This window comes from Argopecten irradians, chromosome 15 (assembly GCF_041381155.1).
Source record: "Argopecten irradians isolate NY chromosome 15, Ai_NY, whole genome shotgun sequence".
In the NCBI taxonomy this organism is placed as follows: domain Eukaryota; kingdom Metazoa; phylum Mollusca; class Bivalvia; order Pectinida; family Pectinidae; genus Argopecten; species Argopecten irradians.
Window position 1 is genome coordinate 6796640 of NC_091148.1, and position 144179 is coordinate 6940818.

Consider the following 144179-nt stretch of genomic DNA (forward strand, 5'->3'; position numbering starts at 1 on the left):
CTTCACAGTTATCATTGCTTTCTGGCTTAAGAGTTTTAAGCACTTGTTAAACAATTGTTTAGAATCCTTATTTGGTATACTATTTATTTTGCCCAGTATTGTTTGTTTGAAAGCTCTCTTTTTTATCATCCTTTTAAGTTGTTTTGTATAATAGAGAAATTTTAATCTAAGCTCCAATTCATATCTTGACTTTTTAAGTTTACTACCAAGACCATTTACAGTTTTTCTAAGACTGAAAAATTCCTTATCTGTCTAAAGCGCCCTTTTAATTCGCTTGCATTTACCGGTTTTTCTAATTTTAACAGACATACATCGTTTTTGTAGCTTTTTATACATGTTTGTAATTAGAGAAGTCACGTTCTCAATTTCTTCCTCAGTATAAGGAATATACATAGTTTGGTGTTCCACTATATCGTCTCTAATTGTTACATCTCCCGAAATTTCAATGAGCTTTCCATTTGAATAATTTCCCCAATGATACGATTTCATGTCTGTGTTTTGTAAAGGTAAAATTGCAGGATTATTTGATATTTTACAGTCCAAAAACGTAATTGTTTGAACATGATCCGACAGGTAAGTTGGTTCTTCTACGACAAACTCATTCACCAAGGAAAGCAGGCTTGCACTAGTTAGAACATAGTAAACAACGCTAAAACCATTGTGCTTTATAAAAGTATTTTTACCCAATAAATCACCCAAAAACCTCCCATTTAATATCAGTAGCCTTGAAGAGATACATAAATCTACCAGTTGGCGACCTAGGGCATTAGTCATCAATATTGGTGTCAGTGTACTTTCCATATTCTTTACTTGCATATTACAGAGTAGTATTCATATTAGCTATGAATGCCAACTGAAAGACGTTCAATGCTTATATTCACATTTGGTTAATTTTAAGTTAACATACCAAGGGATTTTGCATTTATAATGAATTAATCATTCGTTATCGTCATGGATGGAACAACCATTTGAACAGCCGTCTTCCGTGATCGCTGGCACGACAATTGTGACGTCACAATGATAATGACATCATAATAACCGCTTGAAGTTCATTGTCTATATAACTGCCAACTGCGTTCGGTGAGGTTACACAGTGGGACTGTAGATAAAATGTAAATATAGTTGGATTGCATTGAAAATGTAAAATAATGACGTCACAATTGATACCTAACTGCAAGGGAACTAACTCTGTAATATGCAAAGACGGAGTAATCTTTATCACCTTGCACCAGCCTCTTTGTAGCAGAATGTCCGACGTCAACCATTACCTAATAAATACGTGTATATATCTAAACAGTAAGCCTTAAAACTACTTAATTAACACTATTAGCACTTAAATGGCCTAAGTCATCTAATTTTGATTTTTCTCAAGTGAATATAATTCTGTAAAATCATGCTTATTTCATCATCAATTAATGACCACATCAAAGGTAGTGCATACTCTCCTAGTGACATATTTTTTAACGAAAACTTCATTGGGTAAGAAAAGTATTGCATTATTCAAGAAATGTATATTAAAATGCGAATTAAGGAGAAAAAAAACCCAACAGAAAATGAAAACAAATTGATTTATGCCGTGCAATAAATAAGTAAATAACTGATATACTTACAAAAAAGGTCAAAAGGACCCATCATTGAAGCTTCGGGCAAAATACATTTTCATGATTTATTGAAAAGAAAGTGATGCTAAGTACTTAAACTTAGATATACATCTTGGTTAACATTTAAAACTGATACAAACTTATCCACATAAAACATATATCTTGTTTACGCACCTGATGTTTTTATTCAATGAAGCATGATTCCCTCGACATTTGATGTAACAACTTTCTCCTCCAATCGAAATGTCTTCGGCCAATTAAAAGCTGACGTAAATGGGGACGACATGAGGCGGATAAGTACACAGAAATCGAACCAGAGCGCACCATTGATGATCTGAAGATGGAAGGTGGTGGAAGATTCAAAATGCTGCTAGTAGCGTGTTGGTGCCTCCTGTATATCGTCCATGGGTCGCCGGTATCACAGAAGGCCGATAAAGGTAAGTTGAGACTTTAAATGCAGATAAGATGTTTTGTAATAAATTTACATTTTAACATAACAGACGAATTTTTAAAGAAAACCATAAACAGCCATTTTTACTGCTTCGTTTTTTTATTCTATATTTACATGTGATGTTTGGTTAGTAACTTCTTCTAGAGTTCAGTGCGATACATCATTCAACTAAGAATTAATGTGAATATAAATTTACTTAATTCCATTTAAGCATTGAACTGCATTCAGATACGGAATATATAAATATCAATTATTGACCTTTGTTAAGGTTCCTTTGGTGTTATACCACCCCGGTAGAATAAATAATGACCGAGAGCCGAAGCGAAGTTTCTTCATCTTTACATTAGATACGTGGTTACTTTGGCAAAAAATTCTCTTATGTAAATATATCAAGTAGTCAAATTTAATAAAAAATATTTGACGTAACTATTTTTTAACTTCATAGGGTTATAAAATAAATTTGTTTGCAAACTTTTGAGAGAATCCGTTAAGCAGATTTACACAGATTTGCAAACAAAATATTTTCCATACCCGTATGAAGTTAAAAAATCACAACTTCAATGCATAAATATAAAAATGGTTAATATATATGCTCCGAATTCCACTCTTTTTGTTAGCTAATACATGTACGTGTTCGCGTGACGTTCAATATAGCATATTGACATACTGATATTGGTGTTTCTGTTTTTATAAACTTCATTCTTCTGTGAAATTTATTACGCAAACGTTGAGTTCTTCAGGGTGGCGTCCTATGACCAACGCTTTTCTCGTACTATCATATATTTACATAACAGAGAGCAACCAACTAAATGATTTTACATAGACCACAGTGTTAAACTTTGTTAAAATTTTGTACTGTATTATTAAAACAAAGAAATATTAGTTAGGTATTGTGTTCTATAATTAAAGTCTAGGTTCTCGTTTAACACTTCTGCTCAAACTTCAACCAGGGTAGATTTATTGAAATCAGGCGCATTTTGCACTAAAATATCCGGAAATTCTAATGTTTTTACCTATTCATTATCAAAATTGATATTTTGAACCTAAATCTCAATATGAATTTCCAAATTGATATTATGGTTATCTAGGAATAATTACCTGTCAGAAAACATTTTTACTTTTGAAATTCATAATTAGCCAGCCAATCAGCGGCCGGGTTAAAATTCTATCCTGGGCTTAATCTTGTATACACAGGGGCCATTTCGAAGGTCTTTTTTTATTTAGTTGGTTGATCCCTAAATTTAAACGTACGATTCCATTGGTTTCCTAATGGTTTATTTTTTTCTAAATCAATACGCAACGTTGACGTCTTTATTGTGACGTCATAATTTCGTCGGATTTTCACAAACGGCTATGTCGTGTTTTAGCTTCAGTCAGCAGAAGTACCCCATTATTTGTCGGTCATTCTGGAATAGTAGACCTATTTCCGCGAAGAGACATTTCGCCCCAAAATGACATGTTCGATAACATGTACATTCCGGTCTCCTTTAACAAGAGAAATTATACGTAAAACAGCTTGACACATTTTCATTTAGAGCAATTTTTGTGTCATTATGTTTTGTACAAAATATCGTGACACATTTACTTTATTAGACATTTTTTTGCCATAGTACTGCAGTTAAACAGCGTGACATATTTACTTTACTAAATATCTGTGTGAGGCTGCTATCGGCCATTGTAATTGCTTGGAGTTTTCGGCAACATGCTTCAATAAAAAAGAAAAGAGTTCCACTATACAAGTAGACACAACACGAGCATACCGCAGTCTCCCAAACCACGTACTTCGCAACACACCGCATACATGGGAGGTTGTCATGACATTACACTAGCTGTTAAAGGGACAATTCACTGAGGCTAATTCTTTTACATAACCTAGAAGCAAAATATGGCATAAATGTATTGTTCTTATGAAACATATAACATAAAATATTGACAAATTCCACGTCATTGTTTAGCATCTTAATTGATACCGTTGTAATATTAAAAATTGTTGATCAATACTATTAAACAGGTACGATATGTACGTTGTACCCATACCCGAGCCAAAGTCACGCACGTTAAACAAATGAACAAATGTCGGCATACAAGATGTTCGACCACAATGTGTAATGGCGGACAGCGAGCGAGTGTGAACATTTAATACGCATTTAACCACCATGGGCTTTTCTGGCATATCACGGTAAAACCGACTGATCTAATTTCCATTAGAACTGGGTTTTTCTGATATATGTACAAATTTTAATGTTCTCTTAGACAGACTGAATTGTCACTTTAATAGGACATTAATTAATAAAACAAACGAACAAATCATGTATTCTGAATCTCAAGACTAAACGGACAATAAAACAAACGCATCAAGATAATCCTAAATGCTGAAGTAAATAAATCAACAGCATGATCGACGGTATTCTACGTCATATGTACCTCTGGTGCTATCACAGAACACGCTGAAATACGAAAATCGTGCCGATGTACCAGGAGAAGCCAGATAATGAAAAGCCTGCCAGCTACCCGATGGAGTGTGACCATGCGAGAAATCTTATCAGCACCATTGATCCGTTCGACCCTGAGACGACTCCTAATGGTCATATAGAAATGTATACTTTACTTATTACTTTCACTCCAAGGTCAAAAGTACAAAAAGAATTACTTTTAGATTTTCTTGATTTTAGCAGAATGTGAGAATACGCTTCACTTGTTCACAGCCATAAAACTCACTTACAATTAAAGTTAGATTTTGGTCGATAGGTTTTAATTAATGTATCGCAAGGAACGTAAAATGTATAATACGTGCGATCCTTCTTTCCAGTAATATGACATCAAGTATATAGTATAATAGTAATATGACATCAAGTAATATAGTATATAGCATCAAATAAAAACAAGTCAGGATTTAATAACAATTTGAATCAGTGTTATAAGTGATACATGTCTACTGTAAAACTCACATTGGTATATTTTTTCACTTTTAGAAGATCTCAAAATTTTCTTTTTTTTGTATTTGGTTGTGTATTGAATGAATGGAGTTGAGAATAATGCTAAAACAGTAACCTTTGAAATTGACCTTTTTGCACTATATAAGTGTGACCTGAATTGTAGACCAATGACATCTTTTAAAAAGACATAACACTTAAACAACCAATTTCTGGATCGTCATTCAACCGGTACGATCTTGACACCGGTATGGTTGATTGAATGCTGTTATAAATCACGGTTTATGTAGGTATATTAGGATACATAACATAAAAGGACACCTTAGGGCATGGCACGCTGTAATACATTCGATATATATCTGCATCTCACCACTATAAGTGGGTATCATCCTCACAGCCTCTAGGTATTAAGACTACCCAATAAAATGTGATTTAGATATATGTTTTTGTATTTTATTTATTACGATGAAAGTGTTTTGAAAATTCATATGGATATAAAATATTTTATAATGCATCCATGTTTGTTTCATTTATATATTGATACTGAATTAATTCAACAAATTGAACTCTAACAATCCATTCCAGCAGAATTTAATGACAATGATTGTACCAAGCACTATTGCATTGAGTAATTTTTAAATAGGCGAAAAAGACTATTAAAAAGCAGTAGACTGTTTCCTTGTCTAAGTTACCTTCCTCGCGGAAGCCACACGGAGCGCAGACTGGCGTAAAGAAGAGAATGAAGGGAAGAAAACCAGTCTAACAAAGCAGGCGCATTGCTGACGTTGATTTGAAGCGGTCAGAGGGAGTCTCTCCCGGGAAAAATGAAAATCTAGATTTCAAATGGTTTCATTTAGTCGCTTTTGGGACATTTTGCGTTACCATTACGGAAAATACTTAAAACCAAATGGGGCATGACGACAGATCTGTATATTAAATAAATAAATAGGCCTAGACGGAACTAATCATAGATATTTCATGTCAAAAAGGACTCGATGTGTATGGTTTTTCTTTAAGTCGAAACAAGTTAAACAAGCACTTCTCCTAGTAAACATATTGGCATGGGTATATGTACCGAACCCTGTGAAATGGTATAGATGAAATATACAATTATTCGCATATTTGGCCAAAATTAACAAGAAACACAACAATCTACGTGTCAGCGGTAATACCGAAGGTTCGGCCCGATGCATACGCACTTTGTATCAACTTAGTAATTTTTAAGTACACCCAAGAAGTGATACCAATATCATTATTTTAGTCAAGTGCAAATATATCAATGAGGATGATATCGATGTTGAATGGAATATTTTAACAAGAATAAAAAGAAAAAAAAAGAAAATTGAATAGATTCTCTAAACCAAGAATGAAATAAAATAAAAAAAAATATATAAACGGATTCTCTTTACGAATAACCAAAGATTGATCAAATAAATATTGGATGGAAATGAAGAAAATAACATGTACATAAAAAGTTATAAATGAAATATTAGTGTTAAATCAAATTATTTCTACAGCGAGTGTCTGACCTCGGTTTGGCATTTGATTTTAATGATGTGTGACAATTGACTATTTCACCTGGGTGCAAATTACCTATGTCACGTGGTACAGGTACATCGCTATTGCTGATCTCGTAGAAATATTAAGAATACCCAGACTTATAACGGCTATACCACAGACGGGTTGAAGAAGTGTTGGTTCTCAGTGCTCTGGAACAAATCAGCTGGGATAACTATTGTTATTATTAGTGACAATGAACGGATGTCAAGGGTTAAGAATGTTCTCGCTCGCATTTGTATGTCTGTTTTATACATCTCAAAGTTCTCCATTAACGGACGAACGCAGCAAAGGTTAGTAATATTAATAATTATATAAATCATTATATCATTATTTTATGTTACATTTTCATTCATGAAATAAATGTGATTTGGGTACACAATTTTTTTTCTGGGGAGTATTCCTATTTTTTTCAAAATGCTCGTTTGTTTTAAAAAAAAAATGTATAGCAAATTTAATTTACATAAATTTTAGCAATATCGGTAAAAATGCAGTAATACTGAGAGTATAGTATAAAAATGCTCCAGTGTAGAATAGAGAGCGTGTTTTCCTTTTGATAGGGCAGAGAACGTGTTTTAACTACATTATGTAATTCGCTGTGTGATGTATTTGTGTGTAATATCCTAAACACAGGATGTAAACTATGGTAATATATTTTGCAAAAGTTGTATATAATAATGTGATGGTTCTTAAAGTTAGATTTCCTGCGAATTTCACTGTAACGATATGTCGGTTAAACATTTGATATTTGAACATGGACATGTAACTTGATGACCTAACTCCCAAAAAGCATATGTCGGCCTATAAGAGAGCCGAAATCTACGGATCATATATTACTTGTTTTGAATAAAGCGCCTTCAATCACCGCCATGTTCAGTACTTTCGTCTTTTATCGGAATTCCGAATCGTATCACGTGACTGACGTCCACACGACCTGCACGTGGTGAGCCAGGTAACTAGCGTAAGCGCACCTGTGTTTGTTATGTTTTCCTTCTGGCTAATATGAGCAAGCCATTTCAATTCATATGTAGCTTTGAGTGTTCGAATGTTAACGAAAGTTGTGCAAATTCAATTATAACCTTTCAACAAGTCACACATAATACCTCTTCTAAAATTTCTAGTTTATAAGATAATGTGGTTTGTTGATTTGTTGTAGAGTTAAACTGTCAGAATCTGGTATTGCATATATATTTTCAAGAATCAATTATTTATCATCTACAATAAAAGTTGCACTTTTTCATACCCCAATGAAATTTAAAAATACTAACCTCAATGCTTAACACACTTAACTACATCAAAAATATTTACCTACAGAGAGTGATTCGGCTTGTGTGTCATACCACATTGATTCTGATAATTAGCTTTATTGCTGAAATACTTTACCGATGGAGTTTGGGACACCTTGACACAGTTTCACTAAATATAAAGATGCACCACCGCCGTCAGAGCATAAACTATACTCATCATTTGATCAATTATTGGTGGTTATTTGTGAATATGTATATGTCTAATTAACACAAAAATAATGTAAAATAATTCATAATTTTGCTTTTAGTGCATACGCAATCAGTACTTCATTCCATATAGGACATAGTGCCACAAAATTCTTACAGGACGCAATTAATATTTTAAATATTTTTTCTTCAAGAAAAATTAGATGCTCAAACTAATTAATGGCGGTTATGATGTAAAGTAAATAACTTTGTTAATGTGGAAAATTACTTATTCGTCTGCTTTTTGATAGAGAAAAGTACCAGCGGTGGAGCATTTAAAATTCTCTATAGGAAAACATTGCAGAATTAAAGTAAGACTGCTTAAGATATTGTCTTAATGTTACGCTTTAATATGGGGATTTTTAAGTTAAAGATACTCCACCGCTGACAAATAATAATTTTTCATAATCAAAAACAAGAGCAGACGATTTAACATTTTTCCTCAGTTACAAAAGTTACTTACTTTACACCATTACCACCATTGAAAAGTTTGAGCTTCTAACTTTACTTCAAGTGAAAAATAAGAAAAATGATTAATTGCATCCCCCCAAAAAAAAATCCGTGGCAATTTATCCTATATGGCATTGCGCATGCACCAAAGGCAAAATAAATTATTTGATATTATTTTTTGTATTAATTAGAGATATATATATACGATTAAACACCAATTATTGTTCAAGTAATGTATATCATTTATGCTCTGTCGGTGGTGGAGCATCTTTAAGTAACTCTATACAGTTAAGGAATTTTCGCGAAACTGGACCTATGTATAACATCACACATATAAAATCTTATTCTAAAAATGTTTGACATGTAAAATTTTATTTAGTCATACAGTGAGTTGGTATTGACTTTCTGAGTATAATAAATCTGACGAATATCTACCGAACGACGCATTTCTGCTGACGATATTACTTTTTTATTGCATGTAAAATACGTCCCCTACCTTGGTAAGTGATACCCAACATTTACGGGTTAATGGTGAAAACTGACTATAAAGACACATATCTCCAATATAAAGACACATATCTCCCGGAATCAAAATGTCAACAGTCATATTGGACCTGTATACCGATAACAATATTGAGCTTTTATGGCTAATATAGAACTGCAAATGAAAATAATATTTAAATGATTATATCTCTACGTGTGGTTATTGAATATACAGATATCCGTACATTATATGAAGAAAGATTATTTAAAGTGGAATGTTGTAAATATTTGACACATTTCTAAAACCGTGTCTCCATTTTCTGAATGTCGTCGACCAATGATCGATAAAAGGTCTTATTCTTGATTATGCGGAATCAACATTTACTCGTTCGGGATAGCTGACATTTTAACATCCTCGATGCTCCAGGGGTTACTGACAATATATTCACCCATGGACGATCACGTAGTAAAGTTGAAGGCAGTTCAGGAGAAAACAAATAACCAATTACAGGCCAGCAAAGATTTCCTTTCAAGACTACAGAGAGAGCGACATCCGACTTCAAAGCTACACAGTCAGCCACAGTTTACCGTTATACGATTCTTTTGATGTGTACATAAATCGACCATATTACCTCTTCTATTTTGTTGCATCAAGTTTTAGTGTGATATAGTCCAGGGGTAGATAAAACGTCAATTATAGTAACCCATTGAGTATCGAGGATGATATAATACTAACTCTGTTGTATATTCGAAATGTACTGTATATTTCTCTAAACCCAAAAACACACAGGTTTAGGACCTCATTCTCCACATCCTAAAAGACATGTTCGTCACAGCAAGGAAACATAGATAAACAAATAAATAAATCAGTCAACACGAGTCATAATGCTAACTTGACATATAAAATATGTGAGAAAACTAAAATACCTACTCCGGTAATCTTAGGCGTAAATGGGTCTACATGGTAAAAAGCTTGGAAGACCATCGAATAGAGGGAAGATGACTCACAAACTTTCATTTGCATTGAATGAATTATATTGCCGTAGAATATAAAATCCTTTAAATACTTTAAATTTGCGAATACGCGCAATGCGGAACTATTGCGATAATTAGCAGAAGAAATTAATTTAATCACAGACATTCATCTTCAAAAGAATTGTGGTTATTCGCTATACATGTTTTTGTATCTAATTCGATGGCATCACCGGATTGCCGTACTTTTGTTATATTACATATATAATGCTTTTATACATAACAAAACTGAGAGTCATTAACAATTCAAAATTGCAGTTTTTGTATTAATTTGTGTGACATAACATTTTATCCATAAAGGGTATTATCTAGTTTTTGCTATTTATGTGTGTGGTGTTTTTGTGTTAAGTATTTCTTGTGTTTTGTATTTTGTTTTGTTGTTTCGTGTTCAATATTTTTGTCATATTGTTTTTATGTTTTGATATGGCGGCCATATTATTTTTGTGTTTGATAGTTATGCGAAGTTGCTTTTACGTTCGCTATATTTGTTTTGTGTTTTTGTGTTTTTGTGTTTGCTGTTTTTGTCCTTTATGTGTTTGTTGTTTTTGTACTGATGTTTCGTGTTTGCGTTTTTGGTCTAGTTGTTATTGTATTAAATCGACTTTACATTTCCCAGGTATAAGGGACACTGAGATTGAGCTGGAGAATGTCCTCAGGCAGTTTCTGAACGAGAGGTCTGATGATGACGACCCAAAGCCATACAAACCACAGGTGAGAAATCGTTAACTGCCAACTAACGTATTTAAGTGGCGACAATTTAATTTTGGATGTGGTTCAATTTTTTATTTGTAAAATAAGTTCGTCCATCACTTCATAGACCACAAAATGAAATAAACAACAACCAGCTCCACAGTAGTAAGCATAAATACATACTTATGTAGACCTGTACCACACTGCATTGTATCTTATTTCAAATTTAACTTCCCATAACTAATATGTTTTGTTAGTTATTTTGATCAAAAACTTCAAAATAGTATACAGATAAGATTCTATGAGTAGTAAACGTGAACACAGCAACAAGATATGCTTTTAAAGGTGTGTTAATTTTAGATTTGGCCTTGGTCGACATAAAACTAATTCCGTCAAAATGTTTTTTTCGCAGTGTTTTAGAGTACACTTAGAAAACTATTCTATGTAAAATCCCTTCATGTTTGTCTGTTTAAACTTACAGAATAAAAAAGGAGAATGCGATCATAATTTGGTGTATTGATGTATAGACTGAAATCAAAAGTTCACTCTTTGAGACGGTTAAAGCAGAATACACTCAAAGATGGGGGCGTTCAGATTTTGGTCTCCGTAATGAAATGTGGTGCCTGGGGCTTATGCAGGATTCGCTAATTTGGTGTAACAAAGTGAATCCCCTGATTGGTCAAAAGTTAACATATCAGGTCATTGAATTCAAAATCGAACAGATCGTATTCATATTGTTCATATATACATGTATATAATATTACATGTAGTTTTAAGGATAACCACAACCTATTATGTAGCTATTTATTTCCGCAGGAATAATATTTTTACAAGTTCGTGTGAGAAAATGACATGGAAAATATGATTCATGAATAAGAAATGTGTAAATGACACCTTACTATGACATATATCGTGCTATTTCAGCTTCTGAACGAGCGGTCTGATGAGGAAGACCCAAAACCATACATACCAAAGGTGAGAAATCGTTAACTGTCAGCTGACGTATGTAAGTGGTGATTAATATAATCTTCCCCTACCTAGAGCGTGTGACAACAAAATCACAACCCGAGGGGGAATTCAGGAATTCCAACCAAGGTTGTGATTTTTTTGCAAGTTCGAATGCTTGATTGTGTAAAATATTGGCTTTGGCGTAAGAATTGAAAGAGGTTTTCAAATAAACGAGAGAGACATGCAATGATTAAATTTCATATAAAACATTGATAATAAAACAGAAATATCTAATGGTATATTGATTGTGAATGCAGTTTTCATGACAATTAAACAGAAATAATCTTTCATTATTTTTACCAAAGGGCGCCCAGATGGTAAGAGGTATGGGTAAAATTCAGAATGAACGGAGGAATACCCATCCAAAGCGTGAACAACCGCCAAACATTAAGGAGGTAAGCGTTATTGTCTTCATGAAAATCGTCTCGGTCACTAGTTAAAACTTATTCCCGGAATCAGAGCAGAATAAGTTAAACAGTTGGAAATGTTGTTTTAATTTCAAACTTAACATGGGCTTTAAGACATGAACAATAATAGAAGTACCCTACAATCTCGATAATAAGTCTGAATTGACAAAAGGCCTATCATGGAAGCAAGACGTAGAGTCAAATGTCGGCGAGAAGGTTATACGAAATATTCTGGTGAAATATTTTTATTCATACATGTTACTTGCCAATATGTGTGTGTGTGTAACTAAACGCTTGATATCCGGAATTTAACTCAAAGATGGCCATGTGTAATAACACATAACCATGATGTATATCGTCCTATTTCAGTTCTTGTATTTAATCTGTCCTTGCTAAGTGAAAATCCCGCAAAAACGACCGGCTTTGGGTTACTGAGTTACCGTAAAGACAATAACAAACGTTTTCCAAATAGGAAAGCAACTTGAAAGTGCAATATTAAATCATTTTAATTCCAATGCTTTTTTTTGAAGATGACGAAAGAAGAAACATTCAAAGAGAAAAGCAAGGCAATTTGTGACGGGGGAACATGTCATATGGTAAGTTTGTTTCTTTAATTAGTAAATTAATGATAACAACCACCTCCATAGAAGGTATTCTTAGTGACATAATTAGTTACAAAAAAAAAAAAAAAAAAAAAAACGAAAAAAAAACAACAACAAAAACCATAGACACCCTCCCCCCGTATAACACCGTGCTGTGTCCTCAATGACCCATTTAACAAAACAATATTGACTTGAAATGGCGACTTTCATCGATGAAGCGGATTTAAGGGACTATTTTTAGCTCACCTGGCCCGCAGGGCTGGTGAGCTTATGTCATGGCGCGGCGTGCGTCGTCCGTCCGTCCACATTTCTTTTAAATCACTACTAGTCATAGAGTTCTGCATGGATTGTAACCAAATTTGGCCACAAACATCCTTGGGGGAAGGGAAACAGAACTTGTATAAATTTTGGCTCTGACCCCCAAGGGGCAGGAGGGGCGGGGCCCAATAGGGAAAATAAAGGTAAATCCTATAAAACGCTACTTGTCCTAGAGTTCTGCATGGATTGAAACCAAATTTGGCCACAAATATCCTTGTGGAAAGGGGAACAGAACTTGTATAAATTTTGGCTCTGACCCACTGGGGGCATGAGGGGCGGGGCCCAATAGGGGAAATAGAGGTAAATCCTATAAATCGCTACTTGTCCTAGAGTTCTGCATGGATTGCAACCAAATTTGGCCACAAACATCCTTGGGGGAAGGGGGAAAGAACTTGTATAAATTTTGGCTCTGACCCCTGGGGGCAGGAGGGGCGGGGCCAAATAGGGGAAATAGAGGTAAATCCTATAAATCGCTACTTGTCCTTGAGTTCTGCATGGATTGTAACCAAATTTGGCCACAAACATCCTTGGCAGAAGGGGAAGAGAACTTGTATAAATTTTGGCTCTGACCCCCTGGGGGCAGGAGGGGCGGGGCCCAATAGGGGAAAATAGAGGTAAATCCTATTAATCACTACTTGTCGTTGAGTTCTGCATGGATTGTAACCAATTTTGGCCACAAACATCCTTGAGGGAAGGGGAACAGAACTTGTATACATTTTGGCTCAGACCCCTGGGGGCATGAGGGGCGGGGCCCAATAGGGGAAATAGAGGTAAATCCTATAAATCGCTGCTTGTCCTAGAGTTCTGCATGGATTGTAACCAAATTTGGCCAGAAATGCATCCTTGGGGGAAGGAGAACAGAAAATTGTATAAATTTTGGCTCTGACCCCCCGGGGCCCAATAGGAGAAATAGAGGTAATCATATAAATCGCTACTTATCCTAGAGTTCTGCATGGATTGTAACCAAATTTGACCAGAAACATCCTTGGGGGAAGGGGAACAGAACTTGTATAAATTTTGGCTCTGATCCCTTGGGGGTAAGAGGGGGGGGGCCAATAGGGGAAATAGAGGTAAATCCTATAAATCGCTACTTGTCCTAGAGTTCTGCATGGATTGTAACCAAATTTGGCCAGAAATGCATCCTTGGGGGAAGGAGAACAGAAAATTGTATAAATTTTGGCTCTGACCCCCCGGGGGCAGGAGGGGCGGGGCCCCATAGGGGAAATAGAGGTAAATCCTATAAATCGCTAATAGTCATATAGTTCTGCTTGGATTTTAACAAAATTTGGCCCAGAAATTTGGGGTTAACAGAATTTGTATTAATTTTGGCTTTGACTTCCTGGAGCAGAAAGAGTGGGGCCAAATAGGGGAATTAGAGGTAAATATTCAAATTCCTTCAGAAAAGAAACAATGAACTTGTATTCAGAACATTCCTAGGCATTACAAACCAGGTGAGCGATACAGACCCTCTGGGCCTCTTGTTGTATATTACACATATTTAACTGTCTTTGCGGATAGAAATTATTGTTGTTGTTGTATAATGATATTCATAAGTATAATTGTATGTCAATCCATTTTTCGCTTACAAACTTATTACGCCATAATAAAAAATAACTACATCTGTACATATCATCTGTTATGTATACTATATACTTAGTTTAAACTCTGACTCATACACCTACAATTACATACAGCTAAGATTGGGAAAACAAGCTAAAATATTATATTAATTCATCTCCTAAAACAAAAAGACGGCGATTTGATATGGACATATACACAATAACAGAACAGTGAGACAATGAAACTATACCTAAATAGAGATATTTCTCTCTATATTTATACAAGTATAGGTTATTTTTGAAATTATATTTTCGTGATAAAAATATTTAAAGTTAATTTTCAATTCAACCGTATTCTATTATTGTATTGTGATATAATGTACTATATTCATCCGGATGTGTTTATCTTATCATTTATCCCTCTAACTGTAATGACCAATGTATTTTCGCGACGATTTGGTTTCCCGTTCTTCTGCCGAACAACTTATTTGCAACGATTTGATTTTCGCATTTTTCTGCCGAACACCTTTTTCGCGACGGCTTGGCTTCCCGTTTTTCTGCCGAGAAACTTATTTGCGATGATTTGATTTTTGTGTCGCCTGCAACGCAAGGGCGACACTTAGGTATCACTATGTCGGCGTCGACGTCGTCGGTGTCGTCGGCGTCGGCGTCCGGGAAACGGTTTCCGTGCGATAACTGAAGTATCTATTGTCCGATTTCAACCAAATTTGGTATATAGCTTTATATCAATCATATCTCAGATGAGTTCGATAATGGTTAGAATTCGTCAATATTTGCAAGAGTTACGGGACTTTAAAATCGTCAAAACAGAAAAATCCATGGTTTCCGCTCGATAACTTGAATATTTATCGTCCAATTTCAACCAGATTTCCTAAATTGTTTAATATCAATGAGTTCTCGGAGGAATTCGATAATGGTTAAAATCCGTCTATATTTGCAAGAGTTACGGAACTTTAAAATCGTCAAAACAGAAAAATCCATGGTTTCCTCTCGATAACTTAAATATTTATCGTCCAATTTTCGTATATTGCTTTATATCAACGAGATCTTAGATAGGTTCGATACTTTTCAAAATCCATCAATATTTGCAAGAGTTATGGAACTTGATTTCTTCACCTAAATTATTAACAACATTTTACATCCACTTCCGTGGAATTCTTGTGTGTTTTTTTACTTATTCGGGACGGTTTAATACTATACACTGAAATAAAAAAATCCGTGTAATTTTATCGGATATAAATAATTTCTGTCTTGTTTTCAACAAAGAAAACAAACATTTCGTTCCATTTGAGATACAACAAATTGGTATCGATACAACTGGTACGAATCTGGAAATGGAAAGCACAGCTTGTTTTGATTTTTTTATAGATTGTTTTGTTGCCATTAGATTGATAAATCTTTGAAAAAGAAGAGATCACGATATATCATCCATTTTTTCAGAAAGTAGATGAAAGTTTTGTCCCTAAAACCGAAAAAAACGACAAACATGAAAAACAAAAGGTAAGTGTACATTGGAAACCATAATGGAATCGGGTGCAAATGCATCCTTTAGATTTTTGTTCATGAAGTATGTTGTAGAAAAAAAAATGAAATACCAGTGTCTGACTCTAAAATGAGATATGCTTCAAAGATTCCATTCCTGACACTTATATCACTATCTGGTCCTTGTCGTAGCACAACTGAAGCTTCAGTGTAGACAATGAGGCAGGTAGGTTGGTATCATAATGCACATTAAAGATATCGGTCGTTGGTTCTCCTGAAAAAACAGCATCACATGAACTGTCGAGGATGAATTTGAAACGTTTATCAGTTTTTTTTTCGTTTTATGCAAAAAAAAAAAAAAAGTTATTTTTTTTATGAAAAAAAAAAAAAAAAAAAACATAACGAAGGTGATTTATATTATTAATAATGTTAAATTTAATATAAAGTAAGTTATTTGTATTTGTATTTACATTATACTTTACATCATATACAACTGAACTTATAGTGACACCTGTTGCGTTTAAATAGGACTGAAATGTACAAATTTATATCATTTAAATACTTGTTTGGTTTTTTAAAATAAGTTACCAATGTTTTTATATTAACAGAAGTGGAGACAACCTCTAATTTTATGTTGAAAATTTTATTACTGCGCTAACTGGAAACATTTCATGGAAAAATGAAAAACGATATCAAGGATTTATAATGATAAGGATTCGTCACCGTCTCTTAACACTACTGACCACCACGCGAGATACCTATGAACCGGCAATAAAACATTTTCTTGTCTGATCGAGTCACCTATGTAAAGCTGAATAAATTTTCCGACATCTAATTCTTGCTTAAAGGATGGGAGATTTAGAGGAATTATCGCAATTTTAAATTACAAAAATCACAATTTCATGTAATTACTGCTCGCTTCAGAAAGTAAGACAGTAACCCTAGTACCCAAAAAATTATATCAAAGGTAAAGCAGTCGCGGAAAGTGCACAAGCACAAACACAAAAGCGCCTGCGACATATTCGTCAAAAAGCCCGAGTAACTTATCCTCGTCCTATATGTCCTTGTTATGTTTATTAAGTCTGAAATTAAGTATTGGTACTCTTTTCATCAAATTGATATTTGTCTATCCTACACAGCCGAACTCGAATAGCCAAAGAAAAAGGTATATTGATTATTCTGGAAATGGATTGTGGACCGACGGAGTCATCCCTTATGATGCCAGTAGTCTCAGTACGTATGCAATCTACATTGAATTTATGTGATGATCAGTATAACATGTTGTTATGGATTGGATGATGTAAAATTATAAATTGCGCCAAACAGTGTCTTTTAAACATATCATCAATATTACTTATTTTCAGTTGTAAAGGCACATTACGTACTTTTTTGAATTGTGAATCGAGATTGAAATTTATCGCAAACGTTATTATTTTATTGTTAATACTACACTTGAACACTTTTATTGAAATAATTCATATTTAATTTTCATAACGCAGGTCGTCGCCCTAATTATCGCGCGTTAGTTGACTATCACTAAGTCAGACGTCTAAACAGCGAAAATAATTTCTGGTGTTGTAAGACCATCTTAGGCCATCCAGATATAGATTCATGTAAATGTCGTTACTATTTTAAGAAATTTATAATTTTGTTTGGGAAAGGTAGTAGGCCTTTAACGATACTGCTTATTTCTCACAGAAAGTTCTCTCCCCACATTAAATGAATGAGATCAATAAAAAAATAAACAAGCTATGATGACCGATGAGATCGAGGTTGACTATGAAGGTTTGCCCAGCGTAGAGTGATGGATAGGGAAATTCTACACTCTGGGTCACAAAATGTTGTAAAATCTTCTGCAAGCTTCGGGTTTTACAACATTTTGTGACCCTCGGGTAGAACATACACATATGAAAGAGTCTTATAGTCTAGTATCTAGTTTTTTTTTTAAATATATTACTTTCCCAACTGCAGAAACTAACTCATTCGCGAGTTTCCAAAGTTCAATACGGACCTTTCATAAATATCGTTGTGTAGTACGTGGGCACCAACATAAAACAAGAACAAGATCGAACCAAGGGCCACAGGGTCACTAGTCTAAAATTATTGTACTCGGTTGATAAATTTCATTTCACATAGCAGATCATGTGAAACCCTCTATTTATACTAAATTTGTAAGTTTTAATTGGTTGTCACATTGGTACATCGTTTCGATATAAATCGGGCACTAAGTTGTGTTGATCTCAATCACATATCCTAAATGTATCGTTTTACGCCTTGAAAATTGGGAAAAAGTAAACAGAAATAAAAGTAGGTCAAACTAATCATAATGCACACACATTTATCCAATGTTGATGATTAAGTTAAGGGGTTTTTAAGTTCGCTCTTTCATGTTCTATATTCATATCTAGCTGATAATGAAAACTATACGTCAAAATACCTTCTGGTTGCCGACGTCATCATTTTTCGCGCAACTTAAAAATACCATTTCTACGGTGATTCACAAATAAGTTGTCATATAAAGATATCATTTTATTATATATGAAATATAGATTCATTCTGGTAAAAAAAGAAAAATATGCAGAGATGTGGAAAATGTATTAATATCAGTTTTTTACTGTGTTCCTGCATTTTAAAAGATAAAATGGCAAAGTTCTAAAAAGTTTGTGCATTCTGCTTTTATTTTGAATGCAAGACACTTCGTTGGTTGGATAAAAGTAAAAAAAATATGATGTTGAAAAATAATAATTTTGAGTTATTTTAATGAATTTGCAAATAACAAAAATAATTCCGTTAGAAATAAGAAACACCGTACTTTGTAGTGTCCATAGTAATGTTATAATCGATACAATCGTCCATTAAACAGTTAGGTGAACCAAAGCGCTCTTGACGAGGATATTTCCTCAGTTGTAAAACTGCCAGTAACGCCTTGTAAATATTTTAGGGCTGGAAATCATCGCATTCTATGCAAATGACGTCACCCAGAAATCAAAGTGCGCGATTATTGATGATGAGATTTGTGTTTGTGCAACTTCAAGCAGAAATCATTTCTTTTATAAGCCGATTTCACATGATATCATACAAATTTTATACAAAATGTATGTTTAAGACCATCACTTGCGAGAAGGCGCTGATTTAAAGTGCTATCAAAATAGAATGAATTGATGAGTATTTTTATACTGTAAATCAAATTTCATTCCTGGCTTCCAGATTTTCGTTACAAAACATTTTCGCCGATATTCAATTTCGCGGATTTAACATTGCATGGTTATAGCTTTGAAGTGGATTGTTCAAGAAAGGTTATATTAATTCTATCGGAGATTAAATTTCGGATACTTACTATGATCTCAATACCGCAAACATAAATTGCACGCGAACAAAAGTTGGTTTTATGTATTTCCTATATTGAGTCTTAACACTCGATAGTTTATTTTCAGTCAATGCTATTCAGAGTTCTGGTCCAGGGAGTCAGATTTTCGCATATTTCAATGATGGAATTGAGTTGTTCCATTCGCAGACGTGTATTAAATGGAGGCAGAGAGTACAAACTGATGGAGTCGAATACGTCCAAATTAATGGGACAACAGACAACAGGTAGAGACAATATTTTCTCTCCCATACTTGACAGGGTCATTCTGTAGTTGTTAAGAGTATACAACTCTGTCTTTTACCGGGGCAGGGAAAAGACAGCTCACATGCGCTGGACAATGACGTGACGTCATCATTACATACAGAGACTATTGTCGGCGATGTTATTCATTTTGTTGCATTGCGACGTTCCTGTGATGTCGGCGCTTTAGAATTGTTTCTATATAGCTGTCATTCATAATGTTTCGTTAAAGTATGGAAAAAATCGTACATAGGTTTGTCAGGCGAACGGGGATTTCTCAACCCTCGTGAAAGATTTTGGCCGACAACTCTCGGCTAGCCTCAAGTTGACAAGCCAAAATCTTTCACGAGGGTTGAGATTTTCCTTTCTACCCCAGAGATATCCGCACCTTTGGGTGATGGAAAGATTTCTCTATCTTGCCCTAGGTAAGATAGCTTGCACACGTAGATCATATTCGCGTGATAAACCGGAAATTCAAAAACGTGTTATGCAAATAAAAAAACCATTCAGTACAATTGGACAATCAATATCACATTCGAACTCGAGCTCGTGCTTCAAATCTAATGATAACACTATTCTATTTTTGCATATTCCAGAGTTAACTGCTCTTGTGGGTAGGTATCATTTGTGATTTCCATTATTTTGTAAGTTAATCTCATATGGTTTCATTTGATATACATGCAAGGCCATTCCGTTTTTGTATGCTACAGAGTTATCTGCCCTTGCATGTAGATATTGTTCATGACGTGATATGTTTGCGAACGTCTTGCTTTTCAAATGAAACCAAATGAGATTCACTTACAAAGTAATGGAAATCATAATTGTTACCTAACCACAAGGGCAGTTATATATATTCGGACGGTGGCGTCATACTATTCGGACTGTAGCCTCATATATGTTCGGACGGTGGCGTCATACTATTCGGACTGTAGCCTCATATATATTCGGACGGTGGCGTCATACTACTCGGACTGTAGCCTCATATATATTCGGACGGTGGCGTCATACTATTTGGACTGTGGCCTCATATATATTCGGACGGTGGCGTAATGCATATCAGTACAGTAGCGTCAAACATATTTGGACATTGGCTTCATACATACTCGGATAGTGGCGTCATACATATTCGTACGGTGGCGTCAAACATATTCGGACGGTAGCGTCATACATATTCGGACGATAGCGTCATATATATATTCGGACGATGGCGTCATAATATTCGGACGGTTGCGTCATAATATTCGGAATGTGGAGTCATATTTATTCGGAAGGTGGCGCATGCATATCTGTACGCTAGCGTCAAACATATTTTGACAGTGGCGTCATACATACTCGGACGGTAGTGACATACATATTTGGACGGTGGCGTCAAACATATTCGGACGGTGGGGTCATACATACTCGGGCGGTGGCATCTCACATATTCGGATTTATATGGATTATGACACCTTTTTGTGAAATTTGTGACATTTCATCCATAATCAAGATATATCACAAAACAAAAGACAAATATGAATATTGATTCGATAGTTTAGACTACGAATGGGAAAACAGTAAAGATTCCGACGCCGTTACACATCCGGTTTCAAAAGTGGTTTACTCTGCAAGCAGCTATCAGAGTACATCAACATAATGTAATACGACTAACAATTTGTGACGTGACACTTAAAAGTAGTTCGGGTCAAAGTTTATAACCTCGACCAATCAAAAGACCGTAAGGTGATATTCCACTAGTAGAATATCAATATATTTAACCGACACGCAGCACATTTTTACAATGGCCTGAGAGTGGAATAACAGGACGTAATGTGGTAGAAACATAAATACCCAAATATGCTATAATATCGCATGCGCAACGTTTTCATGACAGCTCATCAATATGAAAAAATGTATATGTGAGCGCAGTTAAAAGGCATTACCGAATAATGTAAATGTGAAATGCATCAAATATCAAACAAAGAGCTAACTGAGCGAAACTATACTAACACAGAAAATATCGTTTTTTTCTTTACAGTTACTGTAGACAAATGTTTCATTCATTAATTCGGAATTTCTTTATTGTTATACCCTAAATACTTGAAAATAAGTCGCGGCTCATGATTTTTGTATAAACTATACTACAAACAAATTTATTTTGGGGTGCGAATAAGTTTGTTATTTTCTTTGCGTATTCGGACTGTGGCGTCAAAAATATTCGGAGGATGGTGTCATAATACTCTGGCGTTGGCGTCAAGCATATTCAGACGGTGGCGTCATACGCATTAATATACTCGGGCGATGGCGTCTCACATATTTGGACTGGATATGGATTATGGCACCATGGACATTTGTGATATTTCAATCATAATCTCTGTGGGAATAATTTTTGGATGTTATTATAACAGAATTGCTCAAAGCTTCTTACAGTATTATAAGTTCGCACATTCAAGTAGCTTAGTGTTCTTGTGATATGTAGTGGCAGTGACACCTAGTGTTTTAGTATGTAACGGCAGAAAATGACGCAAGTCTGGCTTACAAATAATAACGTCATAATCAAATTTGACATAATAATTCTGAAATAGACAAAGGCGGGAATACGTGGCGGGGTACCGTGAACTCTTCACAACACTGGCGTATTAGAATATGACATCAACCTGAAGTAGAAAAAAATGAATTTTTACTCTCTTTGACATTGGCATTTTGAGGTGCAACATTTTGTTAATGAGTATACCTTATGCGGTATTTACATTTATCATATGACCTCTGTGTTTTCCCATCCAATACAGCCATTTCATAAAAATCTAGATTGCTCATTGACCGGATTTGACTATCATACCATGACACGTACTGATCTAAGACGTATGGATTAACACTGATTTTAGTAACGTGAAAATCTTAATCATTCTTCATCAGATATTTTATCTATTTCACAGTTGCTTCGCAGGTGTAGGGAAATTTTTCGGCAGGCAAACCCCTATCAGTCTAGACGTACGTGTTTCTGGTGGATGTCACTCGGTAAGTTTGCTGATGCCTTATGCTTCTCTTAAAATGTAAAACCGTAAATACTTCTGTTTAGATGCTTTAGTGTAAGTATACAAAACAATGATTTTAAATGTTTTTATACTAAAACAATACATCTCTGCTGATGCTACACTGTAATAATAATGCAAAATACATGCATCGCTTAAAACATAAAATCATAAGTAACATTTTTATACATAATGTGAGTACTTCAACAATGGTTTTTAATTTTTAAAATGGATATACTAATGTGACGCTACCCAATTTTGGTACGCTACCCAAAATGGAACACGTTTAAAATATGTGATACAGAATTTTCAGTTTACGATCTAAACTAATGATAACTATCATGAACAAAAATTAAGGTGCTTATTAATATTTGTGACAATTTTAATATGTCATTTTGTTTCCAGTTGCTTATTATCTGAATTTTGAAAATCAAAATAATGAAATTTTGAAAAACGCCGGGAAACGACGTCGTGCGACAACCCTAAAACACCACATATTTTAAAATAAGGAAAACGATTGCTGGATGGAACATTTTTGAAAAAGATGTGACATGAATAAACTAAAAAATGTTTGAACTTTCTTTAAATGAATTCAAACATTTAACATCTTCTCTGGACATTTTTTAATCAAATTTTATTTAGGAGATGTTCCATTTTGGGTACTCAAACCTGCTGAAGCACAGGGCTGGACCGGGCATGCTTCCAAGCTCTGTATTGCTAAATATATGCACAAGTAAACACATCATCAAATTAAAAATAAAAACATCTATTTGTGGAATATTAAGAAAAAAGTCTAGATTCATACTCAATTTTTTTTACAATTATCTTCAAAAAGTGTTCCAATTTGGATAGCGTCAAGTTAGAGCAATACGCCTCTACTAAGATATTACAGCGGAAGTATATTGAAATATAAAACTGTAACTATCAAAACAATACGTCTCTGCTAAGATGTTCCACTAAGAATACTAAAACAGTAAGCTTCTTCAAAAATATTACAGTGTAAATATGCTATAAATATATGCTTCACTGAAAATGTTGCATTGGAGATATGCTGAAAATAGATATTTCGCATTATTGTTAGCAAACTGAAATACTTAACTATGGTCTGCAACATAGGAATGTGACCTATTTTTGACCATGGATTTTACTTTTCAGATATCAAATATCATGAAATTATATTCAAAAGCATAAAGAAAAAAATCAACTTTGCTCGTAAGAAGAAATTGCATTGCCTTGAAAGTCATTTTATCAGCCCATTAAGAAAGAAATTGGCGTCGCCGTTTTTTGACGTCGTTTCTGATTGGTTCAGATGACGGCGTATTGATTTCGAAGAAAAAAACACAAATTCAATTTGGAATTTTGAAGAGTTTATCTTTAGAACATTGAATAATAAGATAGACTTTGAATAGGTTTTTTATGTAATGTATGCATGTCAACAATATGTGAGTACTCATATCATAAAACACTTCCTGCTCGATTTAGATTGTGATGGAGATTGCTACTATTCACCCTGTATCACTCTAAATAGTTATTTCAGTTCCTGTCTGGTGTCGTTTTATATGATTGATGTTTTCATTCTTAGATAGGGGTGGTTTTGCACGAGATGATGCACGTTATAGACGGAAGTCACGAGCAATCTCGAGAAGATCGCGGAGAAGCTCTCACAATTAATTGGAAAAATATTCAAGCATCAGTGGCTGACAACTATTTCACAGGACCTAGAAACGACATCTTGAATTCTACCGCCTCAGAACTCAGTTTAGCATCAATGTTAATGTATTCTCGAAAGGTGAGTTAAAATATCCTTATAATGAATAGCTAAAAACTGAATAAGTAAAACTCGGTTATAACAAACCTCTGTGGACAAATGGAATCACTTCGCTATCTCTTTTCTCTGTTATACACACGGGACCTTGACTGGGAATGAAAATTATTCGATTTAAACATATTTATTGTTAAATGATAAAGACAACAAAAAATTAGTCATACGTTATTTAGACTTATCAACTTATCTTCCAAAATATAAAAATATTTTGTTTCACATGTACAGCATTACAAATTACAAATATCAAAATTTATGGCTTATTTTTAAATTTTGCACTTATTTAAAGATATTTCAATTAAGCTCCTACGAAAGACCTTATTTGTTCAATTGCATATAGACGATATTTTAAAACATAGTGCATGACATAACCCCGTGAGTGCCCACTAGATCATGACATAACCCCGTGAGTGCCCACTAGATCATGACATAACCCCGTGAGTGCCCACTAGATCATGACATAACCCCGTGAGTGCCCACTAGATCATGACATAACCCCGTGAGTGCCCACTAGATCATGACATAACCCCGTGAGTGCCCACTAGATCATGACATAACCCCGTGAGTGCCCACTAGATCATGACATAACCCCGTGAGTGCCCACTAGATCATGACATAACCCCGTGAGTGCCCACTAGATCATGACATAACCCCGTGAGTGCCCACTAGATCATGACATAACCCCGTGAGTGCCCACTAGATCATGACATAACCCCGTGAGTGCCCACTAGATTATACAGAATTTAAAAAAAAACGTACTTTAGGAACTGTATTAATGACTCAGCCTAGAATGCACTATACCATCCTCGATACTCCAGGGGTTCCGATCGCTTACGATCTCTACACCCCTGGACTATCTCATAGTAAAACTAGAGGCAACAGAACAGAACAGGTAATTTAGTCGTTTGATGTACATCAAAAGAGCCGTATAACGGTTAACTGAGGTTGACTGTGTGGCTTTGAAGTTGGGCGTCGCTCTCTCTCTTGTCTTCAAAGGAAATCTTTGCTGGTCTGTGATTGGTCAAATGTTTTCCGCTGAGCTGACTTCAATTTCACTATGAGATAGTCCAGGGGTGTAGAGATCGTAAGTGATCGGAACCCCTGGAGTATCGAGGATGGCACTATACTAAAAAGGTGACTATATACTGTATAGGTGATTCTATGTTCATTATTAAGGAGCGAAGTTGAGTTTCCCACCCTTTGTCACCAGTATAGTCATGTAAGTTATACGTTGTTGTACATTGTTATACAATGTTCAGCCTGACGCATTCCGATGACGTCACATTGTTAACGGGTTCTGCGGTATACGTGTTAATGAAGTCACCCTCTCATCTCCTATACTTAAGTTAGAGATGTCACCCTCCTATCTCCTATACTAATACTAGGGATGTCACCCTTCAATCTCCTATACTAATGCTAGGGATGTCACCCTCCCATCTCCTATACTAATGTTAGGGATGTCACCCTCCCATCTCCTATACTAATTTTAGGGATGTCACCCTCCCATCTCCTATACTAATGCTAGGGATGTCAACCTTCAATTTCCTATAATAATGCTAGGGATGTCACCCTCCCATCTCCTATACTAATGTTAGGGATATCATCTTCCCATCTCCTGTATTAATTTGAGCGATGCTATCCTCACATATCCTATACTTATATAAGGGGCGTCACCCTCCTATATTCTATACCAATGTTAGGGATGTCACCCTCACATATCCTATACTAATGTTAGGGATGTCAACCTCACATCTTCTATACTTATGTTAGGGATGTCACCCTCGCATCTCCTATACTAATGTTAGGGATGTCACCCTCCCATCTCCTATACTAATGTTAGGGACGTCACCCTCCCATCTCCTATACTAATGTTAGGGATGTCACCCTCCTATCTCCTATACTAATGTTAGGGATGTCACCCTCCCATCTCCTATACTAATGTTAGGGATGTCACCCTCCCATCTCCTTTACTAATGTTAGGGATGTCACCCTCACATGTCCTATACTTATATTAGGGATGTCACCATCTCATCTCCTATACTAATGTTAGGGATGTCACCCTCCCATCTCCTATACTAATGTTAGGGATGTCACCCTCCCATCTCCTATACTAATGTTAGGGATGTCACCCTCCCCTCTCCTATACTAATGTTAGGGATGTTACCCTCCCATCTCCTATACTAATGTTAGGGATGTCACCCTCCTATCTCCTATACTAATGTTAGGGATGTCACCCTCCCATCTCCTATACTAATGTTAGGGATGTCACCCTCCCATCTCCTATACTAATGTTAGGGATGTCACCCTCCCATCTCCTATACTAATGTTAGGGATGTCACCCTCCCCTCTCCTATACTAATGTTAGGGATGTCACCCTCCCATCTCCTATACTAATGTTAGGGATGTCACCCTCCTATCTCCTATACTAATGTTAGGGATGTCACCCTCCCATCTCCTATACTAATGTTAGGGATGTCACCCTCCCATCTCCTATACTAATGTTAGGGGTGTCACCCTCCCATCTCCTATACTAATGTTAGGGATGTCACCCTCCTATCTCCTATACTAATGTTAGGGATGACACCCTCTCATCTTCTATGTATACATGTATTCCGTGTCTCGTGCATATTACAGAGGTGGCTCCTTTCCCGGTAGATATTCATTGTATTTCCTTATTTTTGGAAGTAATTTTCTTCGAAAAATATGACGTCACGCTCGCAAACACATGACGTCACAATCAATACCTACCCACAAAGACAAATAACTATGTAATATGCAGAAATAGAATTTGTAAAAAAACGTTGGGATTGTGGTATTATCATATTCCGTAAGGTTGAGTTAGCACCCCAATGTTTATTGGTACATTTTGTAAATCAGTATGTATCGAAAATTGCAATAAAACACAGTATATTAAAACAAATGATTTCTGGCGAAGAGGGTGATAAAATATGATCATTACTACGAGTCCTGGCTGTTATGTTGCAGGAATTTCATTTTTTCATCCATTTTATTCTATTGCTATTTAAGGTCATGTACCGAGGTAAAGGCGCGTATTATGTCATTTATTTGATTTTGTCTTTTAAGTCTGATCGGTTGTTTTCTGATGATGTCGTTGTACATGCAGTGGATATGGTCTGAATTAAAAAAAAGTAATTTGTGACATCAAGGCTTTTAAACATCTCTGGTATATGTGTATACATACTGAAGGGTTATATGCTAAAGTTATATATCCTGTAACTGGGCAAAAAGTTGGACATGCTATTTTTTCTTCAGATATATATTGAAAACCATCAGATTTTATGAATTAAGCTGTAAAAATTATTCAAAAGGACGGACACACATTCATGATACCTTTTTAGCATAGTTACAATAGTTACAGTAATAACAAACAATAGTGACAGCACATAATGTCTGCACTGTAAAATTCGTGTTGTCGTGTCTTACAAGTCATAGACTACAATTTGGCTTCATGGTCTGCAATCATTTCACTGTGTTGTTAATGTATATAGAATAATTATATATTTTTTGGCAGTACTACCAAAATCATTTTCAACCCTTATTTGTACTTGTAAAACTAAAACAAATGCATAGTAAGTATTGTAATTCTCAAAATGTTGGTAATTTTTCATGGTGAATAAATTATTAAAAGCTTTTCTGGATTCGTGAGTATGAAAATTACGGCACATATAACTTAAAATGAATATGTATATGTACAAATGTAATTCCACACATATGAGGCTAAACTGAAGGGGAGATATTCTAGTAAAGAAATGTGTTGATGAAGTCTTTTAAACAACTAATGGTCTGGTGGCCAGTCTACTATGAGGCTCACAACTAATCGATTATTCGAACACTATTATCCCATTGATTAACAATCCGGATTCCGAAATCTTCGTACCGTCGGATTCAATAATAAAAGAGTTTTTCGGACTACTGGCGTCCGGATTAGTGTGACTCTGCTGTATATAGACCCTATGATTTGTTCGGTTGGTGTATTGCAGATATTTAGGTCAAACACCGAAGAAGACACTTTTACCGTCAAAGACAAAGATCTGGAGTTCCTGACGGAAGAGAACAAAAACACGTTTTCATTTTACGACCGAGAATCGATTACGAAGGTATATCAGTGTGGAAAAGGTGAGGATAAATATCAAAAACATTTTATATATTGATCTTATTTATCAATTGTTTCTTTGTTTTTGTTAGTATTATTGTTTTATTGAATTTTACGTTTTTTAATCTAATTTTGGATGACAGAATAACACCAATGATTTCTTTTGAATAGTCAACCATTCTTACTACCATTTAGGGGATACTCGTTTAGTGTGAATTTTGACATGAATTATCTAATATTTTATCTAGTCTTAATTGACGGATCGCCAGCTGACAATTAAACCGCCCTATTAACGCACGCATTTTTGTATTATGTATACTACGATAGTTGCTATGACATAGAATAAGTGCACGTGCGTTTGCGAGCACGAGGCGTGGCAACATCAGTCTGACGATTTGTCAATATGTATATGTCATATATTGCATTGTGCTTCTTATTCTTATGGAAACTCAACAAAATAATAATAATGAAAACGACAACAAATTAAACATTATCGATTAGTTCAATAATAGTAAATTATACTTTGTCAAATATATGTAATAGCAATCTAAAACACTCCAAGAAAATCAATTATACTTTCTGTTGTTGTACAATGCAAACTATTTGACTTTTAATTCATGTCTTTTTTAGTAAAACGTCAGATTTGTTATCTGTGAAAACAACTTAGAACATATTAAGTTGTATTTACGATGTAATAATGTCACAGATGATACCTCCTATCACTAACGGCAGATAACAATTCAATATTGAAAGACGAAATACATATGACTAACTGAGATGTTTATGTGTCTTTGTTGACAGATTGTGGCAGCACTGCTTGTAATAATGGCGGATTTGCAACTAAAACTGTCGACGATTCTAACTGCAAGTGCGTTTGTCCAGAGCATTTGACTGGGAGTTCCTGCGATGGACTAACGGGAAATGGTAGGCTATTCCTATTATTCATGAAACAGGCAACAGAATACAAATTGTTCTAAGTAAGATTGGGAAATAAGGGCGATTGCAGGTTTTCGATTGAATAAACGTATATTGATATCAAATAATTCTGATTTGGAAGAGCTGCTGATTTTTACGAGGGATCAAAGGTCACTGCTTTTCTGTTGAAGAACATGTTGAATGTTATGTTATTGTTGCTGATGACAAAGATAATGGTAGGTTATTTATGTCAAAGGTAAATTAATTTTGAATTTATTTAATAAATATCGTAACGCTTTAGATCATTAACTGTGAACATTTATTCGGGAGCGATGAATCTTCACAAAAATTCTTCAAACATGTGTTTCTTAAAAGCAAATTTGAAAGAAAAAACCCAATGCTTTTATTTCCTTGAGACTTTCGGATCATTGGAATGAGACCATTACTAAATTATCCGCTTGTTCATTTTGCATATTTGTATCAATTGTTCTAAATTTTCAGTTTGGTTGTAAGTATATGAAAGATACGCTTTGATTTTTAATTATTTTCTATCTAATGGATATAAAGCCAGTACATTTTGTACCTAGACATTTCTAAATGAATTTGAATACACATTGAATTAATGTTAACGAATGTTAATCTATTCCATCTTGATTAAAAAAATAATTATAATAAAAAAAGTCGGTGACAATAGCAGAGAAACAAACTGTTCGTACCAAGTCGATTCTTCAGACACGGTGCATTACTTTACAAATACCGTATTCGCCGTAATTAGCACCCATCCTCATATAAGGAGTTAAAGATGGATTAACCGACATGTTTCAACTGTGCGATGCTAATAACATCTTCATTTTATGTCATAATACATGCGAGTCTTTCACATGCGATTTTCGACGTAATAATGCATCTCGAAGGAAAAATGAATTTCCAAGTTTACTGTAACAGTGACAGATAAATGTGGCACGAGCATGGGAAGGGCCATCCTCTATACTCCAGGAGTTACGATCAATTACGATCTCTACACCCCTGCACTATCTTATAGTAAAACTGGAGGCAATAGAATAGAAAAGGTAATTTAGTCATTTGATGTACATCAAAAGAGCCGTATAACAGTACCATGTGGTTGACTGTGTGGCTTTGATGTTAGGCGTCGCTCTCTCTGTAGTCTTCAAAGGATATCTAACCTGTGATTGGTCAAAAGTTTTCCGCTGAGCTGCCTGCATTCAATTTCACTATGAGATAGTCTAGGTGTAGATATCGTTAGTGATCGGAACCCCTGGAGTATCGAGGTTGGGAAAGAGCTCAAATATTGATACATTCAGAGGTTTATTGTCCACAACATGCATTGTGGTTCCAAAATAAGCGTCCCCTATTTGATTTAATTTTAAGCGGTCTAGACGCTAATTACGTTGAATACGGTAATCTGAACCTTGCTCATGTTAACGCAAAATTTGTGCTCCCCCCAAAAAAACATGGTTAAATGGTTTAAACGAATTGAAATTAACAGGAGCTTGTAGTAGGACTATTGATCTAGGACAGAGCGGAACAGATACAATAAAGACCTTATCATCACCTTATACAACCGACCGGAAATGCGTATATCTCGTCAGGGTAAGCTTTAGTCCCATCTTACTTCAAATGAGAACTTTGACGTAAGTCCGTTCTAGTTTTAGGACTGGGACGCACGTCGTTCTGGTTTTAGTTAAAGCGCTTGCGTCTATCTAATTTAATAGAGCCCATCTAGTTTAGTATTAGGTATTGGTAATTTAATCTATCTAGTTTAGGACAGTGATTTGAGTCTATCTAATTTTATTACTGGGTCTTGAGTCTATCTAGTTTAGTATTGGAACTTGAGTCTATCTAGTTTTATTACTGGGACTTGAGTCTATCTAGTTTAATACTGGGATTTGAGTCTAAAAAGTTTAGTAATGGGACTTGTATCTTGTTAAGTACTTGGACATGAGTCTATCTGTTTTAGTAGTGGGACTTAAGCCTATCAAATTCATTACTATCTAATCTAGTACTAGGACTTTGAGCATATCTAGATAAGTTCGAATCTTGAGTCTATCTAGTTTAGTACTGAGGCTTTAATCCTATCTAGTTTAAGTAACGAGATATTGATATCTTGCTTATAAGCAGTGATATTCTTTACACCAATATGATAATCTGGACATGGTATAATTTCTTTTGTCACTCCCCCCTCATTTGGAATGTGTGTAGAATTTTGATCCACATGACCAGGTGTATTTTAAAACTGTAACACAAATTTCGCGTGTTTGCGATTTTTTTTCTACGAATCTGGCAACCAAAGTAAATCCCAAATAACATTCAAATACTAATCATATTAGTAATTAAATCTGTCCAATGTCATATCTACGAATTTTTAAACCACGCCAACTGCTATTGAAACGTTAATCGGATAATGTATTTGCCGCGTTAGAAATTTAGCTTCAAATACTCCGAATGATTAAACAACAAGTATCTTACAGGTGTTTTACCAACTACACACGAAAAACAAAGTGTTTAAATTCATATTTGAATTGTGTTGTTAAATGGGAATAATTCCCCTAACATGTGACAGCCGATAACGATTTTGCGGGACTATTGTTTCTATTGGTGATGGAATGACGTCAAAAGATGATTATCCGTACTAACGTCATTTCAGCGGGAAGATTACAAAGAGTTTCGTTCCATCAACAATGGAGATGCTAGTCCCGCACATGACGTCAAACTCAATGTTATCAAGTGTAGCATGTGGTACGTCATCCTCGATACTCCAGGGGTTCACCCCTGGACTATATCAAAGTAAAACCGGAGGCAACAGAACAGAACAGGTACTTTAGTCATTTGATGTACATCAAAAGAGCCGTATAACGGTACAATGTGGTCGACTGTGTGGCTTTGATGTTAGGCGTCGCTCTCTCTGTAGTCTTCAGAGGAAATCTTTACTGGCCTGTGATTGGTCAAATGTTTTCCACTGAGCTGCCTTCAATTTTACTATGAGATAGTCCAGGGGTGTAGAGACCGTAAGTGATCGGAACTCCCGGAATATCGAGGATGGTAGTACGTGAATTATTTCCATTGTTTTATTATATATTTGCATATTACAGAGGCATCTACCCTTGTTGGTAGGTATTGATTGTGACGTCATGTGTTTGCGAGTATAATGTCATACTTTTTAGGAGAAGATGACGTGAATTGCTCTAAAAATAATGACGTAACAATCAATACCTCCCTGCAAGGGAGCTAACTCTGGAATAGGCAAAGACAGAAAAAATGCTTAATTTAACTTTTCAGGCATCTCCTGGCTCTAGGATAAAATTCGATCTCAATAACATGGATATCGATTGCAATCTGAAGCATTATCTGGAAATTCGGTATCATCTCATCGGCGAACCTAGTCAGGAGTAAGTGTAAGGGGCTACCTCAACATCTTAGTCGCTTTGGTCAATTTTGTTTCTTCGTCTGATTCAAAATGTGAATCGTTTAGCTGCTAAGAATAACCTAATATCGTTACAATTTGTTTATATGCTAATTAAAACACTTTTAATTGTACGCTGATAGGGAATAGTTAAGAACTGGTGCTACAACAGGATACAAAAATCGTGTTGGGATTGCAATGTCAATATAAAAGTTTCTTAAAAATAATAATAACTCAAAGATGCTACACCGCTGAAGAATGGTATTTTTTTCTTTATCTTTGTACGTGTACTTACAACAAGGATATCAACACCAAGATGTTAAACTCCAACGGAGGCCACTATTTTGTGACAACAACCGCAGATCCTGCAATCACTATGTACGGAATATATTTAGCCGAAAGTTGTGTGTAGTGGATTGTGTACTTGTGCCAACTGGGTCGAAAAAGATCATTCACGCAGTCTTAAACAATGCTTCTTTTTAGTGAAAATGTCTTAACTATAATTTATGATAATATAAATGAAGGCCTCTATCACATTCTTTTCATATACCTGCACCTTCTTACATCCTATCCTTACCCTTCCCTTATCCACACTTTCACAAAAAATACTATTTTATTGTTAATGTCATCTTGTATAATTTTGTATGTGTTACCTAATATTGTATGGAAAGGGCTTAAAGTTATATGTGCCGTATTTTTCATACTCACGAATCAAGATGAGCTTTTAATATGTTTTTCATCACCAAAAATTTCCAACTTTTTGAAAATTACAGTGCTTTCAAAGCATAGGTTTTAATTTTACATGTACAAATAAGAGCTGAAAATGATTTTTGGCAGTACTGCCAAAAATCTTTTATTTACATCAATAGTGAAGTGAAATGAGTACATACGGTGAGACCATGAAGCCAAATTGTGGTCTACAATTTCATTACACATTTTCACAATGTTTTTAGTAATTGTAAAGTGACTTCTGCAGGTATGTTTTCATTTAAACATATTTAATGCATAAAACAACAATTTTTCAGTACAAAATTTCTGTGTTGTAACTAACGTTTATAAGTCATCTGAAGCCATTTGAATGGTTTTTACAGCTTTATTCATCAAACCTTATGGTTTTTAATAAATTAATGAGGAAAAAATAGCATGTCAAAATTATCGCCCAGTTACGGCACATATAACTTTAATATAAGTTGGAAAAACTTGTGCCCAATCCTATTGTACATATTTGATACAATAAAATATGTTTAAACAAAAAAAAAAAAAAACAAAAAACAAAAAAAACCGGAATATGTGATAAATATAAACAACAGTACATTTGTCATACTATCTTGTCATTTGTATTTTACTTCTTTTCAGGCTTTGTGGCACTATTGCGAGTAAAACACTTATGACTGGAGCAAACACCGAATCTCATCTAGCGTTGGTCATATTTGATACGTCTGCGAGTAGTGACACAACTACAAAGACTGGGTTCACACTGACCGTCACAGCGGTTAAGTCAGGTAATTCTGATTGCAGTATTTATTGTAAACTTGTGTCCTTTTCAGTTTGCGTAAACTTGTCAAATGTTATATAAAAGGCGATCCTGTATTATTGAACATTGTAAGAGGTCTTCTTTTTCTTTTTCTTGGACAGCTTTCAAACACTGAATATCTGCGGCGCTAAAGCTGCATAAAAAGTTCTGTGTAGGAAATTATCCTTGTCATCAGGTGTTCGTCGCACTATCTATTATTAACCCCTGGGACCATAGGTCGCATTTGCCGCACTATTATGAATAATTTATTACCCTAATTCCGGTCATTTGATTTGCTTCGGTGATATAAGCCGGTTGCAATCGAATTTCGTGTCTCAAAACAGCCTTCGGATATAATTCGGTGCACTGTGGTGTATATATTTCAAGGTCGTGGACTCTTGTACGTTCTTCATAGTTTGTAATAGATTTAATACTTTTTGCAACTTCTGCATAACTTTAAATGTATGATTACCTTCAATTTTGTTAATTGTGTTAATTGTTTAAGATAGTTCTTATACATGTTTGATATGATATACTTGTTTCTCAGCTCAAAATAGTCGTCTGCTACAACACTGTCCTATCTTTATGAACGTGAAGGCTGACATTCATACCGAAATCGTGTAGTTTTTCATTTGATACACGGGCTTTTGACTATTGATATACGGAAGACCTCTATATACGTTCCCTAGGCCGTTTTTCTTTATGCGGAACAACCGATTTGACCGTTTGTTAATGTTATTATTTCAGGTATAAATCCTGACTTGCCTCTAGTTTTTGATACAGCCCTATCTATAATTGATAAATCAAGCGACAATTAAAATTGTCCTCATTTAAAAAGTAAATTATGATAGAATAATTAATGACTAAAGAGCTCGATCAGCAATCCTCTAACTCATATTCTGAGTTCCGGGATTCGAACCCTGGTCTGTTAACGCGATTGTTAAACCCTTTTCTGTACATAAGACGATATTTGTTGCAGGTTGTTTCAATCGACCTTGTAAAAATGGAGGAACCTGTTCGGAAGATGCTACGGCTGGTGAATTCATCTGTGCTTGTCCGCAAGGAATCGGTGGGAAAGACTGTAGTCAGGCTACCGGTAAGTAGCACATTTAGTATTTAGACAGTGTACAGGTAAGTACTACAATCTAGCATTGGGACAGTCTACCGGTAAGTAACACATTTAGTATTTAGACAGTGTACAGGTAAGTACTACAATCTAGCATTGGGACATGTACAGTCTACCGGTAAGTACTACATTTAGCATTGGGACAGTCTACCGGTAAGTACTCTATTTAGCATTGGGACAGTCTACCGGTAAGTACACGACAGTCTATTATCATTGGACATCTACCGGTAAGTAACACATTAAGTATATGGACAGTCTATAAACAGTCTACAGGTATTTTATACATTTAGTATATAGACATTCTACCGGTAATTTATACATTTAGTATATGGACAGTCTACCGGTAAGAGATACATTTAGTATATGGACAGACTACGGTTAGTATCACATAGTATAGGACAGTCTACCGGTAAGTAATACATTTAGTATGTGGACAGTCTACCGGTAAGTAATACATTTAGTATATAGACATTCTACCGGTAATTTATACATTTAGTATATGGACAGTCTACCGGTAAGAGATACATTTAGTATATGGACAGACTACTGGTTAGTATCACATAAGTATAGGGACAGTCTACCGGTAAGTAATACATTTAGTATGTGGACAGTATACCGGTAAGTAATACATTTAGTATGTGGACAGTCTACCGGTAAGTAATACATTTAGTATGTGGGTAGTCTACCGGTAAGTAATACATTAAGTATATGGACAGACTACTGGTTAGTAATACATTTAGTATATAGACAGTCTACCGGTAAGTGATACATTTAGTATATGGACAGACTACTGGTTAGTAATACATTTAGTATATAGACAGTCTACCGGTAAGTGATTCATTTAGTATATAGACAGTCTACCGGTAAATAAAAACTAATATAAAGAAGGCGAACTTCCTTATTTTCAGTGCAAGTAATGTAGTTTTCCAATTAGAAGTGATTGAATACAAAATAAACGTTAACGTCTGTTATTTAAGAACAATTCGAATAAATTATTTTGCTGTTATTTACTGCTAAATATTTTTTATAAATTTAATGCAAAGTTTACAAAAAAATGAATAATTTAACAAAATTTAATTCATTGATTTTTCACTTTTGACGGTTAGGCACAGTCTCGTGTAACGAAGGTGTAGATAATGATATCCACGGTGAATGCTTTTTGGAAAACCTGGAAACATCGGCAGGAGTTTTTGCAGAATCACTAAATCAGGTATATATTCATAATTAATCGAAGACAGGTTACCACGAAATTTGCGTCATTCTATCCTTTTTAGTAAATATTTATTTATGAAAATTAAAGATACACCCTTCCCACCCAAAACATAATACATTGAAATATATCAAATAAAAAACATTTGCTGATCTTTTGCAATTTTTTTTATTATGCTTTTGGAAAAAACATATCGAGTCTTTTATTATAAGGTTAATTACACGAACCTAATGATTGGTTTACTCATAAATTGGATGAGATTTACCACCTGATTCTGTAAATCTGTCAAATTCGATATGACGGTATATACGTTATCCGTCACAACCGGCATTGATTTCTACAATAATTTTGAGTTATAATTGTTGTAATGGGATTGAACAATCATTTAAGGAGGCCCAAATGTGCCAAAATATAGCCAGATCAGCTGAAATAGCAAAGTTAAAGTTATGTAATATTGCTATCCGTCACAACTGATTTTGATTTCTACAATGATTTGGAATTGTAATTGTTGTGATGAGTATGGACAATCAGTTAAAGAACCAAATGCTGAATTTTGATGATTTCAAGAGATGAATGTACCGAAATATCCTCGTTAAGGTTTTTGGTGCAAGTGATGTAATATTATTTTCCGTCAAAATCGACATTGATTTCTACAATGATTTTGAATTATAAGTATTGTTATTGGTATGGAAAATCACTTATTTTTAGAATTTTTAGAAGCCCAATAGGCTAAAAATCTAAGTTACGTAATGTCATTGCTATATCTTATGATAATGGTAAACCTTAGGTAAATCAAGAAGCGACCTTTGCTTTTCTGAAACAGCTTTTGTAACCCTTCAAATGTTCTGTTGCGATACAGGGCAATCCCAACGAACCACCAGCACCAGCGGACGGTCTCACGTACTACGCACTCGGTTTTTATGACGCTATCCTGGTGTCTGACGTAACGTTTCCAGGTAAGTCTTTTGTTAATTTTTGAGCAGTCGACCCGCGATAATCCGGAAACCGCTGGTCCGGAACAATAGAGTTCGGACAGAAATATCAAATAATGCTATATTTTTGTGTGCTCCGATCTAAACTCTTCAAGTACATGTATTCAACATAACTAAATCATCTGTTTATAGTTTTAGTTTTGTTTAAACAGATTATGCTAAATTTGTGTGTGCTCCGATCTAGTCACTACAAGTATACAACGTACATGAATTAAGTATCTTGCTTTGGTCGATTTCATTGGGGTGGTGAATTGAGTTCATTTTGAAACAAATTGAATGAATTGTGAAGCAGTTCATGTTATATTTCTTTCAAGGGGTACTCAATTCATCACCCCATGAAATCGACCAAAGCAAGATCCTTAATTCAGGTATGTTGTATACTTGTAGTGACTAGATCGGAGCACACAAAAAATTATCATAATCTGTTTAAACACGTTTGAAAGATTCCATCCTTCTATTATCTATAATTTATTAAGAAGCAATTTGTCTTATCAGTGTAATCCAGATAAATCAAAATATTAAAACCCATTTAGAATCTAGACTTTGTGATACGGTTGTATCCCGCTTCGAATCAAAATGGAGAGTCATCGTAACGCGATGGGACTTGCATTGTTCTAGTGGTTGATGTACCCTTTAGCCGTGACACAGTTAAACAACTGATGTAAGGTTAATCCATATTCATTGACTTTCATATAGTTGTTCCTATCGTCGTGTTGCCTGCACCACTTGCCTTTTACAGAGACGTTCTTAGTTTTGATACATGTCACACAAGCACATAGCACATTTTATTCGTCACAGAAACAGATACCCAAGTTCATGAGCAAATGAAACAGAATATTTTAGGTAGTTTCGTTGAGTCCAAATTCAGTAAGAATCGAAATATTTATCTGTATTTATAGTTTTAGTTTTAGTTTAAATGATTTTGATAAGATGCTACACATTTTGTGCGCTCAAACCACGTATAACATTAATAATAGTGTACATTTAACGTAATTAATTATTTACATTTATATTATTCATATTATTCAAATATATAATGCTACGCTCTTTAACGCTCAAACTTTATCATTTTGTTTCAACAGATGCCGCTACCCTTTGTGTGCGCTTTAAAGCCATAGTGAATGATCCATCGGGGTCAAGTAGTCAGCTGTCGCTCATGGTCAGTGATAACACCAATCCTACGCCACGTAACCTGCTCGTGGTTAGCAATACTGGACTCACATCATGGGTTTCCCAAGAATATGAAATTTCACCATCATCGAACAGGAAGGTAGCTAGAGCTAGCAATTATAGTTGCAAGAAATTTATGTAATTCACAAGTAAATGGGGGAAACGATGTTTGAAAACCAACCGGTCATACGTTAGGTCAAAAAGTATTTACTGGACAAGCTACTGTAGCGGCTGTGCTGCAGCCCCAAAAGATGAAAGTTAATACATATACACACAGCTTCAAAATCTGAATATTGTATTTAAACGATAAGTATAATGTTTTAAAAGTTTTAAATGATTTATGGCGTTGGTTGTTAATTCATCGTCAGTGAGGTTCACGTCATTGTTGAATGATGATGGAGGCGTTGACTTCTAGTTGCATAGTTTTTATTTGGTTCCATATGCATACTTGGTATAGTGGATAAAGGACTGTATAGTTCTATACATCCTGACGGGAATTACAATTATAACTTTCCGTCTACTAAAATACATGTACAAAATTATTTCCATGCTTCCTAGTGTTGGTATCTGCAGAGGTGTCCTGGTGTGAAGTGTGTCACGTCTGTAGTGTCTGTAGTGTATGTTGTGTATGTTCTCTATGGAGTGTCTTTCGAGTGTGTTTAAAGAATATCTCTAGTCTCTTATATATTCGATACCAGGAAGCAGGAATGGCGTAAAGATCACGATTCCCTAAAATGATGTCAGGCAATGATTGAATAATAACTTCCTAGATATGAAATAACTTCCTATTTGGACTTGTTCTTAGACATTGTTCCTGAATCAACTGCCTGAAGACCTATTCACATTGGTCAATCATATTATCAATTTATATATATTATACATAGCTTACTTTAACTTAAATCTTTAAATTAAATTTCCATATCAAGGCATCGTTATATTACATAAGTTTGAGTTGTTTAAAATACATGTTTCTTTCCGATCTGAACTCGAGGTTGACCTTTAACTGGGTAATAAGTGACTGCACATGGAGCTAATGTTGCCTATCATTTAGTAGCCCATTGTGCAAAAGATACATTGTTGTACGATGGTACATATATACATTGTTGTATATCGAATATGCCAAAGACACATGCTGACGTGTCCCGCGTTGTATTTGCGCTGGTACACACGATGTTTTTGCATATATATTCTGTGCTCTACATGGATATTTTTACATTTTCCCGCTAGTTAGTTTTAAAAAGAAATTTCAACAATACTGGGCATAAAATTAAAATGATAAACTTCACGTCAGAATGTAATTTTCTCCAGCTTCACATTTTCCTGCCGATTAGTTTTAAAAAGAGCTTTAAATAATACAATGTATAAATAATAAACTTCACGTCCAATTATACCTTTCTACAATTTCATTTTCGCTTTTATACGTTATTTTAGCTATTGTGTATTGTACAACATAGTATTACAAAACAGTAATAACTCCCTCCCCGTAAAGAGGGTTGGTGCCCCTTTTCACAGATTAACACAAATAGTCTTCGTGGGCTATTACAGGATGAACAATATGTGGGGGCAGTTGTAAAAAGGTCTCAATAATGGAAAATTGTATGGAAAGACAATTTAACATTTATTGAATTAGTAAGGTCTATTTCGTATTTAATCGATGTACAATATATAAACACATGTACAGCGAAAATATCTTATATCTATATGGAAAATCGTAGGGTAAATACATGTAGTATTCCTTGAGATGGAATAAAATATGAAAGAAAAACAAATAAATAAACAAATCTGCGCCCATAGCGCTTTCGCAGCTACCGCTGCTCTTCAGGAGATGTTTAATGATGACGTTGATAAGGCAACAACACAAAAGTTGATGACGTCATAGTTAACAATATAGTATTACTCCCACATATTGTTATATATAATATCTTATATCTATATAAGATATAATATATGTTACATAAGTTTTCTCATATGGTATATAATATATCTTGCATACATTTTATATAGTATATAGTACATAATGTATTATATTATATATTGTAAAATATCTCATAAAAAGAAATTAAAGAAGATATCTTACTTAGATTGAGATTTTAATTGAATTTGAAACCTTTCCGCTTTTTTTTGAAATATCGAACCCATTAAAGACATCGAATTTTACAAGATTTTAATTATATCATATATCACATATATTACATAAAATATCTTATTATATGATATATCTTATAGTATTCAAAATATCGTTTATATAGCTTTAATTCATATTGTATTTGCTGACAAAGAAGAAAAAATTGATTTGTAAAAAAATGTTTCTGTCTTGTTAGACATAAACTTTTTTTTACAAATTATTTTTCCTTTTGTATTTTCTGGTAATTACTTAATACTTACATTTCAGTATGTATCCATACATATATAAAGCATTAACATTTTCATGTGATATTTTTCTGACATGACATTAACATGTTTTGTTTCTGATTTCAGATTTATTTTAATGGCAAAAGGGGAGATAGAACTGAAATGTATCTAGACGATATATCTGTTTTCCAAGGCAAATGTGGTATGTAAATAAATATATATCTTTGCTCATTGAATATATCAAACACAATACGAACACATATAATAACAATTCCACATTTAAGAACGAATAAACGTACCCGGTCTACTATACCTTTCGGTCTAAGACGAAAACATTATATGTCTAAAAGTCTTTTGAGCTACAATATTGCAGCTATTCCACATATGTAATACAAACAATTTCTTGTTATTTCTTGTTATGGTGTTTATATGGTTTTCAGTTGGTGTTTATATGGTTTTCATATGGTGTTTATATGTGTTTTATATGGTGTTTATATGTCTTTCATATGGTGCTTATATGGTTTTCATATGGTGTTAATATGGTTTTCATACGGTGTTAATATGGGTTTCATACGGTGTTTATATATTGTTGTCATATCTTGTTTATATATTGTTTTCATATGGTGTTTATATCCTATATATTTTGGCTCTTCGTTTTCCTAAAGGAGTACGACTATATTTTAAATATACTATATCTGCCATATTTTCCATGCTCACGAATCAAGATCAGCTTTAAATATGTTCTTCACTACCAAAAGGTTCCAACATTTTAAGAGTTACAGTACTTTCAATACATTGGTTTTAATTTTACAATTACAAATAAGAACACATAACTTTTAGCAATTTGATTGGGTCTGGGTAATTTACCATTTGATTGTACCAAGTAAAACGCTAAAACGTCACTCAATTATTTTCTATCTACTATATAGCGGTTAAAGGACCTGCCACACCTAACATTGAATTGTTCCCACGAACTAATCTTACAAAAGCCAGGTGCCTTTTGTAGTATTATGATAGAAAAAAATGTAAAATAAGTTAATGCGATTTGGTTTTGGACCAAGAACTGAAACCTTGGTGTACACATTTAATCATACATAGATTAGGCCCCTTGGGTCTTTTGCAGTTGTCTAAGCTATCTAACAGGTCCTCTGTAATAGTACTTCAAAAGATATCCGGGGTTTGTAAAACTGGTTCGCGTGCATAATTCAAAGGTAACTGTAACATGTCCCTTCGTACATGTGGGGCAGTTACCAGTTACTGACCGCTGCTTGGTGGTTTTTTTCGACTTTCCTTTTATCTACAAACCTGGCAAGTCTTTACATGGCCCTGTCTTTTGACAGGACGTTAAACAAATAAAATCCAAAACTTGTTATATAAAAAAATGCATTATATTGCGTCAAGTTAAGTAGCTGTGATAGTGTGTTCAATGGACCAAAATAATCCGGAGAGGCTTGTCTGGAAAACCAACAGACCGGACGGAAATGTCAGAGATTACATTTACTTTACATATTGACTGACAACTCAAAATTCAGCAGTCCAGGAATTTACAATTCGGATGATAAAGGCATGGAATGAAGGTGTCCGGATTATCGAGGGATCAATGTATATACATGTTACACGCATTGACACACATGCCATTCTATTTTCATATCAAAACGAATCTTTGCAAATAATTTCACTAACAATAACAGTACCTCGGTGTACCATGAAAGGACTAAGTAAGGTTGGGCCCCTTCCCCTCCTAATCTATAGGATTAAAAAAAATATTTAGTGATTTTTTTTTGTGTTTTAGATATTAGGTGCATCACTGATTCAACTATAATAAATGTATTCTAATTTTGCAGCTGAAAATGCATTGATTATAAAAATGTGGACATTTTGAAAATTTTTGCCAGTTTTTGTCTATAAAACTATTGAGCGCATCCTTGAACAAACCTGATATTCACTGAGAATATGTATGTAGCTCCATTACATCTGTAGGTGAAATATAAAGTTTGTTCAAGGATGCTCTCTATTGTTTCTGAAACAATATGTTACATAAAATGGCAAAATTGTTGAAAATTACCACATTTTCATAATTTACGCATTTTTCGAGCGGTAACCATGGCAAGTTCAACTGTAGCTGAGAAATTAGAAAACGATCATAACAATTAAATAAGGGATGTACTAAATATGTCTAATCCAATAATTTTAATGCTAAATAACCGTTTTGAAAACGGATTTCGGGGCCAAAAAGGGCCCAAATCATACGAAGATTTTAACCCCCCTAAATATCCCCCTTTGAGGAAATCGCGATATGTGGACCCCATCAATTCAAAGTGCTATACACTAGGACTTTGCTGACACACGTTCACTGACAGATGGATTTAATTCCACAGGTTGCTATTCCGACTTTGTATATTATAAAGTTGCAGGCAGGTTTCGTTTGTGGTATCAAAGTTTCATCAGTGAAAATTGTGGTATTTTTTACTGAAACATACGACGTTTCCTTTAGACAATAATGACGTCGTAATCTAAACCTAAACAGTATGGCAAATATCTAAGTAATATGCAAATATGGAGTTATTATTACTACTCAATCAGTTTACGGAAATGTTAATTTCTAGATCGTAGTTTTCGTTTTATTTTTCATAAACGAAGTGTTGTATACTAGCTGATTGAATGCGGGTTGTTTTTGTATGATGATTGAGATTATATTGATATTACATTGATATACATTTTTCATTGATATACATTTTATATTGATATACATTTTATATTGATATACATTTTATATTGATATTATATTGATATACATTTTATATTGATATTATATTGGTATACATGTTATATTGATATTATATTGGTATACAATTTATATTGATATTATATTGGTATACATTTTATATTGATACTATATTGGTATACATTTTATATTGATATTATATTGGTATACAATTTATATTGATATTATATTGGTATACATTTTATATTGATATTATATTGATATACACTTTATATTGATATTATATTGATATACATTTTATATTGATATTATATTGGTATACATTTTATATTAATATTATATTGGTATACATTTTATATTGATATTATATTGGTATACATTTTATATTGATATTATATTGGTATACATTTTATATCGATATTATATTGGTATACATTTTATATTGATACTGACGGTGATGCAAACACAGGAACGTTACAAATATAACATAATTTGGCTAGCTTAAATGCCGTTAATATGAAACTCACATTCCTTGTATTTAATATTAAACTATTTATCATACACACGTATTTCCGATTCAAAGGTAACGAATCGATAGGAGAGTGACTTTGAAATGTAATTAAACATATACAACGATTTTGGTTTGCGTAGACTTATGTTCACCGAACCCATGTGATAATGGCGGCAGTTGCTCACAGACAGGAAACACATGGCAATGCACATGCACGACCGGATACCAAGGTGATACCTGCAGTGATGTTGGTGAGTATTGGATTGGATTTACCATTATCAATATTATGTTCATTAAATTATACTAGCACTTGATATTATCATACTAAGACTATATTTGAATAGAACATGTAAGGTTGTTTAACAATTCCCTGAATTAGTGTTAATTAGCCAAGATATTGAAACGAATAGACGCATAAACGTGATCGATCGTTATGTACAGAAATCGTTATATATAATTCAGAGTACACATTTACTAAATATTCTTTAGAACTACAATCTTTGATCGGCGCGTTATATTAAGTTTTCCAAGGTAGTACAATTATTTGATTAAAAAGAATGCATTTTCCAGGTTATTTGATATTTATTTCGATTCTTACGCCAATCCCTTTCAGTTGCGTGCCTCGCAAATACCTGTCGGGGTCGCGGCAATTGTGTCAACACAAATGGTGTTCTTTCATGCAACTGTAATTCTGGATTTGTGGGACAGTTTTGCGAATTTGAAGGTAAGCACTGTACTTCATTTACATTGTATATTTAGAAAAGCACGTCACGTATGATTAAGAACGCATTTCGTGTATGGTAAATAACGTACTTCGCGTATGGTAAAGAACGCACTTCACGCATGGTAAAGAACATACTTCATGTATGGTAAAGAACGTACTTCATGTATGGTAAAGAACGTACTTTACGTATGGTAAAGAACGTACTTCGCGCATGGTAAAGAACGCACTTCGCAATATGGTTAAGAACCTACTTCACGTATGGTAAAGAACGTACTACATGTATGGTAAAGAACCTACTTCTCGTATGGTAAAGAACGTACTTCACGAAAGAACCTACTTCATGTATGGTAAAGAACGTACTTCACGTATGGTAAAGAATGTACTTCACGTATGGTAAAGAACAAACTTCATGTATGGTTAAGAACGTACTTCACATATGGTAAAGAACGTACTTCACATATGGTAAAGAACGTACTTCATGTATGGTAAAGAACGTACTTTACGTATGGTAAAGAACGTACTTCATGTATGATAAAGAACGTACTTCATGTATGGTAAAGAACATACTTCACGTATGGTATATAATGTACTTCACGTATGGTAAAGAACGTACTTCATATATGGTAAAGAACGTACTTCACGTATGGTATATAATGTACTTCACGTATGGTAAAGAACTTACTTTACGTATGGTATATAATGTACTTCACGTATGGTAAAGAACGTACTTCATATATGGTAAAGAACGTACTTCACGTATGGTAAAAAACGTACTTCACGTATGGTATATAATGTACTTCACGTATGGTAAAGAACGTACTTCATATATGGTAAAAAAGTACTTCACGTGTGGTAAAGAACGTACTGCACGTATGGTAAAGAACGTACTTCATGTATGGTAGAGAACGTACTTCATGTATGGTAAAAAAACGTACTTCAGGTATGGTAAAGAACGTACTTCACGTATGGTAAAGAACGTACTGCACGAAAGAACCTACTTCATGTATGGTAAAGAACGTACTTCACGTATGGTATATAATGTACTTCATGTATGGTAGAGAACGTACTTCATGTATGGTTAAGAACGTACTTCACGTATGGTATATAATGTACTTCACGTATGGTAAAGAACGTACTTTACGTATGGTATATAATGTACTTCACGTATGGTAAAGAACGTACTTCATATGTGGTAAAGAACGTACTTCACGTATGGTAAAAAACGTACTTCCTGTATGGTAGAGAATGCACTTCACGTATGGTAAAGAACGTACTTCACGTATGGTATATAATGTACTTCACGTATGGTAAAGAGCGTACTTCATATATGGTAAAAAAGTACTTCATGTATGGTAGAGTACGTACTTCACGTATGGTAAAAAAACGTACTTCATGTATGGTAAAGAACGTACTTCATGTATGGTAAAAAAACGTACTTCATGTATGGTAAAGAACGTACTTCACGTATGGTAAAGAAAGTACTGCACGAAAGAACCTACTTCATGTATGGTAAAGAACGTAATTCACGTATGGTAAAGAACATACTTCATGTATGGTAAGAATGTACTTCATGTATGGTAAAGAACGTACTTCATGAATGGTAAAGAACGTAATTCACGTATGGTAAAGAACATACTTCATGTATGGTAAGAATGTACTTCATGTATGGTAAAGAACGTACTTCATGAATGGTAAAGAACGTACTTCACGTATGGTTAAAAACGTACTTCACGTATGATTAAGAACGTACTTCACGTATGGTAAAGAACGTACTTCACGTATGATAAAGAACGTACTTCACGTATGGTAAAGAACGTACTTCACGTACTTCACGTATGATAAAGAACGTACTTCACGTATGGTAAAGAACGTACTTCAAGTGTGTGACACTGTATCCATTTTTTGTTCAGATAATGAATATCAAGTTATAGTAATTGATTTAAATATATATATATTTTTAGTGGTTTTATTTTTAGATTTTAATTACTATTAATTAAAACGCTAAAAAATAAATAAATGGATGCATCGATGGTTATATTTCAATATAACATGAAATCATGGTTTCAAATGGTAAATAGTATACAGTTATTGAATGGGTATGAGGGAAATAACACTTTTATTGTTCCCCGAGACATAAACTATTTCCCGAGGCGAAGCCGAGGGAAATAGTTGTGTCAAGGGGGACAATGAAAGTGATATTTCCCGAATAAACCCATTCAATAAGTGTTTTATTATACCGTTGAGAAAAATGCTATAACATATAACCCGTTGATATTTTCACTTGTTTCACCGTGACATTCCATATCATCGAAAGTGCCCAGTGATTTTTCTCGTACGTAGTCCTTTAAAATATTAACTGCTGTTTTAACAACTTGCTGTGTATTTCCACTGTCCCTATCGGTCAACAATTTTTCGAGAGATTTCTCCTCTAGTATAGGTTGTCGAATCTGGAGGCCATGTTGTAAACAAGTTGTCGTCTGCAGCTTCAAATCTAGATCACCTAAGCGCTTTGTGTTTTTTCGTTGGAAACGGGATACAGTCAGAGAGGTTCCGAATGAAGTACTCCCAATGCGTTATCCAATCAAATTCATGATTAAGCAAAAGTCCGCGAAAATTTGAATGCAGGTAAATAGCTCATTTTCAGGTAAATAGTTCGAATGACTATTTACTCGGCAAATAGCGGTTTTAAATGACTGGATTACGATTGGATTTGAACAGCATTCCTATTTTCTAATCTTTATATAGTGAAAAGGGGGCAAAGGTATAATAATAAGGGTTAGAATTAGTTAATGCCTTATAGTTCAAGATGTATTTCAAATGTTGAGGACATTCCTGATAGAATGTGTATGCCATCTATTTATAATGTGGCTTTCGGTACCATGGTAACTATATATCAAACATGCATGCATTATGAAAATGAAAACATGTTATTGAAATCTATGTATCATCCTATTTTCCAAATTTATAGAACATATTCTTTAGCACACTGATAATAAACAAATATAAAACCAGAACCTAGATTTAAGCTATTCATAGCGTTAGTCTTTGCCATGCTAGAAGTTTTAATGAATATTTTTTATTTCAATAGTACCATAAGTGTACTTTTTTGCTTTATACTTTGATTTTAATATGTTGAAGTAAAATAGGGTTTAAACAATACAAAATCCGTTAGGTTTAGGGGTTATCAAGTAAAGGTCAATGTCATGACTATTATTTTTAAACAATAACGTCGAAGTCGCGATCAAGGTCATTATCTTAAAGATGTTTGAAACCATGGGTGGTTTAAATTCATGGTCACTATTTTTAGAACAAGCAAAAATACCTCAATTTTGACGTTCCTATGGTTTCATTATTTCATAGTTACTTTATCAACTTCATGCTGTTTTTATTTATGGAATACAAAACTTATTTTATGATGTTGTAATTAACATTATATCTTTAACAGACCTCTGTTCTCCAAACCCTTGCAATAATGGCGGGTCGTGTTCACAGATCAATGACGAATTTAAATGCACGTGTCCAAGTGGATTCTGGGGCACTACGTGTGATGTTGACGGTAAGTTCTTGTAGAACTGTTCTTTTATTCTAAATGATGCTATAGCTCCGACAGAGCATAAACGATAGCTATCATTTGAACAATAACTGATGTTTAATCATATTTATGTGTGTCTTATTAACACAAAAATGCACATATAATATATTTTGCTTTTGGTGCATGCACAATCAGTACTTTATTCCAGATCAGGACGCAAGTATTTATTTTTGACATTTTTATTGTGAATTCAAACAAGATTCAAACAAAAAGCTCAAACTTTTCAATGGTGGTAATGCTGAAAAGTAAGTAACTCTTCTTACTGAAGAAAAATACTTTTTCGTTTGTTCCTGTTTTTCATAAAGAAAAATACCATTCATCGGCGATGAAGCATTTTTATATCATCTTCTTTTCTCGTATCACATGGCGGTCACAACGTAAATATCAATACCACATCAAGGACTGTTATCTCTGTTGCATACAATGCAAACCATGAAATTGTTTATTTAAAAGTAATTGCCTAATTCTTTATTTTTTTTTTTTGAAATGTATTTATTGTAGATTTATGCTTATTATTTATTGTAGATTTATGCCTATCTTCTAACCCATGCCAAAACGGCGCAACTTGTATACAGACTGGAGTCGATACGTTCTGTAATTGCGTTAGTGGTTCCTATGGGAACACGTGTGCACAGACAGGTAAGTAACAAAAACTCATAATATGTGTGCTCGTCCGTCTCTCCGTCATGTCAACATGTCCAAATGAAGTCTTACAAAGTTTCTTTATTCAAATGAGATTGAGTATAATTTTAAGGTCACCTGGATCATTATGGAATCAGATTCCTTTATTGATTTATCTTTATCACATAACTCGCCAGTCCAGCCATGCCATTTATATTTCTATTAATACAAGTTATGTAATAAATATAATCTTAAACTCGTGAATATGTAATATGAACATTCGCTAAAGGCCATTGGCATATCAAATTAATGAACTCCTTTAATAAATTTCATATCACGCCACTCATATTTATCAAGATCAACAAGTAACCGGAGAATCCAAATCGTGTCCAGTGTTCCACGGAGTGAACCAGCAGTACATAGGGGTTGGGTTGAACTCAGAAAACACTCAAATCAAGTGCTTTTATTTTATTTTCAGATGTATGTTCAGCATCTCCATGTCAGAATGGAGGGATTTGTAAAAACCTTGGCGGTACCGACTTTTATTGTGACTGTCCATCTGGTCTCCTTGGGGATTTGTGCTATGACAGCGGTAAGGAACTATCTACTTTTTATTATAAAACAATTGTATACAAATGAAAAATAAACAAAACACAAACATATATTCTGTATTTGCATATTACAGAGTTACTTGCCCTTTGCGGATAGGTATTCATTGTGACGCCGTGCGTAATGTAATAATTTTAAGAGAAACGGCGCAAAGGAGGTAACTCTGCAATATGTTGATTTAGTGCGTTCCCACTCCCGAGACCAGCGTCGAGGAGAAGTAAATCCCCAAGAGGTGTGATTGCATAGTTTATATGTAATCCTTTGACACAGGTCAGCAGACAAATCCCAAGAGACATACACACGCACTGAGCTGATTGCAGACAGCTCAACCCAAGTTAATAAGGATGTGGCGGAGCAATTTAATTACATATCAACAAAACATTGTATAAAGTTAAATGATATTATACAGGTAAACAATAACAAAGTATGTATAGAGAATATAAATATTTACAGAGAGTAGCTAACGACAACACTAGCGCCCATGTGTTCCTGTCGAGAGCCTAGCTAAAGACCAACACCTCTTCTTATTCCCTCCTCACAGCTAACTCCACAACAATTCCACTCCCTAAATTATGTTTAACACCCTAAGTGTCCTAACGCAAGTTTGTACATAGGTACGTGTGTGCTTATCAGCACTGTATGACAGCTGTTGTCAGCGCCTAATAGACAGGGGAGGAATTTCCCCCTTGGTGTTGGCCGGTTATCCGCCCATACAAGTCGCCCATTTTAGCTGCAGCTCCTTTTATAATCCCCTCTAAATGGTCCTATTTGCGACGTCGCACACCCATTCCGATTGGTCCAATATATGGCATATGCACAGTGAGCACGGAACGTCATCCGGCAACTCAACAATACCCTGTCGTCTCGAGGGTAAACACCAAGTTAACCTAGACTTCCCAAGGATACAAACCATAGCCGCTATCATAATACACAGCCGGAAAGGCACGCGGAATGTTTATGCATAGCCCTACCCTACCGGTATCACATCAAACAGACGGAAACAATGAAAGGGACCACAGCAATTAAAGTACATACACTAAAATAATAAAGATAAGAAACTATATAAGGCGAGTGACCTATATTCCCACATTCCCCTGCCATTAAGATCAACGTATCATTTTCACAAAATCTTGAATGTGACTTTGTTTGACATTGTTTGAAAAAGCTGTTAAAATTACTTTCATGTGCGAAGTCATCTCGCCTAAACAGCACAACAAAGCTAATTGCATATATATACTGGAATGAAATGGCGTTGTCAATAGATGTAGAAATGTGTAGAAAATGAAATGCACGTGGTACAGTAAAAAGGTCATCCGAACATGACCCCTTAAGGAATGTTGTCAGATCCTCCAATTTAACGGAGTGAGTATAAGGATTTGTATTTTAATTAGATTGACAAAAATAAAACCACATTGCAAACACGGAATAAAAGGTAAAAAACTATGAATTAATTTAGGACACAGGCCATTAAATTACAGGTGTCATCCTTCGTCAATATTGTGTTTCTGACATATTTTCTCATCACTAAAACACGATGTTTCATTAACGTTATTATTGGCTGCTGATCCGAAGGTCTAGATTTTGTAATTTACGGTATTATGATTATGTCAGGATATCATGCCAACAATCACTTCGACACCACATCGTCATTGAGTGAGGACACGGATGTGGTACAGTGGTGATTTTAAGATATAACCATTGGTGTCACTATCATTTTATTTCATCGGGTTATAAAACAGATTTTAACAAAATGTCTTTCATACCCTAATGAAATAAAAAAGTGACATCAATGCTTGAAATAATTTGTGTTATTATTTTTTCATGCAATATGTTTTCATTTTTTTAATACTGCAGGTACTGAATGTTCTTTTGAAGTAGACCAATCGTGTCCTTTCCAAGGTGTGTCCTGGGATAACTTTGATTGGATCGAAGGCGACTCCAGTAACGGCCCGACATCCGCTGTTAATGGCGGAAAATACATGTATATTAGCAATAATGATCAAACCATTAACCATGACGCATGGCTGTATGCTACTTCCGGCTTACCAAGTAAGTATATGCAGAGCACATACCTCTAGATACGAAACAGCGGTTAGTTATTGTTCGCTTGGTTATATATCTCTGGACACGGATCAAATTGCTTAAAAATTATGTCACGATGTTTCTCAATATTTCATAATCTAAAAATGATCTTTTTCAGTAGGCTTTTTATATATTTGCGTATATGCATAAAGCAGCAGTGTAAGTAGATGTGTAAACTTCAGCAAAATATAGCGCATATACATTTTACATAAAACAGCTATCTAGACTTATATCATATTTAATACTCATTAATTAGATAGAATATAAAGCTTTATTTGATTTTTATTATCTACATATTGTAGAATGATCAAAAATAAGAGTTCATGATATCTTGCGATAAATAAATTGCAGGCTGATTTTAAGTAATTGAATTTTCCTTGGAATTCGTTACGAATAGTACAATATAACACCCAATAGAATGATGGTTAACGTCTTCGGGCCATACTTTTATTTTGTTCAGACTTAGCTTTGTGTATCGTAGTTACAAATCAACCACAATGACTAAATGTTTATCATTTTACGTATTTAATTTTGATTTTATAACAGATTTTGTTATGAAATTTTGGTTTATACATATCAGTCAAATTAATTCATTTATACATGACACAGAGCTAGGATAACATACAATATATGTATTACACTGCAATTACTTAAATAATTAAACGTTTAATCAGACACACTCATTTATAGTTTGGCTGTTTCTCCGTTATCTCTGTACGATTAATGATGTATTTGCATTTATAGAAATTCAATTTTTAAGTTTTTTTTATCGACCACTCTCAGAATCACTATTAAGATTCATATTATTCTAAGCCCAAAATCACTTTGTATAATATGGCATAAAACGGTTTCATCCCAACGCACTGCATCACCTGAAATGTAATATGGATCTGGAACAAAACCTTTTACGGTGTCCTTCCTTTTGTGTCTTATACTAAGCATAGCTATTTGATTTTCTAATTATCAAAACAATACTGCCATGGAATACAAACATGCTTTTTGACAATAGAGATAAAATCAAGTTTTGACTGTCATACACATCTACTGGCTTAGGGAAACTTAATAACAATAACACAGGCCTCATAAGACCTTTTAAATTTTCAAATGTATTACAAGGATCGGCATTTATTGTTGCTACATACATGTATAACATTTAGCTTGAGTAAAATTGATCAGTTGGCAAATTTCCCTTGTTCGTGAAAGAGTTGGATATTTCTTTTTTTTAAACCAGTTTAAAACTAAACATCACTGTTGCGATATGGGTTGTGAACTAAATTTTTGAGAAATCTTACCTCAGACCGCACGCATTACTTTCAGCTACTATAATATTGAGGTTTTCCAGCTTACTCGCACATTCGGATACATATAAACATATTATCTCGAACTTATTTCTATATGTGATAAAATTTTATATATAATATAACTAATTTTAGGTCATATGCAAACATTACATATATATTTATTATCGTTTAATATTTATGTAGATAATAAAACAGGCACTATATGGCTAAGGACCTGCTCTATATGCTTGGAAATATCACCCATGGCCAGTCGATTGGACTTTAAACTACTACTTAATTATTTCCAACCGAAAATATCCCTTTGAGTTCTTTTCTTGCAAATCTGTAAAAATTACGGAAGCGTATTAGGTTCACACAGGGAAAAAGGTTTTTTCAGAATAGCGAAAAAAAATCATTTGGTAGCTGCCATATATATTTTTTTGCGGCCAAATAAACTGTATGGGTGTGACCAAATAAACTATTTTCGGTATCCTGAAAATATTTTCTTATGTGAGCCTAACACGCTTCTGTAGGATATACTCTTTTGTAGTTTACTGTCTTCTATATTCGTTGGGCTTAATTTTCGTGGATTATAAAATTTTACAATTTCGTTTGCACTTCAATTCGTGGAGAAGGCGTTAACGAAACAAAACGTAAATTCAAATCTTCCTGTGCTCATGACATGGTTCATTAATTTTTTACAGTAAACATACATATTAAGTCTTTGAGAAACATTGTTATGTGGTGGTTCACATGTAAAAGATTCGGAAGTTCATGTAACATGTAAGAGACATCAAATGTTATAAAAAATTGTAAAATTCAGGGAAAGTGACAACTTCAACACTTCTCAAGGAAAGGGGAGGGGCGCTTTTAGGTGGAAGGGCGCTAATTTCTGCGAATACGATATATGATACTTGCGATGTTTTATTTTTAAGCCGGTGAGAACTGCCTGACATTTTCCTATATAATGTTTGCGGATCCAGGAATATTCGGGGTATATTCATCACTGCCTTCCGAAAACACATTAGCTTCAATCTGGTTTACACGTGGTGAATCGTTTAATACCTACAAAGTTGGAAAAGTAACTATTCCTTCTGGCCATACTAAGGTAAATATCAATATTTATACATATTTTTGTGAATATCTTGTTCATTATTTTTCGTTTTTGAAAAGTTGTTTAATGGAAATAATCCTGTTTTCCCTGACCTAACCTGTCATTGTATATTTAAGGAGCGATTTCAAGTTTTAGTTGTTTACTGGTGTGTATACTGCATGTTTGTACATATATTTTTGTGATGAACTGCGTTAGCGCATCATGTTGAATTGTATGTACAAAAATGCAGTTTATACACCAATAAACAACAAAAATAAATACCATTCATTATATTTACATTCCAACCTACCATTTTTTTTACTGTAAGTTTTCCGATGAAATAAACCTTTTTTCCCACGTTGTTACGATTGTTGGAACAGCCGAACAATTGATGGAATCCGGAAACAGGCTTCAATTTGAAAATCTGAAAATGTTGTCGAGTTTCACATTAACTTTATCGTTTTCTCATTCCAAGTATTCATTTTTTTTAAATATTTAATTGACATATAATCTTAAGTTTCCATTGCATTCATATATTCTTTATATTGAAGATTTGTCGATATAGATAAAATTTTAGTCGGAGTCGCATTCACTCTACTTGAGAAAGTCAGTGTTCCGGTGGTTACAATCTTTCGTGGCAACCTCTGCGTTTACGCTAATGAAAATGAGTTTCCGGTTAGTAAGGTTATAAAGCAAAGAAAAACAAGTACACAATGTCCTGAGGGTATCGTGTTCACAATGTTCTGTGGATATCGTGTACTTACTGTCCTGTGGATATCGTGTACACAATGTCCTGTGTATATCGTGTACACAATGTCCTGTGGATATCGCGTGCACATTGTCCTGTGGATATCTTGTACACAATGTCCTGTGGATATCATGTACTTACTGTCCTGTGGATATCGTGTACACAATGTCCTGTGGATATCGTGTACACAATGTCCTGTGGATATCGTGTGCACATCGTCCTGTGGATATTGAATACACAGTGTCCTGTCGGTATTTTGTGCACAATGTCCTGTGGATATCGTGTACACATTGTCATGTGGGTATAGTGAACACACTGTCCTGTGGGTATCGTGTACACACTGTCCTATGGGTATCGTGAACACACTGTTCTGTGGGTATCGTGTACATAATGTCCTGTGGATATCGTGTACACACTGTCATGTGGGTATCGTGTACACACTGATCTGTGGATATCGTGTAACACTGTCCTGAGGGTATCTTGTACACACCGTCCTGTGGATATCGTGTACACATTGTCCTGTGGATATCGTGTACACACTGTCCTGTGGGTTTCGTGTACTTACTGTCCTGTGGGTATCGTGTACACACCGTCCTGTGGATATCGTGTACACAGTGTCCTGTGGGTATCGTGTACACAATGTCCTGTGGGTATCGTGTACACACTGTCCTGTGGGTATCGTGTACAAACTGTCCTGTGGATATCGTGTACACATAGTCCTGTGGGTATCGTGTACACACTGTCCTGTGGATATCGTGTACACATAGTTCTGTGGGTATCCTGTACACACTGTCCTGTGGGTATCGTGTACACACTTTCCTGTGGGTATCGTGTACACACTGTCTTGTGGGTATCGTGTACACACTTTCCTGTGGGTATCGTGTACACACTGTCTTGTGGGTATCGTGTACACAATGTCCTGTGGTTATTGTGTTCACACTGTCCTGTGGGTATCGTGTACACATTGTCTTGTGGATATCGTGTACACACTGTCCTGTGGGTATCGTGTACACAGTGTCTTGTGAATATCCTGTACACACTGTCCTGTGGGTATCGTGTACACACTGTCGTATGGGTATCGTGTACACAGTGTCCTGTGAATATCCTGTACACACTGTCCCGTGGGTATCGTGTACACACTGTCTTGTGGGTATCGTATACACAATGTCCTGTGAGTATCGTGTACACACTGTCCTGTGGATATCGTGTACACAGTGTCCTGTGAGTATCGTGCACACAGTGTCCTGTGGGTATCGCGTACATAATGTCATGTGGGTATCGTGTACACAATGTCCTGTGGGTATCGTGTATACATAGTCCTGTGGGTATCGTGTACACCGTGTCCTGTGGGTATCGTGTACACAGTGTCCTGTGGGTATCGTGTACACATTTTTCTGTGGATATCGTGTACACACTGTCTTGTGGGTATCGTGTACACAGTGTCCTGTGAATATCCTGTACACACTGTCCTGTGGGTATCGTGTACACAGTGTCCTGTGGGTATCGTGTACACAGTGTCCTGTGAATATCCTGTACACACTGCCCTGTGGGTATTGTGTACACAAAGTCCTGTAAGTATCGTGTACACACTGTCCTGTGGGTATCGTGTACATACTGTCCTGTGGGTATCGTGTACACACTGTCCTGTGGGTATCGTGTACACACTGATCTGTGGGTATCGTGTACACAAAGTCCTGTAAGTATCGTGTACACACTGTCCTGTGGGTATCGTGTACATACTGTCCTGTGGGTATCGTGTAACACTTTCCTGAGGGTATCGTGTACACACTATCCTGTTGGTATCGTGTACACACTTTCCTGAGGGTATCGTGTACACACTGTCCTGAGGATATCGTGTACACAATGTCCTGTGGGTATCGTGTACACAGTGTCCTGTGAATATCCTGTACACACTGCCCTGTGGGTATTGTGTACACAAAGTCCTGTAAGTATCGTGTACACACTGTCCTGTGGGTATCGTGTACACACTGTCCTGTGGGTATCGTGTACACACTGTCCTGTGGGTATCGTGTACACACTGTCCTGTGGGTATCGTGTACACACTGTCCTGTGGGTATCGTGTACACACTGTCCTGTGGGTATCGTGTACACACTGTCCTGTGGGTATCGTGTACACACTGTCCTGTGGGTATCGTGTACACACTGTCCTGTGGGTATCGTGTACACACTGTCCTGTGGGTATCGTGTACACACTGTCCTGTGGGTATCGTGTACACACTGATCTGTGGGTATCGTGTACACAAAGTCCTGTAAGTATCGTGTACACACTGTCCTGTGGGTATCGTGTACATACTGTCCTGTGGGTATCGTACAACACTTTCCTGAGGGTATCGTGTACACGCTGTCGTGTGGGTATCGTGTACACACTTTCCTGAGGGTATCTTGTTCACACTGTCAAGTGGGTATCGTGTACACTCTGTCCTGTGGGTATCGTGTACATAATGTCCTGTGGGTATCGTGTACACACTGTCCTGTGGGTATCGTGTACACAATGTCCTGTGGGTATCGTGTACACAATGTCCTGTGGGTATCGTGTACACACTGTCCTGTGGGTATCGTGTACACACTGTCCTGTGGGTATCGTGTACACAATGTCCTGTGGGTATCGTGTACACATTGTCCTGTGAGTATCGTGTACACACTGTCCTGTAGGTATCGTGTACACACTGCCCCGTGGGTATCGTGCACACAATATCCTGTGAGTATCGTGTACACATTGTCCTGTGGGTATCGTGTACACACTGTCCTGTGGGTATCGTGTACACATTGTCCTGTGGGTATCGTGTACACACTGTCCTGTGGGTATCGTGTACACAGTGTCCTGTGGGTATCGTGTACACACCGTCCTGTGAGTATCGTGTACACATTGTCCTGTGGGTATTGTGTTCACACTGTCCTGTGGGTATCGTGTACACATTGTCCTGTGGATATCGTGTACACACTGTCCTGTGGGTATCGTGTACACAGTGTCCTGTGAATATCGTGTACACACTGTCCTGTGGGTATCGTGTACACATTGTCCTGTGGGTATCGTGTACACAATGTCCTGTGGGTATCGTGTACACAATGTCCCCTGGGTATCGTGTACACAATGTCCTGTGAATATCGTGTACACACTGTCCTGTGGGTATCGTGTACACTGTGTCCTGTGGGTATCGTGTTCACAATGTCCTGTGGGTATCGTGTACACAGTGTCCTGTGGGTATCGTGTACACAGTGTCCGTGGGTATCGTGTAAATGTCTGTGTACGTGTACACACTGTCCTGTGGGTATCGTGTACATACTGTCCTGTGGGTATCGTGTACACAATGTCCTGTGGGTATCGTGTACACAATGTCCCCTGGGTATCGTGTACACAATGTCCTGTGAATATCGTGTACACACTGTCCTGTGGGTATCGTGTACACATGTCCTGTGGGTATCGTGTACACAATGTCCTGTGGGTATCATGTACACAATGTCCTGTGGGTATCGTGTACTTACTGTCCTGTGGATATCGTGTACACAATGTCCTGTGGGTCCTGTGGTATCGTGTTGTAAACATTGTCCTGTGGGTATCGTGTACACAACATGTCCTGTGGGTATCGTGTACACACTGTCCTGTGGGTATCGTGTACACACTGTCCTGTGGGTATCGTGTACACACTGTCCTGTGGGTATCGTGTACACACTGTCCTGTGGATATCGTGTACACACTGTCCTGTGGGTATCGTGTACACACTGTCCTGTGGGTATCGTGTACACACTGTCCTGTGGGTATCGTGTACACATTGTCCTGTGGGTATCGTGTACACAATGTCCTGTGGGTATCGTGTACACAATGTCCCTGTGGGTATCGTGTACACACTGTCCTGTGAATATCGTGTACACACTGTCCTGTGGGTATCGTGTACACTGTGTCCTGTGGGTATCGTGTTCACAATGTCTTGTGGGTATCGTGTACACAGTGTCCTGTGGGTATCGTGTACACAGTGTCCTGGGGGTAACATGTACACACTGTCCTGTGGGTATCGTGTACACAATGTCCTGTGGGTATCGTGTACACAATGTCCCCTGGGTATCGTGTACACAATGTCCTGTGGGTATCGTGTACACAGTGTCCTGTGGGTATCGTGTACACACTGTCCTGTGGGTATCGTGTACACACTGTCCTGTGGGTATCGTGTACACAATGTCCTGTGGGTATCGTGTACTATGTCCTGTGGATATCGTGTACACAATGTCCTGTGGGTATCGTGTACACATTGTCCTGTGGGTATCGTGTACACAATGTCCTGTGGGTATCGTGTACACATGTCCATGTCCGTGGATATCGTGTACACATTGTCCTGTGAGTATCGTGTACACTGTGTCCTGTGAATATCGTGTACACACCGTCCTGTGAGTATCGTGTACACACTGTCCTGTGGGTATCGTGTACACACTGTCCTGTGGGTATCGTGTACACACTGTCTGTGGGTATCGTGTACACACTGTCTGTGGTATCGTGTACACACTGTCCTGTGGGTATCGTGTACACACTGTCTTGTGGGTATCGTGTACACAATGTCCTGTGGGTATCGCGTACACACCGTCCTGTGAGTATTGTGTACACATTGTCCTGTGGGTATCGTGTACACACTGTCCTGTGGGTATCGTGTACACACTGTCCTGTGGATATCGTGTACACACTGTCCTGTGGGTATCGTCTACACAGTGTCATGTGAATATCCTATACACACTGTCCTGTGGGTATCGTGTACACATTGTCCTGTGGGTATCGTGTACACAATGTCCTGTCGGTATCGTGTACACAATGTCCCCTGGGTATCGTGTACACAATGTCCTGTGAATATCGTGTACACACTGTCCTGTGGGTATCGTGTACACTGTGTCCTGTGGGTATCGTGTTCACAATGTCTTGTGGGTATCGTGTACACAGTGTCCTGTGGGTATCGTGTACACAGTGTCCTGGGAGTAACGTGTACACACTGTCCTGTGGGTATCGTGTACATACTGTCCTGTGGGTATCGTGTACACAATGTCCCCTGTGGGTATCGTGTACACACTGTCCTGTGGGTATCGTGTACACAGTGTCCTGTGGGTATCGTGTACACACTGTCCTGTGGGTATCGTGTACACACTGTCCTGTGGGTATCGTGTACACATGTCCTGTGGGTATCATGTACACAATGTCCTGTGGGTATCGTGTATACTTACTGTCCTGTGGATATCGTGTACACAATGTCCTGTTGGTATCGTGTACACATTGTCCTGTGGATATCGTGTACACAATGTCCTGTGGGTATCGTGTACACAATGTCCTGTGAATATCGTGTACACACTGTCCTGTGGGTATCGTGTACACAGTGTCCTGTGGGTATCGTGTACACACTGTCCTGTGGATATCGTGTACACAATGTCCTGTGGGTATCGTGTACACACTGTCCTGTGGATATCGTGTACACACTGTCCTGTGGGTATCGTGTACACATTGTCCTGTGGGTATCGTGTACACACTGTCCTGTGGGTATCGTGTACACATTGTCCTGTGGGTATCGTGTACACAATGTCCTGTGGGTATCGTGTACACAATGTCCTGTGAATATCGTGTACACACTGTCCTGTGGGTATCGTGTACACTGTGTCCTGTGGGTATCGTGTACACAATGTCTTGTGGGTATCGTGTACACAGTGTCCTGTGGGTATCGTGTACACAGTGTCCTGTGGGTATCGTGTACACAGTGTCCTGGGAGTAACGTGTACACACTGTCCTGTGGGTATCGTGTACATACTGTCCTGTGGGTATCGTGTACACAATGTCCTGTGGGTATCGTGTACACAATGTCCCCTGGGTATCGTGTACACAATGTCCTGTGGGTATCGTGTACACACTGTCCTGTGGGTATCGTGTACACAGTGTCCTGTGGGTATCGTGTACACACTGTCCTGTGGGTATCGTGTACACACTGTCCTGTGGGTATCGTGTACACAATGTCCTGTGGGTATCGTGTACACAATGTCCCCTGGGTATCGTGTACACAATGTCCTGTGAATATCGTGTACACACTGTCCTGTGGGTATCGTGTACACAGTGTCCTGTGGGTATCGTGTACTTACTGTCCTGTGGATATCGTGTACACAATGTCCTGTGGGTATCGTGTACACACTGTCCTGTGGATATCGTGTACACACTGTCCTGTGGGTATCGTGTACACACTGTCCTGTGGGTATCGTGTACACACTGTCTTGTGGGTATCGTGTACACAATGTCCTGTGGGTATCGTGTACACAATGTTCTGTGGGTATCGTTTACACGCTGTTCTTTGGGTATCGTGTACGCAATGTCCTGTGGGTATCGTGTACACAATGTCCCGTGGGTATCGTGTACACACTGTCATGTGGGTATCGTGTACAAAAAGTCATATCGCCATAGAGTACATATAGTCCTTTCGATTGCTGAATCGACTTCAGTAACAAACACATAGCGATTATTTGTTTCTTAAAACAGATATTCTTTTTAATTTAGACCTTTCATATTTTTAAATGTTATATATATTACATGTATTTACGTGTATATCCACCTAAATATCAACTTATTTCGACCATATACTGTAAAGTTTTTTTTTCACGGTCAATTAATTTCCGCGAATTTTAATATTTACGAAAAAAAATAACTTTAAGAATATGTTAGAAAATGACTTATGAAATGAATATTTATCGTCTCAAATTTTTAATAAACAATGAATAAGATCGCAATTTTCCCCGGGACACTAAACAATTAACGATATCACTTTTCAGTAATTGATTAGTAAGCTAGGTTGATCTCTTTGTAAGATTTGTTTTGTATTTGTTATTATTTCCTTATTAATCAATTTTCAATATTTTCAACAAATCGAAATACTGTTTCCGCGTAACTTAGTGTCTGAAATGCTACCTATTGACTACGTATGCGCAAATATGTCAAAAACGTGGAAAAGAGAAATACGTAAAAAATGTGAAAAAGAGATAAAACGTCAACATTGTGTGAAAAAGAGAAATACGTCAAAATCGTGAAAAAAGAAATACAATTTACGTTAAAAACGTGAAAAAGAAAAATACCTTAGCAATGTGTGAATAAAGAGAAACATATTGACAGTGTAGCATTAATTTACATGGGTACCGAACTTCAAATGGCGGACAGAATATAAGATATAGAATTGATGTTTTTTTTTGTTTTTTTTTGTTACAGGTTGCTATCATTGTTACACTAGAAACTGTTGACAACAGCGGCTACGTTGCGCTTGACAGCGTACGAATTTACCCAGGTGCTTGTGGTAAGTTTGGTGAAAATTATTCATAAGAATCAATATGTACAAATGTTTGTAATTGTTAATGTTCTATCAAAATATCATGTACGTTTTGATAGTCTTTGAAAAATGAAAAATAAGATAAACAAATAAATAACAAATTAAAAATAATTACAATTTTGTTAAAATATCATTATAAAATTAGAATTACATAATTATTTTTTTAACAAACAAAAGTAATTACGGTTTAAACCTTTAAAACATTACCTGGCGGTAGGGAGACATGACGCTTTGTTTACCCAAGACATGTCATATTTCCCGAGGGCGGGGAAACTACGCGCCATGTCTCCCTACTGTCAGGGCAATAAATCGTTCATTTTAGCGAAAAGATAAAGTTTTTCTCGCGCCAGATTACAAGCCTAACGTAATGGCTAGAATTTAAGCTGTTTGCTCAAATACTATTGGGCTAACGTTAGAGTAATTGTACGTGTACGTAAATCATACGTGACACCTACCGTATCTTTCAGCCTAAATCAACTCCATTAAGCATTTTACATCATATACACATTACACCGAGTGTAATCGAGTTATCTGTATATGTAACACGAACGACAACTCTTGCTAAACGTATGAGGGGCTCCGCACGGGGGAAACATGATTTTTTTACATGACGTTGAGAGGGACACACGATGTTTTGTCACCCACACACGTGGCTTTTTCGACCAATGAGCGAGTGTATGTTATCGGTGAGGTATAATAATAACAGTTGTGATATGCTAGAGAGCGCGATTTGCATTTATACATTATTATATATACTCGGAAGGAACAAAGTATTTGAATAGGTAAATGGAATTTGCTGAATACGGTATTGTGTGCATTTATGGCCCCGGTGGCAGTGTGATAAGAGGGTAAATTTAATCGAAGCTGTAATATTTCCCGATAGCTTAACGGCTAAAAACTTATGTAAGTATGTAAACTAAAACCGATTTTTGGATCTTCAAGATTACCTGTACTGTAAGTAGATATAAATATATGCACATTTGTACGTCTAAGAAAACAATCTCCTATTCTCAATCCTCGATCAACTTTCAGCTATGTCTACATATACATGTTTAGTTTCTATATCAAAGACATAATACTGTTGTTGACACTAGCTATAGCTTACATGAGCTTTTCAGTAAGATAATATTTTATCAACTCAATCAGAGTTCTTCAAAGCATTTTCTTCAAAACGGAAATATCATCTAAATACAGTAGTTATGTCTTATCGTACATGTATGATGTTTAAATAGAGTCTTGTTTCTCGGAGATATTGCTGCTTATTGAAGATCTTATTCGCTATACATGATACATATAGAAATCTACATACGCAATATTTAGGAAAACATACTTGTACAAATTGAACGAAAAGTAGGAGTGGAACGATGGAGATATTTCCTTTCCTTTTCTGTAGCGGGTTTTATACTAGATGATTACTCGGCAAAATTGGTATAACTTCATTTGATTATGCATCTTTCTTAAAACACATACATGTATATCAATTTACAAATGTCAAATATTCACAATTTAACGAATATGAAGAGAAAATGTTAATCTAATAACTTCATTGCTAAATTTTTTATTTTATTCAGTACAAGAACGTATCAACATCAGTTATGTAATTTACAAAAGATACATAGCTTAATGTTATATTAGTCTGGCCAAATTCAAAGATCTGACAACATTTTTCAAGTTTGTCGAAGATAACGTTACATCTACCTTGCAAACTTTGATTTTTACCCGGCATCAAGCTTTCGGCAAACATAACTATGTACAATCTCGACAAATACACCGTTTATCGACTATGCTACTGATTTTAATGTTAAAAGGTAAGATAGCGTTTTTCTTGTGAAGTTCCGAATGCACTTATTGACCCGAGAAGGTCCGAGCGAACGGCGCATTCGATCACTGTTCGGAATGTCCTTAAATGAATAATAGAATTTATGTAACGATGGTGTCCCCCTTAAAATGTTTGTATATAAGAGCCTTTGATATAGAAACTACATGTAGTTTAAATCAACTTTATAATAACTTTGAGAATGATTGACATGTTTACAAGTGCAAATGGTGAATATGTTTGTAGTAAAGTGAAAGTGATGTAAGTCTGTATTTAAAAGTGAAATAATCAAATATGGTAATTGGTATGAGAGCCCATCTGCGAAAGAGAAATATATTGTTATTTTGCATACTTATTTATTTATTTATCTCATTGAAATAAAAAGCAAATCAACATTTTATCACTTCATACACAATTGCATAATTCTTTGGAATATGATATTATTTTCTATGTATTGATAACTTTAAACATCTTTTTTGGAATAGTAAAATGCTATTGCTTTTAGAAGTAAGCAATGTAACGAATCGGTGCTTTCATAGACACGCAAAAAATGCAAATAGGGCAACGATCTAAAATAAAACTTCTGCTAGATTTACATTTTTTCATCTATTCCTTACAGATGAGTGTAGTCCAAATGTATGCCAGAACGGAGGGACATGTTCTGTGTCTAACGGTGCGGTGACCTGTTCATGCCTCAGTGGTTACTCAGGGACATTCTGTTCATCTGGTAAGGCATATCATATCCACAAATATTCTTTAATAGCGTACGATTTATTAACAGTACTTCAACTATTCTGTATTTGCATATTACAGAGTCATCTGCCCTTGCGGGTATGTATTGATTGTGACGTCATGTTTATGTGAGCGTAACGTCATGCTTTTTGGAGAAAATGACGCGAATTGCGCTTAGAAAAGAATGATGTCCAAATGGTTGCCTGCCCAAAAGGGAGCTAACTGTAATATGCATAGACGAAATATATTTACAGCTATATATCATGATGGTTGTTTTATGTTGATGATACCACCAATTAGTTGCTAGGTTGTATGCAATTCTCTAAAAACTAATTAAAAAATAAATCAGATAAGTAGAAAGTTAAGAATTCATTTCGAAGTCTCTTATCCGAATGATTATGCTACCTTTCTTTCCTTGAATGAATCTAACTGTATCTTGTACATGGAGCAAAGTATGTTGTTTTATCTCAAGTCACAAAAGCATCTTACGAACATTAAACAAATAAAGGTTAGATATATTACTATTTGCTTTATATTATAATATGATTTTTGTTTGCGTTTTCCAATATTTGTATTTTTAAAGGTATGTTTTAACTTAATCATAAGTGCAATTCATTTCATTTCCTAATTTATAATATCTATTTTTAGTAACTCCTGTTTGCGTCAAAAACCCGTGCCGTAATGGCGGAACTTGCTCTGGAACTGCTGACTCCTTTAATTGCGCATGCGCGTCTGGATTCTCGGGATTAATGTGTGAAAATAGTGAGTGAATCTAGTAATTTATAATCCACCAGTTTTCTATGATAAATCAGTTGTAACGGGATTGAATTTGGGTCATCATCGGTTGGTGATAAGGTAGCTCAATCGGTAGAATATCCGGCTAGTGTAACTTTTGGGCAGTTCTGGGCTCGAACCCTGGTGTGGCTACTAAATTTTATATTCCACAATGCTAAATGAATAATATTGTAGAATGAGGATGGAATAGCATCATATTTGCCGAATCAATGGTCATTATTTTTTATCGAATATAAAAAAGAATATTTTATGTTAATTATAAAAAGAACTATGTCAAAAGAGTTCAAAAATGCAATATCGACGCGGTATTTCGAGAAAATAAAGACATCAAGTCGACATGGTTTTAACGTTTTATACCTGAAATTCATTTTTTCCCTCAGGTGTCTCAGGGCCATGCGCCAACTCGCCATGCCAACATGGAGGCATATGTAGCGTATCTGGATCGACATTTACGTGTGAGTGTCCCCCCGCCTATACTGGAAACATCTGCGACACCAACAGTAAGTGTGCACAATAAATCAAAGTACTAAAGGTACTGATGCTAAAAGGTTTGTCACAATGAAAATGCGATTTAAAACAAATTTAGCCGAAACGCAAAGTCAGCTGTAGTTTTGCGAATGTAACGACCAACCTTTCACAACCATGACAATGGTGGCAATCTGCTTTGGTGTGTGTCTTGCTGATTTTGAACTCCCTGTTGGTTTTGTTAGATGTATAAAATCAGAATTTTTCATTGTCAGGCTAGTTATAATACATCTATTGAATGTGTTCTGAAGACGTTGTTACATTTTGTAGTTCTTTAATTGCTAAAATAATTTTCTTCCAGATGCATGTTTCAATAATCCATGTCAGAACAGCGGAACATGTACTACTTCGGGATCTTCCTATACATGTACCTGTTCTGCTGGAAATATAGGAACGAACTGCGACGTTGATGGTGTGTATAACATAAACGGTCTTTCAAAATGTTCAGCTATTAATATGAATCGCATATATTGTGATCATAAAACACACCTCTAAACGCGTCGGAGTTTAAGTCTGAATAACAAGCCAATGAAGTATAAATCTAATGTCATTAATTTATATGAAATAAAGATCATACGAGATAGTGTGACAGTCAAAACAATTTCTATGTAAAGTTCAAAACGTTTTTAAATATTGTGTTTCTTCAATTTTTGTTCTCAAAGGAGACAGGGATAATACAAGATGGCCTTAAATGTTCTATGAGGAACCTATCGCGACAAATACATTTAAATTCTCAATTCAATGTGAGATTAATGATGACATCTTATTGAAATCGAAAAGTCCAATATATTGTTTATTGAAAACGGTTTTATGCTTCTTATTTCAAGGTGATTTCAAGATGATAAAAAGCGATGAAGTATAGGGTGCCCCATAATTCAGGTTGCACATTCAGAATATTACAGATTTTGACATACATGAGCAACACAAAATATTCTTATGGTATATGAAGGCATGCGATCAAACGTTTTATCGCATACATATTATTAAGGAATAATTTGCTTCTGTTAAACAGTATTGACTTCATAATAACGTCACCATTTTAAAAACATTGGAACGCAAAATTGATTGTAAAAAAATCCATAACGTATGTCCCAGTTTTCTTCAAATGAAATTCTTTCTCTGTGGGTATTAGCCTAATTACAGAAGGTTATACAAACACCAGAAAATATTGTCCATTTCATCAATTGGACATAAAAAATAAGAATACATTTTAAATACGTAGTAGATCAAATGGCAAAGATAACGCTATTCGACCACATTTTGTATATAATGTTTTTGTTAAGCTGTTATGAAGACAATTTAAATGTTTGATTGCAGACATTTTGCTTATGAAATTAGAATATTTTACCGTCGATTTTAATCAAATTATTAAACTTGACAAGTATAACATAAGTGATGGGATACCCTGTATTTCCGGGTTTAACTGTTTTGGTTAATAGTTTGGTCTCGTATTGTTCTGTTTTGTTCCACGCTTCTTGGAAACGAACGTTTCTATTATAGCACAATAAGTCGAAAGTAAAAATGTTCAATCGACTTATTGATATACAGTCAAGCTTGTCTATCGATACCAGCCAAAGAACAGAATAAAACGGTCCTTAACGACAGATGTTTTTATATACATGTTAGATTGCGTTGCCATTCGTCATTTGGGATGCTAATAAGTGGTCTTATTAAGCAGGTGCTGGTCTTTATACGGTGGTGGTTGTTAGACAGGTTTTACTGTAATTTTCAGATCCATGTCAACCTAACCCGTGTCAAAACAATGGAGCTTGTTCCGTGTCTGGATCATCATACACATGCAGTTGTACATCTGGATTTTCGGGAACCGACTGTGAAGTAGATGGTTTGTAATATTTATATTTTTACCCGCAAAAACATATCGTTTACTATTGCTATAATGATATTCACCGTCAAATTGTTTTCAATAAAGCGACAAAATCGTTCATATAGAAGCAGGGAGAAATGTACACCGAAAATCCACGTTTATGATAGTGAGTGAAAATGTGAACACTGGCTGGATAATTCACTGATAGTTCCATTTCTTTAGGGAATTTGATGCTCTTATAATGATCTAGGAGTGGACATGATTGGGAATGTAGCAATGTCCGTCACTTGTTCGTCCTTTATTCTATCCGCACGACGTAATCATGTCCACATACTGGCTCCTCCTCTACTACTTTATACTTCCTTTGTACCTATTTAAGGCAGTATGACACTTATCAGATCAGAACACTGTGACCTATATTTCAAACATTAAACTTGGTATTATAGAAAATAGCTCCCATAAGCTCTGTCTCCTACACTACAAATCATTAGAAATTTACACTCCGTTTATGGGTTAGTATTGACGTGACCTTGTGCACATAATGCGGATAACCTAGTTAAAAAACTGCCTGCAAGGCTTTACCTCTACAATCGTTAAATGAGTTTGCGTTGACAAAACAGTTTGCAACTACAGCAACCTATTGTAAAACATTTCCATTCTGTTATTTTCCATATAAATTTTATATAAACATGTGCATTTATGCAACAAGATGGTGATCGGTTGGTGTAGTGATTTAGCAGCTCGTTTTTCACCTAGCCCGGGGTTTTTATCCCCGGCACGGACGTAAAAAGGTCAAGGGTCACCTACCAAATCACGTGGATTTCCTCCGGGCACTTTGGTTTCATCCCACACTAAGACCCCTCGCGCGCTACATCCGGGCCATCGGAAGTGATTTGCATGAGATGTATAACTTGTTTCGCAATCGATGTTAAATAAATAAAGTTTATATTATATTAACAGGATGGCCGACGGGCAACTAGCTATCTTGGATTTCGATGGTTGAAGTTTTAATCTCTATTTTCTGAATGCTCAAGTGCTCTTGTTGTGCATATTAGATTTTGGGACTGATCAGTCAACAGACAGGCAACCACCTTGTATTTTTATTGTTCAAAGCTAAAGAAAAAAACCTCTTTCCATTGTCGGAAATAGTCCAGTCTTTGGTGGTTGACGTAATCCGTCTGAGCTTCATTGTCTTTTTAAATTTCCACAATTCTATTTATTGAAAGCGTTTAACCAAACTTAACGTCAATATATAAAATTGTCCACATTGTCTTTCTATAATATTTAATTAATTATCCCATGTATCCTTTTCAAAGGAAATTAATGTTGTTTTTGTATTAATACCGCTTTAACTGTCATTTTCCATGAAATATACTTTGATCTTAGCTTATGAAAAGCTTGTCTAAGACCAATCCCCATAATATAAGGCATTGGAACTTCATAACTGTTACGTGAACCCACTTTTGTCATGGGGTACATCGAATATCATAATGAAATGTGTCTTGAAACTTGAAACCCTTGATGGATTGAAGATTCAAACAAAGTCCCGGCATTGAAATAATACATTCTTTATACACCGATTCACACAGTTTTGCAAACAAAATTTCTTCCATACCCCGATGAAATTAAAAAAAAGTTACATCCATGCTTATAATGAATTTTCGAGAATGCTTCATGATATATGATTCGTTTACACGTACGATTCCATTTATTTTCAAAAGGAGTTTTTTTCAAATCAATACACAAAGTCAATAATTATTTTGTGACAACACATTAAGATAAGGTTTTATATATTTCATATTATAGATATAATATAGATATATTATTTTGATTTCATAGCGGTATGAAAAAATAATAGGCCAAGCAAAAAACCATATTTAGTATGAAAAACTCATTATATATCTTTGTTATTTTCAAACAATTTTTTTTTCGTAATATCCAATACTATTCCAGATCCTTGCGTTCCTAACCCTTGTCAGAACAGCGGCACGTGCACAGGATCCGGGTCTTCATATACATGTAATTGTGCTTCCGGATTTTCAGGAGATGACTGTGATGTCTCTGGTTTGTATATTTCTTTTCTATCTTTAGCACATTAACAAAAAGAACCATCTCATTATTTAGTACGATGGACAAATCATTGAGGAAAAGTATTCAAATACATCATTTCAAGAATTACAAAAAGTGGTCGTTATCTATAAAAAGGGGAAAATGATCAGAAGTAGATATGAGGCTTTGCCATGTTTTGATGACGTCACGCCCTTATCTAGCGCGTCTTTTCCCTACCCTAGTATAAGTCTGATATATCATTCCCCTTAGATACCGTAGGATAACATAAAATTACTTTGGATACCCGTTGTAGTTCAAAAAGAAAAAATACATGAAGTAAAATTGAAGTTTTCTCCATCAGACTAGCAAAACATAACATATTTACCAGACGACATGTCGCTACAGAAACTTGTATTGTTTTCAGATCAGCTGATGTACTGCTCATTCGAAGATGGGGAATCGGACTGCGGTTTGACCGATGTAACCTTTGATTATTTTGATTGGACGCTTCAATCGGTATACACATTTTTTTCGTAAAATAAGCAAAGTGCTGTGTAAACAGAGTGTACTCTAGTCACAACTTACCTGTTAACGATCTATTAAGCTAAAAGATGCTACGTCTTTTTCGATCTATCACGATTACAAAATCTCACTTTCGTTCGATCTATTTCGATTTCCAAGGCTCAATTCGATCGATCTATTCAGGTTACAAATGCTCATTTTGCTTCGGTCTATTCAGCTTACAAATGCTCACTTTGGTTTGATCTATTTAGCATACAAATGCTCCATTAGCTCGATCTATTTCGATTAGAAATGTTCCCTTTGCTTCGATCTATTCGATTACAAATGTTCCTTTTGCTGCGATCTATTTAGAATACAAATGCTCACTTTGGTTCGATGTATTTAGGATAAACATTTTCCCTTTGCTTCGATCTATTTAACTTACAAATGCTCACATTGGTTGGGTCTATTTAGTTTGTAAATGTTCCCTTTGGTTCAATGTATTTAGATTACAAATCTTCCCTCTGGCTAGATCTATTTAGCTTAAAAATTCTCTTTTGGTTTGATGTATCTATCTTACAAATGCTCACATTGGTTCGAACTATTCAGAATACAAATGCTCCCTTTGGCTCGATATATTTCGATTACCAATGCTCCTTTTACTTCGATCTATTTAGCTTACAAATGCTTACGCTGGCTCGATCTACTCTTTTGTTTCGATGTATTAGCATACAAATGCTCCCTATGGTTAAATGTTTTAAGCATACTAATACACTGGTCCATGGTTCGAAACTTCGGAGGCATAGGTGTAAATTAGGTCGATTTATCGTTACTTTTTCTTGATACGTCTAGTATCTTAAATGCCCAATGCCTTTCCGAAACGATTTTTGTTTTTTAATGACAATGTAAAACGATATTGATAGTTATGTAGAGTCGCAAAAGTTATTAGCGTACCGTTAATACTACACTTAATTACCCTCGGAACAATTTAATTAAAAAAAATAAAATGGAATTTTTTATAACGCGGGTTGTCTAATGTGTCCCGCCGTCGTCTTAATTACCGCAAAGTTAGTTAACTATCACTACTATCACTACGCCAAACGGCAAAATAGTGAAATGAATCTTTAGTGTTATAAAGATAGATTGTTCAGATAATCTTGCATTCGTTTAACTCGATATATGTTTTCTGATGTTAGCATTGCTTTAAAGAAACTTTTGATTTTTGTTTCGGAAAGGTAGTACTGCATTTAACGGTTAAAATCGTGCTTCTAAAAATAAAATTTGTCGGCAAAGTGCATTAACACGTAATTTGATACTAGCAAATGAGCCAATGGTGATTATTATCATGTTTTGGGATTTTGATTGCGTTGTCCTGACATGTCTATACTTGAGAATTAGAACACGGAATCAGAGTTTTTTCATTAATTGTACGTATTCTTTATGTTGACATCAAGGGTTCTACGCCTTCAACTGGTACTGGCCCAAATAGTGCATACGTTGGTTCCAACTACAAGTATATAGAGGTTTCTGGTCAAGGTGACAACACATACGCCATACTACAAAAGAATGGCTTATCCACAGGTATATGTCAATCATATATATTCATTTTCATAAGTTGGTTTACAGAAAATTTATCAAAGTAGACAAGGCGGGCAGAATTAGTGAGTTTGAGATTATCTTTTATATTTAAAGATGCTCCACCGCTGACAAATGGTGTTTTTTCACTAAGGAAAACAGGGGCAGACGATTTGAAGATGCTCCACCGCCGACAGAGTATAAATGATGTACATCATTTGAACAATTATTGGTGTTTAATCGTGTATATATATGTAATATTAACACAAGAAATAATATAAATAATTTATTTTGCCTTTTGTGCATGCATAATCAATACTTCATTCCATATAGGATTTAGTGCCACAGATTTTTTTCGGGATGCAATTAATTATGTTTTATATTTTTAACTTGAAGTAAAATTAGAAGCTCAAACTTTTCAGTGGTGGTAATGGTGTGAAGTAAGTAACTTTTGTAACTGAAGAGAAATACTAAATTGTCTGCTCCTGTTTTTAATAGTGACAAAATACTATTTGTCAGCGGTGGAGCATCTTTTATGAACTGTAAAATATATTAATTATTGCAGTCAAATGTTAGAAAAAAACAACTGTAACTTAAGATTTGTTAGCTCAGGCTTAGATTAAATAAAAGCAATTCGGTGGATCAAGACCGGAAATACCATTGTAATTCTATACATGGATCTGTTTTTAAAAAAACAGCACGAAAAGTGCAAAAATGAAACTACAACTATAATAAGTACGAAACTACCACTAAAATAAGTACGAAACTATTACTAAGATAAGTACGAAACTACCACTAAAATAAGTAAGTTTACTGTGTTTGAATAATGAAGAGTACACTAAGAACAATGTTTATTATATTTATATCTTTTTAATTTAATTACACTGTCCTACATGTTGTATTAGTGTACACACGACCTGTATCTCTTACCTTGCAGGTCAAAGCAGACCTTGCCATGCTGCACGGGTAGTGGCTTAGTGTATGTTATATAGCCATTAATGCTTTCAAGTTAATTGGGTAACTGTGCGAAAATATTGGCATGCTATATTTTCTTCAGCAATCCATTAAAAAAATGCTGTGGAAATAATTCAAATGGCTTAAAACACAGAAACTATATAGTGTAAATTTAGTGTTTTTAATCCTTATACGGCGTTGCTTGAAATTAAGCTCATAACACAAGTCTAAATAATTTAAATCCGACTTTAAACATAGGAAAACAGCATATTCTTAGTGGACAGATGATACCATTCATTGAATATGACCTAATTTATACACGTGACCTAATCAATATGACCCTAGGATGTAATCATCTGAAGCAGGTCATGTCAAGATCCTTATACATTACAAAACATCAATTTCAAGCTATCAAATCCTAGTTCTCAGTAAAAAAACCAAAGTTTTCAAAGCTAAAATAGAATAAATGCTAGGTCACAGTGTCCTACTTGTTGAACTTTTCATCAGTTTTCTGAAATAAACCTCACAATATTTACAGGCAAAATCTGCAAAAAAAAGTTACCTCTATGCTAATAATTAATTAGTTAAGACTTAAGCAATGAAAATGTGAATTTTCATCCTTTGACCTTTGACCTCTGAAATTACCATGAGCGCAGAAAAAAATCGAAAAATTTGAACAAGATACAGTATGCAGCTGACCCTATTGTATTTTCATGCAAAATATCCCCCTTCTGTAAACTAATTTTATCTTTATAATTATATATAATTATGGTTTTTTTTAATTTTAGGCTTGCATAAATGTCTGACATTTCATTAAAACAAACGTGGACGTATATATACATATGTACATTTAAATTTATCTTATTTTTATAATTATAGTTAATATAAGTATCAGTTCGTTTTTAATTGTATGCTTTAAGAAATGTCTGACATTCCATTACCACAAACTTGTATTTACCTTTAAACTACTCTAGTTGTTTTTTATATTTATATAACATTGTCTTCATGTTTTATTCTTGCATAAATGTCTGATATTTCAATACCATAAACGTGGAAGGTATATAGATATATACATCTAAACTTATCTTGTTATTTAAAAAAAAATTATATATCGTTTCTTTTTCGTTTTCTTTTTTTTAATTCTACGGTTGAAGGAATGTCTGACATTTCACCACCACAAACTTGGACAGGTATATGCATATAAACTACTCTAGTTATTTTCTATAATTATCATTAAAACATTGATGTAACTATTTTTTAACTACATTGGGGTGTGAAAGAAATTTTGTTTGCAAACTATTTTGAATCCGTGTAGCGGAATCCGTGTAGCGGATTCTCACAATGTTTAAAAAAAAAAGTATGTCATAACCCGATGAAGTTAAAAAATGGTTACATCAATGCTTACAATTAATTTTCAGACTACATGATAACGTAAGACACGTTCAGACGTGCAACTCCATTGATTTTCTAATGAATTATTGTTTAAAAATCAATATGCAACGTCATCATCTCTATTGTGACGGCATGATAACGTCGGGTTTTCGCGCCATTCTAGGAGTTTTCTTCATAGTAATATGAAGAAAATTAATTTGCAAATCAGATATTCGGATTAAGTATGAAAACAAATATATTTTTTCTTCTTATTTTAGGCTTTGATAAATGTCTGAGATTTCACTTCCACAAACTTGGACAGGCGGATGCTCTACAAGTTTATGGTAATTCCTTTGCACTGCTGTGGGGTGACTATACCTTAAACTACGGTGTAGAGTGGCAAAGTGCTTCTGTTACCATCGACTCCAGTTACGATACGGTAATATACATTATCATATGATTTTCCGTCTTTGCATATAACAATGTACCTTGCAGATAGGTATCTATTAAGATGTCATTATTTTGTGAGCAAAACATTCGTCATTTTCTATGAAAAGCATGACGTTACGCTATCAAACTCATGACGTCGCAATCATTACTTATCTGTAAGGGTAAATAACTTTGTCTAATAAGGTCGATTGCGATACATTATATACGTTACGATATACATACGGTATATTTTAGTGTCTCGATTTCGAATAATTAAAGTAGATCTCTTCTAATATGGTCGATTGGGGTACATTCATATACATTATGATATATATAAGTGACTCGATTTGTAATAGGTTTGTCATTTGCGATACACAAACATAGATGAATCTTTTGCAGCCTTGATTTGGAGTTGTTAACGTGGATCAAAAATAAGACATAATAATATATCTATTTTTATGGATACTTGCAAAAAGCGATATACGTATACGGATATGTATCCACACAGCAGCTAAGCTACTATTATTCTAAAAGTATTTCATATTTTAACTTTTTTCTTCTATGGGAAACAAAGCATATACAACCGTGATTTGTATGATAGAACAAGAATCATTTTTAGAATATCAATTTTTTTATAATGGTATGATTTCTGATAGGTTACCTGTTCATCTGAAATCGTGAGATCATTGCACGACTGTCGTGTATATGATCAAAATTCATTGTACAGCGAACGATTAATAGCGAAAGATCTGAAGAGCAGAGAAGCACAATATTTAACATAACCTAAGCGTAAAGCTTTTATCATTTCATTTTTGTTTCAAACATACCTTTACGTCAACATAGTTTGGATCGCAAAATGCAGAGTATATGAGTTTATACGATATTATTCTAATGTGAAATCATTTTAAGGTAAAGAAAAACGAAATATATCTTACGGTGAAATAAATATGGATAGACTTCTTTGAAAACAAATTGAATGTTTTATAAATAACGGTCGCTCCAGTGTAAATACGTGCTGTATGCGTATATGTGTATAGCTGATAGTACGAATTCCTTATTGTATATATTAAGTATTTATCGAGAAATTTTCAGGAGGGTTATGAATATTTGTTCGCATTGTTTAGATTAAATACATTATCAGACGGTTTTCTTTCCTATATCTATTGTCTTGCTGAAGACTATTATTGTCATCGATCATTCTTTTTCTTTTTCAATTAAATGAAATTAGGGATATTTTATACAGATGACTTAAAATTATCGATTTGTAAAATATTTCGTTTGATTTAAATTAAATCACGAAAGACTGAAATCGACGAATTTATTTGTACACGCTACAATAATAGTAGTGTAGTCATAGTAATGCAATGGAATAGGTTGCATCCGAAATAGAATTAAAGTATCCACGGACATCCAGTGGCATAATATGCAAAATATACATAAGTTTATTTTCATTAAAAACATTCAAGACTTGTTTCTAAACATTTTCGTTTTAGAATGTGTCATATCAGCCCATTACAATACCATAAAATCGTGTTGTATATGCAACAGTGCCGAAATCAACATTGAACATCGATCTTAGACTTTTATTTCAACTTTAACACTATTACGCTTTTGATGTAATTTTCTCCCTTGTCATTTGCTTGATAAACTTAGCCGGGTACACGTATTAAAGTCATCGAAACGTCAAACAAACAATTATATTTACATTTTTCACTTCAGTCCTACTATGTAACCTTACCAAGCACGGAAAACGGCTGTTGAAATGGCTGTTCCATCCTTGAAAATAACGAATTACTTATTCATTATAGATGCAAAATCCCTTGGTATGTTAAAATTGTAACCAAATATAAATTTAAGCATTGAATGTCTTTCAGTTAGCATTCATATCCAATATGAATGCCTACTGGTCAGAGGCCAATTCCATGAAGCGCTAGTCTTTCAGTTGGCATTCATAGCCAATGTGAATGCCAACTGGACAGAGGCAAATCCAACAATCAAGCGCTAGCGCGCTTTATGGAAGATATCATATGCTGTGCTTATCTTTACCAAAATTCTTTGTACAATGTATCATACATAGTATTATTTTTTTCGCACTTTTGTTATTGTAGTTCTATATTGTCGGATGGAGAGGTAACTCGTGGCAAGGTGATATTGCCATTGACGATGTCAAACTTGTAAACGGCCCATGTAGTAAGTAGAACAAGGGCAAATATTTTAACGAATGATTTGATATCGCATCCACCAGACATGAGTAATTATAAGAATACAGTTCAATATATATATGTCACAAAAAGAAACATTTGCAGTTTCAACGTAATTACACGAATGCAGTTTCATATATATAGGTCATAAAAAGAAACATTTGTAGTTTCAACGTAATTACAGGAATGTAGTTTCATACAGATATGACATAAAAATAAAAATAATGTCTGACAGATTAGTATGTACCCGGCATATATTTAAGCGACGTTACTAATGACGACGTCATTTTTTCTTTTTTTTTGGGGGGTTGTTATAGTATAATTGTAAGCCGATGAACATTCTTGTACTAGTTTAGTTGCGTTTACTGTAATAATTGTCATGATGATCTATGTTTGTGTAACTAAGTTTTGTTTTGTTTCAGACTGAACATCCTATCGTACAAACACCTTACAACCCGAAGAAAATTATAATCATTATTTTCGTGTATATTCTTCTTTTTGTAATTTCCATATCAATAAGATTTTCTATTTTATTTAATCAGATTCCATTATCTTACATGTTAATGTATCTATAAATCTTGCGCATCAAATAACGCCTTTGTTATTTTTGTTTTCATAACAACTTTTAAAAATGATGTTTTGATATCATAATGTAACCCATGTGTGAGAGATTAAAGAAACGATCAGGAAGACAAAGGCAATATCCCTGTCGAAGGCATCCACCAAATCCGATAGTGGCGCGAAATCTCAACGTTATTGTTACGTCACAATAGTGACGTCGACGTTGCGAATCAATCTTGAAAAAAATCATTTGAAAAATCATTAGAATCATTAGTTTTTACTTTTCTATTATATCAATTAGTCTGCAAAATTCATTATAAACATTGGTGTCACTAATTTTTTTTTATTTCATCGGTTTACGAAATCAATTTTGTCTGAAAACTTTTGTGAAAACCCGCGTTTGTCTTTCATACCTTAATGAAATAAAGAAAAAAATAGTGGCATTAATGCTAAATAATTAGATATACATACATGTATCTATATGTTTCTAGATTCAATATAGAGATTTGAAGGTTGAGCGCACCATTCTTCTGGTCATATGTAAAATAAATTGGTCTACAGTATCTTGTTCATCCTCATAACAAGGTCATGGCAGACGTATAATGAGAGAAAATTGGAGAAGAGTTTTGGCAATATCATCACCGACGTTTCCTTTTTACGTCTCTATACTACAAATGTATGTCTTTACTAGGCCTACTTAACCCATTAGTCAACATGTAACACATTAATGCTCAAACAATTACAAATATAAAAAAAATATTAAAGCAGATACACGATGAAAAAACGATGTTTTTGGTTTGATATTTAAAAAAAAGATATCCCCCCCCCAAAAAAAAAACACCCGATATTTTCACTGTAAATGCTGTTTTCTGACTGGTCAATAGTAAGTGGAAAAATTGAAAATGATATTTTCACTCAGGTGAAAAATATCATATATTTTCACTGTAAAAGCCTGTAAATTTCTCTGAAAATGTAATAAATGATGCACAAAATCAAAAAGGACATGTATCAAGTCACTTCGTACAAGGGTGTTCATACCGTATGAGAAATCATTACACCTGTCAATTATGTTTCCGATTGAAACTCGGTAAGGCGGTAGGCAAAGGTTGGTTTTTCTCCGGGTATTCAGGCCAGCGGCGTAGCTAGGTCTGGATAGGCCTGCATGCCTGGGGGTGCTGGGGGCGATAGCCCCTTGCTCAGGGTCCAGGGGCAAAGCCCCGGTAGGGGGTATGGGGGCGAAGCCCCCCAGAAGCTGACGGGAAATTGTTACAATGTAGTAACCATTTTACTTCTTTGGTAACTTTTAACGTATATACAAATGGTTAAATGGAAGTCACGATATTTAGGTGATAACCATGCAAAACTATATACATTTTATACATACTAGACTCCCGTGACAAGTGCTCGAACAAAATACAAGGATTTGGGTGTAAATATTAAATTAGTAAGTAATGGGAGAATTTTGTATTATATCAATTATCTGCAAAATTAGTCTGCAAAATTCATTATAAACATTGGTGTCACTAATTTTTTTTTATTTCATCGGTTTACGAAATCAATTTTGTCTGAAAACTTTTGTGAAAACCCGCGTTTGTCTTTCATACCTTAATGAAATAAAGAAAAAAATAGTGGCATTAATGCTAAATAATTAGATATACATACATGTATCTATATGTTTCTAGATTCAATATAGAGATTTGAAGGTTGAGCGCACCATTCTTCTGGTCATATGTAAAATAAATTGGTCTACAGTATCTTGTTCATCCTCATAACAAGGTCATGGCAGACGTATAATGAGAGAAAATTGGAGAAGAGTTTTGGCAATATCATCACCGACGTTTCCTTTTTACGTCTCTATACTACAAATGTATGTCTTTACTAGGCCTACTTAACCCATTAGTCAACATGTAACACATTAATGCTCAAACAATTACAAATATAAAAAAAATATTAAAGCAGATACACGATGAAAAAACGATGTTTTTGGTTTGATATTTAAAAAAAAGATATCCCCCCCCCAAAAAAAAAACACCCGATATTTTCACTGTAAATGCTGTTTTCTGACTGGTCAATAGTAAGTGGAAAAATTGAAAATGATATTTTTACTCAGGTGAAAAATATCATATATTTTCACTGTAAAAGCCTGTAAATTTCTCTGAAAATGTAATAAATGATGCACAAAATCAAAAAGGACATGTATCAAGTCACTTCGTACAAGGGTGTTCATACCGTATGAGAAATCATTACACCTGTCAATTATGTTTCCGATTGAAACTCGGTAAGGCGGTAGGCAAAGGTTGGTTTTTCTCCGGGTATTCAGGCTTTCCTCCATCAACAAACCTGATACGTCCTTACATGACCCTGGCTGTTGATTGGACGTTAAACTAATAAAAGCGATTGTTCTGCATTCACCCGTTATTTCAGCTAATAAGTAAAAAGTAATCAGCCTACATACAGTAATACGCCTACACTTTATACCTGCCTTTTATAAGAAAATAACTATATTGCCAGTGTATTCTTTCATGCATCTTTTCACTGGGCTATGCTTCAAAAGTAAATTACTTGCGTGTTAAATTGCAACCGTCAGTAATGGTATTTTCATATATCTATAAATGGAATTTAACCATTGTCTGATGTATTTGGTAAAAAACAATAATATCACATAAAGAAATGAAATCATTCGTTAATGTCACAATACAATTTATTTAGATATACATTTATGAAATACACAGAGATAATATTTTACAATGATCTACACATTTTTTTTCATATTAACTTACTGCTGCATGGCAGTACATAAGGTGTGGGAATACCATTTATTATATATACTTGTTTTGGTAAAGTTGAGCTAGATGCATGAACTTTTTTTCAAGACAAGCATTTTACAGATATTTGTACTAAACATTTGTATTACAGCGTATCTTAAGTGAACATTATTTATTTTTTTACTATTATAACAGTTATAAGGTTTCAACTGTCAGTACCGATACCGACGGAGTGAAACGAAGGGAAGTAATTCTTAATTACCGATCATAATACTGTCAGTTTTAGATGCTATACTTTTATTATGAATTGAATTATCACTATACCTCGATTCAGTTGTACATATGTACCATAAAAACGAGTGGTACGAGTTGTTATTAAGTACAATGTACTTGTCAACCTAGCTGCAATATTGTAGCTCAAAAGACTTTTTGACTAAAAATGGTTGTAGCACGTAAGGTTTACGAGGCCGGGTACGTATAGTTGTTCTATTGTCAACCTGTTCGTTTGTCAGAGAACCAAGTACAGCATAGGTAAGTTACATGAGGAAAAAGTCAAATTGTTATATTTACATCAATGCTGAATTTAATTTATTCCATAACATCCCTTTTTTGAAAAACAATCATGACAATATATTCAGTAAAATGTAGTAAAATGACTACCGTAACTACGTAACGTCAGTCCGAACTCTTCCGAAAACGGGTTACGAACTTTCAGACATCCATTCGGCAATAATCGTAACTTCTATGACGATAAGATAAAAATATTAGTGAAAAGCTCCATTTGTTCACGATACTATGTCGCCGGCCAGTAATGTTTTTCACTCATACCTACGGGTGTGGTACTTGGTTATCCAATACAGTAAACTCATGTCGACTGAGACTGTATTTTTTGGTTATCCATGCAATACAGCCTCGTGACATCACTTCGTCAAAAAATATTATTTTCTCGGTAAAAAATAACGTTGCTTTCCGAACGTACGTGGTGTTACAACAACAAATAAAATTAAAGGTATTATGTTTTAAATATCACACAATTTTCGTGTATAAAGAACATTTATTCAAAATGGCGGGATATCATAATTGTTAAAATGTAAAAAAAAAAATAATGTAGAGGTATAGGAGCAAAATGCTCTTTCATATATAGGTGGATATGAAGGAAAGGGATATTCTACCCTCGGGACCACAAAACTTTGTAAAAGACTCGGGATTTACAATATGTTGGGACCCTTAAGTATAATATCCATATCCGTCATATCCACATAAGACAGTCATATTATTTATGATGGTGAGGGTAAAATGCCACATTAATCGAGTTTAAACAAAATTGGACTGTGGGCAGTTTCTATGGAATTTGAACAATTGTTTGAACACCACCTTTCAAAAGCTAATCCGACCCATGGATATCATCATTGGTAAATGTGTCAGTTTGTTAAGGTAGTTCCATACTTTTGAAAACCGCGCTAAATTATATGATGCTAAACCGGAAACTGCGGTGGTTGTTTTGAAATCCAGAATGGTGTCCGATTCGTTTCCACATTCAACTTGGATATTTTTTTCAATATGTAAATATTTTCAACACATAATATTAAATGTTTAAAATCATCCAAGAAATCAAATAAAATCAATGAAGCGAAAATTAGATGATATCTCTGAGGTGTTTGTGGTCCCTGTAGTTAGTGAGAATGGATTTTCAAATACCGGAAGTAACGTTTGTTGCAATAAATTATAAAAGGGGACCCGTCCGGACCGAAATTCCGAAAAAATGCATACAGATTTCCTTATACATAACATTTGAAGAAAATCATAAAATAAACAGACATAAACCAGATATAATATCACAAAAACATATGAAATGATTTTTGCGGCATGATTTTGACCCATCTTAGCACTGGATGAAATGAGGGCAGGGGTGTGAGTTACAAATTTGAAGCGTACAACATTGGGAAAATTTGATCGAGGACATCATGTTTTTATATGATATTTGAACAAAATATGTTTCCTTGGCATATCATTTACAAATATTGTGAAACTAGGAGCGAAAATATGGCAACATATGATACTTACATAAATAAAACGATCCTGGGAAAGAGCGAAAATTACCGTGCATTCCATTCACAGATTAGTACCAGTTGTATCGATACGAATCTCCTGTATCTCAAATGGAACGCGCCGTACCAGCAGATCTGTACCGGTACAAATGGGTACCACTTGGATCCAAGATGGTGGACTCGAGATTTTTCATTTGTGATCGAAATGATTTAGGTATAACATTCATATATTTCATTGCTAACAACGAAAATTTTTGGCTTCTATATTCGAAGCATATCTTTCATATGGGTGCATGGAAAAATACAAACGCGTTCCATTTGGCTGTGTCGTATTAAGTTAGTACAACTGGTACGAATTCGCAAATGGAACTCACGGTGTGTTATCATTTGTAAACATACAATAGTTTTGTATATTCTTTTATCGTTAGAAATTTAGGACAAAACATCAACAACATAAAGACTACATTCGTCATAATATTATAGAAAAAATATAGAAATAAAAAAATAGAAAAAAAAAATTCTAAATATGATTTTATGAATTCTTCTATTTTCTGTCAGAAAATATGCACGGATGGTATATTTCAAGCTCAAATATCTCAAAAAATAATTCGAAAACACTCATTTTTCTCTACAGATTTGAAATCCAAGTGAAAAATGTAAGAAAATAAGAGCTGTTAGATCAAAAATGACATGAGTTTTTCCAAAAATATGGAGCTACCTTAAGGCAATGGATACCGATTAGCCTTTATTGTTTCTACATTCGAAACATTGTCCGGAATTTATCAAGTCCGGATTGTAAAGTAGCCTTCACCTCTGGGGTTCTGAAACAGTAGATAAGTGGATTAATAGCTGAATTCAAAGAAGTTAGAGTAATGAAGAGGTGCCTGCCTATTCTGTCATGTTGTTTTCCTAAATTCAGACCGTGGATGATAAATCCTAAGTTCATTGGTGAAACGCAGATGATCAGATTCGCAATAATGATTATAATTGTGAGCGTACTTTTAGTTTCTTTAGCCATTTTAATGTATTGGCGTTCCTGCTCAGGATTACTTTGGTTGGCTGCAGTTGAATTTCCAGAGACCACTAGAGGGGCAATCTGTCGACATTTGCGGCGATGTTTTTGAAGAACAACAATCATAGATATGCAACATATAATGATGCAAATCTGTATGAAGATAGCGACTCCACCAATCACGGCACTAAACTGCGGCAGATCCTCGCAGAATAGATTTTCTAATTTACATACCATTGTGACGTTTCGGTGATGCCCGAGGATGAAAAATGGCAAGCAAATAGCTACAATTGTTATAATGAACATAACGCTGAACATTTTGATATATCTTCTTTCATAATTAGTCGTATACCTCCAGGATGGTCTGGATAGCAGGAAGTATCGATCGATACAAATGACGCACAACTGGCCTATCGAATTGTAGTAAGTTATTCCGAAAAAGAACATCCGCGAAAAACAAGACCAATAACTAACGTTACTGGTCGGGTTAATGAACGTTTTTAAAATTGGAAACAACGACATGCCGGCAAGCATATCTGTAACTCCTAATATAATGAGTTGTATCATACGGACTTTAGGTTGTCGAAATTTTGTGATGATCATTGCAATAACCGCTGGTATGTTGACCAATATCGTGATTCCTCCCGATACTGTAACACAAAGGCTGACCCAGGTAGGGGCTGTATCTGTGTCGACGTAGTCGCTAGAATTGGCGGACACGTTGCATTGCGACGCCATCTGTTGAACACAATAAGATATAAAGCGATTCATAGAGTATGTTCCTTGATATATAACCATTATATTTCATTCAATGACGTCGAAACAGTAATATATTTCACGAGTGCGAAGCTTTTCTCCTCACGAGGTTGAATATAACAGTTATTTACCATGAAACAAGGACTTTTCTATTGGTTACACTTTCTATGTCTCTATAGTAGATCTAGACTAGGCCTATATTGTTACTAGTATGTGTGTATCAATCTTACGTGATATTTATTAACCCCTTCTTTAATTATTTCTAGCTTACTAATTTATTTCCACACAAGTGCCGTAAATTTCAAAGAAATATATATTTACTTTTGCCTGCTCCTACAAGTAAAAATGAAACAAAAATGCACAAAAAAAGTATTCACGACAAAAACAATATTTTCACAGTAAATTTTGCATTCTGATTGTAAGTATATTAAATACGAAAGGGAAATGATTAATTTTGGTTGCACCTACATTTGTTGATATGAAATGTATAAAATTCAAAACTTGATTATGATTATTAAATTATATGTATTTTGTGAATTGGAATGAATGTTGTTTTTAATCCATGTATCAAAATAAACATGTAGATTAAAGTGCAATACATAACGAGAGACAAAATATGAATCGGTATTATTAGATTTATTATTAAATTTATTATTATTTACTCTATTTGTATTTATCAGATATCTGGAACCGAAATTATTCTAATAAATACACATGAAACATTGATTTTGGTGTATTAAGGACGACAAATTTCGGTTTCGCTGTATTCAAGCTATAATACTCGTTGTCGTTGTAGGTTATTCATCACTTCCGGATACCATTCTATCCCATTACTATGCCTGTTTCACAATGGAAAACCCATGCGATAAATTCTATTGCAGTTGGTTACCATTTATGTTTACACACTCCACACACTCCAGTTTGTTAACACCTACGGCGCCTCTAATTGGTCAACATCAACATCTCTTGATTCCGATTGGCTCTCAAATTCAGGCTACTTCTCATAGCGCATATGCTTTTAAATAATATTGTATTTACTGTAATAGGCAGTTGCTTATTCAAAGTATTAATCAATATAATATTGGCTTTCTATTTTGGCACTATATTTTATGGCGGAAAGATATCACTACATAGTGTATCGTGGTAAGTTTTCCTGAATGAAGAGGATTAAATGGTCACCATGGTATAAATATAGAGTTAAAGTTATGAGATAAATAAGTTCTCCAACGCGTGACTATTGTTATCCCTATTTTTCTAACCTGTCGTTAGTTAATTTTCAAATTTTTAAAAGACACTCACTAATGTATTTTCAACATTTTTAAGATAACTAACTCCAGTTTGATAAACATGATAAACAACGGTCACTTGTTGATGAACCTCTATTTTTACATTTAGGCGGCTTATTTACAACAGGATGTACAACACACATACAAAATGGAATTTGTATTATAAATACATGTATAAGCACACCCATGATACAATCGTGTTTATCAGCAATAAGCTTTATGGGGCAAAAAGAAAATCTCCATCAGTATGGAAAAAATATTGTCGAATTTTCGAAACCGATCTGCCGCTTTATCAAGACACCAAATAACATATTATAGGACGGTCACAAATGTTCACAAAACCATTAACAATATAGACATATGGAACGCATAGATGACCCTTTTGGTCAGTCGCTATAATTATAATAAAGCTTATGTGGTTTATTTGATGAAAGGTATATTGAAATGGTGTTAAAATTTCTCATGAAAGGTATATTGAAATGGTTTTAAACCATGAAAAATTATTTTTACGCGTAGACACTCAGCTTATTAAACAGATATGGAATTTATTCATACAGATATAAAACTTAAATCAGTAATTGACATCTTTTTGGGGGTGAAATTGATAATCTGGATATGTTCATAAGTAGTTCAACTATTTCAATCGTATCTTTTACAATTAAATATCATTTCAATTTGAAGTGAGATTAATTGTGAATATATAATGCATATCACAATAAATGCAAGGTTGAATAATGACTGATTACGTCAAAACGCATATTCTGCATTTGCTTATCTTAAAATTTCAAAAAGAGGATTGCCGATCACTTCAAGAACAAAGAAATGTATAACTCCAATGGCATTGTGATATCGCAATGGAAACTCAAGAGGTACGTTTGTGATTACAGACTATGGAACAGAATCGATTCAGTAAATCAGAACTTTTACTTATCAGATATGTGTACTATATGTTATCCATGTGAAATATAGACATTTGTACATGTAATGTAAATGATTTCCTCCTCTGATGTACATAGTATAAAAAAACTTTTGGTATTGATTTTAAAAAATCATATTCTAGTAACAGAATAATGGCAAATTACACAAATTCCTAAAATAACCATAGTTTTATCAATATTTAACGTGTGACTATTGAGTATCGTTTTTACATAAAAACCCTACAAAAAATTAATACTTTAGTAAAAACAGCTTCATTACGTTATGGTATAGCAGTAATATAACATAATTTATATAATCTAATTCGATTAAAGAGGAAATTAAACAGAACATATATTCAAAAAAAAAAAAGATGTGAAAAAATATTTTAGTTGGTCAATTAAAGATGCTCCACTGCTGACAAATGGTATTTTTTCGCTATCAAATACAGAAGCAGACGATTTTGTATTTTTCTTCAGTTGCAAAAGTTACTTACTTTACACCATTACCACCATTGAAAAGTTTGAGCTTCTAATTTTACTTTAAGTTAAAAATATGAAAAATAATTAATTGCATCCCGAAAAAAATTCGTGTCACTATATCCTATTTGGAATGAAGTACTAATTGCGCATGCACCAATCGCAAAATAAATTATTTCATATTATTTTTTGTGTTAATTAGACATATATATACACGATTAAATACCAATTATTGTTCAAATGATGAATATCATTTATGCTCTGTCGGCGGTGGAGCATGTTTAGGTTTGTATATAATGGATCTATATTGTTTGTTTAACAATATATTTTTATATGTTATATATTTTGAGCCCATATCCCCCATTGTTAAAAAAGGATAGGTTGGCTGAGGCGATAGGAAATATGCACACCATTATTAAAATGTAATGGACGAACAGGTCAAATTATATCTATTATCTTCATTGCGAATATTTCTGTAAAATTGTGAGCAATCCAGCATCAATTTATGTCACAGTATTAAATAGACTGGAAATATACAATACCATCTTCCTTCCTGCAGATTTAAATATGTCTTTTTGTATTTCATAACAGCAAATTTAAATCAGAATAAATCTAAAACATTTTATGTGAGCATGGATTATAGCATCCAAGCAATAATATAACTAGCAAGCTGATTGTATCCTGATAAAGTTTTGCAGTAATATATGTAGACCTGGTCAATACTATCCGCAATATACCTCTTGACTAGAGATAACTTCTCTTTAGCTCGATGAGATGAGCGTCAGACTAGTTATCCAGAGGCCGCGAATTCGCACTGGTTGATTTTATGTGTCAAATTGATTGAATGGACAACCGAGAAGATAATTCAATATATCTTTACGCAGCGTAGGATTTGAAGGATGTTTTAGTATATTCAGATACTTACTTATCGTGGCGACTGTATGTACTATATCATAAATATAAACTATACTGCCAATTACAGGTGTTTTGTATGGTGGCATTTAATTATATACAAATATCTATTAATTTGAACGAATATGAATGATTGAGAGGGAATAATGAGTAAAAGATGAATGTATCTGTAACTATTGTGAAAGTGGTGAAAGTTTGTGTTCAAAATTAGAATAGTCCTTCTGTGAAAGGAATATTTTTAATTATAAAAATTAAAAAAATAATAATCTAGAGAATAAGTCAACTGGGTCACATAATAAGTCGAATAATTCAAAATAAAAAAAATATGAAAAATTATCTTGCTAAGTCCACTTATTATCTTTCAAAGTCGACTTATTGATATGTAACTTGTTGACTTTACTATCTCGTTACGAGATGACAGAAACGTGATACAATAAGTTTCATATTATGAAATTACATAAACAATCCGTTTAAATGAAAGATATCTTAGAACATAAATGGAAATACATGTACACTAGACTTATAAATAAACCTATCATATACTCCAAAAAAATCCCCAAAAACAAAAACAACTACAAGTGTGACGTGTATGTTTGTAAGGACTGAATGATGCAATGGTGCAATGAACTATCTTTGTTCATAAAAATTGTCAATGAATTTTGAATTAAACAGAATTGAATCAGGAAGACCAACATATTTTGTATTGTTTCTAAATCAAATATATGAATCGCAGTGTATTTTCTTCATAACCAGCAATGCGTACATATACATTAGAAATGTCTATAATATGAAACTTAAGTTATTGTGTACTGTTTTCGATAAAACATTCATGAACAGTACCGTTTGTAAGTATGTTTCTATACATCTTTTACTGGTATTTTCAGCAATAAATCCCCATTCACTAATAGCCAGAGTTAATTCTCGGCTAATTCCATATTTCCAAGTATAAGTGCGCTCTGGCCCTACACCAGACATCTATCTGTCATAATGTCTAAGTCAGGTGTCCGGACCAGAGTATCTCGGGCTACATACACTAAGTAAAAAAGAAAAATACCTTTAAAATGGTCCGAGTTCCTTGGTATTGAGATGCTGTTGGCTTGGAAGGGAAAGCTATACTAAGCCAAACGGTAAGGGGATCGTGTTTTATACGTCAGGGCAGTGTAGTTTTACAGCTTTCTATTGGCTAGGCGCCATTATTGCGACATTAAACCAAAACATCCCCGTTGCCATGAGACATATAAAGATTGTATGTCAATTCTGGAGATTGCAACGCGTGTTTTTGATTTAACGGAATTATTAAAATATATTCAATCACTAGTGTCCCATTACATATTTCATTTGTAGCTGATATTGTTCAAATATTGATTAGTATACACATATATATAAGATCTTACCCTGAAAATGCTATACCGTCAACAGAACATAAACGATACCCGCCATTTGAACAATAACTAATGTCTGACTAACACAAAAATACATATAAAATGATTTATTTAGCGTTTGGTGCATGCACAATCAGTACTTAAGGTAGACCGTCCCATTTGGTTTCCTATGAGGGATTTCGTTTATTTTTTGATATTTTGATTTTAGGTATATCCTGATCACAAAAACCACATAAAAATCATATGTCACCTGGTTAATTTTTTCATCTAGGGTTGCTTAAAGATATATACTAATGACATAAAATTCCGGATTTTAAGAATTTTTAAATAAGTAATATTTCATCCCTGTAACATCCCTTAACATATAAAAAATATGCCCGTTACATGTTCATACCTTCAGTAGGGGATATAGAATTCATAACTATATCAAATTAGCTGGATTTTCCACAATAAAACATCCGGGCCCAATTTTAATCCGGGCCCAATTTTAGTGAAAAATTGCATCAAAATAGTCATGATTTCCATTTTCCGGAAAAAAATGCTCTCGGGAAAAAGCGATTGTTTACAATTTCCATGAAGATTGGCTTATATGCAATAAGAAAAACCAATAAAAAGTATTCCTCACCATATTATTTTTCAAAATATGACCGATTTGCTTTCTAATACCCCTAAATTTTGGCCTGAAAACCTTAGATTAGGCAAATTCGTAGCACTGTTCAATGTTATATGCTATTCATTTACCCTTGTTGATTTTCTATATTTATTATATTTTTGGTGAATATAAGATAACACATTAATTACATATATATATTATTTTATTTATTTATTATACAAAATATAACAAACCAGTTTGCAAGCTACATGTAGGCCTGGCCTCAAACTTCAACTCAAAAGAGTCTAATTCAGCAGAAAATACATCAGCTTTTACTTTGACGAATATTTACTCTGTGTGATACCGTATTAAAATGGACTATTTTCCGTAATAGCATCTTTCAAATTATTAGTAAAGATTTAAATAAAAAATGAAATGAAAATATTTTTCAGCAATTTAATTTCCGTATTTTGTTTGTCCGTTTCCGGATGAAAATTAGTATACTGGTATCTTACGAAAGAGTGCTCTTAACTCGAATGTTTCCATTCAAAATACTACTAACTTCCTTCGACATCCATATACTGTGTAAATGTATTTCTATTCTGCAAAAAGATAGGTATACAGTTATAACGATAATGGTAATTCATTTGTTACTATTGAGGTGAAGTTTTTCATTTTGGGTCCCCGTAAATTCATGTTCCATTTGACTGTTTAGCGACTATTATGATTTTTGGATTTTACTTCATGCCCGAATCTTCAAAGTGATACTATATTTACCTATTGCCACACCTTTAGATTGATACACTACAAGTAAACACTCTGAAAGGTTCCAGGCGAAGTATCTGCTCGAATGACGATGTCAGAAGCAAGTTGTAATAGATGGGTACGGAGAAATAAAATACGTTTGCCGGGATCCGGATAGCGGCGTTACAAACGTATGACGTCACAGAAGGGACGGTAAACGTTAAATACATATTTGGCATAGTGTCATGACATTGTTTCGGGACGTAATTCATTATTTTTTAATATTTTATCTTGAATTAAAATAAGAAGATCATCTTTTTAATAAAGCTGATGGTGTAAAGTAAGTAACTTTTGTTACTGAAGAGAAAATACTTAGTTGTCTGCTCCTGTTTTTGATAGAAAAAAGATACCATTCGTTGGCGTTGGAGCATTTTTTAAGTGAACACAAATTAATGATATTTTATCACATTGCAACGGTAACCTGCATTTCAAAGAATGTAAACGCCAAAATGTACTGCAAAGACCAAACAGATAGAGCCATTTTGTTCCACTGTTCCACCATCCTCGAAATGATGACGTCACGTCATTTTTCTGACGTCATATATTTGTTTCTAGCATGGCGTTACAATGTATTTATTGACGTTGAAAATTGACCCCCCAAAACGTTGAAAACTGAACATTAAGCGCACTTTTCACACCGACCCGTTGAAAATGAACCCCGTCGAAAGGTGTCCCCATAAGAACTCGTTTATTTATTACATAACCCAACTTTCCCTATGACTGGCCTCAGTCGACTCTATCTATCTATCTTACTTAGGAAAAAATAAATGCCAAGATTCAAGGTCTTCATTTTTATCAAAATCCAAGATTATTTCTTTTGTACATTTTTATCGATTTTTTATTATAATATGAAGAAATCAGTGCAGAAATTAGCAAAAAGTTGTCAGACAAATACATGAGTTAGTTTGGTTTGGTTTAGTTTTGTTTTATGTCCTATTAACAGTCAGAGTCATTTTGAGGACGTGTCAGGTTTAGGAGGTAGGGAATGCCAGAGTGCCTAGAGAAAAACCACACCACACAACACCACACTACACAACACAACACAACACACAATAACACCAGACGACAACACAACACATCAACACACAACACAACACTACACAACAACACAACAAAACAACACAACACCATACGACAACACAACACATCAACACACAACCATAAGATCATACAACAACACCACACAACAACATGTCACACAACAACACCATAACACACAAAACCACACAACATACAGCAACACACAACAACACAACAACGCAATACCCAACGACACGACACACAACAACACCATACGACAACACAACGCATCAACACACAACACAACATCACACAACAACACAACTCAACATCACACAATACAACAAAACACCATGACAACCACCACGACGAGGATATTTGCATGGAGCAAGGCCTTGTCCACCACATCTGTGTGAATTCGTACAGGGATGTTCCATACAAAATTGAGGGAACGGAACAATATCCCAGTGTGTTTAACCTTCTATGTGACACCGATAATTTCGCTGAGAAAGTTGTTGTCAAGTTGAAGTACTTGTAAGTTGCATGAACATATTTATGCACAACAGTCATTTTTCAGATTTTTAAGGGACTTATAGGTTTACGTACATAATCAAAGAGATATGTGCATGCGCATTTGTCACGAAACTTTAAATTAAAATCTTAACCCCTGAGTGGTCTTGTTGGTCTTGTCATGTTTATATTTATCAAACATCTCCTGAAGAGCAGCGATAGCTGCGAAAGCACTAGAGATTGCAGACTTCTTTTGATTTTTAATGTCTACAAATTGTGTTCCTGATTTCCCTCATTTATAAGGCGATTTCACCTGTTTGTCAGATATAGTTTGTGACGTAAAATAAATCGTCGTCAAAATATAATCATAAAACAAAAATTAAAAGTCAGATTAATAATATCCCATAATTATAGTTTTGTAATACTTTCAACTCGTACTCAGAAGTGAACATCACATAGTACAAACTTTGCAAGCAGTTTGTAAAAACATTCTTTTTCATTTACTGTGTTACCTCAGTGTTTGAATAGCAATTCCTCAGTTTGAGAACACTTAACAGTATCTACACGGACGGACGCACAAAATGACTATAGAAAAATGAAAGTTTTGAAGTGCCATATTATTTTTTTATAAACAAACAAGCACCTAAAAAATTATAAATGAGGTATTTGTTACGATGAATACAATACAAAATTTCAATTCAAATCGAGGTGATTACGTAATTTAAATAACATCACAGAAGAGGCGCTTATATTAGGAATGGCGTAACATAATTCGAAAATTATTTTTGTGCAACAGTTATATATTTGTATGTACTGAGGTAATTTTTTTACAGACCATCCGTTGAGAGTTTGTCACGGTCATATTTCAACGGTCATTTTTCAACAGACCTGCCGTTGAGAATTGACCCTAGACGCTGTCAATTTCCAACGGCATGTTCAATTTTCAACGGCATTCGGCGTCTGTTTTCAACGTTGAAAAATGACCCGAGGTCATGTTTGATGGTTAGGATAAAGATGCGATTGTGACTACATTTCATAATCTATCATTATACTATTATTATAATAGATTATTGATTCGTCAAGTGTCTGTTCTTAGATGATCTTAAAGTGGTTATCAATATCATATCTGAGAGATTGTTCCATTTTTGAGTGACTTCTAATTATTTGATACTTTGAAGCTCCATTGTTCACGGAAATCGTCTTCATAATTTTCGTACAAATTACTCGTTAATTAGAAGACATCAATCGTTTCGCTTCCAATCCTTCTTAATACTTTTTTTTAAACATCACAGAACACCAATGATGATGACACAAAACATAGAACATGGAAGACATCCACAAAACATAGAGGACAAAGACATTTTTTGTATATGTGCACCCATCGTAACCGCCGCAGCCCGGGCTCGAACCCAAGACCTGGAATACCTTCTCAGATTTCAAGTTCATCGCCTTAACCACTCGGCCACAACGGGCACAAAATACTTAATACTTCTTAATACCTTGTAACTATCATTAATAGCATCATTATCTGCTTAATTGCCCTTCACTAAATTGTCTCAGTCATATCATCAAAGATGCTCCACCGCCGACAGAGCATAAATGATGTTCATCATTTGAACAATAATTGGTGTTTAATCGTGTATATATATGTCTAATTAACACAAAAAATAATATAAATAATATATTTTGCCTTTGGTGAATGTGCAATTAGTACTTAATTCCATATAGAATATAGTGCCACGGATTTTTTTCGGGATGCAATTAATTATTTTTTATGTCTTTAACTTGGAGTAAAATGAGAAGTTAAAACTTTTCAATAGTGGTAATGGTGTAAAGTAACTAACTTTTTTAAATGAAGTAAAATACTAAATCGTCTTCTCCTGTTTTTGAAAAGACATGACTTCCACAGTAATGAAATATTTGTTTTGTTGAGGCAACGCAAAGTTAGACGTATTATTGCAAAGATATCTATTTAATTTGAATACATATTGCTTTTTCATTAGAAGCTTAAAATCAGACAATAACAACTTTAATATCTTTTCCTATTATTTTCATGGATTAGTGTCTTTAGATCAGATTCGTCCAGGTAACTTGTAATCTCATCAGGGTCACATTTTGAATCTTCATGCTCTTGTTCATTCTCCTTACAAAACCAAAAATCAGAAGTTATTTTATACAGATTCATAATGTCCGAACAAGCATATTGATGGCCTGAGATGGTGGTAAAAACACCAAACTAATGCAAATTTTCCAGTATCCAGTATAAATCTATGTTAGCGTATAAGGTTCATTTCTTTGTTTCGCCGTGCTTTGTAGTGGTAGTCAAGCAATCCGCAGTATTTATGACTTTGTTGGGAAGCATAAGTCGACCAGCCTTACTTATATTCATATTTAAAGATGATCTTATGCCGACAGAGCATAAACTATACTCATCATCTGAACAATAATTGGTGTTTAATCGTGTACATTAACATAAATTTTTTTTTTAAATAGTACATTGTGCCACGGGTTTTTTTCGGGATGCAATTGATTATTTTAAATATTTTTATCTTGAACTAAATTTAGGAACTTAAAATTTTCAATTGTGGCAATGGTGTAAAGTAACTTTTGTAACGGAAAATACTAAATCGTCTGCACCTGTGTTTGATAAAAAGGAATACCAATAATCAGGGATGGAGCATCTTTAATTTAACTTTAAAATTGTTCAAGAAGTTGCGTTAAGCGTCTTATTAACGGTACGTTAATAGCTTTTGGGACTATACAAAATTATCAAACTAAAGTTTTACAATTGATGTTTAAAAAGTAAATTCCGTTTCGGGAACATTGTTGACATTTAAATATCTATATGACAGTGCATTGGGTTTTCATTGGTTTGAAGTTGGCTGACTGTTCCTAATATTTTGACCTTGACAATTTCGTTATGATTAAAATCAGTCATATGATTCACTCTACCAATGAGAAAATAGTTAATGTCATTGTGAAGTATCGAGTTATTTTCAACTTCAACAATTTCGCAATTGATAAACATAGAATCTCCATTGTAGGACAATGATCAAAACATTTTATACGTACTGAAAATGGGTAGTGGTGTGTATCGGCCAGGGATAAAAACCAGAGCCTTCATAAAAGGAACGAGAGCCCAGCTCTAAGTTAAATGTGAGGGTCTTCCTCACTTGCAGGAGCTCTCAATTCAAAGATAAAAGTGTTAGTTTTCCTCACAGGGACGAGCGTTCAGCTCAAGGCTAAACGCGAGAGCCTCACACACAGGGACGAGCGCTCAAGGATAAACGTGAGAGCCTTCCCCACATGAATGAACGCTCAGCTCAAGGCTAAACGTGAGAGCTTTCCCTATAGGAATCAGCGCTAAATTTAAGAATAAACGTTAGAGCCTTCCCCACATGAAGGAGCGTTCAACTTAAGGCTAAACTTAAGAGCCTTCCTCACAGGGACAAATGCTCAGCTTAAGCCTAAACGATAGGATATATGTAAATGGAGCCGTTAAGAAGACACACTTTAGGATAAAAATCCAAATATAGCCGCATGTTACGACCATGTAATTGGGAGCAGGTCCAAATAAAATGCCCTACTTGCAAAAGAAAGAATGAAATGAAATGTAAAACGATAGCTCAATCATATCATGAAGGTTGTCAACTAGGCACCAAACCAATAAACTTAAAAATAATTTATGATTTAGTAAACACTCAACCACCATATTGAAAGAATAAGGCTACCCTCATAAATGATATTCCAATGCATGACAAAATTTATGTGAAATACATATAAAACAATATTTGTTTCAAAGATTAATAAACCAAAACACCAATGCGGGTTTACAAAGTAAAAAAATACACTAAATTCTTCGGAAAACTGCTAAGCATTTTCATTTCTACTGGACATATATTGGGCAGTTTCTCAAGAAAGAAAGTCACAATACATGAACAATTTCATGAGAACAACTAGTGTTTCATGTCTACTTTAATGATAATTTATGTCCTCGAGTCCATGCTCCTTTAGCTTATGTGCATGGAATAGTATTGGATTCAAATGACATATATAATGAAAAAGAGTTATAAATAGTGACGTCATTGGTGCTTTTCATCACAGTAAGACGACAGAATATGGCCAAGATTAGTATCTGATATAAAATAAAATATAAGAACTCTTTAATGTCTCCGTGAAGGCATAGAAATCATCACAGTAAGAGACAAGTAATGAATAAACAATTAAATATAGGATTTCTTCAATGGCTCCACCAAGGCATGGATATAAAAAACATTTTTACGACCATCAACGATATCAAATTCAAGAATATATACAAAGTCAAAGGGACAATATCAAATGAAAAACGAAACCTGTATATACATAAGGAGTATTAAATATTGTTATATCCAACCTCTTTTAACATCTAAGAAAGCTGAGAATAGTACATAAATGCTTTCGGGTTTTTATTGCCATGGAAACATATGAAGTGTTGCATTTTATTGCTGTTTTCTGTGCTGTTCCTATGCCTTATTTTACACATTGTTAGGTCGTAGGTTGTTGAATTTATTAACACCTTCCCGTATATTTGTACCGATATGACTTTGATAACGTCATCGCCGAATAAAACTAAACTTTGTACTCCCCGTAGAAACATGATGTTTGCATCAACAGAACTATGATATCCCATTTACCATTACCATCAATGAAAAGTTTGAGCTTTTATTCTTACTTCAAGATAAAAATATTTAAAATGATTAATTGCGCCCCGAAGATATTCCGTGACACTATGTCCATTATGGAATGAAGTACTGATTGCGCATGCACCCAAAGCAAAAGTAATTATTTTTGGCGTTAATTAGACATACAAATGTATATATATATATACGGTTAAACACCAATTACTATTCAAATGGATATCGTTTATGCTCTGTGAGCGGTTGAGCATCTTTAAGAAATGACGTCACTATTTCTTTTAATTTTTTGTCGGGATATTAAAAAAAAATATTTACAAACTTTTCTATGCGGATTCTAACAAATGTTTGCACACCAAAAAATATATATTTCAGCATTAAAGTTATCATTGAAGCATTTTTGCTCAACTCGATGGAATTAAAAAATATTAGCATCGTCCTTATGTATTTTTCAGACTTTTTGATAAAAGCAATTATGTTTGAATGTACAATTCCATTTATTTTTCAAGTTTTTTTTTTCAAAATCAATACACAACGCCGATGTCTTCACTGTGATGTCATAAAGGCGTCGGATTTATGAGTCATTCTGGGATTTTTTCCTTAATATATCGGCCAATCAAGAAGTCGGAATGAGTAGTAAAAAAATAAAGAAATAGCAAGTAGAACTTAATCTCCAAATTAGAAGAAAAAGAAGAAAATGAAACAGGGAATCCATGCAAATATTTTGAACTGAAAGTGTAAACAATTTACTATGTCACATATGCTGAAATGCCAGCAATAGTTAAGATCAGAAAAAAAGTAAAAAAAAAAGAAAACTTTCATAGAATGATATAGTATATTGTTATAAATCACGTTTTATCTAGAAAACAGATAAGTCATTCGCAGCTTAAAAGGCGATTATGCCATATAGCTCAATATCAGTTATCTTCATTATTAATAGCAGACGATCACAAAGAAACTATGCATTTGTTTGTATTCAGTAATTCTATTTTATGTAGTCCATGATTGTTAAACGTCAAACCGAAGATGATGATATTCAATATAATGTAAAATCAAAACATGTCGAACTATCGAGACAACACCTGAAGAATTAAGGTGTGACGTAAAGAACCACAACCCTTGGTTATTCTAAAAAAGTGTGAGTAATTATGCGCATATGTGTTATACAGATGTGTATGTGTGTCGAAGATATGGAAATTGAATTAAGAATAATTGCACAAAGGACCATGTTACTAATACCGGATCTATATCAACATACATCCCTACCTGCATGATTGGTCAAGATCAGTCCACTAAAGACTGTGCATCATGGAAGCAGGTCTACAACTTTTGCAGATATATATTGTAGTCAATTAAGGGTACCGGTCAAATTAATCCCTGTGGATGAAGGACAAGGTCATGAGTTTGAACGATTGCATCACGAAAAAAAATCTAAAACACTTTGCCCTATACGAGGTAAATTGCATATTTTCTTTAAACAATAAAATCAACCAGAACATCAGATACAATTATTTACCATGTGTTATTCGCCGTCAAAATTTATACTGCCGTCATGTTTATCCGTGCACAACAGCCATTCAGAACTGACTGACAGCTTCATCCGCCCTTTTTTCTATGACCTCACAAAAATAGGTCTCATATTTCAGTTATTTTATTAAGGCCGAATAGCAATAACACATTCAAAAGCTAAAATCTGTTTTATTATATGTCTCCGATTGTTTCGTACATGCGTTATTTGTAAACATTGACTCGTGATTTTGTTGAATGCCAAAGGAAGTCCGCCAATGATTACGTGTATCCGTACGCACTGAATCGGGTCACGTTCTGCACTCAAGTTATTAGGAAATAAACAGATATACTAACACTTAGTGTATCGATACAGAATCAGTGACATTTTTCTATTAAAAACAGTAGCAGAAGAATTGGTATTTTTTTCAATTACAACAAAGTTAATTTACTATCACTTTTACCATCATCGAAAACTTTGAGCTTCTATTTTATTTCAATATAAAAATATTTGAAATATTCAACTGCATTACGAAAAAATTCTATAACACTATGCCCTATATAGAATGAAGTACTGATTGTGTCGACATCAAAACCAAAGCAAATGATCTCATATGTAATTTTGTGTTAATAAGACATATGTGTATATATGATTAAACATAAATTATTGTAATGATAGTATATATTATTTATGCTATATCGACGGTGCAGCATTCATGATTGATGAAGATGATGATGAAGGATCTTTACAATATTGATTTTACATTCAGTTTGTATATCTGAAAATGCCTTGAAAATAAACAATTACAATTAAAAAAACCTAAAAATCTATTTTCCCTTATATTTCAATCTATATAGGTTGTAATATTTAAATAACTTTGTATTGTTGAGTTCATTTCATATTTGATATCACGTTTAACACCTATTTTCTCCACATTTCTCAGCAAATGGCATCGACAATATTCAGACATGTAGACTCAAATTCAAATCAAGTCCTGATCACAAATAAAAAGGCATACGTTTCGATGATTCCTCAGCAGTTGTTATGCAACTGATCTCCAAATATCGATCCGTAAAGCTCTCACAGCAGTTGCAGAAACATGCATATGTAGATTAAAATTCATATCTAGACTTTATATGTTGTTTTGTTGCTAGCCTTTGTCGCTAAAATAATGCACGATAGTTGGTGATATCTCTGCTGTTATTATACGGGATGAAATACGTTGTGAACATATGCTAGTCATTGCTGTATAATATAAGACTCTTTCATATGTGGATATGAAGGATAGGAATATTCTACCCGAGGGTCACAAAATGTAGTAAAACCTGTTTCAACATTTTGTGATCCCGAGGTTACAAGTACATGTAGGTCAGTTCTCCTCTACATGATCAATTCTGTATTTGCATATTATAGAGTAATCTGCCCTTGCGGACATGTATTAATTGTGACGTCATTCGTGTGCGAGCGTAACGTCATGTTTTTTGGTGAAAACGACGTGAATTACGCTCAGAAAATAATGACGCAACATTCGACATCCATCCGCAAGGGAGCTTATACTGTAATATGCAAAGACGGAATATTTTTAGACAGTTTCAATAAATTGGAATAGAGACATTTTAAGTTATTTGTATTTGAAAATTTTCACCAACGTAAAATGCTATAGGCACGTGCACCACAAAATCAAACTACAAATAGATTTTTGAAAATTTGCTTCTGGGCACTTATTGCTCAGCCTACACACATCACCCCACCTATATACAAAAGATCTTACATGAGTGGCTATGCAGCATGAAATTTATCAGACGATCATTTGGTATCAAAGTATTTAATGAGTTTGATAAATTTAATATTACATAGTCACGAGTGTAAGATTCTTTTTATCACCCAACTTTTATTAATAGAAAGTGAAACTTTGTTATTATGTCTCCATATAAAAAAGTGGAAATCCGGCTCTGATGTGACTTTTCCGTCTACTATGACAATCATGCGATGTCATATAAAGATTATGACGTCAAAACTAGCTGTGACGTCATGATATAGTTGTTAAACATATGTCTTACGATATTTGTGACATGGACGTACATTTGTATGACATGGCTAGACGGGCCAGTTATGTGATAAAAAATTACTATCTACACACCTTTCCCACTTACACACATTGTTAAGCGGATTAACTAGATTGGTGAATCAAGGTGGGCTACCATTTTCAATAAAAACATGTCAGCGTGACATATTTATGATTAAACGCAATTGATTTAGGATTCCCTCATTTAGAGCAGAAAAAAATGAGCAATTAGTAACGCTGTGTCATGCTACCTTTTCGTTTATTTATAAACTTGTCTTTTACTTTGTTGAACGTCATCGCAGTTGTCTCTCTTGATCCAGTTGGTATAGCTTTGTAGTTTGTATATAATTAAGCGACGTCTTGCAGTATCTTTTTTGTAGTGATATAAACGGTCATGTAAGATAAGAAGGCGATTTATCTACTATGGCCTGGTTGATAAGGCACTATTGCCTCATAGTAATATCGAAGGGTGGAAAAGTGCCCGAGCCAAAGGCGTGTGGCCAAGCACTATCCCATTACGAGACAATAGTATGAGGCAATAATACCATATCCTCGATAATTTAGGGGTTCCGATCACTTACGATCTCTACACTCCTGCACTATATCATGGTAAAACTCGAGGCAACAGAACAGGTAATTTAGTCCTTTGATGAATATCAAAAGAGCTGTATAATAGTACACTGTGGTTGACTGTGTGGCTTTGAAGTTGGGCGTCGCTCTGTCTGCAGTCTTCAAATTTTTTGCTGGTCTGTGATTGGTGCAGCTTTTTCCCTCTGAGGTGCCTTCAGTTTTACTATGAGATAGTCCAGGGGTGTAGAGATCGTAAGTGATCAGAACCCCTAGAGTATCGAGAATGATAGTACCCTCAGCCCCAGGTCATATAGGGATTAGTACATCACCCTTGCATGAAACCCGATTTATGTCATTGACAGAATCATGTCAATGAACACCTCGTAAATCTTCCACTCAATGTTGTTACATTAAAAGTACAACATACACAGTATCTCAGAAATGTGTTCCTTTAAACCGGGTTTCAGTTGTACGAACATAAAAATTAGATCAATATAGAAAAATAAGTGGATTGTCCTCAGTAGAAAAGAAACATTGGCTTCCAGTACACCACGGCTGTTGATTTAGAAACAAAATTAAAGGGTTTTTTTATTTGACGAAGCTCAAAATAAGACGACCAGGAATTACTTTTTCACTGTCTTAATATCCGAGGCCAGTTATATTGGAGGCGTCTCATGATTTTTAAAGTTCTATTTTTAAACATATAATATATTTTTAATAAAACAAACTTTGGCCAAAGGTAAATTTCATGATTCATCTAAATTCGCGAAATTTAATACCTCGCAAAAAATAAAATAATAGTTTTATATGTTACAGTCTGTCGTATGAATGACGCTTTCAATGGCTCAGCGATAATTCGCAAAAATACCCCATTACAACCCCACCCCATCCCCGCGAATATGTTTAAGACAATAAATCGCAAATCGTTCCAGGCTACTATCAATGTAAATGCCCAGGTGTATCCTTCTACTATCACCTAAAAACTATACTACAGCTTGATTCCGTAAACTATTGTCGATTGATTTTAATTATAATTAATGCATATATTGCAAAAAATATGTAACAAAAGAAAATTAATATAGAATTATAAAAAACAATAATAAAAAAAGAAAACACAAAGAACTATTGACATTTCAAAATGTTCATTTAAGCATTTCATACATATATTTATAATTTGCTTATGAATAAACGGAAGGTTAAAATGGACGATATATGTAGTGAGTACTATAAAAACCGTTAATCATTTTATAACTAATGGATAAATCGGTTTGTTTCGCTGGCTTTCCCAGTTCCAAAGAGTCATGGTACAACATAAACGTTGTTTACTCTACCCATATACATATGTTGTTGTACATTAACTGGGTGACACTGAATTGGCATTTGGTGTTGCTGTGCATTCCACGGGTTACCTTGAATGGGCATTTGGTGTTGCTGTGCATTCCACGGGTTACCTGGAATGGTCATTTGGTGTTGCTGTGCATTCCATGGGTGATACTGAATGGGCATTTGGTGTTGCTGTGCATTCCACGGGTTACCTTGAATGGGCATTTGGTGTTGTTGTACATTCACTGGCTCATCTTGAACGGCCATTTTGTCTTCCTGTGAATGTTCTGGTTTATCCTTAATGGCCATATGCCCATTATTGCCTGACAACCCTAGTAAGCTAGTGATAGGAGAAACTAACCAGTTGAAGAAACTGTATATTTTTTGTTTTAAAGTTTTCCGAGTAAAGACCCATTGTATGTTACCGTTGTTATGAAACATAGCAATCCTGTTGGATCCTTGCCCAGATATTATTGTTATGGTATCAACATGAAAGTAAATAACTAATTCACAATCTTTCATTGCTGATGCATTCTCCATAACTGATCGGTATTGAGCATCGCGTAATCCTTCAAGTTCACTTGGCCGTAGGTAATTTCTGTTCTGCCGCAAGACGTAATTAAGCGACCAATCATCAATCCTGTCACACAGATACTTTTGGAAATTGTCATGACTATTGACTAACTGAAAAAATAGAATAATATTATTTGAATAAGATATACGAAAAAAATAGGTCCTGACATTTTATTAATCTGATAAAAATAATACTTGTAATCCTGTTCTCTATGATAATGATCTACAGTACGCTTCAATACAAGATCTAACAACTCTCCGTTCGGAGTCACCTCAGCAGGACCCCTTAGTCAACCAATCAGCATGTCGCCTATGCAATCTTCGGTACGGTGGATTCTCTCGGAGGAGTATAAACTGCTTAACGGAAGTCCCGAGATGTTCCGATTTTAGAACCAAGCGCCAATACTGAGGTGAATCTGAACGGATATTGGTATCGTAGACCATCGCAGTAAAGCGGAATTACAAGTATAATTTTAATTGGATTGAATATTTTAATAGCTTTATTTTGTGAATTCTTATTGGGAAAAAATGCATATTGTAGTTAAACGCGGAGGAAATACAGGGAAATATTTTATAGTCATAATAATGCATGTGTATAAGATCTTTAAGTACAAAATCTCCGTATATGACTAATGTAAAGATACAAAATATATGGCTATTCTACCCGGGTGTCATAAAATGCAATAAGAGCCGGGGCTATCCAGTCATTTTGAAATCTGCAGCCATCAGTTCTAAGAAGACAGTGACTGTATTCTAGTTATCCACCCACATGTCAAAATTGTACCAACTACGTTACATTAAAATCTGTCTGTTTTCTAGAAATGAAAATCAAATTTTACCAAAAAAAAGTAATTTTGTTGACGCAGTGACGTCACGAGGTTGAACTGCATGAGTAGCTATGTAATATAGCCGACATGATTGTATCGGATTATCGTGATAGCCATGAACATTCATGAAGGATATTTACCTCGACGTATTGGTTCGACATTTACTTTGTGACAGTATACAAATCTGTAAAGAAAATTAACATTTTAAAACATTCAGAAATTCATTGGTGTCTTTAAATTGATGTAATGTCAAATCAGTTTATAAGAATACATTTAAGTCTTTTTTTTACCTGATATTAAAGTGCTTAGTAAATTATCATAAAATGGGTTCATTTCTAGTTATTCAACTGAACGTTATATGGAGTTATTTTAACTTTTTATTGTAGTCTCTATATTTAAATCCATTCAAGCATGACATACATAATGATGTCTAACACAATACAAAACAGTATCTAATATCACTCATGTGTGTTCTATGTTTAGCATGATTTTCACTGTCTGTTTTATCAATTCAAAAAACAATTACATATTCTATTTTAAATCTAGATTTGTTCATTTCTTAAATATTGTATACAACAAAATATGTACAAAAGTATATTAGAGAGATAACTACAAGGTGTTACATTTGAATAATTATTTTAAATCACATGTCTTACCAATGTAGCACAATACACGTACAGTGTATATATTGACCACTCACATATAATGAAGTATATGCATGCATTTGTTGATTTATTTTGATACATAACGTTGGTTTGATGGTTATAAAAATATACAACTTCATGAGATCGTAAAGGCCACAAATAATATCGGATAGAATAACAATTTTACGTCAACCTTTGTCGTGTTAATTCAATTCATTTCTAAATCTTAAAACATGGCTGTGATGTCATCTTTTGTTGTCCCCAGTACATTATTTAGACTATTGTTCAAGTACTTGTTCTATCTGTAGATTAGTACACATTTCACTGTACATTAGTTTACCTGTAGCTGTAGATTAGTTTCAACAGTTCCAGGTAAACTAATGTACAATGAAAGGTAGAGAGTGACACTACATACAGCATTGTAAAATTAGACAGATAGATAAAAAATAAATGTAATCAAATTCAACATAGATGTAATAGAAAACTTCAATAATACATATTATTACATATTTTCTGTTTTATATATTGATTCGTGAACATCGGCATAAATCCAATCACATCGACCACAACGCATAAAATTACTCCTTGTGTTGAAAATCCAGACTCTTTAGTATTTCGACAGCACAGGCATTCCTACAATTAGATAGATATGTGTACTTTCTTTCTTTGAAAATTGAATGAATGCTTTCGGTATATTTCCCAATAATTTCACTGTTAATTGCTTCATTTCCTGAATACATACACATAACACATAAATCCACGTTTCCCAAATTGAATAATTTCGGTATAATTCCTTATCCAAGAATCACACAAAGCCTATTGAACAAATTTTGAAAATAAAGCTCTTTTATTCACCACTTCGCCGTTTTCACTGAATTTCAATGTAGTTTCCTTTAGAATCCACTAAATCTTGATATTTTGTTTTAGGACCAATCATATTCTTCATTTCATAACGTAGAGCGGTATATTAAAAATTAATACGTTTCCATGGTAATCCTCCATATCTTGTGAATTTTCGACAAGTTATATCAAGTAAATGGTCTGCCTCTGACATAAAGAGCAGTTAAATTAAAATATCACAAAATCAACTCTCTTATTGGAAATTTGATAATCATTTTAGATATTTTGACTTCGTAAAGATCTGATCTGCACTGTCTGCCATGTTGCCTCTTGTACTGCTCCACCCAGAATGAGGAGAACTCAAACTCACAAAAATATCTGGTAATAACATTGGTATGGAATTTCATGAAAAATAGAGTAGGCATATTACAACAGTTACTGTGCTGACATGTTCAGTGTCAAAGATGGTTGAAGGCCTTACCTGTAGCTGTAGATTAGTAACACAATAACAATAGTTAGCATTGTAAATCAGAGTGCCATGTTTTAAGTAAGAGAAACACCTCAAACTGTAGGTTAGTCAAGATTATGAACAATGCTTACCCTTCAAGCAGAGCCAAAGCGTCAAATTGCAATGCAGAAATACAAGAATACATATTAAACTTTGTTAATTTTTGAAAATTTCCAGTTGCATGGATTTATAAATAAACTCGGATTAACCCAAGCTATTGCTTAATGCTATTCATAGAAAACTGGGTTTGAAAGGAAAAACCTGTAATGTTATATTTAGATTGGGGATTTTGTTTTTATAAATACATGCCATTTAACCGAACAAATACACTGTCAACATCGATCTAAGGAGTTACGTTAGTTATAGCTGGGTTCGTTATATTCCCTTTCTGGAATGGATAAAGAGCAAGAAGATAACTTTAATGTAAGTAATACTAAGTATATAAACATGTAATATGCCTTAGACGAATATAAACATGTAATATGCCTTAGACGAACCAGCTGTTTTGTGCTAACATGTGTTGAATCCTTTGTACGAGTTTATACTACTCTATCTAAGCTAACATCGATGCGTTATATTACAGCTGTAATACACTATGCTTAGAAACTATGAAATGGAATACACACTTTTTTTGGAGAAATAGTATATCTACATTCTGAAACTTATTCTGAAGGTTATAGTATCCCCTAAGACTGAAAGAGTTCAGGTACGACGTTGTGTTCACACGTATCTAATATTTCCAACTGTTAGTTTGCTAATAGCAAATATGTTATTGTTAACTGTATTCTGTTCTTGCGGCTATTGTGACCAAGTGGTTAAGATGTCTTGACATGTTACCAGAAATCCTCCACTTTTTGGTCGCATGCTGGTCAATTGCTAGGTAATGACCGCTGGTATGTTTCCCTTGGTACTCTTACTTTCCTCCATCATCTTGAACATGACACGTCCTTAAATGAACTAATCACTCCAAACCTTTTATATCCTCTTTTTCTTTTTTGTGTCTTCTATATTCTGTTTAATAAATACGTGAAAAAATAAAATAATCAACAAATAAGTCGTCAAATTATCAGATCTAAATGAATAATAGGGAAGTTATTCCAATGCATTTTAATTACATGCCAATATATATTTTACTGTATCAATACAGAATGAAACAACATTGTATAAACATTAAAGCCATTGCATGTTACATTATTGATTTATTCCCGCGATGTTAGGTAAAGTCTAAAAACAGACAAGAATATGTATCGGGAAATTTCTGAGTCCGTTGAACATGTACATTTGTATACCCTTTGAACCATCGATTGCATTCACTCAGTGGTAGGCGAAGTGTATCAAGATTGTCTGACCACATACATTACTCAAGGCTTGTATACTGCATAGTTGTTTAATTTTCGCGAATGTCAAATTTCGCGATTTAATGTTTCGAACGTATTCGTTAATTTTCAAGAATTATCTTTGTAGCATTTGAACGCGTCATTCAGCAGGCTATAATACGTGATATCATAAATTTGATAAATTTCGCGATTTTAGATGAGTCTGCGAATTTAGCGAAATAAAAATCCTCGCGAATATTACCAACTAAACAGTATTTAATTTATGTTTAATTCATACGGAAAAAGAAATTGTAATTCAGAAATATTACGGTCTTTTCAATGTTGTTAAGCGAAGACCTATATAGACCATGCCTCACGTCTAATCTCTTTGAATTGTATCAATTATATAATTTGAGATTGAAATATTGATACCAAATGCTTTATATTTCAGGACAATAAAGCAACAGTTACTGAAATCAACAAAAGACAATTAGGGCGCCTTATTATCAAATACTGTGGCAATGAAGGCTCGGAGGACAACGAAGAAACGGGGAGCATGCGCAGACTGCTACAGGAAGCAATTGACTATTTACCAAAAGAAAGAGAGGCCATTTGGAAAAATGCGAAAGTTACTATATATGATATCAAAGGAAATTCATTAGAAATCACTAGTGGTAACGGAACACACGAATTCTTTATTCATCATAATATCAAAGGAGAAACAACGATTGTGAAGAAAGGAAATAGAGGTTTCTGTGTAATAAATTAAGTTTGGTATGCCACTCGATATACCTTTGATGAATATCTATATCTGTATTGACTATGACGTCATATTAAAACAGGGTCTGGAGTTCGTTTGAACTCCGACCTGCGGATCGACAGAAAGACTCTGATCTTAAGTTGTATTTTAATTGATGATTTGATATTGCGCTATAAATAGGCATTGCTGCTTACACATCTTGAGTTATTTATTTTTACTGAAAATTAAGTTTTCTTATGTCATCTGTTGCTGCTTTTGTATACTTTAACATATCATGGGATGTAACTTACTACAGATATCTATACCCATATTATATAAATTGAGAGTAAGGGCTAAGGTTCACGAACAATTTTAAGTCGAAGATTTTTATTATCTTAAAATTCTCCGAAGAAAAGCATTGCAGAAGTTAAAAAGTGCAGAAGTTAAAGACGCAATTATAAGTTAATGAAATTTTCTTAAGATATGTAATGATTTCCTATGGATAATTTTAAGTTAATAAATTCCTTTAAGTTAAGTAATGTAAGTGCCAACTGGGTTTAAGTACACTCATATGTTTCGTGGGTACTTTGGGAAGAGACACACAAGTTGATATTGATTACATCTTTCGAAGTCCCAACCATGGCAACATCAAAATGTATTCATTTGCTTGTAATGTCTAAAAAAACCTCATCCTCAAGCAACGGTTTCCCTGCTAACTTGGGTCAAAGATAGGACTGTCCGCTTTGGTAACAATGTAAACATTGTATACGGTATTAAATAAATTTAACACGCATCAATAATCACCAGTATGTAAACAAATCCGTATATAACGCAGTCAGTAGAGCAAGAATGAATCATTTAAAGGGGCTATATATAGGTCTATTGATGACGATGTCCATGCATGGGTACTTTCGACGGAGTATCTGGAAAGCCCTGAGTCATTCCCACCACCATTACGTGGATTTATTTTCAGCAAATGTGCGGAGACGATATCAATAGCAAATAAAAAGAATGCCACTTGAAAAATGTTACCATTGGAACACAGTTTACAATTCCTTCTACATTAAAGCAGTGCGTTGTTGAAACTTTCATCCAAACGTTTCCTCTAACAGTATTGTATTTGTACAAGATATGATATAAATCATGTAGCAGTTACCACATAGCCTGCTTTCTGCTGTAATATATTTGCATATGTCAATAGTGTAATATCACATTGAGAACTCTTCATTTGCTAGACACCCGTCAGGACGCCATGACTTGACGTCAGTAATTGATGTTGTGACGTCAGGATCCGAGAACGTCGTGATAAAATGGAGACAAGTTAACATTTTACAAAATGCAGGTTGTTGTAGTTATGTGATAAACAATGTCTTAAATGTATGGTCATTTCATATGAGATATGTTATTGTTCGACATGGTAGGCAAATATAAAGATTACTAAGACTCGTTTCATTAAAACCCATATGAACTTAACACTTATTTAATATCCTGTACAGATAGGATTTTGAACCATTGGTCAATTCATGTAAGATTTTATAAAACGAAATAAAAACTTATTCGACATTTCTCCTCTCTATTAAAGACCTTGTAACTCACTACAAGTCAACACAGCAGTCACTCATCTTTACATTTTCAGAGTTCAAATGGTAGAGTTGACATGGATTACGAACATTTCCAACATTTACATGCGTTCGATAGCTGATTGATGGTTTGTTTGTGTTCACGTCCTATTAAAAGCCAGGGTTTTATAAATACGAGTCGGGTTTGAGAATGGAGGAAAACCGGAGAACCCAGAGAAAACCCACCGACCGGCGGTCAGTACCTGGCAACTGCTTAACATGGAATGTGAACCCGCGACCACAAGGTGGAGGGCTCGTAATAATATGACGGGACATCTTAACCACTCGGCCACCGCAGCCCCTTGAAGAGAACAGCAGATTAAAAAATAACGTGTAGAAGGCGTGAAAAAGAGGACATATCAATATCGTGTCTGCCGTGCGGCCATCTCGTATATTACAAATAATGCGCCCACACCATGAATCACTGTCCTGTGTGTGAAGTCATCATACAGGGCACATTTAAATCCTCGTCCGAATGATCATATTAAGCTGATGTTTAATGTACACTCTTGACATTTTCTGAAACTTTTTCTACTGTAACCGGTCAATTACCCTATCCAGGTATGGACTTGGTGACACACAAATCAGAGAAGGCTACACCAATTATAAACCTTAGCTATACATGGAAACAATAACATACATGTGTGCTTTGTCACTCGGTTCTGTTCATATCTTATCGATTTTGTCTCCATACCCTACCACTGTCTTTCCACCATTATTAAATAATTGATTTGGTTGCCTTGGAACATTCAGATGGGCGACCTTACATCAAGTCAATTCAAAGAACACGATATAACGAGATCAAAACACTGCGAGACCACGATACAACGATACGAGTCTTTGAGACTGTCGAGAAATATAGCAATTTCAACTCGAATTTTCTAAATAATGTCTTAAAATATTGAAATAAAGTCTCCAGTATCGTATTATCATATAGTTGTACCATGGTGTCACCTCGATGTGATGTTACGATATCATACCTAATTGCATGCATACAAAGTTACTTACAAAACAAAAAATTCGAACCTATACAACGTTTATTTTATTTTTCATCGAAATTAATGTACACATGATACATTTTTTTGAGATACACTTTTATATATAACTTTGTAACATACCACTAATTACGTACTTTTTAATTTTTTATTTCTGCATGTCAGATGGTCATTTTAATACCATCAACAATTTATTTTTGTATTTTACTTCATTCGGTGCAAGTACTGATATTGTATTGCAAATGCTGTAATATCCAATTCTTTCTTAAGTCAAAGCTAGACGATTATCCTGACCAATTCTGAGTCTAGTATTGAAGAAGTCAATCATTTTACGTCCCACCCATTTTACACTGCTGTAGACACACTGTGTGAATGATTGCCTTGTGAACTTCCATTCGATTTCACCGTCATATCTCTTGAGCATAACGACTCGATTGGCACAGTTGCCTGCCTCCACTATAACTGTCAGCCACGTAAGGTAAATATCTAATTCACAGTCTGACATGGTACTATTTAGTTCAGTTGTGCACAGACTTTGAGCCTCCCGCCCCATCGCTTGGTCGTCCGGCGTCAGGAGATGGTTGTATTGGCGAAGTATGTAGTTAATCACTTGATCATCGATCATCCTACATCTAAATCTTACTGTTTGCGGTTGTGGGTTCTATAAACATGAAGAAATGGATATCAAATTATTGTATGAAATATACATGGTAACAGTCACCTATACGGTATTCAAATGTATCAAATAGTCGTTGTCACATTTACAAATTACCATTTTTTGTTTCATTTGAAAAAAACCACGGATCAGCAAACTTCGGTTAAAGTTACATGCAATGTCTTTAGTCAAATAAGAACTAAAATGAAACAAAGATGTTGAACAAAATCTTTCATATTACAATTTTAATTTTCTTTATCATTAGAAGACAGAAATTATATAACTAGTCGCATTAATTTGCTCCACTTATGATTTTTAATGTTTGAAATCGTAAAAATAAAACAAAATCATTATGTACGATTTAGAACGATGTGTAGATTCTAATATCATTCTAGTAAACTTTTCTTGTATTATATATTGATTATTGCCAGATTTTGTGAATGAAACTAGCATTGCTTTCATTAACACAACAACGTATACGTTATTTTCAAAACATACCCACAAGGAAAGGCAACTAAGTAATATACAAATATACATTAGATTATTATTATGGAAACCCTTAATATTGTGACAAATGCTTATCAGGTCAAGGGAGAGGGATATCTTTTTATAACCCGAGTGCAAGAGTTTGGCTAGTCAACCCGAGGCTAGCCTATGATAGCACAGGTCTTAACGAGAATAAATACAACATAAACACATCAAAAGAGCAGAGATTCATTAAACACAAATATCAAACAAATGACATATATAAGTGTAGAAAGATCAGTGAAAAATATCCATTCCTATAAAGTGCCCAACCAGGAATCAAACATGAGTTTCCAATTCATTATTTATTGCTCTACCCCTTCCTTTTCTTGCGATTTTCCTAAATTACAACCCTGGACTATGAGACGACATTTTATGGGACGCCATTGTAGACAAAGAAGGGCAATTACTCATTATTCTTGCCTGTGATTGACACTATGTACAAGCCACACGGAGCCATTTCTTTTACACCAAATCAATCGCCTACCTGCACAGTGCTGTTGTAATCTATTGTTGAGCCCACAGTGTCATTACTATTGTCAATTCCTATATAGAAATAAAATACATTAAATGAATGTGATTTTACAACAATTTGAATATAAGATGTATGTAATTTTACAACCATTATTCAATCGTAAGGTTGAGACTTGAAACATGCAAACTCTTGCTTTGGTAGAGTGGAATTCTGATAAAACATACCTGCATTGGCAGAAAAATATGTGCTGTCATACTGCGGGACTGCGTTTTGGACAAGTGCTAAAAATAAAAAAAAAAGATAAAATATTACAATTATGTTCCAATGATACGGGAGACTGCTGGGTAACGCTATATGTTTTATAAGTGGCAAATTCGGATTATACATACCTGTAGGCCTACTTATTGGAGACGGAGTGTTGTCATAAATCGGTGATGACAGTAGGTTGCCCATCTTCTCTCTGATAAATTAAAATAAAAGTTTAATATGCTCCACCACCGACAGAGCAAAAATGATATTCATCGTTTGAACATTAATTGATTTTTGATTGTGTATATATGTATCTAATTAACACAAAAGTACATAATTATAAAATATTTGTTTGCTTTTGGTGCATGCGCAATCAGTACTTCATTTTATTTATGACAGAACGCTATTGAATATTTTTTCGGGATACAATTAATTAGTACAAATTTTCGTATCTTGATATTGTATGGTGTAAATTAAGTAATATTTGTGACGCATGTGCCCATGTTTGTGATTTTTTGATTGCAAAAATATACCATTCGTCGGCGGTGTGCATCTTTAAACATTAAATTGATATATTAAAAAGTATTCAATGAAAGCAAAATACATGTTTATTGAAATCTAGTGTAAAGACAAGATATAATTTGATTAAAGTCTAAAGAAGGAGTGTCAATTTGGGCCCTCTGGTCGCCATGACCGATAAGCATTATTTTTTGTTTACAAATAACCGGGGGTTAGGACATCATGATATGACCAATGATCATTGGTCATATCATGATGTCCTAACCCCCGGGTATCTGTAAACAAAAAATAATGCTTATCGGTAATGGCCACCAAAGGGCCAAAATTGACAATCCTCCTTTTAAACACGACCTAAAACTTTATATTCACATTACCACTACACAGTACCTACATGTATTTTCCATGTATTTACATTGGCAATTAGGCTCTGGGTACTAATACAACAATCAGAGTTCAGAAGGTCAAGAAATTACTGGGTTTTACGTCAGTATGACAATTCACTGAAGAATATAACATATTCTGAAAATTGATCAATATGGAAATATATTCCTATGAAGATATTTGATGACATGATATCTATCATGGTTCGCTAACGCGCACCAGCGGCTATGCTTGAACGCCCAATGTATGTCACAAACCAATATATGTCAACCGATGCTTAAATAATAAAAATGCTATTACTGTTCGAAAATTTTGACTTTTATTTTCTCTTTAGAAATTCGATACAAAAAGTGATGGGATAAATTGAAGAAATCACTGACATCGAAATAGTTGGTAACCTTAACTCAATTAATTTTTTTCTTAAGTAGATTTTTAATGAAACCAAAATCATTACAGATTGCACTCTATATTTATCATTAAATTGTTGGAAAACACATCCAACTTGCATAGTAAGTAACAGAAATTTTGTGGATCGTAAAGCATATCCGATATACAAGTTGGGGAACAAAGAAAGCTCAAAAGACGTACTTACCACCTCATAGACGGAATCCTTTACCTAGAATTCAGATAAATAGAAAATATATAGTATATATTTAATTTCACTGAAAATTCCTAGTTGCATACATCTATTTATACTCAATTCCGTTATTGCTCTGCGTTATTAATAGAAGAACTATTTTTAGAAGCAAAAACCGCTTTCCTGTTATGGAGAGTCAGCATCGCGCATTACGTGTAGTTATATTTAGGGAATTTTGTACACAGCGATGCCATCTCAAAAATACATCGCCAACTCAAAACAGGAACGTTAGTTTTCAGCTTGGTTCGTTATATTTCCTTACTTGAATGGATACAGAACAGGAATATAACTTTAATGTAAGTATGTATATCAATTATGCCTTAGACGTAGGATCTATATTTTGCTGGTAGGACTTACATGTGTCGACAATTTGTGGGCATTTTATACGACTCTTTCTACAACTACATCGAAACTTGGTAGAACAGCTAAGATAAACACTACGCATAGACACAATGAATACATATATTTTCTTAGGTGTTGGAAAGAAGTAGGAGTCGAAAATCTACATTTTCTTAAACTTATTTCTGAAACTTACAATATTATCCCGTAATGCTAGCATATGTACAATGTGGGTACGACGTTGTGCGGTTACGTATCTAATTAGACTGGATTGCCTGCCGTAGTTTTTCTACTCTCCGCTAGGCTTCGCTCCGAAAATACAACTAAGTACTTATGAGCGCAGCCTAGCGGAGAGAATTGATACTAAGGCAGGTAATCCAGTCTACGTATCTAATATTTGTTAATATATGTTATTGGTGGCTTCCTTCTCTGCATCCTCGATATCCGAGGGGTTCCGATCTTTAACAATATTTACTCTTCTGGACTATCTTATAGTAAAACTGAAGGCAGTTCAGATGAAAAAATCTGAACAGATCACAGGCCAACATAAAATCCTTTGTTGACTACAAAGAGAGTGACGTCCAACTTGAAAGTCACACAGTCAATCACAGTGTACAGTATGTTATTATTATGTGTTTCCCTAGGCAAACATGACACGTCCTTAAATGAACTTATCTCTCCAAATCCTTTTATATTCTCTTTGACTTTTTGTGTCTCCTTTATTCAGCTTTTTAGATATTAAATATGTAAATAATAGAATAACCAACAAATAAGTCATGTTATCGTGCCTTAATTTATAATAGGGAAATGATTCCAATGCATTCTCAATGACACGCCGATTTATATTTCACTGTATAAATACAGAATGGTACAACGATGTCTATATACTAAAACCACTAAATATTCCATTGTACTTTACAGTATTGATTTCATCTACTGATGTGTTGTTAAGTATAGCCTAAAATAGACATGACTTTGTAACTGGAAAACCCTGAGTCAGTTGATGATGTAGAATAGTGTCTTTGTTCGGTTTGAACTATCGATTGTTTCTCTCAGTGGTGGGCGAGGGAGATATATCAAATTGATCTAGGCTGGGCATATGATTTACTAAAGGCTTTGAAGAAGGAGCGGATTTTTCATTATCTTTAATTCACTTCTACTTTGTTTTGCAATATTACAATGTTACGTTGTTAATGAATTGTACCAATTATGTACCAAGTATGAAAAAAGAAATTGTACCCTCTTATCAATATAATGGAGGAAAAGACGAAAGACTTTTATCGGCAATGCCCGTCGTCTAAACCTTTTGCATTTTATCTATTAAATTGAAATATTGATACCAAATACTTTCTGTTTCAGGACAATAAAGCAACAGTTACTGAAATCAACAAAAGACAATTAGGGCGTCTTATTATTAAATACTGTGGTAATGAAGGCTCAGAGGACAATGAAGAAACGGGGAGCATGCGCAGACTGCTACAGGAAGCAATTGACTATTTACCAAAAGAAAGAGAGGCCATTTGGAAAAATGCGAAAGTTACTATATATGATATCAAAGGAAATTCGTTAGATATCATTAGTGGTAGCGGAACTCACGAATTCTTTATTCATCATAATATCAAAGGAGAAACTACGATTGTGAAGAAAGGAAGTAGAGGTTTCTGTGTTGTAAGTTAAGTTTGATATGTCAATTATATACTTTTGATGAATATCTATTGGCTGTATTGACAATGACGTCATTTTAAAACAGGGTCTTGAGTTCGTTTGAATTCCGACCAGCGGATCGACAGAAAGACTCTGATCTTAAGTTGTATTTTAATTGATGATTTGATATTGTGCTATAAATAAGCATGGTTGCTTACACATCTTGAGTTATTTATTTTTACTGAAAAGTTTCTAATGTCATCTATTGCTGCTTGTGTATACTTTGATAGACTATTGGAAATAACTTCCTTCAAGCCTTATTTGTAATACCGATATTATATAAATAGATAGTCAAAGAGCTTTCCTTATTATTTGTAATGCTTTCCCATGGATAATTTTAAACTACGGAATTGCTTAAATATAAGGAATGTTCGTGAAAAAACTTCAGGTACAATAATTTGTTTCGTGGGTACCTTGGGAACAGGTACACGAGCTGGCCTTGTTTACATCTTTTGGGGCCCCAACCTTGGCAACATATATACATTTGTTTGTCTAAACAAAACTCGTCTTCAAGCAACGGTTCTCTAGGTTTAAGTTAAATAAATTGTTTCGTGAGTACTTTCATCCCCGATTCTTCAGGGATTACTACCAATGACCCCTCGACTATCTCACAGTTAAACCGGATGCAGCTCGAGGTGGGGGGGGGCGTGGCTATTGACCAACCAGAGGTTACTTTCATTGTGGTTATGTCGACTCAGCCCTATTTCATAGTAAAACTGAGGGCAGTTCAGGAGAGAAAAAACTGACACTGACAAATCACCGGCCTGCAGAGTCTTCATATGAAGACATTACAGACTTCAACGCATCACTGTCATCCACTGTGTACCGTTTTATATTATACAATTGTATTTATGTACATAAAAAGACCAAATTACCTGTACCTTCTATTGCCTCAAGTTCGAGGCAGTCTAGGGATTGATATAACGTCAGTGATAGTAACCCTTGAAGTATCGAGGATGGGATACTTTAAGAACAGGCACATCATTCGGCGTATTTACATATTTGTAGGATGTCCCAGTGCCCCTCATTAGCAGCTTTCAAATTCTTTATGTTTTCGTTACTACATCGACTCAAAGATTTGACTGTTCCTTTGGTTAGGTAACATTGAAAACATTGTATATTATAAAGAAATATCACACGCATCAATAATCAAACCCAAATGATAACAAAGTCATAAACGATGAGTCATTTAAAAATTTCCATTAGCTATTTATATATACATACAGATGATCTTATTCATGCATGGTTTAATATCTGTGACGGGTACACTCAACAGAGCTGATGGAAAACCCCGTATCAATCACATGATTGCGGGGTGCTGCTTTAGAAAATATGCTGGAGGATATCAAATTAAATGCCACTTTAGATATATCACCATGCGAAAATATGTTTTACATTTTTTCCTTTATTCAAAGAGTGCATTGTTTAACATCTGGGGATTAGCAAGTAATGTTTGAATTGAAATAGCATGCATAAATACTATTAGGAATATAATGTGTCGTTGATACGAAATTGACACCGAATTTAGGTTGCAACCTATGAAGTCATTCATATTAAGGTTTATTCATTTACGTTGAAATGGCGGATATAGCATTTGCATTGGAAATCCATGTTTGCGTATGAAAGTCATTCATAGAAGCCCTGGCCCGGACTTCTCGAAACAAAGGTGTAAACTCAAGTCAAAGCTTAAGTTTTTTCTCCTCATATAACTTATGTATAACATTTTGACTTAGGTCAGCTTTTGATAAAGTTTATTTCCAGAAATCGGGGCCTGATATACTAGTAAAGCATATAGTAATGTATCACATAATCTGCCTGATATCCAGTAACTTCGTCTGTATAATGTTTTTGCATATGTCAATAAAATACCCTTGAGCGATTTTTCATTGGCTCGAAATTCATCTAATGTAATGACAACACAGTAGTAAAGAATAACGTGACCTCATGATTTGAGGATGTCGTGACAAAAATTAAGTCTCCGCTGGATTGTACAACACATTTTGACATATTGTAGGTTGCTGTAGTTATGTGATAAAACATATCTTCGTATCATTTTAAGACTTAATAAAACTCGTCTAGGCTCGTAAAAATTAAAAAAAAAAAAAAAAACCCCATTTAAGACTCATTTTAAGATATGATAAATATACTGAGCGCCGATGAAAACGCAACACTTTTTAATGGATTATTTTTCAATTATTTTTTTTGTTCATATCAAACAATTACATAATGTAAAACTTTGAGCACCTTACCTATGTATACAATAATGATTCGCATGACTGAACTTGCTCTCGGGCCGTGAAGCGGTCGATTGTTGAAAAAGTACCTGTCTGCACGTGCACTCGGTATAAATGCGCGCTTGGTCTACCCATTGCACGTGTACAGTCCTTGTGGATAGGAAGACTGTTTTCCACATTCAGATTTTGAAAACTCCGTTTAGTTTGGAAAACGATGCCACGTCTTACGGATAACCAGCGTCACGAAGTAATGGGTATGCTGGCAGGCGGACTTTCGCAGCGTGAAATTGCGCGTAGAATGGGATGTTCGCCTTCTACTATTGTGAGACTTCATCAGCGGTACGTTCAAACAGGTTCTCTGAATGAAAGACCGCGCCCTGGGAGGCAACGAGTGACATCGGATCGACAGGACCACTACATCCGGGTCACCCATCTCCGTTACTGCTTCCAAACTGCCCCCAAAACGGTCAGAACAACGAAAGGTATCAATGGAAGACGAATTTCGGTTTCTACTGTCCGCCGACGTTTGCTTAGCGCCGGTTTGAAAGCCTTTAGACCCTTCCGTGGGAACATGTTGACACAACGTCGATGTCAAAATCGCCTGACGTGGACCCGGAGGCATCGTACTGTTCACGGATAAATCCCGTTTCCATCTCCGTAATAGTGACGGTAGAATTCGCGTGTGGAGACGGCGGGGAGAGAGTTACTTCGATTCGTGCGTCCGCGAATGTGACCGTTGGGGTGGTGGCAGTGTCATGGTGTAGGGAGGGATATCCTTCGACCGCAGGACGACCCTTGTTATCATACCCAGTCGACATTCTACAGCAAGACAATGCTCGTGCACACTCAGCTAGGTTGACCATAGACTTCCTTAATCAACAGAACATTCAAACACTGCCCTGGCCTGCCTTCTCCCCTGAATATAGTCCGATTGAACACTTTTGGGACCAGTTAGGTCAAGCTGTGAAACGACGTCAGCCACAAAATCGACGTGAACTTGAAATTACCCTTCAGGAGGAGTGGAGGAACATTCAGCCAGTCCATGCCACGTAGGTGTCGTGCTTGTGTGGAGGTAAATGGTGGATATTAAGTGTGAAAATGAATTTGGTGGGTAGCTTTGAATCGTTTGTTTCATCCCCATTCATGGGCAATTTTTGACTAACTCACTGGTAGGAAACGACTCTCGAAATGTATATTTGTAATGAAATACAGATTTTTTCAGTCTGTTAATTTTTTGTTACCATTAAATTTTGCATATTATAATAGTGTTGCCCTTTCATCGGCGCTCGGTATATATGTTTGGCCCCGAATCAATTTATATTTCGTCAATGCTAAAATAAAAAGGAAAATAAGGATGTTCCACCGCTGACAAATGGTATGTATTGACTATCAAAAACCGGAGCAGACGATTAAGTATTTTTCTTCGGTTGCTCAAGTTACTTTATTTACACCATTACCACCATTGACAAGTTTGAGCTTTTAATTTTACTTCAAGATAAAAAAAAAGATAATTAATTGGATCCCGAAATGACGTTCTGATTGCGCATGCACCAAAGGCAAAATGTATCATTTATATTATTGTTTGTGTTAATTAGACATATACATACACGATTGAAAACCAATTATTGTTCAAATGATGAACATCATTTAGGCTCTGTCGGCGGTGGAGTATCTTTAAGAGTTTGATACATTTAATGTATCCTCCATTTAATTGAAATGCTAAACGAAGATAAACTTTGGAATGGGCCATATAGATATTATAATAAGACCTACGTTATTTTCGTTTTATGCTTTTAACGTCCTATCATTTAAGTGCGTATAGGTCAGGTTTTGTTGGTGGAGTACCCGGAGGAACAAAAGTATGTACAAGTATTTTGGCACAGATCAATTCTGCAACAAAACCTATGACAGCTGGAGAATAACATTCAATGTGAATACAGTGGACCACCGACATGCCGATACTCCAGAAATTTTGCAATCCGGACGGAAATGTCAGGGATCGGATTACGTAACGTTCACGTTACAAATGAACCAAAAACATAGAAATTGTCAGTCCGGAAAATTCGCAATCTGGACGATTTAGGCTTGAAATAAAGGTGTTCGGATTATCATTGGTTCAATGTACTCGGCTCTGAACACAATGCAGTTTCATAACCCTTTACATTTTGTTCATTGTTCCTATCGATTCTTTTATACGGTTCTCCATATTGCTGTTTTCTACTGTAGAATGCAAAACCACCAATGCATTGAGAACTGTCTCCAGTTGCTAAAAAGTTGATAAGGCTAATCCCCAGTTTAACGACATCCAAATCAATATGAATAATTTTATTTAAAGCAAAATTCATCCTGAAGTATTCTATTATGCTTACTTAAGCGAAGCTATAATCACAGGCTAAGCAGCAAAACAAAAATGAAAATCTCACGACTAATGAGATAAATACACTCATCTTTTGAACAACTGGGCCCTGGTGGCTGGTTTCACTAAAGATGCATGATGATATCATAATATGAAAGAGGAATATTTTTGTTCATTAAGTGCATGAATATGCAGGTCGTCTGTTACAAGACTGTGCCTTATGTCAATATAAATTCATAGCCAGGCATGACATCATTATAATTTACTGTTTGTGATCCGTTTGACAATTAAGAATAATAGAATTTTAAAGTAGGAGATGACAATGCAGATGATTGTTTTTACATTTTTTTCTGTAGAGAAGGAACTTTAGACAGTATTATTAACACATTTTTCTAAAATTTTACTCAAGACATCAAAAATATACATAGAGAGACAGCCGAGTCTGTAGATATTAACGAGATCACCATCGTCATAGCTAGGAATATCATAGGTCCCATGTACCCATCGCACCATCGCTTACTAACCCCTGGGGCTATAGGTCACATTTGCTGTGGTTCTTATCATTATTCATAAAATTGTCCACCAAATTTCAAGTTATCGGCGCCCGGTGTAATTGAAACAAAAACAAAACGTAAAATATCTGATATTGGTATTTCAACCGAGAGGCAACCAAGCATGACACATATTAGTCAACAGTCATGTGTGTATTCAATATGGTGATGTAGCAAACGACAATTAGAACAAACAAACAAGTATATTATATCAAACACGTATAATAAACAAAAATAAATAAATAAATATAAAGATAAAAAAGTTACATTGAAAGTAATCACACATTTCAATGTATGTAGAAACTGAGACTTGTATTCAATTTATTACAAAATATCAATAATTCAATTTTGCTTATATCATCTACGTCTTTGCAATAGATAATCAAAGTGTACCAAATTATACACAAAGTATGTTTTGAGACATGAAATGTTATTGGATACATTAAGAGAGAACTTTCAAATGTTAGACAAAAAGTTTATAGAATGACATTGATCACAAGCAGGGTATATTAATGGCGTATATGTGGTGTAAGATGGCTAGGAAATTGTGTGCACTGTAACCTTCTTCAGATCAGCTTCACAAACATTCCTTCATTGGAATTAATTCCTTAACTTTAATTTCACCATAGAAAAGCATAAAAAGTTAAGGTGTCTTACTTGAAATCTGTGATGCTTTTCTGGGGAGAATTGTAAGCTAAGGTATGTATTCCTTTAATTGTAATGAATGTTCGTGAAACTGGGCCCAGACAACACGAGTACACAAAAGTGTTTTACTGTGAAGCACAAAAGGTAAAAGGCAAAACAATATAATCGCTAACAGTTTTCATTTAATTTACAGAAATACATCAGTAAATCTACCTTCAGCTATCGTTTTGATTTCATAAAAAATAAAATCTTATGTAATATTGGGTATAAGTAAGTAAAAAAATAAATATCTCTGGTAATTGTCATTGAAGTTTACCTTTTTCTGTTTCAATAATTACAGAAACAATGTGTACACACATCGGAAATATTATTTGTCAGAATTAACCCTGGGATTACTTGTATGATAGACGATAACAGGAGATTTATTCAAGTTAATCCTTAAATATATGATTGGCTTAGTCAAAAACGTAAGTCTAAGATTGTTTCAAGATACTTGAGAAGCCTGATATCCTCTATATGGTGTAAGGTAGACAACTCCAATCAGTTAATTGTTGAAACTATAAAACGGGCCGTTATCAGTTAGTGGAAAACAGTTACAAGGTACCTTCTAATTATTGTTTCCTTAATTTATATCAAAACATTGTCATTATCTATGATACACGGTCAACTGCATAATGTCTTATCTGTTTATATGTAATAGGAGCATCTTTTAGCCGATCATGAGATCATGAAGTCCTAATGATAAACAATAGTTAACCTCTGAATGTTGTAAGGAAGACAACTCTAATATGTTCTTTGTATCAGGTAGCGGAATAATGATACCAAGTACATGCAATTTGCCTACCGATTTAGGGGTCTATAAATTTACTTCTATTTCATAACATTGCCTTAAATTATGACATAAGGTAAATAGCGTAAATATGTGATTATTGTTTAAGGTAGAAGGTCCCTTTTTAGAGTGTGTTTTCTAGTTAGAATTACAATTTAAAAAACTGAAATAAAACATACATTCCATATACCAAAATGTTCAGTAGGAAACAGACTATCCATGTGAATAAACTATTTATGAAAAAAAAACACTTCTGAAATGAAACGAGTCCCTAAAAAATATCGAAATTTTGCTGCAAATCCTCAAAATTTGTGAAGTAATATATTGTTGGAACACAAACATCTTTTGATAGTTTTTTTTCTAGGTCATGCTATGCCTTTGGTTAATACAATATAATGATAAACATCTAAAATCGACAAGTAAAAGTTTGTTAGTACATGAACAAGAAATCCAAAATGTCAGCCATGGACAACTTTCTTTATAAAATGTGTGGAGGCCCATAGGCCAAGAACATTTGTATCATACACATTATTAAAAGACTATTTGCTAGAATAAATACAATTTAATACTCTATTTCCTTTGTAATAATGTAGTATATATTTTGAATATAAAGAAATGTTTTATTAGTAAATTTTATGGAAACAAAAAATAAAATGGCCTAAAAGGTCACTTGAGTTATATATCCTTTAAAAAAAGATATTGACTTTTTTTGGTAAAGGAGCATTCAGGACTCAAAACAGATGCATATCAAAATCAAATAAACCTCACATATGTATTTAAAGGACTAGATACGGTAATGGCTCTTTTTGGCCCCTAAATCTACCAAATTTCAAATTAAGTGTTTAGAAATTAACTTGCAGCGTTCGAAATAATGAATACGCTCCCAATAAAAAACTTAATGAGGTTTTTGTTCACAGAAAGTATGTTTTGGTAATATAACCATGGTAACTTTGCATAAATCATGCAAATTTGAAAATTTGGTCAATTTTGGCATATTTTTCGATGTTTTTTCTTTTAAAAGCAATACAGCACAACCTTGAACAAACTTTATATTTTAATGGAATTAGCAGACACGAAAAATAAAACATTTTGAGAAATACAAAGTTTGCTCTAGAATGCGCTCTATATTAACTAGATGAAAAACTGCATGAAAATTTGTTTGTCATGGCAACTTAAACTGCTATATTACCTTATAGCACTATCAAATATGTCAGGTATGTAGTTAATATTTGAAATGCAAGATTCACATCTTAAAATAACAGACTTGGAAAAATAGCGAATTTGGGGGCCAAAAAAGACCCTTACCATACCTAGTCCTTTGTATAAAATCGTGTTGCAATTGAATAAATATTGATCAAACATTTTGTTGTTTCATTTTCATATGAAAACTACATGTATATACGTGTAGTAAACTTTACTTTCTTGCTTTGGGAAAAGTCTGATATCCCAGATTAAGGAAACACAATTTTTTGGTAAAATGTATTTGAAAAAAATAAATTTGAGTATATCTGGATTTCTAGAAAAATACTGTAGATATCTTGGTCAGTTTAACTACTTTTGGTCTCCCTCTCTGGTCCTTTGGCTAAAAAAACCATATATCTGTTTCCCTATGTATATAAATACAATGTATATATAGTGTATATAGTGTTGGTTGAAAACTCGTGCCAGATCCCTGTGATTTCTAATTATAAGAAAGTTTAACTTTTTCCTGAGGGAAATAAATAATTCTCAAACCATGCTTCCCTATATATGTAACTGTAGTATCGGAGTACACTCTCTAGATGAAAATCTTAGACCCAATCTCTGGGCCATGAAATTAATAATTTTTGTTAAGAATTTTAGAGTCCTTCAATCTATGAAGATAAGGCCCCGATTTCTCGAAACAAAAGTGCAGACTTAAGTCAGAACTTAATTTTTCCCCTTATGTAACTTATGTAAAACTTTTTGACTTAAGTTTGTTTGAGAAATTGGGATCTGATGGACTGCAGAGGATGTTCGACGACAGACAAGAGACGATTAAAAAACGTTACTTAAGTCTGTCTTAAGTTATCCATTAAAAGAAAGTAGATTTGTTCATCCATCTTTAATGGAACGAAAAGATGCACATTTACATACTACAAGTATGTACCAAATGCTTGAATCTAGTAAAATTTCAAGTAAATTGGCCTTTTGTAACTAACTAAACTTTTCACACAGATGGACATAACGTTGATGGGCCCAATTATTATGTACATGTAATTTTCTAGCAATAACTTAGAAAACAGTAGTGTCAATAATACCACCTCATATATTCATGTACTTGTCTATCATTCCATAGTATTGCAGACAAAACACAAAATAATATTTTTGTTAATTATGATTGTCAATTCAGACATATATGTACAATCTGCATGGATGATATTCATTAAATACCTTAAAATATCACATTCTATAAAATCTTTCATAGAATTTGTTTCCAGCTCCACATGGGCCTTCTTTGTTAAAACGTATACAAACACTCTGTCTCTTTTCCCTGATGCAATCTCAGTTATTCTCCACTTCTCTAGCTTGAATTCAAGGTGCTAAAGGAACTTGTCAAATAACTTCAGTTGGTATAGTAATTTGTAGATTCATAACCAGATATAACTGCTGTACTGCTACTGAGAAGTTCAAAACTGATGAGAACTGAAAAAAAAGAATCAATTGTGAACCTCAAATAATGTTGCAAGAGTGAGTGTGACAAAAGTATTCTGATCAATGTATATATATCTAAGCATGTGCACCATTCCTTTAAATATACATGTACCAAATTATATAAACCCAAATATTATGATCAAGTTATTGTTTCAACTAGAAATGCCTCCATCTGAATACAGTCAAAACCTGCGTGTAAAGGGTCCCTTTTTATAAAATACAAACGCGTCGGTTCTATTTGATGAAATATACTATAAAGGTACTACTCTGTATAAGGAGACCTATCTATCTATGTTAAAGGGCAATTTTGCTATGTCCTTTTGGTGTCCTTTATAGACAGGTATGACTGTATCTAATTGTGCCATGACATGATATTGCATGACAGAGTGCGGTTGACAGAGAGAAAGGAGGCAAATACATATAATTTTTAATCATAATAAAATTTTACAAACTATGTACATACATTGTATGTGCTTTATTCATTACTGTAAGGTAATAAACAATCACTCTGTAACAGGTATAATAAAAAAATAAAGTGATACTACAGTCTCCTAGCTTCAGGCTACAGGGAACTCCCCTTACACTAAGTTAACTGGTAAAGCGACAGACCAGTAAGACCGGGTAGCAGGTCCAAGTCCACCTGGCAGCACAGTCTCACCCTGATATATATTAATCGCATAACATGACAATCAATGTCCAAGATCAGCTTGTTTTGGTCAGGGGGCATAAACTTTTTATCATTAATCACCATATATTAATGGAGGTTTTATATTTCAAATCAATATGTATATTTGTTGAAAACTACAGAATGCTAAAAGGTAAATTAATCAAAGAAGAACAGGGATAAATACACATGATTCTTATCGGGTGAGCAACCCAGGTCTCCGGAGTGGAAATCTACAACTCTATCGACTGAGAAGCATATAGTGTATGCAAGCTCCTTCAGCTAAGAAGTGACACCGTATTTAACACAAACATGATTATGTACAAATCACACTAACTTTTTGATGATTGAATAAAAACACAACAATCATGCAACACTGTTTGTTCCAAAACTCTGGTATTGTAATGCATTCATGTTTTTAATATTTAAACATTCGTGATTATACTTGTAACAAGAAGACGAAGGGGATCTTACTTTACTAGACATTCCCAATTATAGGATGCAGCCTTTCCACATTCATTTACAAATGTATCATTGAAAACAACTTTTAATAAATTTATGAATTTTTTTAACATACACTTTATGAAGGTAATTGAGTTTAACATGCTTCCGTACTTCTAGTAATCATAAGATCGCTGGTTTTGTTTATATCTTTCAAACGTGTATCGCGTTTGTGTTAACATCATACATCCTCTATCCTCTCCAACATGGCTTCAGACAATCTCGGTCATGTGAAACTCAACTCTTTTTTTAGATGATGTCTCCAGAAATATTTAAAATAACACACAGACAGATGTGCTCATTCTTGACTTCTCAAAATCTTTCGATAAGGTCAGTCACACGCTTCTTATTCATAAAGTCTATAACTATGGCATCAGGGGAGACGTTAACAGATGCATACAAAACTTTCTCGATAACAGAACACAATCTGTCATCCTGTCTTTCCCCACCACACCCTGTTGAGTCGGGGGTCCCACAGGGGTCTGTTCTCGGGCCAATCTTGTTCTTAAATTACATCAATGATATGTCACCTAACCTCTCATCTTCAGTTAGATTGTTCGCCAATGACACTGCATTGTATCTCGTACATAACCATAACATCGAAAAAAGATTCAGAAACACTCCATAATGATCTAGACAAACTAGCTAACTCGAAGAAAAGGTGGAAAATGGAATTCCATTCCAGAAATGGAATGTTCTTTCAATTACCAAGACTAAATCTTCAATCAGATATAGTTATTATCTCCATGGTCACTGCTTGGAAAACACTGACTTAAAATGGGACTCCCACATCAGCAACCTCACCTGCACAGCCAATAAAACCCTTGGCAGTATAAGACGAAATCTAAAAATTAATTAAAAAAGATCAAAGAACAAGCATACAAATCTTTCGTACGACCCGCACTTGAATATGCCTGTACAGTGTGGGACCCATACCAGAAGGGAGACATTAGTAAGCTGGAATTGGTTCAACGCAGAGCTGCTCGATATGTCAATAACAGATTCCATAACACCTCAAGCGTTAGTGACATGCTTGAACACCAAGAGTGGCCTAGCTTATCGGTTAGAAGAAAAAACACACGGCTAACTATGCTTTTCAAAATCACTAACGGCATAGTAGCTATTAAAAAGACCAATACTTGACCTCACAGTTACACCCTACCAGACACTCCCATACACTTGCATTCCAAATACATTACTGTAGAACTGATTCTCGCAAACACTCCTTCTTTCCCCGCACTATCCAAGACTGGAACTCTCTCCCCCGCAAGATCTCGTAATCTCAAAGTCGCTTTACTCCTTCAAAACTCGTCTTTCATCATTTTAATTTGATTATTTTCTTCTCTTCCCTGTTCATAGTCACACCTTCAACATATCGACATGATCTTCAACATGTTGAAGTAGGTTGATTATTAGGTAGATGTGGATACAATGCATTTTTAGAGTAAGGCTTCCCTAAATTTATCCCCGCTTCAAGGGACACTAGAACTCTCTCAAGTACGTTTGTTATTACCAATTCATTTTTTGTTCACTTTTTGATAAAAAAAAAACGTTACCAATACCCATAAAACTGAAAAATATATACTTTTAAACGTTTATAAATTATCCGGAAGTTGACATATTAACATCAAATGTCAAACCTCACTGCTGGATATATCGACTAAGGATTCGAGCGTTCTATCCACTTGATCGTTGATTATAACAATGAATCAATAAAATGTGATGTCATGTATCACTTATCAACAGTACTTACCACAATCAATCATATATATCAACACAAATGAATCACATCTTATGCTCAGTTGCTGTCTGTATGCCCTCTCGCGAAAAAACGGAAGTCATTGCATAATGAATAACAAGGCCCGCAGTTCAATAAATAAAATGTAACGTTAAGTAGCATTACCTATCTACTTTCACTTTCAGCGTATTGATTTCCTAGCTTCCGGTATCTTCCGGGTAGGTGCTTTAAAAAGATTACTTTCGACACACCGATTTTGTTACATTATTTTGAAGAAGTCTTGCGTCTGATCAGGTAAGTTTGCTAGTTAATATTGCGATAATGACCTCAAATAAATATATACTTCATTTCAAAGATATGTATATGTCTGTTTTGGTATAATTGCCTATGTTACAACTTGCTTATATGTCGGCATCGTTCCAATATGGCGAATCTCCGGGATTTGAAAATAAGTCGTAATATTTTGTTAAATATGGTGCTTACAAGTTGTGTCGATCTTTCTAACGCGTAGCATGAAGTAGATAATCTCGACTGCAAACTACTAATGTATGAACCGAACTCGTTAACGTTAATGTGTATCTTGAGGATTAGCACAAAAAATCGTCAGGTTGTTTAACATTTGCAGTATTTACCGACTAATTACTTGTTTTAGATTAAACCAACACATACTCCACTGTGTTTAATATATTCTTTACAAATAACAGTACACATATGCAAAATATATAGCTTCAACTCCGCCTATTTTTTTTAATTATTCGCTTTTCTTTTTTTGTACTGTATGGGGAACCAAGAAGTGACCTTAAACCTTAAGCCAATCATTATGCAATGACATGCGATTGTGAAGGAAACAAATTAGCAGTACTGGTAAAAAGCATGATATTTACATTCACGGTGCAGTAAAATGAGTACAAAATGTCAAACCAAGAAGTCAAGGTGTGGTCCATTATTTCAATTAACATTTCTACAGTGATATCATTAATCATAATGTTATTTCTACATATATGTTTCATCTAAACATACATAAAACGTAAATCAAGAGTTATTGCAATACATAAAGTATGTGTAGTAATTATATTCTATAAAGCATTATACATTTTATCCGTGTAGTGTTTTGTCACAGCTTAATTTTTCCAATCGTATGATTTACAATAAATTACCGAATAAAGAAAACGAACATAAAAAATTTCGCCATGTCAAATTTTTCGCCTACTTATGGCACATATAATTTAATTACGTTCACCGATGTTAATTGAAAGCCAAGAAATAGTTATTTTACTAATCTATGTACTCTCCAAAATATAATCATATCATATTTACACTTAATTATGTTCCCTGATATCTCTATTTATCATAAACTACTTTATCTCAAATTTCATTAGTTTTTTTTAGTTTTCTTTAGTTTTACGTCCTATGACAGCCAGGTCATAAAAGGATGGCTCTCGTGTAGTTGGTGTAAAGTTAGTTTTTTTTGGAAGCAATGGGAAGAGAAATTGACATACAGCTGCCTTCACAGTTGTGATTTTTCGGAGAATACCGAGGGATTTTTACTTAAAAAATGTAGGCAGTCCTATTCCATATTCAGTCAAACGTATCCATGCGGTGGACAAAGACAAAAAACGACATTTATAACCAATAGGTCTTTACGATACATTCCAAGATCGAATTATGTTATATATGGCCATTTAAAATGCTAAAAGATGGTTTGTCTATAAAAGAACATTGACAAATTGAAGTAGTTTGCTGCTATGCTATGTTGACTCACCAGTTAGTATCCATGTGTGTATCAAATTCGTCAAAGGGATACGCACAGACAGGAAAAGCAGACAAATACACTATTTAACACTATCCCTAGACAAATACACTATTTAACACTATCCCTATGGAATTTCTTATTTTGTTGTCTCTTTTCTTCTAAATTACTCGCCCTTCATCAAGCTCTTCGGAGGTTTTCCAGCTCGTTCAACGCACTGTCGAATAGCTCGTACAATCGCGTTTTTATTACGTCAGCTAATTGTTTAACAGTTTGAGGTATGCATTGGACGGTCCAGGATATTTGTATAAATTCAACAACTTTAATGAATGAAGATTCGTCCTCTCTTATCAATGAATTTAGAGAAAATTTCAGAATAATACAGAGTAGGAACCTCCATTAGGGGTTCACGTTACAATAATAAAATACATAGATAAATATTATAAATAAAAATCCGTTAACACATTCCCCTTGATCTGTTTTGGTTAATCACTAATTTATTCTCTCTTAACATGTAATTCCGATATGTTTTTGGTTTAATTTGAGAGGCTGAAAGTTTACGTTTCCTGGAAGATGAGAAATGTTTTACCTAATAGCTAAAGGAGATATCTTATCTAAGGTTATTATTACATCTTCTGACTGATAGTTCTATTTCATTTCTAGCTTGATATATTCTCTGAATTTTGAATCCTCACATGCGTCTTGACAACATTTGTGTTTCCGTTTTAGTACTTGATTATCTAATAATGTCATACTACTTATTTCAGTTTAAATAGAGTTTAGTATATGTCGACCAGTACCTTTAATATCTAGTTTGTTCTAACGGCTTTAACCTTTTAAATATGTCGTAATGTAACTGATGTCTTCTGCTGTTTTCTAAATCGGTTCGGATATGATAATATTTTTTTTTCATATAATTAAACTTGATACTTTGCTCGTCTCATAATTTGATGTATACCTTACCTCGTGAAATAAGGAAGCATATGGTCGCCTTTTCCCATGTAGCTTTAGTTGCAAGGCTTGTTATAATATCTTGTTTGTTGTATAAACCTAGTCCAGTTCATTTGGTCATTGGCGGTTCTGATCCTTGTTTGACTGTTGACGTGTTGAAATAAAATGGATCGCCGATTGACTCAATAAACCTCTCTTTCAAATCTATCGCTCCTCTTGTAGGACTCTATATTTTCGAGTTTATGTTAAAATCCACCAATATCAATAAATGTGTCGTAATATTTTGACGTATGAACTACATAAGGTTACACAATGCAATATAATTATCTGCTTTACATATTTAATTTCTGTATTCATTCGGTTAAAAAACTGTAATACTCTAATTTACCTAAGATTTTTCATTAATTATGCATTAGAAACTTTGGTAGCATTTATGTCTATTGCTATATAAATATTAATTCCTCTTTTTCCGTGTCCAATTACCCGGCTAATACAATGTATCTATGGATATTTAGTTCCGACTTAGAATTGTGTTCATCGAATTTGTTAGTCTCTGCTACTTATTAAATGTTAATACTCGCAGGTGTTATAATTTCGTTAGATTCACTGATTCCCCGAAATGTCTATTTTTTAACCTTGTTACATTAAAGTTAATAAATGCCATATTTTTATACTCACGAATCAAGAAGAGCTTTTAATATGTTAAACACCACCAAATTTTAGCAACATTTTGAAAATTATAATACTTTCAATGCGTAGGTTTAAATTTTACAGGTACAATAAGAGCTGACAGTTTCAGAAAAAAAAATGTGAATAAAAACTTCACAACCTGCTCCATAACCGCACTTCTTTATCCAATTCTAACATAATCCACATGATAACCAGTGATTTCGCCCATGTCATATTTTTGCATATTTCACTAGTTTAACATGACCTGAGGCGATTTTCATTGGTTGAAAGTTCATTGTGATATTACGACAGAAACAATAAAATGACGCCGGGAAAAGACGTGACGTCATAATTTCGAAGAAGGCGGGACCAAATGGCGGCCTCTGCACGATTTTTGCAAAACATTTTGACGTTAGATTCATTGAAATGTAAGTTTTTGTAGTTATGTGATAAAAGTATCTCAAATTTCCGTTCATTCCAGTTGTGATTTTAAGGTTCTATACATAAATAGATAGTTATAATGCATAATTTATAATATATAAATGTGTAAGTAAAATGTAATATTTTTCGTACCTGATTATGTATGTTTTACATTATGACCAGGTGTGCTATTCACACATGTTTCATGGTTAAATTCAGGGGTCTTGATAAAAAACTAAGTATTTACACGTTTGGAAATTGGAAAGCTTCCCGCGACAAAACTCTACCCCACCTAGCTTTAGCGGCTAAAAGAATCACATTTCTAGCACGTCTTCACAAAAACGGTTACTATCGCTTGAAAGAGCGCAATTTCAAAATCAGCCTAAATAACTATACAAAGTGCCGTCATTAAGACGATAGCAGCCTCGTTTTAACAAACATGGCACAGAAAATGTCCTCAATAGTGCCATGGAAACCGATTTTTACCGGGTCTCTCCGGTGGGTGACTTACGTCAAAGGTAAATAACGAGGTGTCACGAAAGGAGCATAACAACTTTTCATTTCATTGCAGCGGAGGTATCGTTCATGCATAATGCATGAAAAAGTAGTATGAAATTCACGACCCGATTGAGGACATCTTTTATCAAATGCTCATATATGTAGTAAGCGTGATAACCGTAATCAGTACTAGGAAAGTTATTTAATTATCATCAGTATTCAGCGAACACAATTTCATCCCTAACGACCACTAAGATAATAATTTCACATAAGCTATTCTGTATTTGCATATTACAGAATTATCTGCCTTTGCGAGTAGGTAAAGATTGTTACGTCACGTGTGTACGAGTGAAACGTCATACTTTTCGGAGAAAACGACGTGAATTCCGATCACAAAATAAAGACTTAACAATTGATGCCTACCCGCAAGGGAGCTAACTCTGTAATATGCAAAGACGGAATTAGTTTGTTACCAAGTTGCTATTCACTGAGTTATTGTATTACAGTTGTACTTATTCCTACTCAATAAATTAATATGCTAATTTCTAAGTAATGAATCACAACATTTTACTCCAGCGATTTTAACAACTATACACTTTCCCAACAGTATCCATAATTTGTTCTGTTCCATTGTAGATATATTACATAGCTTACCACAGTCTGCTGTCTGCAGTAAGCCGATTGTGTCCTTTAATGACATGAATTGAATAACACTTTATCTTGGTAAGATACTGTTATTATATGAAGTTTAAAAGGAATGATTTTAAGTTTTAAACACGATTAAAAACTTATAGTTTTCTAACTACATGTACTATAAAACGATGAAATTAATTATTTCAACAATGATATGCACGTTGAATATTTTCAATGTACATTGAAAACATTTTCAAAGTGTGTTTTAACATAGTATTTATGATCTACTCTGTATACAGACCGTATGATTAACAAAAACACTTTTTTTGCTAATGTCAGAAGTCACAGGTTGCAATATAATTCAACCTGTGTATAAAGACCACCTGACTATTAAAGGCTAACTACCTTTCCGTAGCAAAATAAAAAGATTTCGTAAAATTCATTAATAACATCAGAAAATATAAACCGATGACCTAAGATGAGCTTACAGCACCATTTCGCTGTTTTGCAGTCTGGCGCAGTGATAGTAAATTACTGCGCGGCACTTAGGACGACGGCGGTAAACATAAGACGACCAGCGTTATGAAAATTAACATTCTATTTATTTTAATTAAATTGTTCAGAAGGGGATGATAAATGTGGTATTAACGGTAAGTTATTAACTTTTGCGAGTCTACAAAATTATCGATCTCGTTTTACATTCCCATATCAAACAAACTTTGAAGGCAGTGGGCCTTTCAAACATTTTTCTTTGTCCACTGGGTGGTCGTTATAGATAGCTTTGACTACAGTTGATACGTGACCAAGACGACAACTAAAACCTACATCGTATTTAATTAGGGAGACAAGTTTATAAATTTTCGTGATGATTCGAGTTGGATCGTTTAGCACAAATTAGCACCAATCTTCACCAATTTGTTCCAAGCCGATACGATAGCAAGGCTTATTTAATGCATGATAATTTTACAACAGTCTATACAGATATATATTATATAGAAATAGAAATATTGATATAATTTTCATATTAGATGTGGAAATAAAATATATATATATACTTTTTTTCTTGATACATATTAGATGTGGAAATAAAATATATATATATACTTTTTTTCTTGATAAAATGAAAAAGGAAACACATGACTCGAATTTCGAATGGATATTAATATAATTTTCATATTAGATGTGGAAATAAAATATATATACTTTTTCTTAACAAAGTGAGAAAAGAAAGACATGAATCGAATTCCGGATGGATGATACACACAGAGAAGGAAGCAGATGAATCAGATTTCGGATGAGCGTTATTTTGTTATTATTTTTTGGTTCGTCTTATCTCATCTGTCTTATCTGTTTATCCTGGAGCTAGTGATACACAATTGAAATTATCGGTATTATCATCACCTTTGCAAAATATAGAATTAGTCCACCAGGCCGATGACATACGCGTACTTATACACTAATTGGTATCCTTAAGTTAAGAGCAAGGATTGGTGTCAGAATCACCAACGGAGGATAGATGTTCACAATATCACGCCTGTCGTTTTTCTGACCTCTTAATGAACAAAAAATTACACCACGTATAGTTATCGCTCAAGGTTTCTATCTCTCCAGAGAGGCGCGCCGCTGTAGCTACCTCCACTCGCAACAAGGCGCTCAGGATCAACTAAAAGGGACAGCAGATACATAGACTTGGCGTTAAGATTCCATTCTCACTCTGATTTTGTTCCGAAATAATTATAAAAACGATATTAGATTTAATGTTAAATATAAAACGTTAACGACATTGCTTCTATTTTCATCAAATTTATTAAAATTGGTATACATTTTATTGCACTTGCTATTGTCATGGTAATACAATGTAAAAATTCACAGTTTATCGACTCATAATACTCATTGCATTAAAAACAAAATATTTATAACATAGATTCAATTTTCAACCCAATTAAACGTATGCTAACACTTTTTATTGATTGGATCTAGTCAAAAATACTCTGTCTGGAGTAAAGATCATTAATGACATCATATTCATTGATAACTAAAATTTTCTAGAGTACCAAAATTTCATCCCAATTTATAAACGTTGTATCAGTATGATTGACTTTTGTCTCGAATAATCATATATAATTACACAATATCTCTGTTATATACGGATGTTAATTTCGCGGTTTTTTTTTTTTTTTTTTTTTTTTTTGTTTCATTTACGGTTTCTCTTCAAATCCACGAAATTCTAAACACCATCAAAATATTCTGAAAACCACGTATTGATTAACGAATTAATCTAATGGAGTCTTATAGAGTATGTTGGGGGATTTAAACGATTTAATTCTAGAATAGGTTATTCAGTTAAAATATGTGATATAATATCATTAACATCAAATTCGATATTTTGGAGAAATATATGACTTTGATGATTTGTCATTTAAAGTATATGACACAATATAATAACCATTAATTTTCCATTTGAATATGTACAGATAATGACTTCGATAGCATGTCAGTTTAAGTACATGACACAATATCATAACCATTAATTTTCCATTTGAATACATATTATTTTTAATTTGTCGATTAAAGCATATTTCACGATATCATAACCGTAAATTTATTTATCTAAATAACATGTATGTTTAAAGATGTATATATTCAATAGTTATGATAAAAGTTATTTACGCAATAACATAATCTTATTTTGAAAGCTATGGTCTATATATAGATGCCAGATATGTGCGAGCAATCTTCATAATGCGCTCTGCAAAACTCTAGCATCTACATTGACCATAAATTCCAATAAAATATAGTTTAATGCTTACGTTAACATTATTGCTAAATTTTTGGAGTGTGTGTTTGAAAATAATTAAAGTTAGCTCAGGAATACGGTTTAATAACGACGATATACTCATAAAGTTAGAACAGCCATTTTGACAGCGATCAGTTGACTTTACAATGTCAAAATAAGTGACGTCCTAATGATGACGTTCTACATATGTAAGTGTCATTTATATCCAAATCGACTATAATTTAGATAGGTAAGTTTATATAGTAGAAAAGAAATAACAATTCAATGTGAATACATCTTCCCCGGTATCACTTTAAGTGCACGATATTTGAAGATTATTTTCTAATATGATTTGAGAGAAGTGTAGTATTAACACACCATTTTCAAAGTAAATTATCCTATCGAGGTAAAATTGCTGAGTGAATTTGCGACTTGCATTTTGGTCCTATTTTTGTTGCGAATTGTACTGACTATCTTCTCACTATGCATTACAGAAATGCAAATTTGCAGCATGAATAGTACCAAAATTCGGTTTGCCAATTCATTAGTAATTTAATTGTGACAGGATAATTTTACTTTGAAAAAAGGGTGTGTTTATTATTGTTAATGGAGATTTTTACATGAGTGGATAAGTAATACTGTGAATTTGGTCATATTCGCGAGTATTAAATTTCGCAATTTCGCGATGCTGTTATTTTCATGTTACAAACATTACGATTTTCCATTTCTACTTTTACATTATGAAATCAATCACGTGACTTATCAAATTATTTCCCGAGTGTAATTTTTTTTTATATTAAGCAGACTCATGTGTAATTTTTAACATGTAAATAGTGATAATAAAATGGAGGCAACGCTTTCAATTTCGTTTCTATAGGTGAGAGGTCCAAATGTGTAGTACGTTTAGATTTGCCGAGAGAATCGTTCAACTTCATATATTGATTATATGACAACCTGTGACGTCATAAATGTGTTGTTACTGGTGTGTCTTACGAATTCATGACAAAGCCGCATGATGCATTTGGACGAGATAGTTGCATGTACATGATAAATGCCATTAGGCTGCGTTATTTCCGAGGAAACTTATTCCCGCGTTTTCGATCAGAAAGACAGCGATTTTATCCTAAGATTTAAACGCAGTATTTTTAGAGCTATCATTAGAGTCGTAAGAATAGCTCTTCTGAGCTGAAGTTGCTATTCTGAAAACACGACATTAAATAACATTTTTTTTGTATTCTTGTATATTATATCTTGTACCATGTAAATGCTTGTTCTATTTTTTCATAAGATACCAGATTTTTCGAGGGGATGTATTTTCGACAGCTTATAACTATTTGCAAAAAATAGTCATTGATCTATAGTATATAAGACATAGCAGCCGATGAATCGTATACATTTTACGGTCCCTTCCTTCTAAAATGTACCAAAATATCCTTTGATGTGTCAAACGATCCGGCGTTACGCTGTCTCAAGTAAAAGTCAGGTCTCGCTCCTGTGTATATATTTATTGCCTATCTTAAACCAACATGTCTGTAAAACGCCAACCTGGAAACAGTCGGTACAGTCAGTACAACTTAGACGTCATGCAATGTCCTCGTGAACAGTAAAACACGGATGAGTCGAACCATCGGATAAGTCGATAATTTGCTTGGTCCCGTTGACTGCGACTTATTAGTGTTTTACTGTATATAAAAAAAACTAATAAAAAAGAATCACATAAAACTTTTTAAATGCAACGATGGACAGATATGTGGATATGTGGATATTGTTTACACATGTCCCTATATATTCAACAAAAAAAGAGCTGCGTTGAAATTAGCGTAACAAATCCGAATTCACGCTTCGATATGATGTAGCGGCATATGATATGTTCATTGGATATGTTTGCAACTAATTGAGTTCATACCTCCTTTAATGCAATCAGATTTTCTTTGAATAAAAACTAGATCTAGATACAGTTGAACATTAAAATATTTTCAAATTAAGTGTAACATGCTTTGGCGAGTACCTCCCTATATAAACCGAACATGTAATGGGACAACTTTCTTATGGCCATAAAAAGACATAAATTACACAAATTCACCTGTGAATAAAGACCACCTGCCTAAAGAAACCATCGAAAATATGTGACCAATACATACAGGAAGTCATAATGGACGTGAATCGTTCAGTTGATGTTTCCGACATTAGGTACACACTTTATAGCAATTAAGACCTACTACCTTTCAGGAGCAAGATTTCTTAAAAAAACCATTAATAACATCAGAAAATAAATATCGATGACTGACGATGAGGTAACAACACCAAATATATGCAAGATTACCTGCGTAATATAAATAGCTGAAGATTCATTTCGTTGTTTTGCCGTCTTGCGCAGTAATATTCAGCTACCGCGCGGTATTTAGAACGACGGCTGGAAATACTAGACGACCCGCGTTATGAAAATTAACATTTTAGTCATTTTATTCATTTTATTTTGTTGTTCAGAAGATGATAATGAATGTAATATCAACGGTAAGTTAATAACATCTGCGACTCTACAAAATTATCGATCTCGTTTTACATTCCCATTTTGAAATTTAAAAGCCATTTCGGAAAGCTAGTGGGCCTTTAATAAGATTTTTAGTGTTACTTGTTCGGCCTATGTTTTTGCAGAAAAGAAAATATCCAGTAAATGGAAAAACATGACTTCCTGAGAACGGATGTTTACTCAATAGTGTCATCTTTAAATTGTTCCATAGATAATATGTGCTTTACTATTCATATCTGTTTAACAATGCAAGTGATGTTCTTAAAAGATGTACTATCGTCGTTATGGATAGTTAATTAGATTTGTTTTTGTAAAGGCTTTGATTGCATTAATATCATAGCACTATGAGAATTCTGTGCTCGACAGGTAGTAAAGTCTTCCCATGTACATAAAAGTAGTCGGATAGCAGCACATTGCTGTTTACTGTATTGCTGTGAACACGGGCGTTGCACTATGTTATTTTCAATGCGTAAATAGGAATATCATATACAGGAATATACGATATTCATCGTTTAGGGAAGTATTCATTTAATGCAATTTGACTTAACCAGTGACCTGTTTTTCAAAAATGTATCGAAGGAATTTCAAAGTTTGAAGTTGATTTTCAAATTAACATTTCAAAATGTAAAACAATTATCACCTGAATAACAAGTACAAAACTAAAACACATCTTGTGATACACTTCCTTTAGCCTTTATTTAAGTAAAGGGTTGGATAACAATCACGACGAATTTGATATATATATATTTATTATATTATTATATTATTTTACCTGGCTCGTCTAGGGCGATATACTCATGTCGCCTGAATCGGTATTACATGTCTACCCATGCAATACAGCATCGTGACGTCACAGCGTCAACAAAATTACTATTTTCTCGGTAAAATATTACCTTTTTTCAGAAACTAGATAAATGATTGACTTGCAGTTGGGGTATTCTTTGAACGTATTTTATAAAATTGCAATAAAACGTTTAGGTATCAGAAAAAATACTCTATCATAATTATGTGAATATGAAGGATAGGCCTCAGGTTTTACAACATTCTGTGACCCTAGAATATAATCCACATATGAAAGAGTATTATACATGTACTATACAACTACATACGTCATAAATACATGTTAATCAAACACAAAGACCGAATGGATTTATTCAAATGTCTCACTCCAGAATTAAACAGCATGCCAATTACTCGGATTTCAGAGCATATGCATATCATATCATTATTTTTATATCTAAGGTAACTTGATACACAAACGCTCACTTAATACAATATTGAATTATTGGTCTGTATCGGAAGAATGTGACCGATACGTACCGGAAGTCATAATGGGTGAATATTATAAAATTAAAATAACTCCTTGCTTTGCCAAGACGATAAATGCAAAATTGTTGGTCAGTATGAATCGCTTAAAGATGCTTCATCGCCATCGATAATAAACGATACCCACCATCTGAACAATAACTGATGTTTCAATGTGTATTTATATGTCTATCACATCTTAAGCCCTTGGTCCAGTTGTTCAAAGCATGATTAGCTTTATCATATGATTAGTGAAGTTTTTATTTCTCATTTTGGGGTAAAATGGACGTAACGTTTGTAACTGAAAAATACTAATTCGTCTGCTCTTGTTTATAATAGAGATAAAATATCATTCGTCGGCGGTAACTTTAAAGATGGTCATAGATATGTCATGATATAGATTCCTCTTACTGGATAACGATATCTTAACTTTAAGAATCTTCATCATCTTCGAAATGAATTAATTCAATTAGATATGCACTGTTCAAGTTAAGCATACTTCCCGTTGTTCTGAACTTGATGTTCTTTTTATTTGCATTTACATTGTGCAAGTACGAATCTTCCGTAAAATGAACGATACAAAATAGTTGTGGACTATTTTCAGACGATTTCAATGGACCTTCGTGACCTAATTTTGGAAATACATATACATACATGTGTTTATACATGAATAATAATAAAAGTGGTATATTTGGTTAATTGAATATACATAGTGATACTTATATTATATTTTATGATGTTTGTATTGCATTTGATTTTAACAGTATTTCTTTTGAATAATTTTATCAGCTTATGAATATAATTTCTCCCATTATTCACTGATTTGTCACCGGGTTTAGTCATGGAAGATTTCTATGTCAACCCCTAGGGTATGAGAGATTGCGCGCACTAACCTTTTGAACCTGAAGACAATTACATGACGTCATGACTTCATGCGGTCTGACCATGAAGTGCATTGTCGATAACGTCATCAATATTGACGTGCAGACGATGGAACCAATCATGTTGTGGTGAAAATGCCTTTGTTTGGGCTATTATCTCTTTTTCTTTGTATGTAGGAGAAAAAGAATCATTCTCTACCTATGAGGGTGTGACAACAAAATCACAACCCTCGATAGAATTCCTGAATGGACGTTCCTGAATTACCCCTCGGGTTGTGATTTTGTTGCCACGCTCTCTAGGTATGGAAAGATTATATTAATCTTTATTCTCCGTTGTTGAGTATTATAATCAAAAGCATGACATCCATGATGAAGTTTATGATAATTGTGTTATTATCAACTTTTGATTTGCAAAATTTCCTTCTTCAATGTAAACAAATTCGGTTAGTTTTGTATACAGCATTCTTTTATTCTGCGAATGAATTGAAATCCATTCAAACGATGACACTCAATACATGAATGTAGGGCTAGCTATTTCTAATTACATTTTGAATTAGTTTTATATATCACATCAAATCGACTACAGTAAATAACGGTTATAAAGAATCTCTACAGACAACGAACTTACTTCGTTATAAGCATAGTTTGTTATACACTAATTAAATACAGATTTAAAGCTTACAATGCAAGTTAAAAAGTATACATTTGAAATTGAAAAAAATAACCTGAAAGGAAAATTACTACATGTATGTAATAACTTGGATATGCTGAAAGCTTGTTCGTTATACACATATTTACTATGTACATAATAGTTTTTGTGTCGCTTGCAATTAAGTTTAGCGTATTTCACAGGAGATCAATATTAATCCAAACAAGGCAAATTTAATATGCTTTGCCAATTATTCTGTCAACAGATGGCGAATTCTTGCTCCACTCCGTCGAATGTCAGTGACTACACAGATAACGGCACAGAAGAAATTGCTCCTACTTGGATTCAAGTTAGTGTGATAGTGGTTGGAGGAGCAACAGTGATTGTTAATATCCCAGCAATATTTGCTGTAATATTTACACAACTTCGAAATCCTAAAACCCGCAATATACACCTTCTTATATTGGGATTAACAGATCTTCTGGTAGGGCTTTCCTTGTTTCCAATTTTAATTACGTTCGTGGATCCCAACAATAAAATAACCCACATGTCTTGTTTTTTCCGAATGTACTTTTTTGCGCTCATCTACTTCAACTCATTAGGACAGGTCTGTGTAATATGTATTGATCGAACATTCTTACTGGCCAGGCCCTCGTGGAGATACACATCTGAATACGTCAAGAGGTATTTCCGAATGCTAAGCAGCATGTTTTTATTCATATTCATTTCATTGACCTTGATTTATTTTATTCTTGGATTTCCTAAGAATCACAAAGTTTCATGTAAACTGGAAAGTATTTTTTGCGACCGACTGCGCCACTTCACTGCTGCTACCGGTCTTTTCGCTACTTTTATCGAATGCCTCATTGTGATTTGTTGTATCGCGATGATAATAGTTCTACAAAGTCACAGCCGTAAATTTCGGACGCAAGTCGGACCTACAAACAACATCGATACGACTGCAACAGGCACGACCAATGCTCGATTGGATCCTTCAAGAGCAAGCAATCTTAGGAGTAGTGAACAAAACAACCAACAGAGGACCAGGCTACAGGGAAGCCAAGCTGATAGAATGCGTTCTAAAAGCACGCTTACAATTATCCTTATTATTATCAACTTTTTCATCTGTGTGACGCCATTGAACTTGGGCCTATTGACACACGGGTTACATTTATTTGAACCAACTAGAAGAACAACCAGGCACGTGATGATGGCTTTTACAAGTGTCAATTCTCTAATTAATCCCTTTATATATTGCTTTAGATCCCCCGATATTAGAGTTACCTTGAATAATGGAATTTCTAAATTGAGATCTTTATTTTAGAAAATGTCAACGAATATCAGCAGTTTGGTACATAAATGTATTTGAATATCAAAACTTTGTTCAAATATTCCAAAATGGAATATAACTACGATGACCGGGTTCGAATCCCATGTAAGGTAGTTGTCAGGTCCTGACCCCTGGTCTATGTTAGTTTTATCTGGGTACTCCAGTTTTTATCCACCACCGAACCTGGTATTCCCTAACATGACCCTCTCTGTCAAAAGGCAATTAAACACATCAGACAAACAAAATGAATAAAACCGTAAATGGAATCAATGTGCATTACATTGCAATCCGAAAATATCCATTTTGGACCCAATGTAAATCGAATATCGGACTGGTCAGCGACTGACATTGATTGAAAATGTCCCAAGTAAGATGAACATGTACATGTTCGCGTGTATAAACAAATCTGAAGTGATAATGACACTTACGATAGGTTTCATTTCGGATTTCGTGATTCACATAAACGCGGGCGTGTTTTCGCAAAGATTCAAGTTGTCGCTCAATTCTATGGTAAAATATGTTTTAACCAAATTGAATGCAGATCTTATCTTAATTTTAAATAACAGCTTTTTATAACTGTGACAAACCCTAAATTCCATCTTATATATCAATTACGGGACAGACTGCAAAGCCTTTCCCACGAGCGCGAACGATCAACTGAAGACCAAAATTGAGGCTTTTTCAAGGGAAAAGCTAGGAACAATAAAGTCAAATAGGAGGAAAAAATAGATCCGTTTAGTCGATTAATGATCTAAGTGATCACTACCCATTCCAAAATGATCTTGATATCGATCTGAAGAAATTAAGGTAATTATTAGTGTATCAAAAGTGATACCAAACATACCTTACTCAGAGGCATTGTATACGGGATTAACAACGCTTGTAAAACAACATTGCTGTTATCGGCGTCTTATGATAATTTCTACAGCTACAAAGAATATTTGAATGTTTAACCGAACGAATATTGGAATGTTGAACCGACCAAATATTCTAATAGTAAATCCTTTGGCACCCTTACCTTTTTAAATGTTATATACAGACATTTGGTATGTCCAAATTTAATGAATTTCAGATGGATCAGATTTGTGACATTGCCATATTTTTATAGTATTTCCACATACATATAACACATTTTGTCATTTTTATATATATTATCATTTTGAATTTGTATGATATTTATATTTTTAGTTGTATCTAATCTTAACTTTATTAATTTGTTGTCATATCTGTATGTCGACCCCTGGGTCTATGGAATTGACGATGGAAATATAAAATAGATAAACAAAAAATCAATAAATAAGATTTGAATCATATACTAAAGGTAAAATCTCCCTACTAGTTGCATTGTATTATGCGTGTGTTTAAAAAATTTGGTTTTGTTCCGTTCTGAATTCTCACTCGAGGTATAATAAATAATAAAAATAATA

At 34.4% G+C, this 144179-nt stretch overlaps 5 protein-coding genes and 1 long non-coding RNA gene across 6 annotated transcripts; 3 read left to right on the forward strand and 3 right to left on the reverse strand.

Moving 5' to 3' along the window:
* Positions 1 to 4521: 4521 nt before the first annotated feature.
* Positions 4522 to 77871, forward strand: LOC138309660 (fibropellin-1-like). The gene is made up of 39 exons (XM_069250875.1): positions 4522 to 4636; positions 10617 to 10711; positions 11615 to 11665; positions 12004 to 12093; positions 12636 to 12701; positions 16046 to 16105; positions 17227 to 17320; positions 19522 to 19678; positions 22607 to 22688; positions 24285 to 24491; positions 28526 to 28661; positions 29440 to 29562; positions 31061 to 31164; positions 32851 to 32960; positions 34331 to 34476; positions 35467 to 35583; positions 36720 to 36823; positions 37683 to 37779; positions 38898 to 39085; positions 41464 to 41539; positions 44714 to 44824; positions 45187 to 45297; positions 48743 to 48853; positions 49415 to 49528; positions 49989 to 50102; positions 51974 to 52168; positions 54417 to 54589; positions 62554 to 62638; positions 65107 to 65214; positions 65868 to 65981; positions 66395 to 66514; positions 66841 to 66951; positions 68272 to 68382; positions 70318 to 70428; positions 70838 to 70929; positions 72369 to 72495; positions 75093 to 75253; positions 77352 to 77433; positions 77867 to 77871. Exons 1-39 carry the CDS (start codon positions 4522 to 4524, stop codon positions 77869 to 77871), a joined length of 4374 nt encoding a protein of 1457 aa, XP_069106976.1.
* A 5701-nt stretch (positions 77872 to 83572) lies between these two features.
* On the reverse strand, positions 83573 to 84568 carry LOC138309661 (cannabinoid receptor type 1A-like). Its single transcript, XM_069250876.1, has one exon. The coding sequence runs from the start codon at positions 84566 to 84568 to the stop codon at positions 83573 to 83575; it is 996 nt and encodes a 331-aa protein (XP_069106977.1).
* A 17858-nt stretch (positions 84569 to 102426) lies between these two features.
* On the reverse strand, positions 102427 to 106209 carry LOC138308466 (uncharacterized). The gene is made up of 3 exons (XR_011206137.1): positions 106109 to 106209; positions 104165 to 104208; positions 102427 to 103308 (listed from the first exon to the last, which is right to left on the reverse strand). It is a non-coding gene; the product is annotated as an uncharacterized lncRNA (long non-coding RNA).
* A 4500-nt stretch (positions 106210 to 110709) lies between these two features.
* Positions 110710 to 114169, reverse strand: LOC138308997 (uncharacterized). The gene is made up of 5 exons (XM_069250083.1): positions 114082 to 114169; positions 112730 to 112800; positions 112565 to 112621; positions 112353 to 112411; positions 110710 to 111346 (listed from the first exon to the last, which is right to left on the reverse strand). Exons 2-5 carry the CDS (start codon positions 112791 to 112793, stop codon positions 110951 to 110953), a joined length of 576 nt encoding a protein of 191 aa, XP_069106184.1. The 5' UTR covers positions 112794 to 112800; positions 114082 to 114169; the 3' UTR covers positions 110710 to 110950.
* Positions 114170 to 118617: 4448 nt separating this feature from the next.
* Positions 118618 to 119456, forward strand: LOC138309662 (uncharacterized). The gene is made up of 2 exons (XM_069250878.1): positions 118618 to 118885; positions 119068 to 119456. The coding sequence occupies exons 1-2, from the start codon at positions 118618 to 118620 to the stop codon at positions 119454 to 119456; spliced, it is 657 nt and encodes a 218-aa protein (XP_069106979.1).
* A 22231-nt stretch (positions 119457 to 141687) lies between these two features.
* On the forward strand, positions 141688 to 142746 carry LOC138309663 (adenosine receptor A2b-like). The gene has a single exon (XM_069250879.1). The coding sequence runs from the start codon at positions 141688 to 141690 to the stop codon at positions 142744 to 142746; it is 1059 nt and encodes a 352-aa protein (XP_069106980.1).
* The last annotated feature ends 1433 nt before the right edge of the window (positions 142747 to 144179 follow it).

Coding starts and splice junctions, on each gene's coding strand:
- LOC138309663 (XM_069250879.1), top strand. CDS start 141,688: ATGGCGAATTCTTGCTCCACTCCGTCGAATGTCAGTGACTACACAGAT.
- LOC138308997 (XM_069250083.1), bottom strand. CDS start 112,793: ATGGGCAACCTACTGTCATCACCGATTTATGACAACACTCCGTCTCCA. Junction 112,622..112,729: donor TCCAATAAGTAGGCCTACAG/GTATGTATAATC, acceptor TTTTATTTTTAG/CACTTGTCCAAAACGCAGTC. Junction 111,347..112,352: donor ATTACAACAGCACTGTGCAG/GTAGGCGATTGA, acceptor TCATGTTTATAG/AACCCACAACCGCAAACAGT.
- LOC138309661 (XM_069250876.1), bottom strand. CDS start 84,568: ATGGCGTCGCAATGCAACGTGTCCGCCAATTCTAGCGACTACGTCGAC.
- LOC138309660 (XM_069250875.1), top strand. CDS start 4,522: ATGTACCAGGAGAAGCCAGATAATGAAAAGCCTGCCAGCTACCCGATG. Junction 24,492..28,525: donor TGTTAATGTATTCTCGAAAG/GTGAGTTAAAAT, acceptor GGTGTATTGCAG/ATATTTAGGTCAAACACCGA. Junction 66,515..66,840: donor AAACATCTGCGACACCAACA/GTAAGTGTGCAC, acceptor ATTTTCTTCCAG/ATGCATGTTTCAATAATCCA.
- LOC138309662 (XM_069250878.1), top strand. CDS start 118,618: ATGCCACGTCTTACGGATAACCAGCGTCACGAAGTAATGGGTATGCTG. Junction 118,886..119,067: donor AACGGTCAGAACAACGAAAG/GTATCAATGGAA, acceptor TCTCCGTAATAG/TGACGGTAGAATTCGCGTGT.